General features: G+C 38.6%; 5 protein-coding genes across 6 annotated transcripts; 2 read left to right on the plus strand and 3 right to left on the minus strand.

Annotated features, from left to right (window-relative positions):
- Positions 1–1,590: 1,590 nt before the first annotated feature.
- On the minus strand, positions 1,591–8,908 carry C3H6orf163 (chromosome 3 C6orf163 homolog). The gene is made up of 5 exons (XM_062571037.1): positions 8,761–8,908; positions 6,720–6,814; positions 6,061–6,168; positions 3,485–3,687; positions 1,591–2,094 (listed from the first exon to the last, which is right to left on the minus strand). The coding sequence occupies exons 1-5, from the start codon at positions 8,906–8,908 to the stop codon at positions 1,656–1,658; spliced, it is 993 nt and encodes a 330-aa protein (XP_062427021.1). The 3' UTR covers positions 1,591–1,655.
- Positions 8,909–12,468: 3,560 nt separating this feature from the next.
- SMIM8 (small integral membrane protein 8) lies at positions 12,469–15,570 on the minus strand. Of its 2 annotated transcripts, none has more exons than XM_062571039.1 (3): positions 15,518–15,570; positions 14,280–14,421; positions 12,469–12,802 (listed from the first exon to the last, which is right to left on the minus strand). In XM_062571039.1, exons 2-3 carry the CDS (start codon positions 14,397–14,399, stop codon positions 12,644–12,646), a joined length of 279 nt encoding a protein of 92 aa, XP_062427023.1. In that variant the 5' UTR covers positions 14,400–14,421; positions 15,518–15,570; the 3' UTR covers positions 12,469–12,643. The 2 variants fall into 2 exon arrangements, with proteins under 2 accessions (XP_062427023.1, XP_062427022.1); XM_062571038.1 differs by lacking the exon at positions 15,518–15,570 and adding an exon at positions 14,966–15,135.
- Positions 15,571–29,494: 13,924 nt separating this feature from the next.
- On the plus strand, positions 29,495–35,984 carry GJB7 (gap junction protein beta 7). Its single transcript, XM_062572781.1, has 2 exons — positions 29,495–30,208; positions 35,865–35,984. The coding sequence occupies exons 1-2, from the start codon at positions 29,495–29,497 to the stop codon at positions 35,982–35,984; spliced, it is 834 nt and encodes a 277-aa protein (XP_062428765.1).
- A 428-nt stretch (positions 35,985–36,412) lies between these two features.
- On the minus strand, positions 36,413–93,018 carry ZNF292 (zinc finger protein 292). The gene is made up of 8 exons (XM_062572780.1): positions 92,848–93,018; positions 63,138–63,292; positions 62,525–62,603; positions 61,114–61,249; positions 50,419–50,621; positions 47,370–47,506; positions 45,989–46,130; positions 36,413–44,270 (listed from the first exon to the last, which is right to left on the minus strand). The coding sequence occupies exons 1-8, from the start codon at positions 93,007–93,009 to the stop codon at positions 37,086–37,088; spliced, it is 8,199 nt and encodes a 2,732-aa protein (XP_062428764.1). The 5' UTR covers positions 93,010–93,018; the 3' UTR covers positions 36,413–37,085.
- Positions 93,019–118,300: 25,282 nt separating this feature from the next.
- On the plus strand, positions 118,301–123,016 carry CGA (glycoprotein hormones, alpha polypeptide). Its single transcript, XM_062571040.1, has 3 exons — positions 118,301–118,400; positions 121,093–121,277; positions 122,723–123,016. Exons 1-3 carry the CDS (start codon positions 118,301–118,303, stop codon positions 122,798–122,800), a joined length of 363 nt encoding a protein of 120 aa, XP_062427024.1. The 3' UTR covers positions 122,801–123,016.
- Positions 123,017–144,179: the final 21,163 nt, after the last annotated feature.

The raw sequence follows: 144,179 nt of genomic DNA on the forward strand, positions 1-144,179 counted from the left end.
TCAGCCTATGGAGCTTCCCCTGTGGTCTCTAAAGGGGACAGTGCTCCCTGCAATGGTCTCTTATTCTGTGTTTCCCCTTACTATTCTTTCTCACCCCCAAAGCCTGTGACTCATTGCTGCTGGTGAGGTGTCCCCAGGATGTCCTGGAGGTAGTCATGTCCTGCCTGGGTGTGACGCTGTCACTGGGGGAGGAGACCAGCACTGTCCTCACTGCCTGTTTCAAGTTGCAGCTGGCCAAGCCCACCTCCTCTAGTGAGCACAAGCGGTGTGTGCAGCATTGCATTTTCTTGAGGCTACAGGATCAGCTGTTTGCTGGAGGTTGGCTGAATCCTACATGGATCTCTCAGGACTGCTAAGGATCTGGAGAACTCTAGATTTGGTCACTTAAACCCTTCTGCTTCCAAACAAAATATTGCATAGGAAATCCTGTTAGGAAACAGCTGATTCCCTGTTTCCTATTCCACAAATACTACATATGGCACTGCAAGTATTTCTCAAAGACAGCTCAGCTTTCAAGATGCAGATTGTACGTATCAGTGTAGAAATAGTAACTTGATAAAATTCTTTTTCCTGCCTGTAGACAGACCTATTTTTCTGTCTGGCCTTTATTGTTGAACCTTATTTTTAATGGTAGAAGACTTCACATGCATAAACATAAACTGCCTTAAAACTGTTCATAATGTAGAATATCCACAGCTCTCTGGAGATTTGGAGAACCCTGCTAGAAAATCTTACATGCTCTGATTAGAATATTTATTTAATTTAAAAACCGGAAGGAAGAAGAGGATCAGAAAAAATAAGTTAATGCAACATTGATGTTTCAATTTTAGACAAAAGAGGGTGAATGGAAAATTTATCTTTGCCTTCTTTATAATATTTTTAAGACTATGATTGTCAGTCATTATTCTGTCTTTTCCTTATTCTTAAACAGAGCAGAGGCCAGTTCCAGACCTATTCTATCTCATTTTGCCCTAAGTAACTCTTCAAAAGTTATATAATAATCCACGTCAATGGACTACAGTTTCTGAAAGCAGCATGGGCTGAGTTATCTTGTATGAGTAATTACAGAAAATTATCAGGTAAGAACAAAGTTATCCATTATCTTTTCTGTTTATTCTTGAAAATTCTCATAGTGAACTGGCACAAGCAGTTATTACACTTCCAAATGACCAGACATGAATAGGCTGAGAAAAAATTAGTGTTTTTCATTAAAACGGCATTGAATAAAATCTTACCACTCTGTAAGCCTCAGAACCCAATTTGGAGGTGTTCAGAGCCTGTGTATGCAGCTGCATATTGGAGTATCCAGGGGCACAGCCACAGCCAGCAGTCCTCAAAGTCCAAGCACTGATGCTTCACTGTGAGACAGATTTTCTCAACCCTCCTTAAGAAAGAAGGGTTCAAGAATGGGATCCTTCTCAAGTGCTATATGCTCCAATCTCTGCCCTATCATTTGTAAAACAAAGATCAATGGATAATTTCTAAGCATGGCCAATCCTTTAATTATTTAATATAGCAGTGATTATTTGTCTCTTTCTAACCACAGGTATATAATTCAGTGAACAGAAATGAATTTATTTTTTCAGCATTACCTATTTCCAATTCTAGTTAACCTTTACAGTGAATATCGCACTTTGACTACTAGCTCTCTTTTTTCATTCTTTGTCACTCTCCTCTGCTTCTTTTGGAGTGTCTTTCTGTTGAAATGCTTTTCTGAGTGGGAGAATAAAATCTGCTTGTCCTGGAGACAGGTTAGGAAATGTGGCATCAATATACTTTTGAAAAGCTTGTCTTGTTGCTTGTATTTCAGTTTCCAGGCTGTCCTTCCAAGCTGTCATTTTTTCCAGTTTTTGGATGAGAGTCTGCACCTGGTCTTCTGCTGCTTCCAGAGTAATCATCACTTTTTCCAGCTCATGATGATGTAGGGTCTCTGCTTCTTTGAGCTGTTTCTCAGTTTCACACTGATTCTTTCTTCGTATGATCCCCAGGGCAATATTCATCTCCTGACTTTTTTCTTTCTTTAATTGCTCTATATTCTTATGATATAGTTCCTCAGCTAATATACCTGCTTCTTTGAGTTGGTCTGAATACCTTCTATTTTCAAAAGAAAAAGAAAAAAAGATTTGTCGGGAACCCTTGTGGTCAAAGATTATTAAAAAGCAATTCAAGTCTAACTATTCAGGTTATTGTAAAAACTTTTCTTATTCAACTACAAATATACATGAAATCAGAACTTGCTGCAAGACCACAGAAATTAAATCATATAGAAGGCTACCAGTGACATAGAAAAAGGTAGCTGGGCATTCGGTTGCAAAAGATTCTATTTCTGCATGTTTCTCTATGATGATGTTTTAATGATGCTTGGTTCTGAATGAAAAAGTGTCATGCAGAGGATTAATTTTTCACTCTTCATTTAGGCCTCTCTTTGAGCCAGCTATTAAGTACACATTTAAGTTTAAACAGACTTTGAACAACTCTGCTCCACATAAAAACGCTGTCTTGAATTGAAATCTAAGCCCTGATTTCTAGATTATAGACAAATCTGTAATTTTAAGTTGTACTGAGAACAACTTTGTGTAGCAGGTCATTAATAAAACATAGAGTTTATGTTATATAGCCCAAACGTCGTAGATATTGTTGATCAGATTTGGCTCAGAGACATGTAAAGAATGATGTATTGGGCAGCCATTAAAGCTACTGAGACAAGCAGTTCAATGTAGAGAAGACAATCTCTGCCCCCTGTCACTGATTTCTCCACTTTGCTGGCAAAGTGTTATTTTTCGCAGACCTCTGCTAACAGGAGAAGCTAAAGAGACCAGCTAAGTTTATGTGGAATGTGATTTATCTCTGTCAGAAAGGGTATGTTTTAATAGTGAAAATGAAGGTACATAATGAATCAAAACTGAAGTGTGATTCTGTTCAGAAAAAAAAAAGATCAAACAGTAACATTCCTGAAGAACCAATCTTTTCATTTTGACACTACAGTGTTATTTTGCTAGCTGTACTGTCAAAAATAAAATGTGTTCTACGCTTAAGGGAGACCTGTGTGTTATTATTATGAAATCAAAGCTGTTTAATTAGCAAAGCTTTATATAACTAGATTCTCCCCCATCTTCCAGTTTTCCATATAAACACATTTCTTCAGATTTTGCATAGATGTCATGAAGGGCACAATAAAGTCATGAGATCTTTATTTCTGAATACATTAAATCAGCCATAAAAAACAAAACTTTTGAATCCTTAGTTAGATTTGTGTTACTGGCATTTAGGAACAAAATATGTTTTACTTCTACATGTGGAGTCAGTGAGAGGGGGAGCCTGGAACTCTTGCTGGTCACTTTACATTTCCCAAGCTATTTTTTCTAAAGACTCCAGCCATCTTTTCCTAGAAGACCTGCTCCTGAGCAATACTGCTGTGTAAGTCTGGTGGTTTTCCTTAGCACAATATGTTTACAAGCCACATCACAGGAAACATTCAGAGCACCTTTGCTGCCTGGCTGTTTCATTCAGTGCTGCTTCTCTCTCCTGCCTCCTGGCTTCAGCTATCGCTTGCACCTTCTCATGGGCACACTCCAGGAGGGCACGCTGAAGCCTGTGAGCCATGCGCTGCTCTACAGCTTCCACTTCTCTCTTCTGCTCATCTGCCATGGACTGCTGCACCTCTACCTTTGCCTTCCTCACTGCTTCCTTGAGCAATGTTAAAAATAGATGTAAGGAGTGGTAACAACTTACTCAGTTGTCTTTGCCCCAGCAAACGCCAGCAGAACAACAGACTTCAGTAATATATTAATGGTAATTACAGTGTCTTATTTTAGGATCTTAGATTAAGAGTGGCCAGAACATAGTCAGCAGCTCAGTATCATAACATAACAGAGGTAACCGATGTCATCAGTGGGGAATTTTGCATGGGGGTATCCCTAGTAATTAATGCACTGTCCTTTGTATGTTCCAAATAAAATTCTAGAACTATTTTAAATGCCTGTAAAAAATCTAGCATCTTTGTGATTGCATGGTGCCAGTTTTGGCAGTGAAAAGAGTACTGTGCTTTCCCCAAGCATCTTAGTTGCATCCTTTCTACTTCCACACGGCCCTCCACACAACACCAGTCCCATTAAATGACTGCATTAGGCCTCTGTGCATAGGCCTTGCTTTGCTTGAACCCTCTCTGCATCTTTGGTGTCCAGCAGGCAAGGCACTAACCTCCCCGCTCTGACCTGAAAAACAGCATTGCACATCATCTGTGTTTTCTACATAGGCACAAAAAGTTCCCTGACATAGTTGCACCTTTCTTCTCACACGTTCACATGCTTGGTGACATGGTTTTAGAGTGAGATGGATAAGATGTCCTTAGTATGTTTGTCAGCAAGATATTGATAGGGTTTGTAAATGAAGGTGTGCCGATACTAATCTTAAGTGGATGGACATACACATCTATGGGATCTCAGAAAAATCAATATATCACAGTATACCTCTGTTCCCTTGTTGTAGGCTGTGTCAAATCCATGCAAAGCCTCATCTTCCAGCAAAGCAATCCAATCCTCTTAACTCATTGTCCAGTGATCTAGGCTGCTTTGCCACCATTCACAGTTCTTTCCAAGACATGTGCTAAGCATGTCTTCTGTGGAAGTGGCAGGATTTTATTGGGAAAGCTCTAGCTGCTTAGATCTTTGTGAGTTTTCTCATACAGATCAAGCAGAATTACAGGAAATCTGCTGTAAATCTTTTGTATACCCATCAACAAGCCCCATGTTCTGTAGTTCTGTAGATACTGACAGTTTTTCTACTGCTGACAAGTGGAGTGGCAAAAAGTAGGACTTGCCTACCAGAAGGTAAAAATCCTTTTGACCATTAAGTGGTGGTGGAACAGCCACATCAGCTTTGCTACAAAAAGCCACTCCTGAGGCTGTCTACTGAAGGTACTTGTCTCTGACCTACATGTGAAAATGCTTTAATCATTTGTTTAGTATTAAACTACAAGCATTTAGCTTCCTGTTAACAAATTTCTTAAAAGAGCTACAAGAAACACAAACTGCCAAATCTGTAACATCTTCTAACTACTTTAGTTAGATCTACCTTTTCTTTTGTTTCAGTTGCTGAATTTCATACCTGCTCTTTAGTCCTCAGTTACTAGATCTAAATTTATCTGTACAAATAGTGTGTGTCTAAATCCTGAGCAGTCAGGTCTACAGAAATATATAATAGGCTTATGGCAAGTAATCCAATGGTTAAACAAGAGGAACTGACGTTCTACCAGCTATCCTCTGCAGATATTATGACAGCAAAAGACAGAGCTTTCTTGGAAAACAGCTCCATATAATGGAATGGACTCTGCCAGAAACTTGAGACCACTGTAAACCTCACTGCTTTCTCTCTTGAAATGCCAAGCACATTGCTTTGACTGTTTGGCAGTATAAACAGATGGCTATTTAGGAACTTGTATAAAATAAAATTCCAAAGCCAAACACTCCAGCAATTCTCTGTGTGCACTTCAAACTCTGGTGGGAGACTGCAAGACTAAAGATGACAGGTGTTAGACGCACTGCTTAATGCCTGACTGAGGAGTGCTCAGATGCTGTAGTGGTTAAAAAAAACCCTGTGAAACAGTGCAGAAAGCAAGAAGGCTGTGTTCCAGAATGCGGTTGCCTTCCTTTCTCTTTGTATGTGTCTTACATACATGTTAAGCCCATATATTTAACTGTCTTTAAGAAATGCACTTAGTCAGGTTAAGTGGATGGCTGAATTAAGACCTTGCATAGAATTTTCCAAAAGATAATCAAATTTTGTTCAATAAGAAAATGTGAAACATTCTGAAAGTGAATTAGAGAACTAGGTAAATCAAGGTCACATCCTATCTGGCACAAGGAAAAAAAGCCACTGATGTAAATCTTTCAGGTCATTTGCTTCCCTGACAATATAATTCAAATCTTAGATGAATGAAGATCATGGACATGTGCAAACCTAAAAAATATATATTTTTTAAGGATGACAGTCTGGACTGTTAAAAAGATAATTCTATCATGCTGGCTATTTCCACAGTAATGAGAGCAAACCAGTTCATACCCTTAATTCCTTTCCATGTTTTTGTTTAAGGTCTTGAACAAATGCATCATGGCTAGCTGCTGCCTCTTTGAGAGCTTTCTCCACTGCATCTTCTGTTTGCATTTTGGCCTTTAAAACAAATAATTATTTGAATATAGTTGCTAACATTCTACTAACATACTATTAAGCTGAAGCAAAGGTTATGTATCCAACAGTTCTACTGTTTTCCATTTAAAAATCAGAGCAAGTTAAATTTAAATGCAGAGGACTAAATGCATTTTGGCCCATTTGGCAATATTATTACAGTGATTCCTGTTAAAATATGGTCACACAATAGCACTGAGCTGCTGCACTTGTAACCACTATATGTATATGTAATATGAAGGGCAATTTCAGAATCTTACAAAGCATTATGTGGAATAGCTTTACCAGCTGTTAACTTCTGTGGGCTTCAGAGACCATTTTCTGAACAGATGTAAAATTTGTTATTAATTCAAAGTATGCTTTGTTGAGATCAGAAACTGGGAAAATCTGTGCACATACAAATCTATGAACAAAGGATAAGCTGAAATTAATGGCAGCTCCATAGCAATAGCCTTTAAGTTCTTTATCCCCTCTTTATGCTACAATGAATATTTCAAAGAATCATCATTTAATGACAGTAGTGTAATTTAATTTACCTGTGACCAAAGTTCAACCTTCATTTTTTCAATACGCTCTTGTATCTCTGCTTCCTTCTTATTATGTAGTTCTTGTTGAATGCTTGCTCCAATCTCTGTACAATCAACATAAATGGATCATGCACAGCAAACAACTAGAATGTAGAAAATTGTAACAGTCTCCTGACCCCTTTGCTTAGTTCCATAGCTAAATTAAAAATCAGAAACTTAAGCAAGTGTGAATCCTTATTTCACTTATATTTACATATAGGTACACATAAATATTATTGCTTATGCAGTTCCATAAATGTAATGGTACGTGTTGGGCTTTAAAAAAGGGCCTTATCCATAGATTCAGGATGGGATCCATGAAAAGACTCTGGTATCTGGCACATGAATTAAGAGTAATTAAATTCTCTTTTTTTAAGGTGCAAATTTGAACCTTCAAAGCTGAAGAACGTAATGAACCCAGGTCTCTCATGTGCTTGGCAAGGTTGAAAAATAGGAGGGCATTACTGGTGTCACTCCCAACTCCTCATCCCCTCAGTCATCCACACCACACAAGCAATAGGTTACTTCTGACCTTTATTGGGAATGATTTGTCCAGTTCTGCCTGTGACTGCACCCCACTGCAGTTCTGGGGATGCTTTTGCTCCCCTTAAGACGCTACAGGTGAGAGAGAGCCATCTTTCAGCAAGGTCTCTTGCCCCAAGCTGCTCCTAGATGCTTGGGTGGCTAAGGCAGAGTGTAATATGTATTTGGAGGACAGCATGTACATAACAGTCTCTGGGCTGCTGCACACTGTCTGGGGCGCAAGAACACCTCAGGCCAGTGCAACAAAAGTGCGGCTAATCCTTTCCAAAAAAGAGGGGCTGAAGCCGTGTGGCAGTGAGCCATGCCGTGCCATGGGGCTTGCTTCCTGGAGCAGATGCCATTAGTGATGTGGATGTAGTTAAAATAAAATCCCCGTGGCACCATCTCTTCCCGTGGAAATATTATATTAAGTAAAGAGAAAATAATTTGAAGGGAGGCTTTCTAAGGCCTTCTGAACGTGTTTTACGTTGTTTATGTCAACAAAGTCCTGAGGCCTTGTGTTATGAGATGCATACAGGATTCACCCTGTTACTGTGCTTTCAATAGCCTTGATATTGTTTAAAATAGAAACCAAACACACCCCTCTTGCAATGAGTGTTAATTAAAATGCATAGTATGCTTTCAACAGAATTTCATACTGCTGATCAGAAACCTCTATGATAATTAGGCATAGCATATAAAGTTACTTCATACTCCTGCTAGATCCTCAAACATGTGAATGCTACCATATGTTTTCCTTCATCATTTAAGTTACAACTGTGGTATACTAGAAAAACCAAACCTCAGTTTTGCAGAGTGTTTATATCAGCATGTCATATCACTCTTCAGAGCAGTTTGTCAGCTGTTTGTTTAGCCTTTTCCCACAACGAAGGTACTAACTATGTTTAAATTACTTTTTTTAAAGTTATGCTCAACACAGCTGTAACATAGACACTTGAGATGATAACTGTGCTGCAGATGATAACTAACATAGAAAGAAAAGCTTACTCTCTTGATCCCAAGGCTATGGATACCAAAGGAAAACTTTGTTGACTTAAATAGAGTTTGTACCAGGCCCTGACAGAGTTTCAAGATAAGATCACTGGCCAGGATCAGATAGGAGAGGGTAGGATTCAGGATAAAATATTCCAGTTGGGTCCTGCTGCAGGATGAGGGGATGATGCTCACAAATTTTAGTCCAGTCTAGTTCTTTGCAATCTACATGGGCCTTAGAAAATTTTTGCTAACATTCTTAGAGCTAATTTTCTGTTGCACTTCAGCACATGCAAATCTGAAAGCCCTGATGTGCTGTAGGATAGCTGACCATGACTCCCCACTGAATGTGCAGGATTTGTTAACATTCAGAAGGCAAATGCAGTTATTTCTTACCAAAATGTGGATGCCTTTGTGACTCTCAAAAAAGATGGATATAGTAGCCTTTTGAGCATTCTCAAATCTCAGATTGCAAGGAGGGATCTCAGAAACTTACCCAGTATATCCTGATGAGTGTAATACCGTGTTTTGAAAGGCTTGTACTCCCGAATTCGATCAAAAGTAGCAGGGGAAGGTGGTGGTGATATTATTTTTGAACAGAGAGCACAGCAAACAAAGGAGTCGAAATCTCGATTTCTAATCATTGTGGTATTCTAGACAGTTACTAAAATGTCAGAACTATATTCTGGATAGATCTCTTGCTTGCAGGCAAACTGCTTATTGTTGCTACAGAAAACATGCAAGCCAGTGCAGAGAGAAAAATCATTAATCATTATTTTTTTACCATGTTATCTAAAACGTTTGCCTTTGGGTTAAGATTCACACATGCTGACAACTCAGTCACATGCTGCAGGCAGATGATGAGGGAGGTTTGTATAAAGTGACCCCTTCCAGCCTCAGTAAAACTTCCTACGTGGCAACTGTTACTAGGCAGGACTAGCTTTGCTCACAAAGAACTTTCGCTGATAATAGAGGTAAGCAGCATTGCAGCAGCCTTGGGGGTTTATTGCACTTTTTTTTTTTTTTTTTTTTTTTTTTTTGCTGAATGACAATAATTCCTATTCAAGGCATGTAGTCTATGAAGCTTTTAAGAACAGGGCAATAGTTACTGTTTCAGATATTTGAATCACAGCATTTTGTTGCTGTTGTTGGTAAAGATATGTATGCCAGCACAGATAATGAGGAACTAGTAAAAAGCTGAAAAAACTCCCTGCCCAGGAAATCATTTTCACTTACAATTCCTGTCAAGCCAGCTATCATCCATCGTAAATATTTATTACAATATTGAAAATGAAACTGAGAGAAACAGGATAAAATAAATTGTATTGGTGTTGTTCGCTTATCCTCTGTATGCCTAAGGGGAGCTCTGCTTCCAGAGTTTAATGAACAAGTTTTGTGATTTGTTTTGTTTGCGTGGAGATTTTTGCTTTAATCTCAACATACACAGTTTCTATGTGTATAAAATCAGAAACTTAAAACAACAAATTCCAGTATTAGTACTTCACTGTCCATTAATTCACTACATTCTTCTCTGTATTTGCACTTGTATCATATTTGAGTATAATCTTTTTATATATAATTTCTGTAGTATTAAGAGAACTACCTGTGAAGCAGTTCCCACAAACAGATATGGAGAAATCTTAAAAATAAGAACAAGTGTAAACATTCACTCTTCCTTCAGTCAGGACTGCTCTAGATTAGCCTAGTCAATGAGACATTACTCCATCCAACAGATAACAAGTCCCATCTCAGACATGCTTTTTATTATGAAGTCCCAATGGAATACGCACCATCTAAACTCTGCTGAGATTAGTCCTAGGCCTTTCTCTTTCCCTTCTCCACTTTCCCCAGCAACTTCCAGATTCATATTCACTTCATAAAACATAATTCAACATTTAAGAATCCAAATCTCACATTATTCCCAAATATGTGAAAATAACTGATTGGGTTTGCTCATTCTGAGGCATCTGCCTGTATCAGGATCAATGCACTTATTAAGAAAACTATGAAAAACAGGTTAAAATACTTGCATGTAGCACTGGTTTTGGCATCATTTAGCCAAGCCCATGCAAACGTAGAAGTCTCATGAATTTAATGAACTGAAGAATATGGAGTATAACCCTTTTAAAAAGAAAAGATTAATTCTGAAGATCCTTCATATCCTATGGAACAAAATATATCCTATGGGATATACAGAACATCTGATGATTCTGAGTATTTTATTAATTAATCTGAAAATTCTTTCACCTTTCAAAGGGCAGTCTCTTGCAAGCTTTTAGATTTGCCCCAACACCTTGCTGTTGTGAAGCATTTAGGCTCACAGAGAGGAATATGCTTTCAAGGCTGTGAAGATGATATTATTTGATGTAGCTCCATCAAAGCTTGCTTTCCTTGTCAAGGGGAAGGTGGCCAAGCCAAGGCCTAGCTTAATTTTGGGCACAGGTAACTATAAAAGATGGGCAGGTGGAAAATCACAGATTCAAAATACAGGATTTAGAGAGAGATGCAGAGAAATCCATTGAGCAATTACTGACCTTTAAGGAAGTCATTCCAGAGCCACTTTTTTTCATCCTCTTGATAACAAAAACCCAAACAATTCCCAGAGCTGCAGAACAGATGCCCTTCACACATTCTTCCTTCTTGGGCTTGACAGAAAGCCACTGCAGCCAGGAGGTTGACAAAGACATTGTTAAGCTTCTTGGGATCATTTAATGGAGGTATAAATATGAGGAGGTGAATGGAAAGATGCAAGCAGAACGTTGCACAGTCTTTTGTGGAAAAAAAAAAGAGCACACCCTGGTACGCACCCTCTCACCACGTTTCAGAGTTCGGCAATTGGGATACTGCCTAGAGGATGCTGGACACAAAGAAGCAGCTGGAAATGTTCACTCATAGGATAAGGTCCCAGTGCTGGATCAGGAAAGTACCCACCTGCATGGTTTGCTCAAGCCAAAATGAAGGAGGAAGGCTCATGTGGGAACCACCTCATGTGCTAAGTAAATACCACAACATCCACTTGCCCCCTGCCATGCTCACAGCCAAGGGGTTACCTCCAACCCACGTGCAGAGACTGAGCTTGCTCACACTGATGATTTCTTTTCCCTCTGTGTCCATAAGAACCTGATGATATTAGACTTTCCATCTTTAATTTGAGTTCAGTGACTTGTAATAAATTAATGTTACATAATGTTCTTTGCGATATAGAGAAATGTATTTTTTGAAATGCAACTTAAAACCAAGAAGTTACAGGTGCACAGGAATCAACAATGCTTGACTTCTTAGGAATTTGAATCTTTTCCTACTTACATCTTTTCTCTTTCAAAATCACAGGGTTTTTTTTGCTTAACTTTTATGACACTCTCCACTGCACCCCAGAACTCTGTCACCTTCCTAGACTGCAGCACCCTGCAGTAACACCAGAGTCCCATATTTTTTATCCTCTGCTATCACCCCCTCGCCCCCCCCCCCCCGGACTGTACTTTTTTGTCCTGCTGACCAGACGCAAACACCATGCAAGCTCTGGCTAACCTGGAGTTATATACGCTGATTGGCAAACTGACACCCATATGTTCACTGGTCTGCTGTCTGATGCCAAACAGGACAGGTAATGACTGAGTTCTTCCTTTTTTTTTTTGGGGGGGGGGGGCTACTTATTTTTTAACAAAACTTGTTGGGATGTATTCCTGTTTGAAGTTTTTCATATTCAACTGAAGTTAAATAAAAAGTTCAAATATTCTGATGAGAGCTGAGACAACTAATAAATACATGGATAAAGTAATAGTACAAGTCTCAATTCCTCGGGAAGTCAGAGAAAAAGCAGTTCAAAAGAGTAAGAGCTGATGTCCAGTAATATTAAGGAATAATCCAAGGATCATTTTGGTCTGTATTTTACAAATTTCTTCACTAAATAAAACCCTTCAGCGATTTCTTTATCAGACCTAACATTATCTTAAAAATATTTTACTTGCAAAATCATAATTGTCAACTTGCAACAGAACAAGAGATCAACTTTCTATTTTCACAGGCAATGTGATACACCTCCTGTTTAAAAAATAAAAAACAAACCCTTGTTTCTACCTTAATCAGACAGAGTAATGAGTTGAACTATCATACACATTTCTGTGCACATTTACCAGCCTAGTCTGCGTCTCTTCTGCCATGTTGTGAAGATCCCAGGCAACAATTCTTAAAAATCACTTTACCGTTTGTATATATCTTAATTACAATTTATTTTTATAGGCATGAAATTTATAATGGAACTTTAACTGGATTAAATGGCAAGAGAGACATTTTTCCATTAATTCAATGGACAGAGAAAAAAAATAGTAGTTGCCTTGCAAAACTCTGTGATTGATTTGCAGATTTCCTTCCTTCCTTCTTCAGTCCCACTTGGAAGTTTTCCTCCGCATATATCTGGACCCTTCACTATCAATTGCTTCATAGAGGTCCTTTTTGTTCTCTATCGTTGCATGCAAATAACCAAGGTAGGCCACACAGAGGGTAATTCCTACAAGTCCAAATGCCATCACAGGTTTGTTCTGTCAAAAAATAAAAACTTAGTATGCATTTGTACTCAAAAATTTTTTCCTTCATCACAACAAACTTTTTGTTTTTCAGTCTTAGATTAGAAAGTGAACAGCAGCCTATTTTGACATCTGCAAAAACCATCACTGCCTTTTTGGTAGACTGATCCAAATGACTTTGATAAGCAGCAAGAAAGGAGACCTGACTTTGTGATAGCAAAAGGAGTTTTCTCTGAAAAGGTGCATTTTCTGTCCTTTTCTGGAGACAGAATATCATACTGCCCATTGTGCTGTCCTCTGCTAGTCACAAATGCTTTTTGAGCATGAATGAGCTGGCCAAAACCAGTTATTACAGGCAGCTGTTACAAACTTCTGACAAAATTTGTCTGCATATACTACTGGGACAATTCACTATGCTCCTGCCAAGTAACTTTAATTCTTTGAAACAGATCATATATTGCTGTCACGAAGTCTACTTTTATTATATACACAGAATTTGACCTAGTCTTGCTGATACCACTGAATTCTATAGGTGTAAATAAAACCAGAGTATCACCAATTTAATTATAAAAGCAAATACTGTAACAAAGAATATTGGCTGATATGTTTAAATCACACTGCTATCCTATAAAAAAGTCTCTATATAAAAGTACTCTGCCATGTCACCCTCCTTCATCACAATTTTTATACGTATCAGGAACAGTAGGCAAATATTGCCACAATATTTTTCTATTAACTTTTTGCTTTTTGTGTTACAACCTTATGAATGTTAAGAGACCATTGATGCCAGAGCTAACAATACTGGTGGGTTTTCTAACTAAATGGAATCAGGAGCTCAGATCAATGAAATGCATTGAATAACTTATACTATCTGCTATCAAGCAAGAGAAAACTGGTTTTTAACAGCTATTAACTTGTTTAATAAGCAATAATTGTACATACACACAGATTATATATATACATAGAGAGAGACAGCCAAACAGACAGAGAGCATGAGCGAGCAAGTATGCTGCAGTTCTGTAAAGGTACAAAGAAGTACCCCAAAATTTTTATGGATTTCTAAAACGTATGGGTATTTTAAAGAGGGAGAGAAAAAGAAAACTCTCCAAAATATTTAAAAACTACCAAAAAATCCCATCCTTTATTATGAAGAACACGCACTTTAGAATTTGTTCCCTTTTAAGGACTCCTATTACTCAACTTGTCAAATCACAAGGACAATATGCCTGTAAGCAATCTTTCTGAAAGTAATTCAATTAGATACAAAAGAATCAGACAATATAATGGTGGAATAAAAACTGGATATAAACAGTGTAATGTTCTGGGCACTTAACAGGCAGACTGGAAAAAAAACAAAAATATTTTTAGCTACACTACTAGGTGGTTTGCATAACAAGAGATGGTTACATAATGCACACAGAATCGTGATTATTATTTTAAAGCAACCATGTCTCCCTAAGCATATTTAGCTGCTCTTCAATGAGTCGCTTACAGGTTTAATGAAAAGCTCTGGGTTCACAGCTCGGAAGAGTGTGGTTGTTCGAACACCCCTCAATCCTGCAGTTCTCTCTCTGGGGGTTTCATTTTCATTTGGAGGTTTAGCAGAAGACATTTTAATTAATTTTGAATACTTCCTAAAAACAAAATGAAAGACAGCGGTAATTTTCTTAAAAGAAACAAACAAACTACATTCAGTAACTCTGAGCTTTTGTTCTTCCAGCATTAATTTGTGTATGTAACTATTGCCTTTGGTGTTATCTAATTTTTCCACTTTAAGCACACTGGTTTTCAAATCTTTTCAGTTTTGTTCTTTGTAAAACGAACCTTTGGAGATGAGAATCTTTATGGAGCAAATGGAAGCCTACTGATCATGGGCTTGTTTTTTCAATTGCATTTGGCTGATGCTTAGGCTGTCCATGGACCTAACAGCAGTCTACACTGCTGAACAAACAATGCCACAAGAAATGTACCAGGGCACATTATTTTTTTAAAAAAAATCTTAGATGTGACAAGGCAGCCCATGCCTCATGGTAATGTGGTGATTGCCCCCATAGTTGTCCCAAACTTCAATCTCACTTTCACACAAGAGGAGCACATCACACAGGAGAGATGCCCACACAAATGAGATGCCACCTGGAAGAATGTGAGCCAAACAAGTCTTTGGTTAACTGTGCTTACTGGAGCGCAGATGAGAAAGCGTGCCTCGCTGTGCAGTGGCTGTGCTACGCACATCAGGGTCATCAGGGCAGCGCCAAGGTCTGCCAAAGGCAACCAGGGACGTCAGGTCAGCACCAAGGCCGGTCAAAGGTGACCACAAGGCACTTCAGGCTTAGGCCAGCTCGCCCACACACGTGAAGCGTAAATGCCCAGCAGCTCAGCCTGACACCCTTGTCCTGCCCTTGAGCAGCAACAAGCCTGAGGGAAGGCAGAAAAGAGCAGAAACCCTCCATCTGAGCAGAGGCAGGCTCCCCGCGGGCTGCCGCTTCCCTCCAGGCGCCACTCGCGGCTATACATTAGGGAGGAGGGGGCGATTTCCCCGGGGAACAGGCTTGGCCCGCCGTGAAGGGCCCGAAGCAGGCATAACGCGCAAGGCCCTTGAGAAGGCACCAACGGCTCTGCGGCCGGGGAGCGGGAACCGTTAACGCTCGGCGCCCCCGCGCGCCGCGCCCCCGCGCCCCCTCTCCCCCCCCCGCGCGCGGCCCCTTTGCCCCCTCCCCCGCCGCCACTCACCGCGCCGCGAGCCGGGCCCGGGCCTGGCGGAGCGCGGCGCGGCGCGGGGCGGGGCCGCGAGCGCGCGCGCCCCCTCCTGGGCGGAGGCCGCCGGCGAGGCCGCGGGGCGCGGCGGGGAGAGTGGTTGGGTGCGGTGGCTGTTGGGAGCGGCCGCCTGCGCCGTTTTCGTCTGCTTCCTCCCCAAATAAACCCCCATAAATATAACCCCCCTCCCGCCGCCCCACCCAGGGGGTTGGTGCTCGTGTGGAGAGACGCTGGGGGAGGACAGAGCCGGGCCGTGGCGGGCCGTGGCGGGGCTGGAGCCGCCATTGCTGTGGTGTCAGAGGGCAGCGACTGACAGCACCGGGCTGGGCCGCCATGGGGATCTGGGGGGCCAAAACTGCTTTTACATCTCCAGAAGCTGTAAGAGATGCACTAGGTTATTCCAGTTGGTGTGAATTCACACATAAGCTCACAGCAAATATTAAGGAAAAAAGAGGAAAAGGAGAACCAAGGAAGTTTTCCTGTCTATTGATCCCAATGACATGGGACCCCCTAACAGATACTGCACAAGCACATGTCTCTGGAAGCACAGTCCGTTAGAAGAGAAGATTATGTTTTGATCTAAACATCCCCTTTCTGGTGTTTGGATCTGAATTCCAGGTTTCAGGCATCTGAAAACTCTCAGTTACATAAATGCCACTTTGTTGTGGTGTTTGTTCTCTATCATTTGTAAAGAGTAAATTAATTTAATCACCTAAAATGATTTTGGGTTCTTTCAGCCCAATTTCCAGAGAGCAATGAAGCACATGCAATCACACCATCTGTCAGTTTGTGCCCTGCTTTCTGTCTCTGTTGACTTTGATGCCATTGGGCAGTTTCAACTACATTATAAAGAAGGGTAGAAATTTGAAACTCTGGAAAAAATCAGTGTCTGCATAGTGGAGAAAGACCCACATTAGTCCTCCTTTGGGGAACAGGTAGAGAAGTATGTGTAAAATCAGAGAGATTAAGCTACAGCCAGATAGTGAAATAGCAGACAGATAGTTCTGGACTAACCCCAGTTCACACTTTCCTTTTCCTGGAAGATGTATAAGAGAACTCTTCTGGTTATTAGCATTGTGGAAGCATAGCAGACAAACATAAATGTATAGGTATTCAGGCTCCCGGAGATACTTGTTCCATGTTTTCTTTTGCAGTAATCAAACTCCATACTTTTTTGAAAAGATGGCAGAATAATAAGACACTACAGTACAGGATACTTCTGAATTCTGATCAAATATTTAAAGATTTTTGCTATGTGTAAATATCATGAGGAAAGACAAAAAAAGAAGTTTTGATATCAAGAAGGTATTGAGTTATACGTCTGTGTTTTGTGTCTGTATTTTATTCACAGCATGCCGTCTGTTAAGCTAGTAGTTACTGTTTTGGCAGCATATGCTACACAGCTGATTTTGTATAGAATCCATTTAGTAGCAAAGAAAGAGCAACTTCTGAGTGAACATTACTGCTCTCATTTATTTTGACATTTGTGTAATTTAAAGAAGCTGATGTAAGGTTTCTGCATGAGCTGCGGTTTTGGGGAGGGCATCTTGTTTTCTTGAGGGAAGGGAGATTTTTGCAGGGCTGCAGGAGACATTCTGTATCCCGAGGAACTGACACATGGTGCGTGAAGATCTGAAAGGGTTCCCTCACTGCCCTGGGAAGTGCATTAACTTACCAGCTCATGCACCTCTTCCTACCTGTTAATGTCATTAACTGATCCCATCCATACAGACAAAACTCATGACTCTGGGTCAGAATAGTATTTCCCAGGGGCCGTGGTGTAATGGGTTTAAGCTGCAACACATTTGCTTGATAATGCAACCACTTTGCCATAAGGACATTGGCAAAAATTGTTAGACTGCTGATTATTCTCTAGTACTTTCCATAAGGACAGTTAAGTCCCATGCACAGCATCACTGACTGGGAAAGAAATTGCACATAGTGCAAAGAATACCACTGGCTACACAGAAAATACACTCTGCTTGAAGTAGTGTGTAATAAGGCCTTGTACATACAGAGGAAAAGCAGAGAGGAACTTAGAAATGGGATAGGGTGCTGGTGCTCTGCATAAGCTAAGCATGTGCCAAATATCCAGATTAACTCTGCAGTAAAAAAATGTTTGGACTGCTTGTTTTTTTTTGTTTTGCTTCGTGACTGTGGGAAAGTGTCTTATTTTACCTTTAATGTGAACATTATTTTGCTATCTGACCTAACAGGATGTGGAAAAACTCAGTCCATTAATGCTTATAAAGTTGTCTGGCATCTTTTTATAGAAGATACTCTATAAATGGTAGCATTGTAAACATCTGTGGTCTTTCTGAGTTTTTACAAAGTCACCCATCATCTTGATATCTGAGTCTCTTTCCTGAGAAGTAAACACAAAAAAAGCCTTCCCATTTCAAGCCTGACACTGTTATTGAGATTTATTTTCCTTTTGAATAAATTCATTTGGGATTACACATTCAGTATTGTGCTATATGCTTTGGCCATTTGGAACTTAATAGCGGCTTCTACTGTTCTTAAGATTCACATCCCCTTATCATTTGAGCTGCAGGAGGGTCGCTGTAGAGAACAGAGCAAATCTGATATTCTATCCTGCAGACATCGTTAGCATGCAATAGCCAGACTAATGCAGTACTAGGAATAGGACTGTGCCTCTGCATCTTTTTTCATTCAACTCACAGCTCCTGCTTATTTCAAATACCACACAAGAAGAGAGATTCACAGTCTCTTCAAAATAAAGACAGGACATCTCAAGCTATTGATAAGCTTATCCCTATTACAGAGACACACAGTTACAGATCTGTAGGGACACAAAAAGCTTTTCTTTTTTGTGTAAACATTGAGACTTAAGCACTGGTATGAGTTGTAGTGAGGCACTTTTCAGCACAAATTTGTTACATACATGTGTATTTACATTCCTGTTTTGCCTGCTTTTTGCAATCTTTTCTACCTTGTGAATGTAGCAGTGTTTTAATCCGTTTCAACAGCTGGGAGGAATTCTTTTTGCAGAAAGACCTGAACAGCTCTGGGTGAAAGGACAGGGGATGAGAAAGGAAAGCAAAAATTACGAATTTTGAGTTTTTCCTCCACCTTATTCACAGTTAATGAAGAAAGGAATAATTAATTCACTGAGGTATGTAAAATAGTATTGCCATATTAAGGAAATAAATGCAGAAGGAGAAACTATCAAACCTAGAGCTAGACAGAGGTGCCGTAGAGAGCTTTTTGTATCTTTGTTGTTCAGTTCATGTCAGTCTCAAAAGCCCTTATGCTGCTTTTCAGCTACTATTGCTCATCTGTGTAATTCTTGTTGAAAGAAAGCAGAGTTTTAAGACAGCTGTCTGTGCTTACCGGGACCCTCCCACTGATGATCCAAAATAGTTTTAACCCAATAAACATTTTAAAATGTAAACCTGTTGAAAGTGAGTCTTTTTTGTTTCATAACATTATATATATTTCTCCTATAACACTTGTTAACCAGCTTTGTCTCTGAGAAACAGACTGATCACCCAGCATCTTTCCAACAGAGATTAGAGCAATTGTTTTTCTTCAAATACTGAACATGCTCATAAATCTTTTTAACTCAGTTTTATAATGCAAGAAAAAGAGTACTTTGTTTGATTCTTCTTTCATTAATGAATGTCACATATTTTATTTGCCCAATTCAACAATGTAACCAGGAACAAAATAATACCAAAACCAAAAGCATCCCCCCCGGAATAAAAAAATCCAGTTTCTCCTGAAAAAGAAGAGGAGGTAAACATCTACAGCACTGAATTTATTATTGCTCACTACTACAAACCAAAACGTTTTTCTCAACCAGGTATCTAAGAATGGGGTTTATGGCAAACTTGAGCTAATCTAAGACTGCACTTCCTGCAGAAAGAGCATGGGGCATGGGGGGAGACCTGTTCTCTCATGTGGTTGCTGTGGTCTTTCTTGCATAGGTCTTCACAATTACTCAGCCCTAAAGTACACTGATTTTGCCCCCTGGTCCAGCTGAAAACTAACAATTGCAGAAAAGAAAAGGGAGTTTTTTTTTTTTTTTTTTTTTTGTTAGGTCAGTGAGAAAATCTGATTGTGCAGAGCTGGTCAATGGTTTTTACTATGGCCAGGAAGGCAGTGAAAGTGAGGGCATAGGCAGGAGTACCTTGTCTGCAGTGCTGAGTTTCCAGATCAGCTTAAACTATGCCCTTTGTTGACATCCTTCAACTCTTGCTATCTCTGACTATCCAAGTCAAAGACAGGGAACACAACTTCTAGGAAGACTGGAGACTAGAACTTTCCCAGATTTTACAGAGTAAGCTCTGCAGCAAGGATCTCTTTGACCTGGTGCAATTTATAAGCTCTTAAGACTTTCTGTACCTTGCAGTCGTCTTTTAATGTACAAATACTACCACTTAATAAAATAAACTGAAGAGAGGCCTGTCTAATATTTGACATGTTGACATGATGGAGATGATATAACTGTGGATGTCATGAAGACACTTAAAAAACTTCAATATTTAAGCTACCTGATAGTAACCAGGCAGTTAAGATTAATAAAAAATGGGCTGTGGGGGCTTTTTTTTCAGGTTTCTTTTCCCTCTCTGTAGAACACTTATAATTGCTCACAAGCCTTTTAATGCTGTAGTAAATTTTAGATTTATTTTAAGTTAAATCTTAAGTTACAACTGCCATTTGGGTAATCACAATATTCCTAAAATTATTTTGGCCTTTAAATTGCTGCTGTGAATCTATCCTTTTTCAGCAGAATGTGGCTTTTATCTGGGCATTCAGCAGCAGTGCTCAGAGGAGGGCATTCGCCCCACGGGAAGCTCCCTGCACCTGGAGAATCTGAGTGAACCATCCTTGAGCTCCAAGCTCTTGTACCTTTAGTCACCCTCTGGAGGCATCAGCTTCTCTCTGAAGGGTACCAAATTCCTAATTCAGGCACATATATGGAGCTGTGTAATACCTTCCTCTGCACAGAACTACTGAACATTCACATAAAATTCTCAGATAAAAACCACAGTAGGTTTAAGATAAACAAATTATACCACGAAGAATTCATTTAACAAGGAACGAGTTCAGGCTTTCTGCTTTTCTTGTAATATTATTTAGCAGTATAACCACATCCCCAGAAAAAAATGCCCTAACAGAATAGGACAAGGAACTGATTCTTGATAAGATGCATTAGGACAGCTCATATACACTTATTTGATTGCTTATTTATTAAAAAAATAAAGTTATGGGCTTTCTGTTGGAGAGTAGCTCAGCTGTCTAGTCCAAAGAGGGAATTCATTATCTTGCACAGTAGCCAAACTATCTTTTAATAACAAAAACTGGTTTCTTGGGAAACAGTTTTCCAACAGTCCCAAACCAGTTACCTGGGAAAACACTGTAATTTAAAATTTTAATAGGAAGATATGTCTGAATGTTTGTGAAATCTATTATTATGAGTGAGTGCTGTGTCCCTAACAGAATATTTGGCTTTGATAACAAGGCAGAATTTACTTGCACAAGAGAATCCAAAATACAATTCTTTCGCAAAAGTTGAAGAGCAAAGACTGGGGGACTTAAGGCACTTAAGTCACTTAAATGCTTTCGTAAAGTTTACCTTAATTCCATACAGTGGTGTCATGTTTTTCACATGGACAAAAGTCTTTTTTTTAAAAAAAAAAAAAAATAAAAACCAGAAAACTTTTCTAAGAAAGAGTGTTAAGAACTGAGAAGTATTTCATGATGACCTTTCTTGCTGTTGTGATCTTTCAGTAAAGTCAGTATTGAAGAGGCAGCATAAGTTAGATGAGACATAAGTTAGTAATTAAATAGCATCTGGAGTGGGAAACCAGCTAGATCTTTTAGTTATTTCTTTTAGGATTTGCAAGTGAGGGGCAGACTTGTAGTTAGTCTTTTGTGTGTGTGTTTGTATGTACATGCAAGATTGGTGTGGTCAAATTATTTGTTTGTTTGCAAGTATACAGTATTATTGCTGATCATTGCCCACTACTTTGAACCCTCCAGTGTACATGTCTTCAGGCTGTGTCTGTGCTAATGTAAAACCACGAAGTATGTAACATTACGGCTGATGTTGATGTGCACTCAAGAGATGCAAAAAAAAAAGTCTGTGACTTTAAACAAGTGCCTTCGTTTTCTTGTGTCTTTCCAATGATACCAAACGTTATGGTTCTCATTTGAATAGCATACCAGAAGAGATGATCAGGTTTCACTAGTTTAGTTGATATTACCTAGGAGACAAGCAGGTTCCATTTTCAAGGCTTAAAGCAGTAACTCCCTTTCCTGGAAGTCAATCATTGATTGTTAATGCCCGTAGAAAACTGAGGTTTAGTTGTAATCACTGCTACACACACAGGTAAGTTAAGCGTTTCTTGTTATAAAATATGGTTTTATTGAGTAAAGAAATTGTTTTTTCTAACATCAGTCAGGCTTGATAGGAGCCTCATGGAAGTGTCCCATCAGCCAGTGTAAACCATGGATATATGTTTTCATTGCGCTGTTGCAGCATTTTATAACTGCTAAAGAGTTACAAACTGTAATGTAGCCTTCGCTGATATTCTGCTTTCATTTTTATTACTCGTTCTAAATTGAAAATCTTTTGCCTTTGTCAATTCACTTTAAAAGAGTTGACAAAAGCATTATAATAATAGTCTAAATGAAGCAGCAATAATTCAACATTAATATGTTGAAGACCAGTTGCTACAGAGCAAGGGTTTTTTTTACATCAGGAGAGCATGGAAGAGATAAGTTTGGCATGAAGTTGATGAGAAATGCAGTGGTAGTTGTGTAGATGAAATATAGACATCGTGAATGAAAAGGTTTTTTAAAGTATTTCTAGGTACTTCCAAGTTTAATTTTTATTTAATTACATAATTTACCAAAGCAACAGAGAATCTGTGAACTCTCTGACCTCACTCAAAAACTAGTCATCTACTACAGAGGAGAGACTACAACAATTAGCAGCTGGCAAAACACACCCAACGTATTAAGTAATGTTTATGGTTTTCCTAAATACAAAATGAGATGTGATATTGCAATGACCAACTATAAAAAATGCCAAGAATGATTAGGGTTACAGTGCCTATTAAAGATGTAGTTTATAAATGATATTTTTGGAGAAGTGACTGTTTGGCAACTAAGGTTTGTCCCAAGCTACTCGGAAAGCCTATGGCAAAGCCAGGTATAAAACCCAAATGAACAACTAGTGTTAAATGACCTAACAAACCCTCTTCTATCTAGTCTGTCTTGCTGTTTCTGAAAGATGGTTTGCAAATAAACATCTAGGGTGGTTTTACACACTGCACTTATAAAAAGCACTCTTTAATTGTTTATGGAATTCTGCTTGTTATATCGCCTATCATAGTACCTGGAGGTTTACCTCTCAATGACAAAAGGTCATATTTCTTGCTGTGAGGAGTGTAAAAACTAGTAATAGGCATGAAATAATGAGAGGTTAAAATCAGTAAGCTAAGGAAGATGAAAGGCAATGGACTGGGGTTTGAGAGACCAGGACTCTTTTTAGCTCTGCCTTTGATGTGCTAAGGGATGCTGGATAAACCACTTCACCTCCATTACGGACATCTCCTCCTCCACAGCATATGTTTTCTCTGCCTAGATTGTTGATATTTTGAGGAGAGCATTCAATTTCTTATTAAACATTAGTGAAGGGTTTACATCAGTGCTGTTCAAACTAAAGAGTACATGAATTACTTTTAGCAGAGCTGTGAGGAAAAGCTATTGCCAAAAAGTTTACATTTGCCTTTTGGGGGTCTCCACTTCCACTGCAAGGGTATGCAAAATGAAATCAATGGAAAACCTTTGGCTTGCGTTAGTCTGAGAACCATCAACTGCTGCACTGCAACTAGCAGCAGCAGTTCCAAAAGTGAACAACTTGCCCAGAATGCAGATCAGGAGAGCTGTTTGTCTACTCATGGGTGGTCAAAATTAAATGCCTTACCTGTCTTTTTTCTTAAGAGCCTGAAGAAGCAAAAAGTATGAATACAATGTTAACATTACAGCTTTATTCGTTTTATGATAGAAGACAAGTTGTCTTAACAGTATTAGGTTAATTTTCTGATTTCTTTGTATTCTTTGTATTCTCTTTTGTTGGCTCTTTCACTGGAAATCAGCTTACATTGGCACTCTTACTGTTGAGCAAGAATTAAAAACATTGCAAGGTTAGTGACTTGTAGCAGTAGTTCTTCAGCTCCTGCTGCAGATCCTCAACAGTCTGAATAGCTGATCCATATTCAGCTTTGGAGGGTGGCTTTGTCTGGGATTACACTGGATCTTGGTAGCTGTATGTTCCAGCAGGCTTCTTGCTGCCACTTCTGCAGCGAAGCACTAGAATAGACCACAGGAGCTAGTGGAGCTTCCATTACCTGAAGAACAGGCTGAACAAACACCCAGCAGGAGCAGAATAGGCATGACCAAGCCTTCCTGGGCCAGAGAATGAAGTAAATATGTGTTTCTCAGCCTATGGACCTCAGACCACTGATAGTCAGTAAAGAAGCAGAGGGTACTCCCTGAAACAGGTGCAAAGACCCAGCAACAATAAAACAGACAGAGACTTCTTTATATCAGCAAGTGAAGAAAGTAAGGGGAAAATGCAGTTACCAAACAAGCACCTGAAATTGAGCTTCATAAATAAATTATTATTTATTTATGGAAACCACTGTGCCAACATATTTTTTTTCTCAAAATACTGAGCTGATCCTTGGTGTTTCAAGAAAAAAGAAAAAAAGTTGAGATGATCTTTTGTTTAAATTACAAAAAGAAAAAAATAGATAACTTCTCAAAATTACTTCCAACTCTGTTTTTTAATAATCCTCTATCCTCTTCTGTGATTCTCTGATTCTCTACTTCTGCTCTGTACTTTAACATTTTTGTCACTGTTCTTGATTCTCCTTCTTTTCCTGTCCTAAGAAAAAATTGAAGTCTTAGGTGCAACAAAAATCTCTCATTAGCAATGTTTATATCAGAAAAGGAAAGTGATTTTCCATCTCTCAGCCTATGAGACCAGTTCATTTTGTTTGTACAGAATTCACAGATCCACAGTTCCCAGGCTCGTGTTTTCTTTCTCACCACCCCATCTTCATTTTCACTAATACAGTATTTTTTCCTATAATCTGCTTTCTCCCTCTTCCCCTGTCTCCTCCTGAGAGCAGCTCTAGACCTCTTTTTGCCCCTAACAATGTGGTCGCATTCCCCACTCCCTCTCTTTTTAGTAGGTTTTCTTACTTTTTATTCCATTTTCTTTTGCACAAAGATACCTTTCCTGCTTTTCAGGTAATTAAATTAGCAGAGCTGGTTGAAATCTAGATGAACTAATTCTCTGAACATTATGCTTTTCAGTGGATGCGTTATTCAATGCACATTAGCCAACCTTCTATAGACCTCATTGAACAATAGAAATGATTATTTGATTAATATATTCAACAACAATGGCATTATTCAAACACTTCACTCAATAAATTACATTCAACACACTTAGAAATTAATGGTGCATACAGGTAGCTCAGTTTGCTCAGCAGACCATGCGTGCAGGCTTAAGGGAGGTATCAAAGTAATTTATGTGTATGAGGGAAATAAAGTTTGTGGAGGGTCTTCTGGTCACTCGTATTGTTAGACTCAGTATTGGACATGGCCTTGATGCAAAATGATGTCATATACATTTTCCATAATCTATTCTTTTTCTTCAGCCAGCTTCCCTTCTTTGGTCCATTCTGCACAAAATAAACCTCCTCAAAATGCTCTGAGTCTTGAAATCTCCCTTTGGCTACAAAGATTTGGCATACACTTTTTACTCTCTTTCTGTCTTCAGTCAGAATATAATGTTGCTAAGATGGCGTACCCTGATACTACTCTTTACTTGTGCTTCAGTGTATATTGCTACTTCTGGAACAGTGTTCTAAAACCCAGCACTACTATGTTTTTCCTGCGGCAAATTTGTGCTCACTGAAGATTTCATTTCTCTCTCTTTTTTTTTGTTGTGTTTCTGAATCCTTACATTGTGCCAGATTTCATTTAGCTTGTATGGTGTCTTCATCTTCCCTAGACTCAGCTAATGTAACCTCTCCTCTCTTCAGTGTTTGCCTGTGCTGTTTCATGAGGTAAATTTTCTTCTTCACCTGTTAAACAACTCCTTCTCTTTGAAGTCCACTTTATTTTTTAAACAAGTGATCATTTCCATATGTTTTCAGCAATGTTTCAGTGAATTGTATTTGCAAGGAAACCAGAAGCTCAATTACCCTCCATGATCTTCTGTAGCAACAATAGTGCATAAAGCAAATGAATCCTTTTAATGATGTGTTTGCAACTCCTTTGAACGGAGTAGCTGTGCTAGTTACAACCCGAAGAATGCCATGAAAGCAGCTCTATGGCTTGCAGATGAAGATTGTTCTACACACAACCATTTCTCAGCATTAAGTAGGTGCTGCAGGTGGAGAAATGTCAGTGAAGTTCTACAGAGTTCTGGCTGCAGGAGCTCCTCTGGCCGCAGGACCTGTAGTCCTTCAATACCTTTCCACTTCTAACCCACCAGACCACTTAAAACAGGAGCTATTTTTAGTCTGGTGAAATCCCCACTACCTCACTAGATTTCCATTTTGTTGTATTTTCCAATAGTTTCCCTGGATTTTCATTCTTCCAATCTTTTTTTGTTTTCTGGCTGGCTAGAATTTGCCCATTGCTTGAGATCTGCTAGAGATTTTTGTCAAAGTTTTGATCAAAACTTTTTTGTCAGACCTTTCTTTTCCCCTTCACATCCTCTTCTCAGCATGGAATTGGCAAGAGCAGGTATAAAGTAGGAAGTTACTCTTTTCTAATCCATCTTTCTGCTGAGGTAGCTCCTAGCAATGAGTATCAGTTCAGCTTTGGGAAAGGAGACCTAAAGATGAATTTCTCAATCTATATTTAGGTATCTCCATCGCCTGATTTCCACTAGTTTTTGTTCTCCAGTGCCTTGCTGGAGACCCAGTGTATCTTTAGCTTCTGACCCAACTTGTTCAGCTGGATACTCAGAACTGATGATATTCCAGTCACTTTTTAAATGTCTGTAAACATGGTTTGATAAGTAACATGGGGCTTTCTACATTAGAACGGGATGATCGCAGGTGTTATGGATGTTAGCAAAAGCCCACTCACAGCTGTGCTGATTTTCCATGGACTAGTGAAATCCAGCCTTCCCTTTTAGTGCCTGTACACATCATAAAATCCTAAAAAAGGCCTTTGAGGTTCTTTCAGTAAGATAACTCTTCCAGAGAACAGCTCATTCACAGTCTGCATTCATACCTGTTAATATTCATGCTTGTTCGTATTTGTATTTTCAATATTAGAATAAGAATTAGATGATGCTAAAAAGGACAGTACTTGGCAAGTATTTGCCTTGCTCCTTGCCCGCACTTTATTACACAGAAGTATCTTCATGCTTCAGTGTTCAGCTCCTTTGAGGCTGATGACGTGTTGACTGTATATCACTTACAATCTAGAAATATTTATGGCTACAGTGCTTGTGCTTGCAAGAGCTTGGTTTAAACATCTGCTTGAGCTCTAATTGCAGATATTGAGGACAGAAATATTCCTTTAATGATAAAGTCACCAGTCTGCCAAATATGCTTAAAGGCATATGACTAATAGGATATAAGCAAAGTCATCTACCTCTTATTCCCTTTTACCTGGAATAAAGTAGTAGTTTGGCAAGGATTACTCTCAAGAATACCTTTTTCAGCATTGCTACCAGTATAATTCAGCAATATATTTACCCACCAGCTCAAATTATAGCAGGGTAGAGATACCCAAATAAGCAACCTCACTTTCCAGTAGAAGTCGACCCATAGGCACAGGTTGTTATGGGCTGCAGAATCAAGAGAGAGCTTTAGCCTGTGTGGAGCTTTGTGATGCTATGGCCTGATTACTAGTACTCAGACTTACTAATTGATGAGCTTGCTCATACATCAGTATTAAATACAGCTACAGGCACAGCTATAGGATTTGCATGTTCCTCTGCAGCCACAGAGTTTCGTTTGCTCTTCAGCCTACGGTCAAACTTAGCTAAGTGGAGTTTTTGGTAGGTCCTGCCGATGAAGAAGGAGTCCGAATAGAGCCCATCCTGTTTCTTCATTATTGTATTGACACAACAGAGCAGGAGTACGAGGTGGGGTGAGGACATTAAAAACTACAACATGCAGATCTGGAAACTTCTCAGATTTCTTTCATTCTATTTCCTAGCCATTGTATCTCCTGGGAATATATCTGTTTCTCCTCTTACAGAACAAGGGAGTTTGGTATCCTCCAAGAGCCACATAGAACTCTGAAGTGGGCCTAAGTGGGAAGGTGACTTTAATTTGCTGTTGGTTATCTTAAATCCTCATTTGACTTTGATGAAAGCCCTGCTGCCAAGGGCTCCTTATTCTTGTAATTTAAAAAATTACCCTGGCCACATATATACACACATAAGTGCTCTTGTACAGCTAGCACTACGTTTACAGATTATCTAAAGTCTGTCAGGAAAATTGAAATATTCTTCTGAATGCAACTTATTCCAAAATTGTTGATGGGCTTCAAAGTCTTTTGAGTGAAAGATTTCAGATTTGCTCTTGCCTAATATGGGCAAATGCATTAAGTTGCATTCAAAATGGTGAAAGTTAATCCGATTTTACACCTTTCCTTATTTTAATCATTCTTACTAACCTTTAAGAAGATTTTCTGACCACCCTTATCTGAAACAATGAGAGAAAGATCTAAATATACAGTCGGATCAATTAGTTATTGACAATCAAATGTTATTGGATTTGCACTTATTCCTTAGGCAGATAGTCTACAAAATCCTTCCTTCCTCTCCAAAATCAATGAGCAACCATGTAACTTTTACTCATGCTAATACTTAAATCTCTGTCAGCTTTCAAATAATCTCTAACTCTTTTGCCACTGTTTTCTGTCAGTTTGCAACAATCTTTTTCAGCCTACTTCTTTAGTCTCAAGGGAGATGGACTGGAGGCAGAAGGGCCATGCAGTTGTCTTTACTTTTATTTGTGAGGCACCCACTAAAACATGAAAATAGAAATCACAGAGGCAAAAGTGAGATGAGATGGGGTGTAAGACAAGATTTTCTGGTCGTGTGCACAAGAGAGAGACTTGCTGAGAACAACTTTCTGTTTTCATTGGTTTGATTTACGTAACTTTCCCTTCTAAACTATGAAACAAAAGCTTCTATCAGCTGGGATGAGATCTAGTCCAATCTTTTATATATATCCATCACTCATTCTCAGAATGTCTACAGGTAATACTGTCATATTGTCTCCACTATTTATAACAATGACTTCTGGTAGCACATTATTTTTTAACGCCAGGCAATTGCTGTGGCTATTAATTGAAGAACAGCAGCTCTGAAGATACGTAGAAATGGGCAAACTGTCAATTTCTGTCATATTAATCAATTCATAACAACGGGGTCAAATCCTAAACATTGTGCTTTAAAAGGCTAATTATGATCTCTGAAGTGCTAGCTTGAAATCTGGGAGACCCTCAGATCCAAAGATAATCTGGAACTGCAAGCTTGTAATGTTTTTTACCCGATGCTGCTAAAAGTAGCTTTTGTTTTTCAAAAATAGCTTAGAGAAAATTTGAACATTATCTACAGATATGTCACTAAGGAACTCATCCTCTATTTTTCAGAGGATGATTTAACAGAATAATGAGGCTTCAGCCATTGACAAGCCTTTCAAAACCTATTTTAACAGCAAATAAATTTTGTGTAATAACCTCAGAAGGTACAAATTATTAGAAATGACAGTTTTTTTTTTTTAAGTCCGTAACCATTTTAAATTGCTTCAGCTCTTCGTTACATTTCACCTTGAATGTACTTCTCATTTCTGTTCACCCAAGAGGAAGCATCTCTCTGATCTTGTGTTTCTTTGATACAGCATTTCCATCCTTCCTTGAGGAGAAAAAATGAGCTGGGGATTCCTACGAGATCTGCTGAGTGGAGTGAATAAATATTCAACAGGAATTGGAAGAATTTGGATAGCAATTGTATTCATATTACGCCTACTTGTTTATGTTGTGGCAGCAGAAAAAGTCTGGAAATATGAACACAACGAATTTGAATGCAATACTAAGCAGCCTGGCTGTGAAAACGTCTGCTTTGACCATTTTTTCCCTGTCTCCCAGATCAGGCTTTGGGCATTGCAGTTAATCATAGTCTCCACTCCTTCACTCTTGGTTGTTTTTCATGTTGCCTATCGAGCGAATAGGGAGAAACGAAACAACCAGAAGCTTTACAAAAGTCCAGGAAAAATAGATGGTGGATTGCTGTGCTCTTACCTCATCAGCCTCATTTTAAAAACAGGATTTGAAATAGTTTTTCTTGTTCTGTTCTACAAATTGTACAATGGATTCAAAGTACCACGTCTTGTGAAATGTGATATGAGACCATGTCCTAATGCTGTAGACTGTTATATTTCCAAACCCACAGAGAAGATGATTTTCCTCTATTTTCTTGTGGCAACTTCAGGTCTGTGCATTGTATTAAATTTAAGTGAATTGAGTTATCTCATTTTCAGATACTCCATAAAACATTATCTGATGAGGTACATCAAGAAACAACAAAGCTCAAAAAGTGATTGCCACAAATTAAGAACTATTAGCCACAGCAGAACAGCCACTGCAAGACAGGTTCACAACTCCCCATCTTTGCTTCTTAATATACACGGTAAACTTGGAAAAAAAGCTGCCCACTGACTCGAGAGAAAACTAGAGTACACCTTTGTACTTATGCAAGCTATGTTTGACCAATTTCTATGTTCTGATCTATGCTTCAATGAATTGAAAGGGCAGTGAAAATATTTAGATTATCTAGCAAATATCCTTTCTCTGTTAGCTTTTTTCTCCTTTACTTGCACAGATAGATTCACTTGCATTATATACGTCATTCACAGAATTATCTAGATCTGTTCATGTTGAAACAAAGTGCAGAAGCCTGACATTTTCATGAATTTGTAATATAAATGTAGATGATTATGATAAATTGTGCTGAAAAAACCTGCTACAGCAGTTGTATTTTGAATATTCTGCATAATTGCTTTGGTACAAACAAAAAAGAGGTTTTTAATATTTAGAGTTGGAAGAACCTGGAACTGATTACCCTGATCTTGAACAGAAAGGGGATTTACAGCATTTCTCAGTTGGGTGGATCTGATAAGAGTTGAAATGGTGACCGGAAAACATTAGTGGACAACAGCTACCAGTATTTCAAAGTGAGCTTGATGATCACAAGCCCATTCCACTGGCATACTATGAAACATCTCAATTCCCCCTCTCCTCCCAAACCCTAGATGTTTTTAACTGTAACTAAGCCCATGGTGATAAAGGCAGGTCTAGTTATTTGGCTATATGCCTCCTTCTGTAGATACTGCAGCCCTTCACAATTTTAGGGTATTCATCATCACAACACATCCCATAAGGGGACATTATATCAAGGAAAAGTGCTTGCCCAACTGGCACAGACAGTGCTAATCCCTTTTAGTAAGGCTGCAAATACTGCTAACAAGAGTAGGTGCTTGTGTAGAATTCCCTGCTATTGAAGAACTTGGGAAATCTAAAGATATTAAACCTCCACTAGAAACTAAGTAAAAAAGAATTACCTTTTCCCCCTAACATGTCAGGTTGTATTTCTTCTTAATCTTTAGAAACCATCATCTCTTAAACAATATGCATCTTTGCTCTTTGTTATATATGTAACTTGGGCTAAAAGGAGAGTGATAGAAATTAGCAAAGCAGTGTCTTCTGTTGAATCTAAAAAGTTCTGAGATAATGGAAATTAGTGCCTAAGAAGCTGTATTCTCTTTCTGTTGTTGTGAAGAAAGACCTCTTGACATCAGTGCTCAGTCTGATGAAAATGCACTCTTTTAGAGAAAAACACTACCCGGAATGAGTGGTTCTGCCTGAATGCTGAGCTGATTTTGTTATTTGTGCCAGAATAAAGAGGAGGAAACAGAAGCAAATACCTGTTAACTACCTCTTCATTCCAAAACCCAGCTTTAGTTATAAAACCTTACTTTTAGGAGTACTGTGATAGCAAATACAGAACTAATTCTAAGAACTAATGAAAAAAATATGTACTTTGATTGCATTTTTCAGGCTCATACAAGTTGGCATTTTTGCTAAAATATACCTGCTTTTAGAAAAGGTGAAAATACATTTATTGCTGCTGAACTTAATAGCAGCAGCTGCCTCTCCCAGATACTAGCTTGCCAGCTTGTGGCCAGTTAAAGTTTTACATCTTTTAATGACACTGAATCAGTGTGTGTACGAAAAAGATGTGCTTACAAAATTCTGAACATTTTCTGATAAATATCTACGTACAGAAAATGTGGCACATGAAACATTTAGTTAGAAACTTTCACAATTACTGCACAAAACCCACCAAGCACTGCATGAAGCAAAACCGTTGCCCATCAGATCAACGTAACTGTTGCTTCGCAGTCTGAGTAACTAAGAAAACCGAACGTATCTTGTGACTTTTATATCCTATTGCACCATTTTTAAGAAGATGGCAACATTACCAAAATAAAAATTTACTTCAAGAATATTTTGTAATTATCAGTAACAGATTTTAAGACAGCACATTAGTGAAAAAGTATTTATTAACTTTTTTTAAAGCAGAGTTTTTATTTGAGAGAAAGAGAAGAAAGCAAACACAGTTTAACACCAACACAGGCTTCTGATTAAATCTGTGCACTAGCTGCTCTCTGATGGAAAAAAAGAAATGTTAATTCAGGATTTGCAGGTTTTTAGATCACCACTGAAAATTATGAAGTTGCTTGGAGCATTCTGGTTAGACCAGTTTCCTGAGAAACAAGACCTCTGTTTTTTCAGAACATATGTTCCTCAGTCCCTCATTAACAGCCGTGAAATGATAAATACAATTACAAGATGCTCTAAGTAGCGGAGCAAATTTCAGTTTTGACAGTCTTACATGAGAAATACTCTGAAAAATTTTAACGGACCGACTCTAACCTAGAGTGTAACCGCTGACTCATGCGCAAGTGGCTTCTACCTCATTTGCTGCAAGATTAGAACAACACGTAGCAGAGTAACCATTTAAAGGAAAGAAGCATCACACAGGCTGGCTCTGTCAGAGCTTACCTGACCTGAAAGGACAGAAATGAACTTTTCCACTGTCTCAGTCCCTGCTCTTGGCCAGCTTCTGCGTTTTTGTCATTTCCTTCCCCCTACCTTTATCTTCTTCTGTTTGCTAGTTTAAACTTCATTCACCCATCTATCTCTGAAGCTTTTCATCCCTTCATTTTTGGTTCAGGTGAGTTTGTAGTCTTAGTCTCTAAACTAAAGGCTGAAGGATTTTTTTAATGCAATCTTCTTTACTTCAGAATCACTCAGACAAAATTTTTAAATTCAAATTCTAGTTCATTTTTTCTTAAGGATAAAAGTACTGTCTCCTTGAACACACAGCAATTGGTACAAAGCTAATTTAAGCCCTTACTGTAAATGAAAAATAACACAATCACTCCATGTACATTCATATAGAAGTATTTATCTTGCTTATATTTTAAAACATCTCTGCAAACATTAAAAAACTCAAGCCTTACACAAATGCTAGTTTTCCTTAAAACCCAAGTAACCCCTCTTCTTGCTTCAGGACAGCTTAACTTTGAAAAAAAGAATGGAAAAAAAAAAGATTTTTCTATCTGCTCATAGACCCTTCTCTCTCTGCCTCCATCGCCAGTGCCCCCATCCCTATCACAGGATCAGCCACTCAGTACTGCAGGTGGCTGCTGCTTATTTAGGTCGGGCTGGGTCGCGGTGAGAGGCGACCGGGGCCAGGCCACGGCGCGAGGCACCAGGCACGAGCCGAGCCGTACCGCGCCACGGCGGGAGCTGCTTCCACAACTCTTCCTTGCAAGAGCTTCCTTCTTGCCCTGCAGCCTGCACTGAGCCTCACTGTAATGTGGCCTAGCTCACACACCCGGGAGCCCAAACCAAACCCATTCTTTGGCATGGAAACTTATTGCAAGCATGTAGCCAAATATATTTTCTTACCTGAGCTACTGACTGGTTTTAGCATTACTTTTTAAAGCATCTTTCCCTCACACTATACTGGCTCTAGACAACGTATCCCGTCTGAATTCTGTACTGCCACCACCTCTCCCCAGGGAACCATGACCCTTGACTAAGTGAGGGCAAAACTACTGCTCCTACTTGCGCTGTGTTTGGGCTCAGCTATAAGACAACTCTTCATGACCAACATTAACCACAAGTGCTGCTCACCGACAGCTCAAGGCCAGAACCATGGATTACAAAAAACAGTCTGTACTATAAATCCGGACTCTTCCATTTAGAAGCTGTGTTTCCAAATCAACAACTTCTGTCAGCACATTCCTGCTGGTAACTAGAGGTCTTAAAGAAAATCTCTTTGCTCAGAAGTACCACGGATTAAAGGGAGAAGGGGGAAGAGGGCAAGAAAGGGGGAGAGGGAGGAGAAGCAGAAAGCAGGGAGAGAGGAAAAGTGAGGGAGGGAGAAGGCAAGAGGGCAGCCGGGCGCACGGGGCTCAGGCTGGGCACCCCAGAGGCAGGGCCCACGTGGCCGTGCAGGGCCACCGAGCACTGCAATGTGCTGCCCTCGCGGGTGCAACGAAGGGAGGGCAAAGCCAAACTGACTGCAGGCTCCAAGTCAGCTCAGGCACGGCTCCAGAACTACGCCGCAGAAGACAGACATCACTCAAGGTAAAAATATCTAAATGAAAATATCCAAGTAGTTTATTACATCAGGAACTTTTTTAGGTTGCTTCACTGAACTAAAATACCCTCTCTGCAGCATGTAACATCTTAAATCAAACCCGCCTAACATCCCTTCTGCCCCCCATTTTGAGTTTAAAATATATATATTTTCTAGAGGAAAAACAAAAACTCCTAGTGGATTATCTGTTTAACAGGCTGTCAGTATCCATCTAATAGGGAATGTGCAATGAAGGACAGTGACTATACTTGTACAGCACCCACTATGATATTCACAAATTAAAATTGGATTATTTGGGATCAGAATAATGATGGAATGTTAAAAAAATATTTCTCAGAAATTCAGATCCCAAACAGAAATTATTTCCTGAATGTTTATGACACTGGATTTTTTTCCCTTTTTTTATGAAAGCATCCTAGTACAGCACTGTGTGCCTAAACAGTTGTATGCTATTCTCATTTAGTCTAAAAAGTGCCAATGTTGCAATATACATAATTGGGAATGTTAATGTTGAGACTATTTAATTTACTTAGCAAAAAAAAAAAAGGGTATTAACAGATCTTAAAAAAAAACAAAACCACAACAACTGAGAGATCTGATGACGACGACTGTAACAGCTAGGTGCATCTGAAAACCACAGATTTCAGGTGGGGTTTCCGGATCCTTTTCCGATGAGGTTGTCCGCCCGCTGCCCTCCCTACAATCGTGGCTGTTGACATACAAAAGGAATTCATGCACGGAAGACCATGGGGTCTCTATTATGTAGCACACAGCATCATATGATTATAATGATCCCTCCTAGTTTTAAAATGTTGGCATTTGTTTTGCATTTATCATCTTCAGACTGCACTTTTGCCTCACCGAATTAGCAGATTAGTCACTCAGAAGGGAACGAAAATTACAGCAACTAACAGACTCAGTTCAAACAGAAGCATGTCATTTTGTGAGGAAGTCTGCAATTTAAGACCAGATAGCAAAATTAACGACTGTTCTCAAAGCTGAAATGCTGTTTTCCTTCTGCCTTTTCATGTATCTTCACTCTCAAAAAAGGTCACTTCATTCTGTTGTATGAATGTGCTCTCTGAGTTAATAGTCAAGTAAATTGTCAAAGATTAGAGGTGGGTAGTTTAAAAGCAATCAGATGTAGCATTTAATGCAAAGATTTACATGGCAAGACAAATTAATAGAAAAAAAAACAAGCCAATCCCTCCCAAAATAAAGACTATTTTATATTACTGAAGGTAGGTCGCATCCAGTAATGTAAAGAATCTGAGCAAAATTTTTGGTACCACACAATCCAGCTGGCTTGTCCCATTTGAGTTAAGCATAATCACATATTAAATTTAAAAACAACATTGTAGATTTTTGGATACTGACAGCTCCCACTAATGTATTTATTCTTTTGGTTACTAAACAAACTGGTATCTGTCATTTCAGTTAGCAGCATACAAAGAAATCACTCAAATCCCAGTTACTACAAGTGGCACTGCTTCTGAGGCTCATTCCAGTGTGGAAAATACAGAGGTGGCAAAAGTGTTGCCAAATACAGTCAGCAAGAGGAAAAAGAGTGCAGAGAGAACCTATGCCATCAATAGAATACAACCAATTAGTTTATCTTTAAGATCACAATCTCACTTCCCTTTTGGAAAGTGCCCTGTTTATTCAGTTTTAAATGGTATGGCATAAGGACTCATGTATTTTATAGATAGATACCAAACTGGTATTATCAAAATAAACCATCTGTTTTATAAACCCACTATTTACAAAAACGGTTTCTGAGTTTTTTCTTTTTTTTAACAAAAATTAAACTATACACCAATCTAAGTTACAGAAACAAAAATAACCTTTATAAGATCACATGTATAAAACAAGAAATGAAATGTGATTTTATTTAAGGCAATACTGGGCTACTTCACAAATCACCACCTCAAATATATACACTGCTCCACACTACTAATTTTCTATCACATTCACGAAGGATCTTTAATACCAAATATTGTTTTAAATCTCCAATGTAGCAAACTATTTTTATTCACATTTCCATTTTTATTATGGAATCATAAATGCTTTGTATCCAATTAAAAGCAATGAAAAATGTAGCTATAAGAAAACTATTATATTTATGAGTTAACTACATATGAATATCATCCAAAGATACTGGATGTTAAAATTTACAAAAATGATGGTGTGTCAGTACATGTTTAATCTATGAAATGTGATCTTATTCAGCTCCTCTCCTGTAAATAAATGCTTTATGCAAAATAAACTGGATATGGCAGACTCATCTAGATATAGTTGAAAAGTTCTTAATTTAAAATGATTAAAGGACAGTTTTAAAAACTCGATCACTTAGTTACAAATTAAAATTCCGAATATAAATGTGTCATTTAATAGTTTAGACTTACAGACTGCTGGTGGCAGCAAATGATTTACAATAATAAATATATACAAAAAGATGTATCTACAAATAAAGAGTACTGTTATACATGAGCAGTGACCTGGTGAAAGATACCAATCACAGACAATTCACAAAGATTTAGTTCATGGAAAGGACAATCTGATAGAAAGTTGAGGTTTTGATCAAGTATTTACAAAACTGAAGCAATTATTCTCTTCTTCAAGTCCCATAGGGATAAAAACAAATAAGAAATTTACATGACTAGTGTCATGTTTTTTGCTAGATTAAATCACTTCAAAATAAAAGAGCTCCACAGTTACTAGCATGCTTGATGGCTTCCTATTCAAAATAAAAATGTATTACAGCTCATGGTTAAACACATTAGGTTTTCAGTATTTTGATTCTCCTTCCTCGTTACCCATAACAATTTCTTTTGCAGCTGTAGCCTCTGGATTATCCCAACGTCCTTCAAGTTTTTGCAAACTGACGGTAGGTTTCATTTCCTGAAGTTGCTTCAACACAAGCTCAGTGCAGTCTTTAAGAGTCTTGTCTAAAACTATTTTTACATTATCACTACACTGAATTTGTGATGGATTGGCAAACTGTACAAGGGTTTCAGTTTCAGAACACGACCAAGTGACATTATTACTTGCTAAGGAGGTTTTCTCGTTGGTTTTTCGTGAGTTTGAATGAGATCCTTTTTTGGTTCCACTGCTATGGTAGTCTCGTTCAGTGTTTTTCTTTTGCTTCACAGCAGACTCTTCGAGGAACTTGAGGAATGAGACCTCAAAACCCATGGGCTTAAATGAACTCCAGTCAAATGCTGCAGGTTGCTCTTCAGCTGTTTGAATAGCAACAGCAGTCTCTTCTTCCCTATGCATGCTATTTAATTCAGCGGGATGCATATCCTCAGTTTTCTCAGTTCTCCTCCTTTTATTCTGAGACACATTTTTTTCTTTATTTGCTCTTTTTAAGTTGTTTGATTTTTGCTTTTCTGAGTGGCAGGCGCTGTTTTCCTGCAAGTCATTATTTACATTGGAAGAGATTTTTGCTTGATTTTCAGCACTTGAACAATCCTCATTAATCAGTTTAGTAATGAATAGTTCTGTCAGTTCATCCACTTCATCCTTCTCACCTTTTTCAGTTTCATTTTGTGGTAACGTAGATGTACTTGAATCATTACTGCTCACTAACAAGGTTGGTTCGGCCTCTTTCACGTCACTTTTTTTATTAGTCTCCTCTTGCTCGCAGGATGCTTCCTTTACTTGTGACACAGAGTACTTTTTAGATACAATAAGGAGATTTCTGTGTTGTGAAGTAAATGCCTTGGACAACTTGTGACATTTATAATGTCTTATGATGTTACTTTCACTTGTAACTACTGATGAACATCCCTTTATCATACATGGATACTGTGTCACAAATCTGCTTGTACATTCAGCTAAGGCATCATTTCTAGCCTTTATTGAATACACGTGCTTTCCACGTTTCAGTGAGTAAGCCTTATTTTCTTGAATTTGCATTCCTTTTGAATTTTTGCTTTCCAAGTTAGCATTTTTCTTCCGTTTCATTTTCACTGACAGCCTGTTACCTTCTTTTCCTGATCGGTGTTTCAGTACTCTCTGTTTAGACTTCAATGGTTTCTCCTGATTTGCCTTACTTGAAATGTTTTCCTGACCTGGTGTCAGTCTCCTGGGTCTTATTAGATGATCTTTATGCTTGTCATTATGTTTATTAAAAATATGCCTTAGGAGGTTAGATCTAGTAGCATAAATACGGTCACAGCCTTCACAGTCGCACTTGAATATGCCATCTTCTTCTGCTTTGTTTGGCCTTATCTTAATATTATGATCTGTCTCAAGATGTATAATGTAGTTAAAATATGCTGTAAACGAACACTTACAGTGAGACTGATCACAAGAAAACCTTCCCCCATCTAGGGCCGATTTCATGTTTCCAATTTCCTCAGGGGTCATGTCATGAAGCTTCATATAATGCTGTATCAAGCTGGTAACCTCCTGAAATATTCGTGAGCAGTCACTCACCTCACACCTGAACTCTCTGACAGAGGGTTTGGTTTCAGCCTCATCACGTTCTTCCTTATTTGCCTCATTATCTTCCTCCACCTCCGCAGAGAATGCAGGAAGGTCTGATTTGTGCACAGCCTGATAATGAAGAATCAAATTTTGTTGTATTGTAAAAGCTGCAAAGCAGCCCTGATGGACACATCGATATGGTCTATAAGGGCTGTATCTGGTAGGGAACTCCAGAGATTTTGCTACAGGCTTCCTACGTTTTCTCTCCTCTTTTTCCTTTCTGTGCCTCCTAACTTTGCGTACTTTGGGTTGTGTCTGTGTATTACCAAGCAATCCTGCATTATGTTGGTCTGGCGGAAGGGAAACCACTTGGGGAGGTTTTTCCAGTCTTTCAGGAATATTTTTTTCTGGTAGTAGTTTTTCTGAGACTTTTACAGGCTCTACAGCTTCCTTTATCTGAGCTTCTTTGACCAATGGAACTGCAATTTTATCTTCTGTTATTAGTGTCTGCAAATTCTTTATTTCAACAGATCTTGGGGCTGTGCTTACAGTTTCATTTTGAGATCTTCTGCCATAAGGTCTTTTAATTTTTAATTTTACCATCTCCTCTGTTGTAAAGTGATGCACAAGCTGACAGTGTGCTCGGAGATTAGAGTTTCTTGTGAATGTTTTTGGACAGGTAGTTACAACACATTTAAATGGGGCATACTTCAGTTGATGTTTCTTAATTTCTAGTATCATTTCTGCAGTGTACTGATGAACCTTGCCATAGTGTTTAAATAATGCATCTTTTGTCATAGCACTGTAATTGCAACCTTGATCCTGACATACAAAAGGCTTATGAACTTTGTCACTAAACTGAATGTTACTTGTCTCTGAAGATGTCTGGACAAGAGGTTTATTTTCGGTTGATGCAACAGGAAGTGCTGGTGTTAGTGTATCTGCTGCAGGACACTGGGAAACATTCTCAGAGATCTGAATAGGTGAATCATTTTCTAGTTTCAATTTCTGCAAGCCCTCCAAAATTTCCAATATTTGAGCATCATCCTTTTGAGATGTTTCAGACTGAGTAGAGTTACTCTTTGCAGTGGTGACATTCCCTGTGTGCACTTCAAACTGTGAGTGAGTGGGTAATTTTATATTAAGGGAAGAACTTCCTGAAGAGGTCTGTCCATTATTTACTTGTGAGTTCTGTGCTGAAGCCGTGACAGTATCCTGAATTTCAGTTTTTACTTCAAGTATTTGTGAATTCATGGCAGTTTTAATTATTTCAAGAGTTTTTTCAAAGTTCTGAATAACATTGTCTTCTGAAATCTGTTCATCAGAATTTGCTTGTACACAAGAATTTAAAGCCGTCATTTGGGAATCCCCATTTTCAGTTTTTACTGTTAAAGGGGTTAACGCTGTATGAGTCTCAAGATCTGTTTTGAAATTCTCTTTGATACTGGTCATGAATAATTGATTGTCAACATTATTTAGTTTCTGCGTGAGATCTTCCACCACCGCTTGTGAATCACAATTTGCTAGCAAGTTTGACTGAAAATTATCTCCCTGTATTTGCACATTTGCTTCAGTGCTTTTGGCTAGAAGTCCCATTGTTGCTATATTATTTACTACTACTTTCTGTGATGTGTTAGGTGCAAGCAAGGGTGTAGTTGCTTTTCGCTTCCTCTTCGAAGCAGTAGTTCCCTTCTTATTCAAGTTACTTGATTCTGTATTTTTGGGACTACTTATAACTGAAACTCGTGAACTGTTCCCTGCAAAATTTGGTGCTGTTGCAACAGTATTAGAAAATGAGCTAGAACACAAACTATTTTCAATAGTCTTTATCATTAAATCATCTGTTGCAAAAACAGGCAAAGTCTTGCATTCATTTATTGAAGGAATTTTGGCATTTAGGGTCTGGTTTTGGTCTGTTAGCAGGGTATTCGGACTACAGACTGTCTGCAACAGAGGTGACACAGTTGAATTGGGGAGAACAGCTGCATTTATTTGAGTTGTACCAGTGACACAACTTGTTGTAACTGCGTGTGGAAGTACTTCTGTGTTATCAAAGGTACTTGGGATGCCGGCAGTTTCCAAGGCTTGTTTTATAATTTGATTTCCTTCCTCGTTCCCATTGGTATTAAAGTTAGTCACATTGGCCCGTGGAAACATAGTCTGCAGTAAGGTTGCAGAACGATTTTCAGTTGTGAGCAACTGCAGGAATGATGGATCTTTAAAACACGATTCTGGATTGAAGGTAGATTCCTGTGGTTGCTGCAAATTTAATGAATTTGAGGAAAGAATCATACTGGCAAGCAAAGACTGTCCATTAGCTTGCAGAGCTTCTGAAGAAATTTCTGATCCTTCAAGGGGCTTACAATAGGACCTCTTTGATAAGTGACCACCAAGTGATCTAGGATTAGTAAAAACTCTGAAACACCTGCTACAGATAAATTTGCCATCACGAATTATTGCTGGCCATTTTGCCCGCTTGTTGTGCTTTGGTTTCCTTTCTTTCCCATTTGGACCTCGGCCATGATCTTTTTTCACCTTTTCTGAAGTTGGATGTTGCGAACTAGTTTCGTTGAAGTTATTTTCACTACTCACTCGTGAGGGAAATATTTGATCAACTGTTTCCTCTTTAGAGAAAGCAGAACTAGTGTTTCCTTCTAGTTGTGATGAAAAGTTATTTGTATTATTTTCCAGTTGTGAGAAGACTGAATTTGGAGCATTCTCTCCTGGTGAAGGAAAGAGAGACATTGGACCATTTTCCACAGGCAAAGGAAGAAAAGGATCTGAACTACCATCAATATTCAAAGGCATAACTGTTTTTGCCAGATCTTCCAACTGGGTAGGTAAAGTTGCACCAGACAAGTTTTCCATCTGGGAACATAAAACACTCTCAGGCTCACTTTTAATACGAGTAGACAAACTTGGATTTATGACACTTTCCACTGTAGGCAACACAGGATTACTCAAATTTTCCATGTGGGCTGGGAAAAGTGTACTTGAGACATGTTGCACTTGACTGGAGCAAGTGGGATTCAAACTAGTTTTGTTTTGTGCATTAAAAGCACCACTGCTTGGACTGCCCACTTGTGATGGCATAAAATACACAATCTTCCCATCAGTTGTCACATTTTGCAAATTGGTGGATTTTCGAGGTTTCTTATTTTTACGCTGCATTTTAAATGCAGCATATTGATCAGGGTGTGCTGCCTTCATATGTTTGCCAATGCTCTGTGATGAGTTGTATGTTCGGGTGCACCCTTCAACTTGACAATTAAATTTCTGAATTGGGGCTGCTGCTGACACAGCTGGAACTAAAGAATTATTTATGCTAGGCTGTGATGGAATAAACGTAATACTCTCTAAAGTTTGTAAGGGCAGGTTATATAGATTAGCTGCAGCCTTAATACTGTCTTCAATTTCAAGTTTGGAAATGGGTAAGCTGTTTCGATAGCCTGTCTGATTCTGCATGCTGAATGGATTTACAACACTCACTTGTCTTTCTAGGCTTTTTGATTCAAGAGCTTCTGGTTTTAGTGCTTCTGAACTCACAGAAATATTTTGAATATTCTGGGACTGAGTGAGACAATCTTCCTCCTTTCTCTCTTGGAAAACTGGAAGACAAGAATCAACTGATGAGCACAACTGCTGGGTTCCAGATGTACTGGTTTCTACTTTACTGGTAGTAGCTGCCAATTTACCTCGTTTTACAAAGTTATCTCGGACCTTTTGGTTAATAGCAGGCAGCTTAACGCTGCTTGCTGGAATTGTGGCTTCTGTCTTCACTGAACTTGTAGTAGACTGCTCTGAACCAACATTAGGCAAAGAATCACTTTGCCTCAGTATGCTTGCTGATACATTTACGCTTTCAGTCCCTACTGGTTCTGCTTTGACTTGATCCCAGACATGGTTTTCTCCTTCAGTAAAACTACTTTGATTGTCAACTGGAGGAGACGTCAATTCTTCTTTAATAGCAACGCCATCAGTATTTTCAATAACTTTAGAAGGTTGACTAAGATCAGTTTGATTAGTCTGGTCTTCAGGCTGTTGCACTTCTTCAGGCTGCTTGCTGTGATCTTCAACATGCTTTTCCAGTTCGTTCTGGGAACGGTACACTTTTCCACATCCAGTGAATTTGCATGTATAAGTATTATAGTGTTGTGCTTCATGATCATAGAGTAAATACGCTTCGGAAAACACTCTACCACATTTAGGAAACATACACTTTGCTCTGAACACTTGATGCTCTTTCCTATGAGTCAGCAGCTCAGCATAACTGTTAAAACCAGCCTTACATTTCATTTGTATGCAGATATAAGGCTTGCTGCCACAGTGCATTTGTAAGTGATCATTCAGGTGAGTAACACTTACAAAATGTCGTCTACAGTACTGGCAAATCACTTTTTTGCTTTGCATTTCAAGAAAACGTTTAGCTTCCTCATTGTCTTTATGCCCCTTTGCATGTGCTATCAGATTTTTAAAATATTTAAAGCCTTTTTTACAAAATGTTACAGGGCAGGTGAATTCATTAACAGGTAGTGTCTTTTGAACGGGCACTATCTCTGGTACATAAGGTTTGTCTTTATCATCATTTTCATCATCTGAGCCATCATTATCATTAAATACAATGAAGTCTGTTGAATAGAGACTGTTCTTCTTAATGGGCCGCTGTTCCTGTTTGGATATGGAATCAGTTTTCTGATTCTCATTGGCAGCTGCTATTTTAGGAGGTCTTCCCAATCTTCTCAGTGGTTTCATAGCAGCCAATCTCTCTTTGCTGGATTTTTTAACATGCAAAGTCACATGGGGAACAAAAGTTTCCTTAGAATTAAAATTTTGGGCACAAATAGGGCAACTGTAAATTCCATCTTTATAATGTTTCTGTGCATGCCTTACTATTCTATGACCTAGGAATTCTTTGTCGCATAACACACAATACTGCATATAGGCCTGCCAGTTTCTAAATCTAGCTGATATGAACCCCCTCTCTCTGAGTTTTTTAATTTCTCTCTTTTTTTGCTTTTCATCTCTGATACCTTTAAGAAGGCTTGTGGCATCATCAAAACCGCCCGCAAGCCCATTCATGGAAGATTCTTTATTGTCTTCTTGGCAATCCTCAACCTTCTCATAAACTTCACTGTCATTTAGTTCATCTATTGAAGACACAATGGATGCCTCCTCTCCCATCAGTGCGAGACACTGACGCTTTAGAGTTTTCCAGTCCCAGAATTCTGGATCAAAAGGCCACTGAGTTTTCAGTACAAGTAAGAGCTCACAGCGCAATGAATTTGGTATTGGAAGATTCTCTTCATCATACTTCTGGTCAGGCTGATTATATAGCATTTCAACAGCATAATACGCATCCACAGTAGGTTCAAGAAGAAATTCACTCAGCTGACAAGCACGTTTAACTTCCAAATCATCTGGAAGCAAGCAAGAGATAGTCTTGCAAATAGATATCTTGACATCCGTATTTTCACTGGATTCCAAGCGCAATGCTTTCACACAGAGTTCAATGCAGGTTGCAAGTCCAGCACCATCAATCTATAAAGCAGAAGTAAATTTAGTAAGTCAGCTTATCATAACCCTTTTTATATTTGTAAATACACGGTATCATTATTTAATCCTAAGTGTCAGAAAAGTATACCTGGAATTTTATGTACATTTTAAGAAGCACAGTGACTGGTCTTTAAATGCAGCTCCTTAAGTTGCATAATTTGTTTTCATGCATAAAAGAATTTAAAAGTTTACATACAACTAAAATACAAATTAACCGCATGTTCTGTTTGGTTTGATGGCTTTAGGATTGCATGCTAGAGTTGTTCAGAGTTTATATTACAGCAACATGCAACCTTTTGCACCAAATAAAGTCTGTCAAGTATGTCAAAATTATTTGAGATAAGTTTCTATGGGATATTAAATTAACACTAGGTAGAATTCAAATGATAGGAAGTCCTATTGCTAAAGTAAGAGAAGCACATGATTTTGAAAAAGCCCCATAATCTGGACATCACTTACTTCAGGTATAAAGGTTTATTTTTATATTTAAAAATTATGCCACTTCAAAGTCAAATGACTTTAATTAAAAAGAATGCTTTATTCCAACTGAAAATATTGTATAGTTAAATGTTCCATCACCTAAAGGTTTCAAAGGTCACATGGATAGCCTTTTCTCATTTGTACCTGTGGCAAACAAAATGAATTTTTTTCACTTTGCAGTCCCTTTATGCAGCCAAGGAAGCACAGAGAGGTTTTGGTATACATGAAAAAGAAGTCTAGGGTATTTATGAATGTACGACACTGCTACCCATATGGTATCAAACCTCTGCCATCAATGAAATGATCCACTGCTCACTAAGAAAAAATAACTATGATATGGAGCAGACAGAGCTCTTAATATCACAAGCCTCCGTGAAATTGTTTTCCTCCCCCCTCCTCCAATTTAGTTCAGATCCTTTGAAAAAAATCACATTTAAGATTGGAAGCCAGTTATTAGCCATATCAGAACATCACATAAAATGATTTTTTATTCCTAGAATAAATATATAGAACTACAGAATTCCTCAAATCAAAAGGTTAAGAAGGAGTTAGATTTCAAACTATAAATTAAATAGCAGAACTACTCATGATGGGCTTGTATTTACTAATGATAGACTCATTTGATGGCAAAATTAGTTGAAATATATGAACTAAGTTTAGAATACAACATAAGATCTTAAGTCCACAAAATCATTTTCATTTATCAAAACAAACTGTATTCTTAGTGGCAGATAAAAAGATTTTTTTTTTGCTTTTTATAGTTTGTTTATATGTTAATATACAGCCTTCATTTCCTCTCCTTACAAGTTTTTCCTTGACATTTTCTGTAATATTTGAAATACTAAAAATAATGAATAGGAACGTTAGGATCTCCTAATAGACACTATCTCATTTAGAGGACATGGACAACATTAGGAGGCTATTAACTTCACCTTTAGATTTTTCCTTCATCTCAATTGTGGCATCCAGCTCTTCTGTTTTACCACCCCCTCCCCCCCCCTTTTTTTTCCGAAGGATCATAAAAGTTGTAGTGACTTAAACTGAATTAGCTTATAGTTTGCCTACACAAGGAAGTTGTAAGGGTCTTCTGTAAAATCAATTATGATCATCCCAAAGCTGATGCTACACTAAGAAACTGAATATCTAAGCAGCTTTAGTAAGTCTTCCTGTGTAGAGTTCCAAAAAAAGTGTCATACAAAATATTCTTTCAAGAGTTTCCTTACCTCTGAATTAATTACTTTAATCAGGAAAAAAATGTGATAAACAGTCTTAGTTAATACAGAAAGTTGACGACATCTCTCTAGATACACTTGAACAGAAGGCTCTACCCTTTGCTGCAGTTTACTCCAGAAAAGAGTCAGTTCCCTAGAAAAAAAGAGAAAAATATTTCAAGAATAGCAATGCAATCACAAAATCTAGTCACAAGAAATGCACAGCTGAGCAGAGTTTCTATTTTGCCCCTTGGAGAAAAAAAAATTTGAATTCTTCATAGCTTCTTTTATAGATAAAAGTTCTTAAGAATATACTCTCATTATTAATTTTCAAAATTACTCATTTTCAAAATTATCTCAATGACTCAATTTTAGAAGAATATATCAGAATAAAACTAGCACTGTGTAGTATTAAGTGGTTTATTCTTTATTCCACAGACTTGCATTTTACGTTTCTGAATTCTTGGTAACTATTAACAGGTACAGTAGGATAACTTTTCTCTGCAGTAGATACATTTTTATTGAGCTGCTCTACTTTAAGAGCTGAATCTAACTGTGATTTAGTGCAAAATTAGTCCCAAAAGTCAAATACTACTACTTTATCGACATTAACTTATCGCTTAATTACAAGTATTAGTAGTTTCCCAAATGCTAGGCCCTCCTTAAGTATAAATAGCTAAGAGTGTTCAATATGTTGTGGGATAGTGTAAACCCCTAAACCTAAGCAGAATCTGTTAATGCAAACCCTGCATTAGACATCCTACTGTTGCTGCACATGTAGAAGAGGAAACAGCAAATCCATCATGAATTGTACAGATTTGGAAGCCCAACTAAACTGTTAGGAGCTGAAGTTCAGAGTCTAACAGCTCAGATATCTCTCAACAAAGACCCATTATTTGTTTCCAAAGCAGGGAAATCAAGTCTTAAACAACAAGTAATTTTAGCAAGATTATTACTTTTGTTGTAACTTTCCTTCCAGAAATTTCTCAGAGGAAAGAATTCTATGTTACAAAATAAGCACAGAAAAGTATCTTATGCAAAAACCTATTTTTCCATTGCTTGTATTCTGTTCTCAGTGCAGAAATTCATCATAATGCTGACTAGCTGCCTGCAGATATTAAATTCCTCATTTCTACAGCATATTATTATTGTCAAGAAAAAATATTAAAAAGCTGCTGTTATTTGTTAATGTCTCATCATATGGTGCTGCCTTCAAACTCCCATAATAGAAGTTAATCATGTCACATACTTTTTTAAAAGCTTTCTTATAGCCTAATCTCCTTCCTGTTTAGCCCATGGATTTTAAAGAACAATGAATGTTAACTTATGGCTTATATGTCAGCTATATGTTGCTGAAACTAATTTTATTTCCATTAGCAAATAATAAACTCACCAGGCACAGTACATCTCTCCTTGCTGCAGCTGACGAGATAAAAATGCTGCACATAAAATTAGAGCACTTTTCTCATCTCCATCAGATTCTAGGTTACAAATCATTTCTAGAGCATCTTTGCAATCTACTTCTGCAATCTGGAAGGGAGGAAAGAAATCAAGATCGAGACTAAGCAAGTTGTTTCACTTTCAGACAACGTTAATCTGATCCTTTACAAAAAGGCAGTAATTTAGAATTTAGTGAACATCAAGCTTCTCGACAGAGTTAAACAAATCAGTACTTATCTAAATAAAGTGAGTGTCAAAAGCGACTATGCCACCAGAAAAACTTTTTGTAAAGTGAATATAAAAGCCTGTGTCTCAAAGACATTAGACTGATCTGTCTACTGTCCCACTCACCTAAAAATTTTGAAGTACAGCATTAATCATTCTTATATATTATGTACACATGATAAATGCAAAGAACAGATTTAGAACTTTAAATTGCAGCCTAACACAGAAAGACTTCTACCTCAACCTCCCCATCTAACCAGTTTAGTAGTCACTGATGTTACTACTGCTCTAATACAACAGCTGGATAACTAATGATGACTAATGCGAATGTTCCAGTATTTTCCAAAAATTAAAGACAAAAATACAAAAGAAGCTGTATAGCAAGAGGCAGACCAACTTAATGATCTTCTAGAAGAATATTACTATCTGTGTAGTAGATACTTATACTTAAATATAACTTATTTGTTCAAGCCACAATTTCAGCACTTAGTTTTTTTAGCAAAGCAATGAAAAAACCACAGTCACCCAGTAGTACTGGACAGTAGTATTAGCATTGAATCAGCAGATTTAATATAATAACTGCTATTTTGCCTCTCATCAGACTGGTTTGATTACATCAGTTAGCACATGAGGCAGGACAAACTTGCACTTACTCTTTGACACTGGCAGTTGAAGAATAACAACTATTCCAACAACGCTGTTAGAAGTCTCTTGAAAAATCATAAGAAAACCCAAAGAAGGAAACAGAAGTCCCAATCCAAATAATCAGACACTTCAGTACTTGGTAAGGCAGCAGTACAGTTTGGTTTAGCACCATAGTATCCAGCTATTGATCCAGCAATCAAACTACAGTTTTGAAGAGTACAGCAACTCAGTCCCTGAATTTACACTTTGTTACTACAGTAATAACCTTTCACTAAGCATCATTTGAGGTTTAATAATCTCAAAGCCACCTTCTAAAGAAAACTGCAGTTCTTAAGCCCTCAAAGAACATGGATAAACGTAACTGCTGTACTAATTTAGACCAAACATCTACATTGCTCAGCACCCGTCTCAGAGAGGTGCTTTAATATTAGTTAAAAGCTTAGGGAAGAATATGAGAACTCAGTCTTATAATACATTTTTCTGAAACGTTCTTCCAGTCTCTTAAGAGTTTCTACAGAGCTTTGTTTGCAGGAAAGGTCTGTACAGGTCCAGTCATCAGGTCAGTCTAGGCATTTCACATACTGCAGATTGAATTCTTCAATTTTTGAAGTGAATTATTTGTCTAATCCAAGCTGAAAGGCTTTTCTGCCTATTCTGAATACGTATCAAAATTTTCGTGCCACTAAAGAGTGAGGTGTGCTTCTTGTATTTACTTTTATTTTCCATTTTCTCACTCTTCTCACACATGAAATGGCTATCCTTTTTAGTTCAGAAGTCCACTTTGAGATGTTAACTGTGTATCTGCCTTCAGTTTGTGATTTATAAACTTTCCAGGATAATCAGTAATACTGTAAACAATTCTGCAGTTGAGGCTGCAAAGCTAAGCAATCCAAAACAGGGAAATACTTGAATTAGGTTATCTGTGATAACCCAATTCCAGCTTTAGTGTGTGTTACGACATACTAAGAAACATGGCTACTCATTCCTGCAGGATGCCAGATTCATTCACAGACCAAGCCCATTCTATTTTGGGAACATGATACGGATGAGTAATGAAGGAAGCATATTTGCAGGGTCAAAAATTCCCATTTCCAATGAGAGTATTTAATGAAAGCACAGAAGGTTGCACAAGCCCAGTCACAGTTTATCCTATGAAGTTCCTGCTGGGATTCCTCAGTCTGTTCTGCCTAGAGCAACAACCTGAGCTGATCCAACACAGCTTTACAAGAGCATGTCCAATGCGAAGGATAATCTTAGCATTTCATCTATATCTAGAATGTCTCCAGTGGGGAAAAATGCAACTCATGCATACACAAAACAGTGAATTTGGCCAAATTTAAACACAAAGTAGGAAGCTTTTCTAACAACTATTGTGTAATTTCCATCTTCTAATTCTTAAAGAGCAATTTCAGCATGCTTAATTGCTTATTTATTATGAACATAAAATGATGACAGAAACAAAGAAACAGCAGAGAGATGCATAGAGTCAAGAAAACTGACAAATGCAGAAGCATGGCATCATAAAAAATGCTCAGGTAAAACTCTGGGGTGGTGTGAGCGATGAAGATGCCAGCTGAAAGAATGCACAGGAGCAAAGCTGTCATCTCTTCTTCGACTTTTGTATTTAAGTAAGAATTTCATATTTCTAACTAGACAAAATACATGATTATATCTTCAATTTTACCTTCTAATAGAAGTAAACTGTGATTTCCTGACATAGGCACTTGAATCAAAAAAGGCTACATTTATCCCTGTATTGAAAACAGCACCTAAAACACCGTATACAGAATTTATGGTTCAAATAGTAACAGTGGGAAAATCATCATCTCCATTTTACAGACAGGAACTGAGGCAGAGACAGAAAATACTTTGAGCAAAATCAAATATAATGCTGTGACAAAGCCAGAAAATGCCTACTAGCAACCTAGTATTACACTTTCACAAGCATTTTAATCAAGAGTCATTACTAGTCAGTTTAAGAGAGCCTTTAATGAAAAGAAAAAAAATACCAAAAGTATTTTAGATAGTATTTTAAAGTAAAACCTCTTCTAAACAAAAATAGCCTAATCATGACTAGTGTCACTATTCTTATTTAAAGAAAGAAGTCTAAAAGTTCTTTATTTTTTACTTACTTCTTCCATTAGCTTTTCATTTGGTGATCCTGAACACAGACAGACCAGGTAGGTTTGCTTGAAATTGCCTTTTGCACTTATTTCTGGATGGTCAGAGCACAATTTTGCCAGTGCAGTAGCTTGCGTTAATTGCTTTGTTTTCATTAGATGTTTAATACGCATATCCAGCAGGACAGGGCCTTCAAACACTAAAAATTCATTCACTTCAAAGAAAAACAAGCCAAAATATTACATACTCATTTTTCAGAGGGTTACAGAATTAACAGATGACATTTACTCATTCAAGATTAACTCATGAAATTTATAGAAATCAAAAAAGGTAGAAAAGCTATACAGCAAGAAGGTAAAAAGAGCCTGAGAAGTGTACTTGTGTTTTACCAAGGTTCCTTGCTACAAGAGACCTTCTATCTAATTCCTGTTTTTCATTCATTCCAATTTCTTTGCAAATTAGCTGTGCACAAAACTGAGATTTACAGAGCAAATAAATATTAAAATGTTTAGATACCATTTAATTACAGTTTTATAGAAAAATATATTACACAAAGCCACTATTCCAACATCTCCTTTATGCTTTTTTGCTATGCCTTTGGTAACAGTTGTCTTTTAAAGACCTTGTTATGGAAGGATGAATGTGACAAGTGTAGATGTAGCTAAATGTCTTTGTTTTGGTGTTAAATATTTAATATTATGCATTCATATAACGCAGTCAAACTTCTTTAAAAGTTATTCAAACAAAGAAAATGTTCTCACAAAAAGAAGCTTGTTTTGTATGTCTTGGACTGCATATAGTTCAGAATGCAAAGATAAAGGAATAGTTATATTTTGTTCAGCTACATTCTGTAGATAAGCTGCTTCCAGTGCTAAAACTCCACTGTCTAGTCTAACATCCAAACACTAGGTACTTCAGTGGAAAAAGAGTCCTGCAGAAAAGGCAAGCACAGCTTAATGTTTCCACTCCTATGTACACATCTCAGATCTCACCCAGATCTTCAGGATTAAAATTACTTCAGTTATGAAGCATGAGGTTTAATACTACCTCCAAAATATTTACAGTTAACTATTAAAACTAGACAGACATTGTGTGAATCACTTTTGTTTAATCTTTTTGACATCAACCGCTCCCTGTGACAACCATTTCCACAAGTGAGTTTTACACTGTGTGAAAAATCTTTGTTGATTTTCCCAGATCTTAATTTCATGAAACATTTCCTTGTTTTCTAAACACAAGAGAAATTTTCTGTTTTCCTTCTCTACCTTCTCTCTGCCATTCTTTCATGTAAACAACAGACTCATGATATCCCTTCAACCTTACAGTAAAATCTTGCTCTTTTCTTTAAGGAGATTTTTGCCAGTTTTTGACTATTCTAATCACTCTTTCTGAAATCTTCTGGGGATTTGCAGTTCTCACCTTTTGATACATCTTGGTAGAAACATTCATTATATTCTTCTGCATTTACTCACACTGAATTTCATTTAAATCATGCTGCCCATTCACCCAACTTGTGTTTCCTTGACTTTCAAAGTCCTGTTTGGTCTTGATGAAATAATTAAGTAAAATTAATTACCTCAGTCTACTATCTGGAACATTACTATACCTGAACATGAGATTTAATGAAAGGGAAAAAATAAAGATCATTTTGTTTTATTCTTTGCTTCCCTTCACCTCAGTTTTTGATTCATGACTGTCTTTCATTTTATCTCATGATTTCTTCTTCTGTAACTACTTATGGAGGATATTACTAAAAGACTACTCCACAAACTAAATTAGGTCAGCTGTTTTCCTTTTTATCATTCTAGCACACAGAATTTCAGGACAGAAAATATCACCTTTTGCAGAAACCAGGCCTGTGAGAACCCATCATGATCCTTCATGCATTTTAAGATTTATGGTTGAATTACCATTAAAACCAACTTGCTAGTTATTTGTTCAATATAGTGCACTCTTGTGCACTATTAAAATGATCATCCATGGCTCACTGATGTATAAGGTCATTCACTCAAGTAAGAGGTCCTTCTTCCCTCTCCATGTGGATGAGGCCATAACCAGTTCCTTACTCATGTAGGAACAAAGGGAAACCACAGCACTCTAACAGAAACTTGGTAGATGGTAAATGGCTTTTTTTGCATTTATGATGGAACATCTTCCTTCTAAGTGGCAGACACGTTCGTTTAGCATCCTTTCCAGTATCTTATCAAAAACATTTGTACTCCTGTCAACCCACAAATGACCCAGTCATTAATTACATTTAACAGTTTTAGCCTTGTTCTTCCACCTACGAGCTACCAGTAATCCTTTCACCCACAGCGTTTACTCTCTCAGATACTGTGTGTGGAACAACATTGGAACATTTTACTGTATTTTTGTAATATGATACAGGAAGACCTTAGACTTTAAGCTATACTGGTAACCCATGAGGTTTTACTCTGATTTAATATTACAATCACTACATTTAATATTTTAGAGACATTGTTCTATCTAGGAGTTCTCCATAATCCTTTCCTTTAGTGTTTACTGCTTAGTAGCCTACCTCAGATAATCATCAGAACATTTTCTGTTATCTTCTCATTAAGATATAGGAAGACCTCAGGGTTAAAGCTACATATTAGCTCGTAAGTCTTTATTCTAATCCAAATGATTAATTTCACTACAGTTAATACTTGAAAGCTCACTCAAAATACAGGTTTTAATTACATTTCATAATTGAACTATACAGTATACAGACAAAAAACGGCGCCAAGATTGAGCAAACACATCCATTGTGTACGTGTGAGGAATCTTTAGGATAAGGATTCCTGTATATTTTTACTTTTTATAAATGTATTTTAAAATTTGATGTCTATTAAAAAAGTTATTGTAGACAAATTCTTACTTAGTTTACCATAACAAACATGACTTCATAAAGTTATGAAGTACTCCCTGAGAAAGTACAGCTTTTCAGCACAATTCATTTTACCTTTAGGAACATAAAAACTGATGTATTTAATGAGAATAACGCGATCAGTCAATAGTCTGATTCTCTGAAGAATTACTGAATGCAATTTTTATGCAAAGTGCCATCATTCATTAAGATTCACAAACTACTCCATATGCAAAATTCATATAAAATTTTTGAATTAACACAAGAGAAAAAAAGGCTAGCAGATGCCTTATGACAGACTGTACTAAGAACTAGAAACCCTGGGGAGCAATCTGGGAAATACTGGGATATAGTTCTCCATAGTTCTAATCTGTTAGATTCAGATTTCCCATTATTCCCTTAAAATCCCACAGTTTGAGTCTTAGATCATATTACCAAGTAACTCCATATCAAGTCAGCAAGAACTACTATTAACTTTTATTATGGGTAATGTTTATAGCACACATGGATTAAAAACAGAAAAGGTAATCTTTAGATTAGTAGCACAAATGAGCATGAATAAGCTGTGAGCAAGTTTGGTAGTAAGATCTTTAAGGTGGACAGTCCACTTGTATGTTACACTTTGGCTGACTAGAGGCCTTGTACAGCACAAAGAAAAGAATTTTTGCCTTACTCAGAGAACTCATAATCCTACTACTCTACCCTTTGCCAATTCTTGAGTAGGTATCCTTTAATGTACCACAGACCTTTATTTCCTCTCAACCTTACTCTGACCAAGGAGGATGGAGGTAGGAGGTGAATGTACATGTGAACTATCCATCTCAAAGAACTTCAGTTACTAGTAAGTAACTTCTTTATTCATCTTCAAGTGTTAGTCCACATGTGCGTTCACACTGTGGGTGACTCTGAACTGTACTCAGTACTTTCATATTTACCTGGAGGTGGGTCTCAGAATCCTTCATGCAAACAACATCTCAGCACAATTCTGCTGAATACAGCACCAAATCCTGGATGCTTCTACGATGGTATACTGTCTGGTGAAAGGGCAAAAGAAGTTCCAGGTGGCTGCTTTGCATATACCCAGGATGAAAACACTTTAAGTGAGGCTGCTGGTATCATTTGACCTCGGGTGGATGGTGCTCTAATTAAAATACTTCCAAGCTGGCTTTTTAAGTTCAAACCTGTCTGTTTTCCACCTTGATGATCTCGGAATAGTGATAGCTGTATCTTTGAACATCTCTTCAAAGAGACACACTCAGGAGACTGCCTACCACATTCAAAACCTATGAAAAATTCAAGAACTTTGTTCCTGACATCCAGGTTTAAATCTCCAAGAGCAATCAGAATCAGATTTGAAAGAAAATACGTATTCTGGCTTTTTGTAAGATCATCTTACATCCTCTTCCTCCACACAGTTCTTCCATTCCCCCTCCATACCACCTAAGCAGGTATTAGCTACAGCATAGGTTTAGGTTTTGGACTATTTCACCATCACTGCAAGGAAATGACAGAATGGAAAAACAGATTCATGCTGAAGAGCACAAGCCACACTGACAGAAACTGAAGGCAGAAGTGTGAAAGTATACCATGTTACCATGGTACAGGCTATCACATAACCCAAAACATTTAGGTTTACTTTAGTTTTCAGTCTTAAGGGCACTAAACAATGAGGCTGTCCAGGTTTGCCACACATCTTCAAGAATGGTAAATTCCAGGTGTCAGTGAATTCAGATTAGCTACATCAATGCTGAACTCAAACTAAGGTACCTAGTAGTTCAAACAGGAGGTCAGTAAGACAAAAGGCCCACTGTAATTTGAAGAATTGAGACATGGTCTTACTTTGCTAATCAATCAGCAAAGCAGGGAAACATGAAAAATTCTTTCTTCACAAGCTATAGCTTGTAAAGTGTTCAGTGTTCTCAATGCAATCTCAGGAAGAAAACAGCCATGCAGCTGGAATCCAAAGCAGCAGCAGGACCAATCAACACAAAAATGCAATGCAATATCTGACAGCAATATGAAAACAGATGCTGAGTGCTAAGGCACATGAATTATTTACTTTCAGATCAATCAATGATCATGGCTAATACTGCTATCTTGAATTTAATCATGTGGATGAGATACTCTGTTTTCAAATGTCTAGGACATCTTTCCAATTTCCTTCTGCTTTGGTACTGGGACTGGTTGTTCCCACTATCTAAGATACATGCAAACTGGTTCACTGGTACTCCAGAGCAAAGAATTTGTTAGCAATGTATTCATAAGGGAGCTCTCAAAAGTTATATGAGAAGGTCAATACTCTGCTATCAACCTTTGCTTCATGACCAAACTGGATCATGTAACTTTGGGTGATCCCTTAAGTCCAAAATGTCCATGATGCTGTATAATTGAAACTCAAAATCTGTGCAGCACTCTTTAAAGACACAGGAGACACAGGTTTAGTTGGAAAAAGGAAAAGAAAATTCACAAGAACAAAATAGTTTATAGTTTTTGAGCATACCTTTAAGGGATAATGCTGTCCAGGAACCAGGACCTGAATCAAGAAGTTGCAGGCCCAGTCACATAGCTAGTGAGCGTCCCATTGGGTAGAGATACGGGCAAGGAGCAACAGAACTAATAAATAATAAGATCTGCATGAAACTGGGGGAAAAGCTTTTCTTCTTACTGAACTGCTTTGATGGAGCAGAAGATCACATAGGCACTCTTCAAATGAATGCAGATTCTTGACACAGTACCAAAGAGATTCAGAAACTCAAAAGGTGAAATCTGCACAACTGCTAGCATCTGTCAGGAAATCTCTCAGATGGCAGCCAAGAGCAGTGCTATCAACTTTCAATGACTACCTAGGAGGCTTATAAATGACATCTGAAGATCCTGCTGGCAATTTGGTTCCTGCAAATAAAATCTCTTTACATTCACCAGTCACAAATTACCGAAAAAAATATATCCCTCTGCTCATTAAGAATCAAAGCTCATAATTACGTGGCAATTTAGCAATACTGACAAATAAAACATTCTTATCCGAAGAGTCAAATCTCTTTTCCTTGTTTTTTGCTTCTGTAGTGATGGAGGTGAAAGAAGAACTAAGAAAGAAAGGCATGAGGTAAAGAGTACTAATTCATGGAAGACCTTCAGTAACCTGTTACCAGAGTAAGTAAACGAGACCTCTGAATTAACCTAGTATACTGGAGATGGAAAGTGCAAGAAGGACCAAAAGGGACTTTGAGGAAGAGTGAGAAGAATGTGAGGGGGAGGAGAAAAGAGCTCATTTGGACAGAAAATTGACCGCTTATTATCTGGAAGAAAAAGAAAAAAGGGGGTAAAGGGAGGGAGGCACAGTGACGCTGCTGATAGAAGTTATGCACCCAGATTCCCATTTCCAGGGTAGTCCTCCAAAACCAGAAAGACTAATACTGGCTGAGGTAGTGGAAATAAACAGAACCCAAGAAGACAGTGCTGATGTTCCACTTGTGGAAAGAGAATGATTCATTTCTTTCAGAAACAAGTTTGTGGCATATTAGTATTAAAATAGTTCCCGAAGAGGAGAATCTCTTTTATTCTGTGACATCTGCTGCACAGAATCTGGTAACTTAAGCCAGATCTCCTAACCTCCGCTGTCAGAGACAGACTAATAACAAGGACATTACCAACGTTTGGCTAGATACTAGTACTCAAATAGATGACAAATCAAGTGACTTGAAAATATTTCCAGGGTGAAAGGAATTTATACGTGTACATATATGTATGCATACATACATACATACGTATAGATTTGTGTGGGTGTACATATAAAAGCAAAGCTTTTATAGCACTGTATGAACATCTTGTAGTAATGCAATAGCATCCATCATCATCAAAGAAGTCAGTGACAGACATGCTGTTCTTGCCATTGCTCCAAACATCTACAAGTTATTTCCTCTACTTTTCTTTGAGCTCCTCAGCTCATGAATCCTGACCTAGTAACATTCATCAGAAAATTGAGTTGTGCCCAATGGAGCCAGGGGTAAGAAAAACTGCACTTAATGACAGGACACTCAGAGAACAGTCTCCCTAACATCTTAAGAAATGGGTACTCTCTGCTCATATTTTTGTGGAACCTGTGCAACAATCCATTCTCAATGCTGGGACAGGGAAAGAATAGTCCAGTATAGACAAGCTAGCATTTGCTGAAGGACAATAATCAGAAACCAAACCAACTGTGTTATGTGGTCAGTGAAATTGAACTGGGGTCTCTCAATATGTTCAAGGTCTGAATAATTTGAAAATAGGGCAATTTAAAAGGATCTGTCTCTGAAACGAAACAGACACCTCGCTGTGCTTCCTGCAGGAGACGCAAAAAGACAAACTGACCTTCAGGAGTCAACAACAGAGGCCTCTGGCAAGAGCGGATCACTGCCCAATGTTCAGCAGATATCCAGTTGTATCAAAGATCCTGTATAGGTTATAATCTATTTGGGTCTGTCCTAACTAAAACTGTCAAGACAGGAATAAAATAAAATAAAGACGAAGAAATAATTGAAAAATAGTCAACAAAAAACTGAGAGCATGGTGCAAGGTAACAATATCTCCAATCTCAACTGTTTCAACTCCAACATATGAACATTACAGTAAACATTACTAAAAGACCGAATTGATCAAATTTGACAAATGACGACATCCAGTGCAACAAGCCGACTACTTAAATAGTTGGGAACTTCTGTAACAGCAAATGATAAAGGCAACAATAAAAACAAAATCAAAATTCTTTAAGCAAAGATTACAAATATTTTGAAGTGTGTTATATGAGAGTTAATGTTGAAACCTGCCGAGAGATAGACATTCACTGAAAGAGGGCTACAGGAAGAGCCAGTGGGAGTGGTGGATTACAGATAAGAAAGTAAGCTCTCTGGGCTCTGTAATTTCGGTATTACTAAAATATCCTACAAGTTAGCAAGATGATGACAGAAAACAATGCAACAGTACAGAGGATAGCACTGCTATAGAACAGCTTATCACCTATGCAAAAAAATACAGAAATGTAATATGAGAATCTTGTCATTGATGCAAAGGGAAAAAAAATCCACAGGAAGGAAGGAAAAAAACCCAATCAAATGATTCATGTTGGTTGAATGGATGAGGGAGGGTATAGTATAAAATTGAAAGTGATGAAAGGCTATGACTAACAATCTCCAAAATGGAAACATCTCCTAATCTGCCAATCTGGACTCTATAAAGTTGAACAGAATATGGCTACAATGAGAAAATTCTGAATATACTGACAACTCCCCTTTTGTTAAAGAGAATGTTCAGTCTTCCTCAGAAAGATGAAGGGTTCTTCCTGTGCTCCCCTCTTAGAAAAGCTAAGCAAAAAGCTTTAGCAGTTTTAATAGGAGAAAACAAAATACTGCTATGTTAAAACATCAGCTCTTCCATTAAAGCACTCCAGTAACTACCTAGGATCAGCACTGGTCCCAGTCAATTAACAAAGAACACCTGGGGAGCTAAATCCTTGAAAATTCATTAAATTAAGTACTAGAAGTAAAATCCAGACTTGTTACATCTCAAAAGCATGAAAATTACTGGTACAGATGTCAAAAGCGGTTTGCCCACTGCCACTGTTACCTGGATGAGGGGGCATATGTGGCTTCCAATAGTCTGAAAACCTCACCAGCACCAAGCGCACCTATATTGATGGCTTCATCATCAGTTCCCCAGAGAACAGCACTCTCAGTCAAGGTACTCATCAGTGCCTTTAGCAGTCTTTTCCTCCTGAATACCATGTCAACTGGCACTTGGCAAAAGTGGTAGCTCTACTTTTGAAAAAAATTTATCAGGACATAACATTTTGCAACTTAGAGAAGTAGACTTGTCTATCCTTAAGACAAGTAATAACTGTAACAGGAGTCACTCATAAGAACTGTCACTACAAGGCAGAAGCATCTTCGAGTAAGTAACATTCAGGTCTAAAAGGAATTCTGTATTGTCAATAAAAGATGCTATTCAAAACCATAGACAAAATGCATAGCTACAGTGACCAGATTCCCAAGTTACAAATAAACTAAAATATAAGGCAATTAGAATAATAATTCAACCTCTCTCTTATGAGTACCTTAATATTAATAGGACTAAAAGGCGGCAGATCTGAAGCTAAATTAGAAATATTCTAGAAAAATTCAGGGGGATTCTGAGAGCAGCAAATCCGATGTCTGTATTAGATGCACAAAAAATGATTAAAAGAAGTGTCAAAATCCAAAGAGTAAGCATGACTTTTGTAAAAAAAAAAAATGTATTACACATTTATTGGACTCATCTGAGGGAGTTATAAGAATGTGGATAAGGGAGATGCAATTAATTTTCTAAAGGCCTTAAATGAAGTCCCTCCAAAGCTCTTAAAGATACCACACTCTCCTGGTATTAGAAAGATGACTCATACATGGATAAATAAAAAAAGGAGGAAAAAAGAAAACAAAGTCTCAGTAGGTTTCCTGAGGATCTGTACTAAGACTCTGCCATTCAGCTTTTTTATAAATATTTGGAAGCGGTAGAGAACAAGGTGACAAAATATGCTGATAAAGCAGGGTAGTTAGGAAAAAAAAAAAGCTAATTCTAAAGGACTGAAGAGGACTTCAAACCCTGAAGTGATGTAACAGGTGAAATTCAAAGGTTGATAAAAATCCCCAAATTATATTCATGGTGAAAAAGCCCACAATCCTAACTTTATACACACAAAACCAGGCTGTGAAGTACTACTCAGGAAGCAAGTTGGAACTCTAACAGACAACTTTAAGAAAGCACTGAAGCACTGGTTCAATACTCAATCAAAAAGAAAGTCTAATGTTAGGAAATATTATGAAAGGAGTGTAAAGGAGAATAAAGTAGAAAATAAGAACATCTACATGCTGACTGCTGAATAAGCCTTTGGTTCCCTCTATCAGAAATGGGACAATAAAGCTAGAAGTAGTTATGGAAGATCTTTATGTGAAGAACAGTTAAATAGACTAAAGACACTACAGAAAAGAAATGTAGGGATATGATAGCACTCTAACGAATCATGCCTTACTGAAAAGATGCATTCATCAGAAAACGGGAGTAATGATTCTCTTTTTACTGAACAGAGGACATCAAACAAAATAAGTAGGCACAAGGCTAAAAGGAGGCAGACAGTAAGAGGAACTACTTTACTTGATGTAAAAACTGTGGAACTCACTGCCACAGACACTTAGATGTGACAGTTCATACAGATTCAAAAACCAAGCAGACATCCTCATATAAGAAAAAAATCTGCCAAGGCTTGTTAACATAAGGACACTAGTTTTGAACTGCAGATCATTAGCAGATGAAATAATACATCAGAAAGTATCACTGTATACCTGTGCTGCTCACATATTCTCCCCCATGCAACTGCTGTTAGCCATTCTCACAATTCTGATCTAAACAAATCTTCGGTAATGATCCTCTAGGCATTTCACAGTTGAGTAAATGCCATACTAACATATTTTTTAAATATATATATTTTATTTTTTGTTTTATGCTAAGTATTTTTTGTAAATCAGTGCTGAATCTCATCCTATCATAAAGAAGCCTGTATGTCATCTCCCTTCACAGGGCTTGTAAAAAAAAAGACAAAATATCTCTAGTTATGAATATGCTTTACGTGAATTACTAACATTAAATTATTTGTATATTCTTAGGAACACACTATTTTAATAATTAAGAGAACTCTACAGGCATATTTTATTTATATATTTTATAAATTTATTACGTAAAATATATTTAACATAATATTTTTATCATAATAATATTGCAATATATTATCATAATGAGGCATATATTCCCCATACATTGTTTTAAATTTTACCTTTATCTGGATCCAACTGTTCCTGGGAAAGAATACCACACAACACTGAGTTCTTCCACACCCCCTTCTCTTGAGTAAGTGTAGTTAAAATATGTAGTTCCTGGCTGCCATGTTCCATCAAGTTTTTATGAGCCACCTGAAGGATATATTTTATAAACCAAAGTATGTTAAAAGATCAACACTTAACTACAAGTTGTTAAAATAAAAATTTAAGAGCATATGGTCTTTATATCTTATGTAAAGATAGAATAACCCAGATAAAGAGTACATCATGTACAAAGAGTACAAAATGTACATCAAAAACATCTTAATGCTCAGTCTGTATAGGTGTTATCTCTGCCTCCAGAGATGTAGGCAAAGAAACCTCAAAGACCAAGTGTCCCAAATCTTAAGACTTATTAATCAAGGCATTTCTTAAAATTCTGAAACTGAATGTTGATATAGGTGTCCCTTTTAAAATGAAGGATGAGAAAAGACTGTGGTTCACATCATGGGTTGACACCAGCAGACTAAACTATTACTAAAGGCAAAAGATTTAAGCTGCAACAACTCATCTGATGGTTACATGCAACTAAGATGAAGGCAGACTGAAGTCCCAAAGTAAGTTAAAGTAATTTCTGCTGCACTTAGATACCAGGATAATTTCTGGAAGCAGAGGGATGCTTGGAAGCAAACTAATTAAAGCCATAGAATTTTCAAGGTAATCCACAATTAACACTGGTCTTGGGGGGAAAAAAAAGTATCATCTAAATCTCTTCACTTTTTTTTGTACTCTTGCATTTGTTTTGAAGGATGTGGAACCTCCCAGCACAAAGTGCATCTCTTCAGAGTTAATCTATAGCAGGCAGTTGCTAGTAAAAATTTACTCTAAAAATCACCTCTGGATTTTCCCTGCATTTAGCCTTTTTATTTTTTTAAGCTCTAGACACGACCTCAAACTACATTACTTATGATAAACACTGAGGAACAAAACTTGTTCAGTATGCTTTTATATAGCAGAGCACTAATCCTTAATCTATTAGCGTCTTGTGGGAGATCCTGCAGTACCAAGAGATGTTTTCATTCATATTTAACCTCAAACGTACAAACAGTAAATAGCAAAGAATGACTCATATATTATTTCATTTCTAGCAGTATTAATAGACAACTATTTTAAAAAATATTAGCTTACTTCCAAGTATCTTAACATATTCCTTTTACAAGGAATATTTGGAATACTACATGACTGCATAGACAAGTGATTCGTTTGACAACTTAATTATTTCAGAGTATACAGAATTTCTAGCTGAAGGGCTTGATCCATATCACCCAATAGGAAACAAGTTTTTGGATAGACTACATACTTAATATCTTCAAGTTTCCAAACCTTTTGTAAATGCTATTAAGTCTTGATTTCATGAAGCAAACTCACCTGTACAAAAGCCTGAAATTCCTCCCACTTACTTTCAGGTAAATCAAGAGGCAGACAGAGAAGAAGTTCAATACAGCTTCTAGAAGGCAAATGAGAACAGTATTTCAGGCAACTTTTGTTTTTTAAGATGTGCAATATACAGCTCTTTCTTCCAGTAGCAAAACAGTAATTTGCTTGAAATCACAAAAAGTCACAAAACAGTTTGTTTCTTTTAAACACATAAAGAAATACTAGACACTCTTGCCAAAACTGTATTAGCAAGTTCTCTATAAAACACTAATTTGAACAAAAAAATGGATTTTTCTTTAAGTCCAACCCTATAGTAGCCTGTGTAAATAAATGCACTTTCAGATTGCATAAAGATGAATAGTAGCTGACTATTTCAAATTAGGAATGTTTGCTTGATCCAGAACAGAGAAACCCTTGGAAAGATTGCTCCATTTCCAATAACCAAAGAAATCCTTTCTCAGACACAGTAGTTCACTATGAGGAAATAAAGTGTTTTTCAGCTTATTTAGAATTTTTATAGATCGTGAACTCTACGGAGAAAGCATTTAGGCAATGAAAAGTTAATGACATAAGATTCTTTCTAGTAACTGAAAAATGTACTCACAGTGCTAAACGTTCAAGCACAAAGGCTACATTTTCACACTCAGAGGTAAGATAAGGTCGTGCTTTAACATAACTTCGGATAGCCACTGTGTACACCTCTAACAATGGCAGAGGATCTTCTGATGTTTTCCACTTTTCTGCATATTCCAGCAAAGTCTATATGAGAAGAGGAACAAACAAATCCAAAATTTAAGAATAAATTTATGTGCTTAATTTTACACTCCTCATTAATAGATTATCTTTCTTAACAATTCCATCTGTCTCCTTAAAATTAACAGTATGTTCCTCAAATGTGCCTTTTTTCCTTAAAATTTATTGTTTCGTGTAAGTCTGAAACTTAATCTCCCACTAAAAATTACTTTCTGATCACATAAAAATGTTATGATTGACACTTCTCTCCAGCCGTATCACCATATGATTGAATTTGTGTTCACATTTTCCAAATTTAGAAGCCTGAAGAGCATTTCTGGAAACATAAATACTTAGTATTTTTTTTTTTCAGACATATATAATTAAGGGACTGAAAATTCATTTCTTTGGACCCTCATCTCTACAGTTAAGCTTCTAAAGCAAGTAAATTTGAAAGTATTAGTCTCTATTTTCATTTCTCTACTTTCAGGAACTATTTTACATTTCCTCTCTTTTGCTTTCTTGCCACTGTAAGTTTCTTTAGGGTAAAAATGGTCTGTTTAAATGATCTGTCCTGAAAGGAATATGAACTAAAAGACAGCATATAAATGTCCAAGCACAAAGGCTGTATTTTCACACTCAGAGGTAAGATAAGGTCATGCTAGGTGAGAACACATAAACACCCAAAACACATCAGTCAAAAAGGTGCTTTCCTACCTGATGCAGAAATACGTAAAAACAATGATTTAGAAATAAAGCTAATTATAGCAATGCATACCTAATTCTGCAGAGATTAAATCACCACCAAAAGTACAAAAGGCTCCCATTCATTTCAGTCAGGTCCAGGGGATTTAGATACAGATATATACATTAAGCTGCAGTAGCTAGTAAGGTTCTTGCTCCAACAGAGCACATCCTTTTGAGAGCTCTGCTCTGAAGCCTGGGGCAGCTTAACAGCTTGTAAACCAACTCATACACTGCCAGTTTACAGGCTGTCATATTAAGACTGTCAGTTTTGCCATTTGCTTCTGATGGGAATAACAAGCAAAAAACTCAAGAGTAATACACAATAATTTTGGTTGGAAGGGAGCTCTGAAATAGCTTGTCCAACATCCTGCTCCATACTGGGCCATCAGAAGAAGCTGCTTAGAGTGATGCCCAGTGGAGCTGCAAGTATCTCAAAGGATGGAGATTCCACAACCTCTGTGGTAACCTGTTCAACTACCATTTATTGTGATTTTTCCCCTAATAGCTAATCCAAACTTCCTGTCTTCAAACTTACGTCTATTGCCTCTTTTGTGTCATGTGCACCTCCAAGAGTCTCGCTCTGTCTTCTCTATACCCATACACCCATAAGATTCATGAAGATAGCAATACAATTCCCATCCAGAGCCTTCTCTTCTTAATACTGAACCCTCTCGGCCTCTTGTACTTGCACTCCAAATCCCTGATCAACTTCGTGGTGCCCCACTGGATTCACTCCGGCATGTCAATGCCTGTCGTGCAGTGGAGAGCCCAAAACTGGGCAGAGAACTCCAAAAGCCATCCAAAAGTGTCCAATAAAAGGGAATAAACATTTCCAATGACCTGCAGGCTACACCCTTGCTGATACAGCTCAGGATGTCATTGGCCCTCTTTGCCACAAGGGCACACTGCTGACTCATGTTTACCTTTCTGTCCACCAGGACATTGTTTTTTTTTTCTGCAGAGCTGCTCCCCAGCCGGTCAGCTCCTAGCCTCTACTGCTGCATTGGGTTATCACCTCCCACATGCAGGACTTTGCATTTGCCTTAGATGAGCTTCATGTCAGCCCACTCCTGCAGGGTGCTGAGGTCCCTCTAAACAGCCCTTGAGCACATGACTGCTCCCACCAACTTGGTCTCATGTACAAACTTCCTGAGGGTACACTCTGTCCCAAAATCCAGCTCACTAATAAAGAAGTCAGAGAGTGTCCCAGTACCTGTCCCTGAAGGATGCCACAGGTAGTCAGCCACCATCTAGACTTCGTATTACTGATCACAAGTCTTTGAGCCCCATGGCCTAGCCACCATATCCTGCCTGGTAAGTTGACAATTCCATGAATTTGTCTATAAGGATACTTCCTGAGACCATCTCCAGGGCCTCGCTGAAGTCAGGTAAACAACATCTGCTGCTCTCCCCTCATCCACACAGAACCAGCTATTTCATCACACAAGATTAAGTTGGTCAATGTGAAAACATTTTACATAGCTCATACTGCCAAGGTCCCTTAGCTAAACCTACATTTCTCCTTTTTATTAATTTTAATGGTAATTAAAACAATTTTGACAATATTGGTTCAATTCTGACAGTTTGGTCTGGTCAGGAAAATGAGAATTCTCTCAGAGCCCTCTGGAGAAAAAAGCTCTGCTACTATAGAATCTCCTCATACACAAACAAAAAGCATAAAGTGGTTATAAACTCATTTTAATACATATGTTTTATTTTTAATATGTAAATATAACATTTTTAATGAGTATGTTATGCCTGCAATATAATGCAACTCAAACTATAAAGTCAAACCTTAAGCAAGTTGTCTCTGGGTTTATACATTAGAAAATAAAAGCAAAAGAATATTAACTCTTCTGGAAAAACAAGACACACTAAAAGACAAGGCAAAACTATGTTTATTCCAGTCTTCAACTCTACAAAGTTTAGCATATGATAAACTGTATACTAGCTCACCCATGTTAATATCTGTACTGAGCCAGCTAGCAGCACTAAAAGCATACTTAAAATTCTCACATTTGGCTGTGACTAAAATAAATAACCTCAATCAAAATTTCAACCGTATTATACTGAATCAGGAAAGTGTTTATTGTGGTTACTCTCAGTCACAATACTGCTGCCAGGTTACAGCACAGACAAAACACAGATTAAGGGTATCCCAGTCAAGGACATTGCAAGAAAGCAAGATGCAGCTTTTGGCAACTGGTTACATTAAAACAGATTTTAATTTAAAAGGAAGTCTTAATACACACTCACTTGAAAAAACAAAAGCTATGTACTCCACCTTTCTGCCACTGTAGAAGATAGCTTCTGCAGCATCTCATGCTCCCTACTGGAACTCTGAATCTGACTGAGAGACTGTCTGTTTTACTATAACAACATGATCTTCTTCTAAAGGTAGTAAGAAAGAAGAATATGAAAGAAGAGCTGGCAAAGGAGGAGTGGACAAACATATTAACAAACATCTATTTTTGTGTACTTGGTAATTTTGATCAATGTGCTAGAATGTGCTAGATCAGAACAAAGCAGTTTGCTTCACAGAACCTCAAAAGAAGCTTCAGCAAAAAGTCTTGCTCTTCCCAAATACTCACATAACTAGATGTACTATGATTTCTAGTATTGTTTCTGCCAAAAATGACATGTTTAAGGATGCCAGCAGTAAAGCAGCAAAGCTGCAGAACAAAACAGTGTATAAAAGTATACCTTACATCCTTCACTCTTTGGGTCAAGCAGCAATTGTTTGGGCAGAACAGCCAGTGTTTTCTTCCCCCAGTCTAGCTGATAAAAGTACTCACATTAAGAGAATGTAAATGAAAAGCTTTAGCTTTACATGAATGCCATAGTCTTGCACAATAAACCACTTCTCGTTAAATTCATACTGTTCCCTTCTTCTTAGGGATATAGTACAACAATCAGTCAGCACCTTTCACAGAACAACAGCATATAAAATCTCAAATAAAAATCATAATTGCTTAATCCTTTTTCTGTAAAGGATAAACTTTTTATCTTAAATGTGATGTGCTCAGATGCGACTTATTTTTGCACTGAGGAAAACAACACACAATGCACTTTTTGTTACAAATCAACATCCCAGCTTTATTAATTTTATAGTTGCTTGAAAGAAACAATTCTCCCTCCAAGGTGAAAATACGAAAGCAAGCTACTACTGATATTATCAGCAGAAGAGGGATAAACATGGTAATAAAACATTCAGTGTAGTTTACTGTTCCTATGGATTCTTAAATAAGATAGGAAAATTCTCTGCATTAGTACGGAATGCTACCCAGCTAAAACAGTGAGTGAGCTCCATCTAACTGGAGACGGGTATTTAATGATGTTGTTGTCATCACAAATGGCTCTCTCTTTCTGATTAATTTGAAACAATGTACTTCTCATTTTAGACTAAGTATCTGACAAATAGTAGCTAACAAACTAACAAACTACTAATAAATAGTAGTTAACAACAGATCAAGACAGTAAGAAGTTTCATAAATTGCCATTCGGTTTTGTCTAGCTGATGTCCAAAACCACCAAAGCTGACTTGGCCACCATAAAAACTGCCAAAAAGCTCCTGTCAGTAAGATAAGTACATATTTAGGAAGCCAATACATCAAGTCATGAATCCTGTTTAGTATCAGAAACACATTAGGTTTATCTGTTAATGACTTAATGTAAACTTCATTTTGAATGTATGGCTCATCTGCCTTTACTTGTGTCCTCTTCAGAAATCCACATAAAGAAGCATGATTAATGCTGGCTTTGACATAGCGAAGGTCATTTCAGAATCAGCTACCAAACCAGGACAACACATCCTTGAAGCTGCGAAGTGCTAAGTTGAGTTGAGTAGGGAAGAAGAAAGTGGATGAGGAAGGAGAAGGAAATGGGACAATGGGTCATTTGAGAAGCATGATTGAAGAATTATAAAAGAGGATTCTTGCTAGTTGTTGCGAGGACAGACAGCAACACTTACAACATGAAGAAGAAACTAGCTGCCCCAGTAGAGACAAAGATTCAGAAAATACACCTTAAAAGTGTTGGTGGAGACCCATAAAAACTGGATCAAAAGATCTCTTTTGTAGGGGAGCAGAGCCCTTACAAGGAGTCAGCATGCTGGGAAAGCCCCAAATAGCCAGTGGCACAACCTTATCAGAGCAAGGGAGAAGACTGAAGACCACAGGCCCAGTATGACAAAACCCTAGTGGAATTCTCCCAGGTAATTAAGAAATTTACAGAAATATCAGCCATATGGTAAGTACCAGAGAATTGGATTGAGGAGGAATTATAAAAAGCATTTGCAGAACCCACGAAAACTCAGTCAACACTATTCCAACCTAAGTCCAAACTAATGAAGATAAACTGAATCAAATGAAGTTCAATTTTGAAAATATGAGGTTCAGGAGTAGTTAATAAAAAACAAAATGGATACAACCTTTCAGACTGGCAAATTCTCAGAATCCACCTAACAAAAATTATCTGGTACGTTGGCGAACTGTTATGACTGGTAACATCCTTTAAAAGGAGCATCTATGGATGCAAACACATTGTATAAAGTATACAGAAAACTTTGCCCTGTAACACAGTGGCTCTAATTGCAGCACTAAATAGCACTATTTTTATCTCATGTATGTAGATCAGCCACTTCCAAATCATTACATGAACTATATTAAGTGCTTACTCCCACCACACCCTCTGAAAGTATTCCTCAGTATGACAGACTTGCTTGTCTGGATGTCCCCAAACTGTACATATAGCATTACCACCATACAAAGAAAATCAAATTCATTCTTCTTTGCTTAATGAATCATTGTTGTGCTCCGTTTACAACCACAAAGAGAAAGAATTTTATCCCCAGCCCTGGGCCTCGTTAAGTTATTTATCTTCCTAGTCAGGACATGCTTGTTAATCAAGCCAAGTACTGTATTCAGAGTACAGAAATAAAATTTTGTTTATCTGTGAGATTAAAATTGCATTTTATTTCAGCTGCGGTTTACAAAGTGAAGAATGCTCAAATATGGAATCATGTCAATTTGTACAATAAAAATCAATACATATTATATATGCAATTTAAACTGTGGAAAATATTTAGCCATGGGTAATGTTCAGACAATACATTTTATCTCCTTCAATCTTTTAGTCAGAATGCTTATATGAATGTTTGCAGTAACAGAGTACCCAATGGATGATGCTTTTCTACTTTCAAAAATCACACAGAGCAACATTCTTTGCTAAAACTGTTGCTATAATACCAAGGCTATGTTGAAACTGTTTCATATTAAATGTAGGGATTATTTACTATTAAGTGCAATTTCACATGTACAGTACACACCTAAATGTTTCTCATCTCTTAAAATCAGATTCTTGCCCTTCTTAGACAACTGGGTAAAAGCATGCTGACTTGAATATATGAATGTGTTAGAATAGGCCTGAAACTGTTATTTCCATTCCCTTTCAAGCACAAGGAATTATGAAACAAGGCAATGACAGCGGACGGACAGGTAAACCGTATCTCTTGAGTCATTCCAGTAATACACTATTTAAGTGACAGTCTTCGTGCACATCCACACCAGAGATGTCTACGCAACAAGCCTGCTATAACCCGGTTATTTGGAGGTGTCCCTGCAGGGATTATCCCTGCAGGAATGCTCTCTATCAAGTCAGCTTCTGCACTGGGCAAGTAATGAAAAAGCTCCAGGTGAACACACAGGTTCAGAAGCAACATTTTTCAGTGAGATCACTTTGCTGCACAGCAGATTAGGTCTCCCAAACACTACTATGGCAATGTGATTTAATATGCCATGCCAGGAATAATGCGCAGCCATAAATGGACCTGTATGGAGCATGAAAGGTACCCACAGAGGCAACAGACATTATGACAACAGAACAAGGAACACTTTGAATGGGAATGCTACAAGACTTGCATACAAAGAACATCTACATCAATCGTGTGCTCAGGAATGGCTTTGTGCAATCTGACCAGGTCAGCTTGCCACAACTGCAGGTCAAGGTCCTCTTGGGTTTCACTTCCCATCTCTGGGTAGAAAGTCCATCAACTTAGGGGTTGTTAGAGGAAAATGCCAAGAACTCAACATCAACAGATCTCCAGTTGTGATGGTGGAAGATGTAGTAGTTTGAGCAAAAAAACTGAGGTACTGCAACAATGAACAATTTAGGTGTGTTGTCTGTAAAGTATTTCTATAATTCATAAGATTTATTTGAGTCTTATGGTTCTTCTGTAAGCAAACTATTCCTTTATTTCTAAATCCAACATTATCAACTCTTCAGAAAAACTGAGACAACCATAGCTGAGTTTTTTTGGCTCATACACCAGCTGAATAAAGTTCAGAACTGAGCTTCACATCATCTGAAAATTTTATATAGCTAAATTATATGCACTATGGTGTATAAGGAGTTTAATTTTAGTAATGCTGAGTAAGGCAAATTAGAGTCATATCATCTGAAGAAATATATACTTGTTTGGGGAAGAGAAAGGGGCTTTGAGATGTCTATCGGTGCTGGGGACAATAAGAAAACATTTACAATAGCAGGAGATAATTTGCAAGTTGCAGCTTCTTTCATGGACTCTTAAATTTGGCATGTTCTGAAAACATGTTGCATAGGATCCAAGGGAATTCTTGCCAAGATGTTATATGAATACAAATGAAGATCATGTTTTGTATTTGAGTTATGTCAGTGTTCCTGCTTTCTCTGATTAAGACCGTTACACTGTTAAATACCTAGCATATCAGCAAACCAGCTAAGCCAAGTTCAGAATCTTTCACTTGAAACTGCCTAGAATCAAGACTCATTTGTGTTCTTTAATTTTAAGCTAGACAATTTTCCACCTGGCAATGTGACCGCCAAGTATCTCAGTACAGGAACAGAGCCTCCGGGTATAGTAAGTACTAGTTCCAACAAAGTTATAGGAGTTTTGATAGCTTACATCACACAATTTGCCCCTGTGTGAATGTGGATACACGTTATTTTAAAATATGAATATTATTTAACTCTTGATATCATAGTACTTCATAATTAAATTATTTTTTTGGTTGACACTAAATCAAATGCCATCTAGACTTTTGGCATTTTGACGAATTTCCAACCTCATGCAACATCCATCACCACAACACTTAATTTTAAATCTTTATCAAAACATGTTTTGGTTTCAAAATTAGCAGCTTGTAAAAATACTTATTTTGTCATTGCCTGTATTATCTTGAAGTTCTAGACTTAGAGCAGAGGCTTATCAGCACTCTGATGGTAGGTATACAGTCAATTTAATATATAATATGATCTGCAAGGTTCCAAGCAACCTTTATAAGGTTCAGCGTTTGCAATACAACAGGGATTTTCCAAGACATAGCTATCAGTTAGTTGCATATAGTTCCATATTACAAGTAGAACAGAGGAAATTTTGTATTGAAGAGAATGTTAACATCCCACAGTGTATACATGCACACAGAAATGCAGCCAAAGCTAGGCTCCAGCACACAGATCCAGACCACAAAATTAACTCTGAAGCAGAGCCTACAGCCCACAAATCAGAAGTCTGAGCTTTTATTCAAAAGAAAACTATTTCCTGCTCTTGGGTACCTCTTCCCCCAACGCAATCTAAGAGCGATAGCTATTCAGTTCTTCAAATAGCATACAATCCACCGTCTCCCTAAAACCAGCTCTGATCCAGATCTTGAGGCAACACCGAACTCAATGACTCCACTGCCCTGCTGCTGCTGAGGGATACCAACACCGTGTCCAAACAGAAAACCTCAGAAGCAGCAAGAAGAAGGAACACAGTATAGAAAACTCTCAAAGTTTAAATCAGTAGTTCTAGTTTCCTGCACAGATAAATATCACAACCCTTACTACTTACAGCTTCCAACTCTTCACAGGGAAAAAAACAAGGTTGTTGCCAGCTCCTGTAACAGACCAAGATTGGCAGAGCTGAGAATGGCCCAAGTTACCACCTTATCTGTCTTCTCCAACTTAAGGGCATCTCTGTTGTTTTGTTTTTCCACTTGCAACTGCATGGGCAAAAGTGCAGTTTTGCTCAGATTTAAACAGAATGAGAAGGAATAATTTCTTCAATTTAATTCTGTTGTGTAAGTTCTTTAATATCCTTTAAAAGACAAGTTTAAAATAAGTTAGGAGGATTTTATCCAGTGCTTCCAAAGCGGAAAACGGCTTATATCATTCCAGTGGGTTGCAGTTGTCCAAAATACTGAATTGCACCTTCACCTATAAAGCCCGCATCAAACTCCCATAAAGAGCATAATACTTTCTTTCCTTTTTTAAGCATTACTGACACTAATGATCTGACACGACTGATAGTTTAAAAATTTTTAATTCTGTGTTTTCTGCTAGCTTCACTTGTACTCTATATAGCCCTTTCCTTTTCTAGTTTTGGTTATCATTTTTTAACTAACATTTACAGAGTAATAGCTATTTGGACCCAGAGAAAATCTATGACTAGCATTAATCCTCAGTCAACAAAGAAACAAAGTAAGTTTTAATTCCTATCAACTCCCACCTCCCCTCCAAAAAAAAGTTGTGTGTAGATTTAAATGCTCGGGCCAATACAAGGCAAAGAAAGTGTGATTATTTCTTTGGGGGAAAACATTGTCTTAAGACTCTTCTCAAACTATTGCGTGAAGTCAGTGAGACAACATGAGTAGATTTGTCTGATTTCTGCTTCGAACAACGATGATATCAACTAACAAGCAATGACTTTCAGGATAACTGCCTTGCAGGACACATGCACTGCTTCATATGTTTCCTAATTTTATCCTTTATACACTAATAATTGTAAGACATGCGGCTTAGATCCATTTTAACTTTTTTTGAAATAAGAAACCAGAATTTTCTCTAAAATAGCATGAAAATTAAGAACTAGCCATAAATGTTTCATGTGGCTGATTTATGAACTGAACATGACCAGCAATTAAAATACAAAATTTTCACCAGCAGTTGAAATTCTCCCCTTTGCTCTCTTTTCTTAAGAGTCTCTGGTTTAATTTTCTAAATTCACTTCTGTGTTCCCCTACAGCCTCACTATGTTACTACACAGCTCAGCTGAAGATAAGAGACAGCTGCTGGTTCTCTTGCAGAAATTTCATGCTATCCCAAGCGACTCTTCCAGGGGTCACTTGCAGAGCTACCAGACTAGATACAAACTCAAGAATTACTCTCACCATATTAGATAGCCCCCTCCTCTATTTTTGCATGATCCTTTTGTTGCAACCATTTTATTTCTCCATTTTCAAATCAACCCTCTACTGAAAGTGTACATTCAAATAGCTTTGATAAAAGTTTCATTATTCTTGATTTAGTGAACAATACATAACATTGAACTGTAGGATTTTTTTCTCCCCTAGTAGATTATAACCTAGAGACCAGAGATAAAAAACAGGAGGAAGGCAAATGGGAAGACATATCCATTATTTCTTTCTACATTTGAATCTCCAAAGTTTTCCTATTTAAGACTTTTCCAGTTTACAGGACTGCTAAGAAGAAAATCTCAAATCATTTTTCTCCCTAAAGAGAGTTCAAAAACATCAATTTCCTTTCCTAAGAACATATACGAAGAGATGTTTCTTGTCAAAATCCTAAGTAATTTTGGAGAAAAACAGACAATCCTCTTAAGTTAGCTTGGAATGCCAGAGCTATGTACATCATATAAAAACACGCAAATGATCAGTCTGTATCCTGAAAAACACTTTTATTTGAAGGAATATATCATCTTACTGTGTTGATGCTATTACCTTACTATAAGCCAAGAAGAGCTAGACATGCAATGTGATATGGTTTAATTATAAGATATTTGGAAAACAGCTGTCATCTATATTACATCTTGTAATAAACTCAAATCTATCAGCGCAGGGACATTATCTGGAAAATACATACAACAAAGGTGAAAGGGAGTAGTACCATGAACTTTTTGCTCCACGTAAGTGCTGATGAAGTGGTACTCATCACCTGTGTGATTTTCTTTTTCCATACAAAGCTGGGAAAATCTAAGACTATGTATTTATTTCCTTTGTTCAAAAAATGTATTGCCTCTGGTCAGCTACTGAATGGGACAGAAAAGGTCAAAGAGTAATGACTTTAAAACTCTAAGACTTTCATATTGCTATCTGCTTGCAATAATTTCAGCTCTCATTTCCTAGAATGTCTTGTGCAGTTGTTCAGATGAGCAAGAACTGCCTTGGGAATGTACAGAGTGGTATTTTAAAAATGTAACGAACAACAGTAAATTAAGATACCTCCTGCTTGTTGCCGTTGAAATTACTAAAGCATGCAATGATGCACCAGGTTAACTAGACAAAGTCAGACAGGCAAGCTGTAAGGACATGAAAACACTTGCTGTACCTATTTAGATTCTGCCTATGCTAACTGATCACAACTGAATGTGAATTGCACAGAATCATAGAACAGTTGAGGTTGGAAAGGACCTCTAGTCCTTTCCAACCTAGTCCAACTCCCTGCTCAAGCAAGGTCACCTAGAGCACGTTGCACAGGACTGTGTCCAGATAGGTTTTGAGTATCTCCAGAGAAGGAGACTCCACAACCTCTCTGGGCAACCTGCTCCAGTGCTCCGTCATTCTCACAGGGAAGAAATTTTTCCTCGTGTTCAGGTGGAACTTCTTGTATTTCAGCTTTTGCTCATTCCCTCGTGTCCTGTCACTTGGCACCAGTGAAAAGAGTTTGTCCCCATCCCCTTGACACCCTCCCTTCAGGTACTCATAAACACTGATAAGATCCCCCCTCAGCCTTCTCTTCCCCAGGCTGAAGAGGCCCAGCTCTCGCAGCTGTTCCTCATAGGGCAGATGCTCCAGCCCTCTGATCATCTTCGTAGCCCTATGCTGGACTCTCTCCAGCAGCTCCATGTCTCTCTTGTACTGGGGAGCCCAGAACTAGACACAGGACTCCAGATGAGGCCTCCCCAGGACTGAGTAGAGGGGCAGGATCACCTCCCTCCACCTGCTGGCAACACTCTTCCTAATGCACCCCAGGATACCATTGGCCTTCTTGGCTACAAGGGCACATTGCTGGCTCATAGTCAACTTGTCATCCAGCAGCACTCCCAGGTCCTTCTCTGCAGAGCTGCCACATGGGGTTATTTACCCCTAGGTGAATTTCTCCCTAGGTCCTTTGAAGGACCCCTGCACTTGCCCTTGTTGAACCTCATGAGGTTCCTCTCTGCCCAACTCTCTAACCTGTCTAGATCTCTCTGAATGGCAGCACAGCCCTCAGGTGGATCAGCCACTCCTCCCAGCTTGGTATCATCAGCAAACTTAATGAGGACACACTCCAACCCCTCATCCAGGTCATTGATGAAGAAGTTGAACAACACTGGACCCAGTACCGATCTCTGGGGGATGCCACTAGCCAAAAGCCTCCAACTACACTCTGTGCCACTGATGACGACCCTCTGAGCTCTGTCTTTCAGCCAGTTCTCAATCCACCTCACAGTCCACTTGTCTAACCCACACTTCCTGAGCTTGTCTGTGAGGCTGTTATGGGAAGACAGTGTCAAAAGCCTGGCTGAATACAGCCATAGACATCATCCACAGCTCTCCCTCCACCTACCCAGCCAGTCAGTCCATCCTAGAAGGCTATCAGAATGGTTAAGCATGATTTCCCCTTGGCAAATCCATGCTGACTGTTCCTGATCACCTTCTTTTCCTCCATATATCTGGAGATGACATCCCGAATGAGCTATTCCATCACCTTTTCAGGGATGGAGGTGAGGCTGACTGGCCTGTAGTTTGTCAACTGAAGTATAATTTTGGTAGATGGGACACCAGAATTGGAAGTTTCAAAAACTACAGCTCTCATGAATTTATGGATATAGGTTTACATGGCTGCCTTAAAAGTACTCGAGATGTAAGCGTTTCTTAACGAAATAGATATGCTGATGCCTGCTAATACTAATAGTCTCCCCAGTGGAAGATCTATAGGATATGCATATAAACCCAGAATATTCATCATTCAAATGAAGTCCACTTTTCAGGGCTGTGTTTTTCAGAGTAGAACTGTGCAAGCCTGAAGCATACTATCACTGGCTGCTGCAACCATTAAAGAACTAAGTATATCATGAGCATAGCATTGCTCAAATTCCTGGAAAGCAGCTAAGTCTGCTTTTAAGGCATAATTCTATGATTACAAATCAAACTAAACTTCTGACCCTGACCCTTCTCGGCAGCTCCAGCCCTATGCACCATCCCTTCCTAGTGCCATTACAGAATCAAATGAAGAATCAATGTCACAGAACTGCACAGGTACAATAAAACCATGAACTTGTAGACAAATGAACAAGTCTCCTTTTGAAAGAGAAACAATCTTAGTTTCTGATGCTAAATTTCTTCCCCTCCTTTAAGTACTCTCTGTAAATTAGAGCACAACTAGGATGCTAGTAGGTATGAAAGACTGATGAAAGGAGATACTCTGGGCAGTGAGGTCCTCAAAGCCTCTTAGCATTTAAGGAGGCATTGGTCCAAGAACCATTTCCAGGCTAAAAGAACCTGAGTAATTCAGCTCAGCAATATAGCCTGTGATACCTTTCCTGGATACCTGAAGATATATTAGATATTCCAGTCTAAACATCATAAAACTCAAGATGCTTTGATACTGAAACATCAGTACCAGATGACGTCTTTGTGAGGTGCCACAGAACACCTGAACTGTAAAAGGGGACTAAAAGAATCTTTATAGGCCTTGAGATACCATTTTTCTCAGCCTCAAAGATCTATAGTTCTTAGAACTGAAGACCCTTTATTTTGTGAATTGTTTTCTTTCCTCCTTGTTGCTCAGTGTTTTACCAAACGGAGAACAAGTCTTTCATCACACAGAAAGTAAGAGTCTCTTGATGAGTGCTGAAACATGTCTGTAACCTGCAACTTTGGAAACACAGAAATAAGTACACTCTTTCAAAAAAAAAAAAAAAAAAAAAAAAAAAAAAAAAAGTCTTACGTAAGGCACTTAAATTTGGGTTCACAGCTATAGGAATCAAGCAGCTAAGGAGTAGTTAGGTTGCAGCCAGTATTTATGCCCACAATTTAAGTTTGTATGAGGACAGAATACTAACACAGATGTTGTCAATCAAATGGAATATTCAAGTTTTAAAAATTCTGGATATTTTAAAACCTGAAATAGTTATGTCAATTTTAAACCAAGTCTACCTCAGATCTCCCATGAAACTTCAGTAATTTAAGACACTAAGCAAGTGCTATGACTTAGTTATCTTTAAAGTGTAAGCCAAATGTCTGCACAAATGTCTGCATACTATATAAGCATACCCTCATCACATTGCCTAGTTTAAAAAGTAGACGAAAAAAATGGGTAAGTTTCTATTCTTTTCTCTGCAATGTCGACCTTCTTCTGATCAAGACATTTTTCCCTACCATCATAACTGTAATCCATCTTTATCTCCCTTTCAGCTTTGTCTCCAACACAGCTCAAGCATAAGCAGCCTATTTCCATTTTGCTTTTTGAGTTGGGATGCTCTATATGCAATGTGATGTTTAGACTAGAACAAAAATGAAGTAAAAAAACATGGATATTTGAAGTCTTTCCACTAGAACTGTCATGAGATAGAGCAGCAGCATCTGGTAAGGGTCTGCCATTACTCTCATGGACATGCCAAAATGAAGAATCAAGTCACATAAGCATAAGTTAACAAAACCAATTTTTATTTCATTTAGATTTGTGCATGGAGAGGTTTGTTTACAACAAGCCAACACAGAATTGGACTTTTAATTCATTTCCAGAAGAGTTTAATTAAGCAAATTAAAACTGATACTACTAAACTGATTCTGTATTTACTTTACTAATGCTTAACATTCTTACCTTTACTTTATAGCTAGACAAGTGCTGAGAGTATTAGCTCTTATGTGTTTGATATTATACAATATGATCCAGAAGAGAACAAACTTTAGCAAGAACATGAGATTGCATTTATAAAATAAAGGATTACATAATCCAGTATGATAATCTTTTTCTAGCATGGGATTACTATTTAAATTCTAGGTAGGACAAGTTCATGGCTAAAGAACAAAAATTCTAGTTTTTATGTAGTTTTAATCTTGAAAAGTTTCAAAAACTAAGTCACTGACTTGTTATTTTTACTTTGAACATTATTATGAAACAGTTCCAAAGAAAAGTCATCAAAGCAAAGTAGAGCATTAGAAAGCCAAGATGTCTTTGGCAGAAAGTCAACCGATGTTTTCTTTAATTCGAATGGAGAAACCGACTTGTGCCTAGAAGAAAGGACTGAAGTCAGACTTTTAATTCTATCACTACAGGATTGTATTTAAGTAATCGTTTTCATTCTCAGTTTCTGCAAGCATACTGTAGAACTATTCAATGCTTTTTTTCCTATTACTATTAATCTTCTCCACTGATAGGTAGCAGTTCCAATCTTCCTTTTTTTTTTTTTTTTTTTTTTTTTTTTCCTTTTTCCTTCAGACAGGAAACTCCAGCGGCTTTTATATTTTACACCCCCTTCCTAACATCACCGGCTGCTCTACCCTGCAGTTAAAACCAAAAAAAAAAAAGAAGAAAAATCAAGATTAGCCAATACCAATTATTTGTCCAAGAACTACTCACAAAGTCAATACAGAGATGAAGTCAAAACTCATTTTTTTAGAGCTACACACCACATGAGCTTGCAAATAAAAGGCAGTCCACAAGAAGTTCTCAGTGACTACAGCACTTCAGTGCAATGCACTGCATAAGGAGTGGATTTGTACAACAAAAGAGCTGGTGCCAAATACCCACATCCATCCTGCATCCATCACATCTCTCTTACTTTGGACCAGTTTTCACCTGGTTCCATGCACTGTTTTGGCAGATGCCTAACTTCTACAGGCATGCCATATTATTTGAAAACTGCTCTTCCAAACAGTTTCTTGTTCACCTACCAAATATAGATTTTTCTAATAGTGGTATTACACTATACAAGCATGTATGTTAATATACTCCAGTCCGTATTACAGTTTTCTCTTCTTCTGTACAAAAAAAAAAAAAGTTCATTTTGTATTCAGGGTGAAGTACTACTAATAGGATAGCACTGAATTTTATTTTACCTGCTGTACCCAGACACACAGGTAGCCACAGTCCAGTACAGATAACCATCACTAGAAACCAACATGTTTAGCTGAGAAAACCACCAGTTCAAGCACTTTGAAGTACTAGTTTTCTGAACAGTTTTAAAGGTAATCTGTAGAGCAGTCTTGCAAAATTCTATCCATCCACAAGCTTTAGGCACTTTTTAAATAAACATTTTCCTCTCACTATCCTCTTCATTTCCTCTTCAGTCCAAGTTTTCAGAACAATCATGTAAAGCCGAGATGTTGTTTATCAAACCAGAACACAAAGACTAAACTGCATTACTACCGCACAATTTTCTAGTGACAGAAATGCAAAGGTAGAGAAAGATGAGAGTTCTATGTTTGAACCTTACTATAAAGTGAAAAGGAGATGAACAGAAACAGCAAGAAATAAAAGGTCTATTTTAAAAAGGTTACATTTATCTTGCAGTAAGTCATTAGCATATCCATACTGTCAGCTGAAGGAAGGCTGCCCTTTTGGAGACTTTCAGAAGCAGCATTAAACAAATTTGGAGAAATCGCTTTATTTATTTCTTCAAAAAAATAATTGCTAAAGACCTGATACTAACTTTTAATTAATTTTGATACAATAAAAGAATTAGACTCCACAGGCTCAAGTAAATACCTCCCAGATGTGTCAATTCTAGGGAGAAAAAAAATGGAAAAATTATCCATCTTTTGTCAACTCTTAAATAAGAAAATACTTGTAATCAAGACAAAGTGACCAGTTACTCTGCAACTAACATGATTTGTTTTATCATTCTGTTCAGCCTCAAATTCACTCATCAATACTTAACGATATTTTATTATGCAAAGTGAATACCATTCCATGAAAATCACAAAACATAGAAGTTAGGGAAAGAGACTGGAAAATTAAAAAGACTGGAAATTAATATGAATCATTAGTTATTTTCTGGCTCTTGCCTAAAATATTTCCCCAAAAGATTTCCCAAAATACCTGTCTAAGTCTACTTCATGAAAATCTTCTATAAAGTCTCAGAACAGCTCTTGTTACCATAAATACGTAATAAATAAATGGATTCCGGTATTTCTAGAGATGCAGAGTATATTGATTATTTAAACTTCCCCCTCCTCACACTACATTTGTTTATATTATGTAAAGCTTTAGCGATCCTGATAGTGCTTTACAATTATTTCATCATAACTCACAATCTCAAGGTTCCACACCTATGGAGAAGACACTTACGACTAATTGCAGGAACAGTCTATGTAATGAATGATACACAACCTACAGAGGCATCTTAAGACTAACGATAAATAAAAATCTTCAAAAAGTTATAATTCAATTTCTAAGGACACTAGTGCCCTGACTCTTCAGCACACAAGTGTATAAAGTCAGCCATGCCTCTAATCCAACTACTTCTACTTGACTAAGCAGATAAAGCAACAAAAAGTGAAATAAAATCCTAGTAAGTCTTCTAATGCATGTATCTATACAGTAGCGAAGTACCACCACTCCCTATTTACTGATACAAAGCCAAGACAAAGACTAAATGTGTTGTCCAAAGGTATATTTACATTCTTAAGTCAGAGTCTACATTTGAGCAGAGTTTGAAAGTAGCACCTCAAATTGTATGTAAGCAGAAACAGAAGAAAGGCTAATGGGCCTCAGTTCTCAAAGGAATAATTAGGTCTTCCACAGTTGCCAAGACAAGACAGCAAGAAATACAGAGGAATGACCCTGGAAAGTTAACTAGCAGAACATAGAACATTTTCTTAGTTGATAAACAGATGTCTCTTCCCCCAATTTATGTCAAAAAGCACTAGCAATTTGTACATTTTCATATGAGCATGGTGAACAGGCTGGATGAGTTCAGATAACTAACTATTAAATTGAGAGCATGCAATATAAAAGGGAAACTACCTTGGGGCTATTCTTCCCATTATTCTTCAGTCACTATTTTGCTTAATATTAAAATATAGCTAGAACTAGTATGAGAAATACAGAACCAGAACTACCTACACAACCAGGCCGTCTCTGATTATATCCATAAACTGTTTCAAAGAGTAATTATGTAAAATACTAGGAAATGACTTCATTAAACCTCGTGCTTTGTCACACATAGTAGTAAAGTTATCCTTCTTCAGACTTGCCTTTGATCTTATAACATCTTGCATTCAATAAGCCCTTCCTAATCTTTTCAGGAGTATTTAATTTTTCTCTTGTATATTTATATAAAAGCGAATTTGTTACAGTTCTAGGCCATACTTCTCTCAAGTCTTCACTCTAGTCTCAATTTGATGTTGTCATCCCAATCTTCATGTTTTAATCTGTTTAGTTAAAAACAATATTCAGCAGTTGGCTATTAAACAGGCATTTCAGGAATGTGGTGGGATGTTCATTATAGTAAACTTTTATCCATTGCCAGGAAATTTGATTTACCTATTCTTTTAATCATCAGACTGGCATATGGACAGATTAAAAATAGGATGGTAGCCAAGAATAACTGCATGTGCATTTCCCGGAACATAGGTGACTTGAACCTGCTCTCTTCATCAAGTGAAATAAGAAATTACAAATATTTCTGAAGTTCATCTGCACTATGTATTCTTATTAGCTGTCTTTACCAGCTGAACTCAAATTTTGCCCATTACTACTTCAAACTCTGCTAATTCTGATAAGAATCTAATTGAAAACCTTTTTTCCCCTCAGTGTAAAAAAAAAAAAAAAAGTTACATAATTGTCATTTTAAGCTTGTGCACTCTGCACAATCACACTGGCATCCCAAAGGATGTTTCAACCTGAGCTACATTTCTTGTAGAAGACAGACAATGGCTATCTGGCTTTCTCAGTCTAATCACCAAATGTGTCCTTATGCCAGTGCCACGGCACTGCCAAAGGAAGGAGAGGAGCCAAAACTATGCTTTCTCCTGAATATGAGAACAACTCAGGGCCACAACTGGGAGCTGCTGCCATCATGCTGATATGGTTCATGAGGTCTGGCTGGGTGTCCAAGAGTATGGTAGCTAATATCCAGTACTCATGCCAGTTTCAACTTGATCATTAGGTAAGTTATAGGTTCATAGGATTTGGACATTTAAGTTTTATCATTTTCACTATTATCGTTTCATAACAGGAAGCTACTTTTTAATCCCAACTGTTTTCTTCGTAATATGAAGCTATCCTTCAATGATTTAAGAAGGAAATTCAGCTCTTCCTTGTATTCATTCTGTTGTAAAATAATGTATTGTCACTAGCCCCTGAGAAAAGTAAGAATTACAAAACTTTGGAGCTCCAATCTCCTAATTTGATTTAATGTCCGATCACTGAATGTACTTTTCTGATTCATCAAAACATTATTCAGAGTATTATGTCCCCAAGTATCAAACAAAATTAATCTATTCATCAGAATCAATTCTCCCCATTGTTTTGAATAACAGAAGATAGAGTCCCTGAATTCTGTTTCTTACGATACATAAGAGACTGAGAAAGCAACGCTATACATGCTATCAGCTCCAAAGAAAACTTAAAACAAGGTAAACCCTATATTCAACTAAAAACATAAAACAGAGTTATGAAATGAAGAGTGAGAAACAAAGCTTAGTCTTTAATCCATTGGCAATGCATCACACTAAATCTGGAAGAATTTTACTCCAGATAGTTTTGCAAAGCAGCAAATGCATCCGTCCAAGAGTTAGGAGGCAAGAACACATTAGAAGTCGGTGTTTGAAACTGGAGGGCAGTTTTGACATAAGTTTTCCATGTTAAATGAGTCTCTACAAGGGCAAAGAATTTTCATCAGCTCACAGTAATACCAAAATAATCAAGCAGGAACTGTATTAGTATAGAATCTTCCTGATTCTCTGATGAAAGATTAATTTGTTTTAGCCTCATACAGGGAATCAGAGAGCTAGAAATATTACATCCTCGAAGACTGAACAACTGTGACAGATGAGGAGACGGAGAAGAAATTATGATAGAACAGGTCTTATCAAAAACTATGCCCAGTTTTCTTTCCAAGTTTAGTTCCATTTCCTATATGATCAGACTATTTTAATAGAATAATGTTATAAAGCTCCATTTCTTTTTTCATTTTATATATACACCTTCTTTCTGAATGCCTTTGTTTTGCCAAGTATTATTAGATTAATTCTTCTCAAATGAAAGCAGTGCAGTATATCCTGTTAGATGAAAGATCCCAGAAATAACACCATGGAGATGACTTTAAGGCATATTTGGAAAGACAAAAAGAAAAAAAAAAGTTCAAAACCTCAGAAAAACATCTACACACTTAAAACGGAAAACACTAAGTTCTTAATATATGCCAAAGGCCTAGACCTAATAAAATGAAGACTACAATCTCAAAACATAGTTTCAAATCATATTATTTCCCAATTATTTAAATTTGAAGGTGGTTATGCTCCTCTATTTTAGAAAAGTTGATGGCATAGAAATGTCATGCTGCTTTCTTCATGAAAACTAAAGAATTATGCAAGCTGTACTGTTACTACTCAAGGATTTAAATGGAGGCCTTAAGTAGAGGCCTTTAAAACCAAAGCTGCAGTAAAGAAGTTTTTGATAAATCTAAATTAATGCCTGGAGCACCATCTCAAAGATGTGCTCCATATATATATGAATTTGAAGTGTTTTCTGTGGCTGTGTAGTAGTTTAGCAAACATATCACATTGAAAAAACATAATGTGTTGATGTCTCCTGCTAATGATTCCAGTTTGATCCCTAATTTAGCCAAATCTTACGTAGTGTCACCTAGCATATGTAGTGTGTACTTCTAGAGCAAAAGCCTACAAAATTAAAGTGGTAGAGTAAAGGGGTAAGGGCCACATGACATTCTCTCAATCTTACTGACAATGGAAATAAAGATTCTCCAGAATATCCCATTTTCTGCTGCCTTCCCTGAAGGTCTGTTGTAACGAGTTATTCGTTCTCTAACAAGATAATCCAGAAAATCTTTAAAGAGAGAGGGAGAGCGAGTGAGGGAGCCTGTGCAAATGGCCTGAGCATTCAGAGATATGCACCTTCTTTATAAGCAAGCCAAGAGACAAAACGTGACTGTTTTGATCGAATGAAATACCTTGCTGAATATGAGCATTTAAAAAAAAAAAAAAACTTCCTTGTAGATGTCTTGCAGAATAACAGGATGTTATCCATGGTCAACATCTTATGTTCCTTGAACAGGGAACCTTAAATAACTGTCCTTTTAGAAAGTAACCTAAGTGATACTCCCAAATTAAAAAAAAAAAAAAAGTCTGGATTTGCAGGAAAAGATGAAGGGAAGAACATATTTCAGTTCTGCGAGTACTTAGTTAAGTTACATCAGCATATATGTTAAAGTATTGTTACAGTCAGATACTATAGGCAAACTAAAGTCTACACAAAGGTCTTCAGATTTTTCTTTAAACAGATGAAAGGCTGGATAAAGCAAGAAGTCTCAACTTTTAAATGAGCAATAAGAATCAAAGATCTTATGAAGCAAAACTAATTCTAGTCACACTTCATACCCTGTAACTATTAATTTTTGGTTAAAAGTTTATCTTTTTAGAGAAATCGTAGTTTGCTGATAGGAAGAATTTGTTTTCTTAATAATTTTATTAAAAACATCAAATAACTTGCCCATGAAACAAAGGGTATCAGTATAACAGAGAAAGTGCTGACCTGCTAAGCTTAAAAGATTTTCTTTTCCACAGTAGCTAAAAGTAGTATTTAATTTTAGTATCCTATACAGCACCTTAATTAAGAAGCTGAGGTTTGGTAAAAGGTCTAAAGGTTTTCAATTCCTCAATTAAATTTTGTCATCTTCCTAACCACCTATCAAGTGTATAGCCATGGTAGACAACCATAGTAAGAACATGCTCGGGAGTGAACAGTGAGAACAGAACCAAAGCAGTTGACAAACTAAACAGCTGAAAATGTTACACTTCAAGACTATTCTCTTCATTCCCCTCAATACCAGTAAGGCCTCAGCTGCAGTATTAACAAGGACACCACAATTCAGCAAAATTCCTAGCTTGGTATTACAAGAATATGGATCAATTTAACAAAGTCTGAAAAAGGTAACAAACAAATGTAGAGGGGAAAAAAAAAAAAAAGACTGCAAAGACTAGGACTGTTCAGAAAAGTCGAAACTGGAAGACAACCAAGAAATAGCCTTTAAAGTTTAAACGATGCTTCAAATAAAGCCAGAACGTGCTACTTTCCATGTCTAGCAGGATAGGATAAACCATGATTTACTATTTTAATAGCATAAATCATTAAAAAAGCAGCAACAGATTATAGGTTAAGTTAGACAATGGAGTGTGGTGGGGGAATTTTTAAAGGTAAGGATAACTTTTAACTAAAATATATGATCTAGAAAGTTCTTGGACTCCTTACTACAAGTTTTAGAGAACAAGTTAAACGAGAATTTTTAGCTACAGCTTACCAATAGTCAGTCCTGCTTCAGAACCACGGCCTAGATGATTGAGATCTCTTCCAGACGCATTTTACATATGGGAGAAAATACTGGCAAATACAGCTAGTTCAAAAGGGAAGTTTTGAAAACTAACACACTTAAATGTTATTATGACTGCTCTTTCCTAAATCTATACCACTATTTAAGGAGTTTTCAATACAGAAGAGAAATTATTCAAAATGAAGAATAAAACTATTTTTATATTGACTATAATGTATAAATATTGTCAGTTTCCATTACAGTGAATCTTTACCTCCAAACTGTCACAAAAATGAGTTTAGAGATTGCCCTCCCCTGCCCAGAATTAATATTAAAAGGCTGTTTTTAAAGATTCAGCATTTTTTTGTAAATAAATTACAGAAGAAACATCTAAAACTAATATTTTAACTGTATGGATTCCACTATCCAAGTAAGCTAATAAGTAACTAGGTAATAATTCAACCTACAGAAAACAACATTTTGTAAGGTGACTGGAGTTAGTAAGACATGAGCTAAATACGTGCGGCCTGAACACGTTAGCTATTTCTCCAAAAAACAACATGTACCACATTTTGGTATTTTCTATGCTCAGACATAAATGTTTTACTGAAATTATCAAGACTAACCAGAAAAGGACTGATATAATGGCAGAAAGCTTAGACATCAACATGATTAGAAAAGCAAATCTATGAGATTCTGATTTTCAGGAATAGGCAGATAGAAAAAAATATTTCAAGTAACATCCTCTTACTCTGACAGAAGAAAAACTGTATTACTAAATATTTATACTACAGAATGGCCAAAGTTCAAAAGCAAACAAATTTCTATCTAATATTATTCTAAGTAGTTTTGTCATTACTGAGGACAAGAACATTTCTGTTCATTGGTTAGACATACCCTGAATAGTGAGGATGTTTTTTCTAAATACATATACATTATACACAGATATGCATACCTACTATATTTATCTGAAAGTGGAAGATTCCCCCCCCCCAAGTAATTTAACCTAAAAATCAGGAGTTATCTTTGTTTCAGGTTAATAAGGTAATGCGTGTGACACAACAGACCTGTAGTGATGAAGGAACACAAATACACCTGAAACACCTCAAAGTTTGAATGAAAGGACAAAGTGGTTACAGCTGTTTTTCTTAACACACTTGAGAAGCAGCACACTGTGCTACAGCTTAGAGGATTCCATCACAACTTTTAGCAGATTTACGAGCATCCCTGAATGGCAGATCATCCGGAGATCACAGGCACGAGTACAAAACGGAAAGGCACAAGAAGTTATGATGCAAATCTTAAATTCATGGTGGTACTATATGCAAAAATAAATAAATAAATGTGAGACCAGGCTGAAACAGAGTGTGACAGAGGCAAATCACAAAGATGGAAACATTAAAACAGAAGCTTTTAAGGATTAGCTCAATGCAGAAATCACTCATTGGACTCAAAAGAGAATACTTTCTACTCCACAAAATAGGAGAGAGAGTTGAAGAATTTATGCTTACTCAAAAGAAGAGACAGAAACTCAGTTACCCAGGAAATCATTAAACAGACAGCTCAAGAAATAGAACGAGCATAAAATATTCCACAGAAATATTTTGGGTTATTAATGGTTGATACATAAAGTATTTTAATGGATTTTGCCTACAATGTAAAGCTTCACCTTGCCAACACCTACCTTCTTTCTTCACCAAAAAACTTACTGTATTCCAGTAGTACGTGACTATATTATATGAAGTTCATGATCAGCTATTGAGTCAAAATAAACCATCTCATCTGCACTACCCATTTGGTATGTCATCCAATTATACCACTGAATGAACAGGCACAAAATCTTTGACCACAAAAAACTTCAGGGAAAGAAAACTGCATGTTCCAGTAATGTTAGTGGCATCAGCAGATGGTTTAAAACCACAAACATATGAGATTTTGAAGCCAATGGGGTCTTAAACCACGCTGAAGGACCAGCAGCCTAATGGACTAATTATTAAGTAATAAAATCAAAGATGGATGTCTAGACACTTAACAAAAAATTTGGTGAATGTTGTCTGGATACAAAGTGTATGATTAAGAAAAAGAGGAATGCTTCTTCCAGTTGCATTAGAAGTGCACCATTTTGCTGATAGTACTTTTCACTGCCAATAAACACAGTCCTTATGGTCGTACCAGAAGGAAAGATATCACAACTGCAAGTGCCTCATGAAATAGGGAACAAGTTCTTCAAAGACCATTTGAGGTCCTTATACTCAGAATCGCTCTTGGCAAGGCATCATACTCTTAACTCCTACAGGAAAAATAAAGCCTACTGAAACACTCTTTTGACACTGGATTTAAGATAGACTGGGTTTGGATAAATCCAGAAGTTGCAGCTAAGGGTTTTAAGAAATGCAGCATTTCAAATTCTGTGAAGAACTGAAGATGATTTCTGTCCTCTTGCGTTTGAAGAGGAAGTTGAGAAAACAGAAGACATGAAAAGCATGGAAGAAGTTTAAGACAGTAAGCAGAGAGACAGCATTAGAAAGCTGCAAAGAGACTGAGGAGTGAAGACTGAAAGGCAACAGTAACAAGGTACAAGATGAGACTAATCTTTAATAGAGGCAAATCACTAATGAAAGGTTCTTATCCTTTTTGTATATTGATTACAGTTACGTAATTAAAAAAGCTTTCTGTATATAACTTTGATTGCTTTTAGGAGGGTCATCTGCCTTTTGAGTTAGGATGACATTCCCCAACATTTTGTGATCTACTCTAGCATGTCAGCACTTTGGAAAGGTGAGGGAGCTGTAGAGGGAAAAGATTAAGGTAGGACTTTGAAGTATTAAGGCAAGGTCAATATGCACACGGTACCAAATTAATACATCACTAGTACCTCAAGACACACAAAAAACAATTAAAAAAAATGAAAAGCAGGAATGAACTCCATACACTCATAACTAGCAATTATGTCAATGAAAAACATTGAAAGAAAATTTTGATAAGTAGCTAAAAGCCTCATATGCTTTACATGTTTTTTCATTAGCATTATACTTATAATATTGGTGTTAGGAAAATCCTAGGTTAATTGCTAACACTGAACAAACTGTCTATACATAAAGGATATAAATGTTTCATACTAATAGCTGAACATACAATTTCCCCAGAACAGGCATACAGTGACAGGACAACCAACAGATCAGACAAGAAGTACTAGCAAAGTGATTAAGGAAGGACAACGTGACAGTCCAAGTATTTTCAGATGTTTGTGACAACTCACTATTCTTCAGGGGATAACTGATCAGGCTGTATAATGGGAGAGACAGCCTTAAAATTTTGGACAGTTTGCATCACGCATCAAGCACAGCAGAACACAGGACTGAGATACAGATTTACAAGAGATGAAAAGACAAAAATAACAATAGAGAGAAGACTTATAAGATCAAAGATGAAATGTACAAACCACCGAAGAACATTCAAGGGCAAGTATATGTACCACTGGCTTTCAATTTGGTATTTAAGAAAATAAAGTTTACAATGGGAAGGGAACACATCCTATATTAAAGAGCTGTGATAAACCCACCTGTATTCACCCAGATCTTAGAAAAACATATGTTTGGTCTTTTTAAACTGAATATAACCCACAGATTACCTTCAAGACCAACCTTTGGAAAAAAGCAAAAAACAGAAAAAAAAAAGCAAACACAAAAAACTAAGCCACCCCACAGCAACAAGAACAACTATTTCTCTTTTGGTCATTCTGAATTCTTGCAAAATTTTCAATTTATCTTCATTACAGTCACAGATGCTTATTTTGTCTGCCCATGTCTGCACACATATTGCTCATGACAAAATGATTTTGTCATGGATTTGCTAATTACCAAATAGCTATAGAAAGGTATAAATTACAGTTAAAAAGTAATTTTACATATATCCATATTGATGTCATTTTTACTGGACAACAATTAAAAATGCATTCTCTTGCACATTGATAATGAAGGACAACTATTATTCACGTAGATAATGTACAAAACTAAGATTCAGTCTACAACCCACTTAAATTTTTAAGAATTGTAGCATTTCACAATGCAATGAAGACAAAATAAAAATATGTACAGTTAATGAGATGCTGCACATAAAGCTAAGTAAACTTCATTATTCTTACAAGAGGATACGACAGTTCTATAAAAACATTATTTTCTGTCAAGGCACACGGGTTCATGTTTTTGTGTGTCTGCAACTGTTCCACACCGTCGGATTATAATCTGATACAGTTCAAATTGAGATTTTTCAAAACCAGTTATGGGATTTGTCTGTACAACTCCCACTTGATTTAATGAGAGTGGAATACTTAAATCCCTTATTCACCTCTGAACCTAAGAATCTTTCAATGCTCTAATGCACATTCTATGGCTTCTTTCAGTATGAAAGCACACTTATTTCCTCAAAACATTATGCTACCCACTTCATTTAAAATAAATTAATCAATTTATAGCTACAAACTATGCAGTTGCTAGACTCTAGAATTATTACCTGGCAAAATAAAATAAGAATAGAAGTGTTCTAAAGTTCTGTGTAGTTATTGCGTGCTTCAAAACTATGCACAAAAATGCAAGTGTAAAACACAAACTGCGATAAACATAGTTTCAATGTTTCTTCATCACTGCATTTCCAGACTTAGGATGTAAATAAGACTGTCAATTTTGAATATGTGACCAGTCAAAGTGTTCTTTAATGCATACTGTTCTAGAAATCACGGCAGGTGCCTTTAAACTGTTTTTTTTTAATATACAAATTGCTGAAATCACTTTTACTGCTATATGAATTTTTGGTACTCTTTAACACAGTGAAAGCTAAGTAGCTAATCCTACTCATGAATGTCATTTTTTTTAGCCCCAGCAAAGGATTAAAATTGTAGACAAAGTTGTACAACTATTTTGGCACCATCAGGACAGGTGAACACATTAGATCTCTGTTGAATGAGTACAAAAAACACCCCGCCCAATGACTTTACTATTTATCACATTAAGCATCTATTTAGATCTCAGCTTAAAATTTGAAAAGCAACATCTTCTAATATTGACTGGTATGTCTCAAATTCTTCTCTTATGCATCTAATAGTCTCCGGACTGTAAGAACTGATACAACCTTTATAGAAATGGCATAGAAATGACATAAGCCTGTTTTGAAAGAGCATGAATTTACATCTAAGGCCATTTGTAAACAACTCCTCCTCCCCCTCCCATCAGCCTTGTTTTTAAAAGCTACATGTTTTACAAGAAATTAGGCCTTAACATGGATTTTGATAAGAAGCATTAAAATAATAATCAGAATATTAGTTCTTGCTAAACTTTAAATCAATTAAAATAACTGCTAAAGTCACTAAGTACGCAGAACCGTAATTTAAGTGATAAACTTGCTTTTGACAGTAGTGATTTACTTCATACATGTTGAGAATGTTGTTTTCATTTCCACTTACCCAAATACCCCAGCTCAATGAACTGTTCATTCAAAGTCACAAGCAGGGTCAGAGCCAAAAAAGCCAGGCTGCCATCTCCCAGTATATGAATTTAAGCAAGGAAGCACAAAAACTAAGTTGACTAAGAACACAGTGATTTGAACCTACATAAACCAATCTTGATTCTTTGAATCTACAGGTTCATTTGATCCAAACACAGTATCATATATTTTGACCAGAGAAAAAAACTCAAAAAACAAAACCTACCTATATGAAATAAAATATGAGAAAGAAATGTGCTTAAAGTATTTAGCATTGAATCTTCCCCGTAAGAGGTACAACCTAGTTTAATCCAAAAATGACAGACATATGCAAATTAGCATGCTACAATGGCTATAGCCAAGAATCAACTCTTTAAGAAAAGTTACAAAAATCACAAATAAAGCACAACTAAAACCAATCCAACTGATTCATTTCTAATCATTCCACCTTTTAAAATTTTGTTTGTTCCACAAATAATTGGCAGCAATATATAAATAAACTTTTACCAGATCTACTGATTACGAAACTCATATTAAAGCTATGAAAGTGATTTCTAAAAATTTCTGTTTTTCTGAGAATAAAGTATTTGGGAACCGTTTTATACACTGTCATACCCACCGTTAGTCGCAAAAGCACACACAAGAGAAATCAGAGCAGTATATAGGCCTGTACAGTAACACGAGTGACTAAAACAGATCATTTATTTTAACTGTAGAGCTAGTACAGAGAAGTGTGTTTAGAACGAGATACTCAGCAGGGTCACTAGTTCAGGAAGAAAAAAAATAAATAAAAGGAAAAAAGAAAGAAAACATCCCTGCTTCAGGACCAGCCCAAACCCACGAGAAGCAGGCGTTTTCCCGATGGCAGTCACAGCGAGAATAACCACACATAATGGTGCTTCAAACAGTTCCAGCTCAGGGGTCCTCTGGCAGAGCTGCGATTCTGCTCTCTTGACAGGGAGAGCAAACTGCGAGCAGTAAGTACCACAGACCTGAAAGTCTCTCCTTCCACCACCACGGGAGCCTAAATTACACTCCTCGCTCCGCCACCTTCTCTTTCCCAGGATGGTAAAAACTCCGGTATCGCTCCAGGGCATGAGATAGGGAAGGGCAAGGCGAAGGGAGGAGGGGGCGCCCCTCGGCTCCCCAGGCGAACTCGAGCGTAAGCCGGAGCCGCCGCGTAGAGGGGACCCGGGATGGACTTTCAGTCCCTCCGCGAGGCAGCCCTGCGGCGGCGGAGCGGAGCCCCAGCTCCCTCCGCTCGCCCCGCGCTTCGCCTGCAGGGGAGGAGGGTGCTGGGGAGAGGAGAGGCGGCGGGGGGGGGGGGGGGGGGGGGGGGCTCAGCCCGTCACCGCCGGGAACAAAGGGCCCCTTGGATCAGCCGAGCCGCCGAGCACAACAAAGGGGCCTAGAGACCGCGAGAACCGGGGCGGCCGCCGGGGAGGCGGGGGAAGGGGACTGCAGGCCCGGCCGGAGCAGCGCCCGGCGCAGGGGGGCGGGCCGCCTCGCCGCAGCCCACAGCGAGCGGCGGCGGCGGCAGGGCGCCCGCGGCACCGAGAGCCGGGCCCGGCCCGGAGCGCTCTAACTCCGAGCGCCCCCTCCCCCCACCCCACCCGCCCCCGCAACCGCCGCCAACCGCCGCACCGGGCCGTTGGCTCCCGCTCCGCCGCTGCCCCGCTGCACACACCGGCGGGGGCGGCGCTGCTCCGCCCGCCCCCCGCGCTGCCTCTCTCACACACACTCACACACACACTCGCACACACACAGACCGCGGGGGAGGGGAGGGGGCGGGCGGGGGGGGCCGGCGGGCGGGGGGGGGGGGGAAGGGAAGAGGCGGCCTGACCTGGCAGAGCTGCTTGCAGTACTCGGTAGCCGCTTGCACAGCGGGCTCGGCGCTCTCCCGCAGCCCCGTCTCCAGTTCCAGCAGCCGCTCCCGCAGGCGCCGCAGCTCCAGGAGGTCGCCACCTAGGCTACCGCTCTCCTGCTCGGCCTCCTCGTCCGCCATCTTCGCACCCCGCTCCGTCGCGTACGCAGCCCCCCCCTCGCCCTCCCGGCCCCCCCTCCCGCTCCGTTCTAGGTCACGTGATTACACAATGCCACGTTCCGGGGAGGGGTCACGTGCGGGAGAAAACAGGGAGCGCGCGCGCGCCGGCCCCGACGCCGGAGGACTCGGCTGGGGAGGGGCGGGAGCGGGAGGGGGAAGGAGGCCGAGGCTCGGGGCGGGGGGGGGGGGGGGGGGGGGGGGGGAAAGGCCGCCTCTTCGTCACGTGACGCGACGCCACGCGCCCGGCGGCCGCGCTGCCACGTGACCGCCCTGCCCGGCTTCCTGCCGAGGGGTTTTGGCGGCAAATGGCGGCGGCGGCGAGGCGAGGCGGTGTTGCGGCTTCTTCTCCTTCCTCGGGCTCCGGCCTGGCCTTGCGCGAGCTGCCGCCCCCTCGCTGGCCGCGGCTGTGGCTGCGGAGCCGCCGCTTTCCCCCCCGTGCTCGGGTGGGTTAACGTGTGCCTGGTTTTGCCCTGAGGCCACCTTGTGTCCCAGGGGTTGGCACCGCTGGGCCTTTGGCTCCTGTGGTTGTAACTGGAAGTGAGAAATAGGGCTCTGCTCTTAGGGTTTGAGTTTTGGGTGCTCTAAGGGGCTTTGCTGCTGCTTGGCCCTGGGGCTGGCCAGGCCCCCACCTCGTGCACTGCTGGGGGTCGTCAGCACGATGGAAAACCCCATGGACCAGAAGTGACCTCCCCCACGTCACTGAGACATCCTTCCAGACACCACAAAAGGGCGCTTCCCGTCTCTCACAAGCATCAGAAAGATTGAAGATTGACCTGAGGTCATTGAATCTGGAGAGGAGGAAAAGAGGGGTCTGGTGGACATTGAATTGGCTTAGGTGCATCAAACATGTCCTGCACTCTTCTGCGATTTCTCCCACCGGTTAATGACTTCCCGTGCTTTTTGTTTCTCTGCTACTTCCTTGCTGAAGGGGTGCAATGCAACATGTTACTGTGTTAGGACAGGTTACTCCATCAGGGCTGGATGATTTTTCCTAGTCAGCCAGCACTGGGAGGAGATGCACTGAATTAATCTTGGCATTTCCCATCATCTGGAATACTAGGAATGTTCAGGAATCATATACTAATTTAAATCAGGTATAATATATATCTTTGGAAGAGACTGTAGCTGCAGACTCTTCAAAATGTTTCATTCTATCTTGCTTAGGCTGAGGTTTAATATGATACTCTACACCCACTAACTAGTATGACTGTTGAACTAATTTGATGATTATGCTGCCTTTTCTTGTGGTGAAGCAAAAGTTTGTTTCTTGTGTACAGTTGAAAACTATGTGATGGAATGGATGCCAATTGGAATGGGAAAGAAAAGAGGTTCCTCTGAGGTGGCAGAGCTGTTTCTGCAAGTGTAGACATTCGTAGTGACAGCACTGAATATGCGAAAATATGGGGATGCCGCTGGGGACCTGGTTATAACACTAAGTCTGAAGAGGCATGTCTTTAGCTTCCCATGTAAGTAATCAAGTGAATACCTTGTTTGCTATTGTAAGCCTGAAACCTTTTAAATTTCTGATTTTTAGTACATACGAAACCCATCCTGTCACAAGTAGAAACAGAGAATTTTTTCAGCTTTTTCCTGAGTAGAGGTTTAATAGAGTACTAGAAATATCTAACAAGTTGCTTGTGCTCCTCCTTACCAAATGTGCCTCCTTACTGCCTATTAAACCAGTACTAGTACACAATGAATGATGCTAACACTACAAACAACTGTATAAACAAAGACCTGTTTAGTCTTTCTAAATCACTTAATTTATCTGTATAAGCTAAAAGAGCATCTCCTGTGGATAACTCTTTCAGTCGTATATTGTGTTATTTATAGTTATCTTCACTTAAGGGTAAACCACAATAGCCAAATTCGTATTCATGGTCTGTCATTGTTTTAGCTTGCTGTCTTGTTTCCTCCTTGCCCAGAGGGTTTTCTGAATTGAGCCCAGGCCAGGAAGGAAGGAGAAACAGGGAACATGAGTTTCTTGCTTATACAAAAGATTAGTGCTCCGAGATGTTAGAGTAAGGGTTGTTTGTTTTGCTCTCATCAGGATCAAACGGAAAGGAGCCTGTCCTTCAGCTGTCCTATCCTGAAGAGGCCTTGCACTAAGGCCTGCAGGGCATTATTCAAGGGAGGATTCCTATCTTTAATCACAGTTAACAGGCAGTTAATTGCTAAGCTTAAATGCAAGAGACAAACAAAAAACAGAGTTAGTACCTGGAAGGAAAGACAGCGAACAGCAGTATTTCCAGATTTTTTTTTTCACTTCTTTTTTTCCTTGACAACAACGAGAATATGATGACAGCAAGTGTACCAGTGACCTGAAGAAAAGAAAGAAGTGCTGGGCATGACCAGATACAAAAGCCATAGGGTTCATCCTATTTTTTGAATCCTGACAGAAACTCATGGAAGGGAAGAGAAGAGAGAAGAGAGAAAGAGATTGCATAGGGAAGACGAGCTGTTTGGATATTTGTTATCTTGCGGGGCAGACTACTAGGCAGTGAAAGAATGTGAATTTAAGACAAGGAAGACTGGCTATTGCAGGGAAAATCAAGGAAAGTCAAGGAAGGCATTTGTTACGCTGGAGAATACAGAGGAGACACAAATGGAAATAGAAGATCAGGAAGAAGGGGCAGGCGGAAAGACAATCTTACAAGAAAAAAAAGGTGAGAGAGTTCAAGAGGAGGAGGAAAAAAAGGTGGAGTCTGAAAGGGGAACAGCCTGAAGTTCACACCAGTAAAAAGATGGAATTTCTTGTTAAGAGAATTGACTAGCTTATTACTGGGGTGTGTCAGGTATAAAAGTTTAAGAAAAGGAATTTTGGCTGTAAAGATTATTCCTCATCAAAAATTTCTTGGGGGCTCAGATATACTCCTGCTTTCCTATTCTTACTACTTCCTTGACTGACCCAGTGTTTCTGTTCTGTGGTGTTTTCTTAGCTCTGCACTTCAATTCTCATGTCTCAGATCAACCTGTGCCATGAAGAGGCAAAGTACTCTATGGCTCTTCGGTACTCTGCTTGTATGTTTTGGGATGCTAGGCCTGACTAGAGATAGGAAAGAGGAAAAAGGTTTCTTCCTGATCTCAGCTCCCATGTAAGTACATGGGATATTTGCCTATCAATGTCTGGAAATACCTTTAAAATAAGAAACAAGTTTGGGAAATGCTTATGTAATAGCCCATTGTTGGTTTTAAGATATTGAAGAGAAAGATCAGGTAAATAGGAACAGTAACTCCAGAGGTCAGGGCAGGGAAAGCAAGTTTGGAATATTAATGAATGTTACTCTTATAGGCTGTATGTAGCTGGTAGTTGCTAGGAGGACTATACCTCCTCCAGACTGAATGTTGTGTTAATAAGAAACAACTGTTTGTATACAACTGTATAATAACTGATGTTGTTTGGATATCATTGAGCCCAAGCAACTAAATTAGTGTGTCTAAAACTAGTTCTTAAACTAGATCCTTTAGAGATAATTGAAAATGTGATGGAACAGAAAGTAGGAGAGGAACACAAATATTAAAGCAGTTTTGGTGTTTAGGAGGAAAGAAGGATTGATGGAGGATTAGGATTTGCGGTGTGATAAATAGCAAAGAGAGAAATAGTGATAGGAAATGTAAAGAAAAACTTGTTTAGTCAATATTAGGGGAAGATGGCAAAGAACTGTTAGAGAGCATGAGGACATGCTAAAGACTTTTGGGTTCAAGTCTGCAGATAAACAGGTTTTTGTAAGATTATTATAAAAATACTGTTTGGAGCAAATTAAGTTGATATCAAATTCTTAATTTCAAAGGTCAAGCTGGGAAATCAAGGGAACTCTAGTTAGTGATAATAGCTGCATTTAGGTGGTCAAGGGTTTGTATGTGGAAAAGGCTTGTCGTCTATTTAAAGTTATCTACAAAAATGTATCTGGAATTTATATCTCAAAGGAGAGAGACAGTCCCAGCTGGATAAAGAGCACTTCAAAAGGAGTGTTGGGAACAAACAAAAGCTTGAAAGGAATTGAAGAAAATGATTGCTTAAATATTAAGAAATGTAGGGATAAAGTGAGAATTGTCAGAAGTCCAGCTGACTTTCCTTACAAAGGAAATTAAAGCAGTATTTAATGAGAAAGAAGATATGAACATGAAAGTTACCACATTTGAGATGGAAGCAAAAAACTTACTGTATACCCATCAGAAACATCAAAAGATCTTTATTCAGCCAGGAATTTCCGTTAATGATGTAGGTACAAAAACCTGAGTTGTAACGAAATTTGCTGATGACACAAAAAAGTGAGACATTTTCCATAAGAGATGAATCCAGACTGGATGACCTTGAGAACCTAAATAATACAATGGGATGAATTTTAATAACATAAAGTGCAAGGAGACTGATAGTACTTTCTGCTAGCAGGGGCAGCTCATCAATTGAAAGTGACAATGAGGTAGAAAGTCCTTATTGTGTTAGTTGAAGATGACTAAGTCATAAATGTGATCGAGCTATGAAAAAAAAAGTTATTAATATCATAGGATATGACAAGTCAGGTATTTCCAGTAGATACTTCAGATAAAACATTGGTCTGATCTCATCTGAAACAATGTGCGCAATTCTGGTCACTATTGTTTGGAAAGGATTAAATCACAGTGCAGGAGGTACAGAGAAGAGCTCTAAGGATGATCAGTATACTAGAGAGTGGTTTATGAGAGGGAAATAAAAATGATTCATTTAGCTTAGTGAAACAAAAGGTGGCCAGGGGTATGCTTTCAGTCTGTAAACACTAAGAGGAATAAACATAGGAGAAAAAGTTATTCAAGATATAAAAGCTGAAGAAGCTGGCTGAAGAAAAATTGGTGTTAACTGATTGTTGAATACATTTAAGTTGAAACAGACATAACTATTATGTTAAACAATAAATAGTATTATTTTAGGGCTCTTATATGAGCCTCTACAATATTGCAAAAGAAACTTCTTAAAAATGGCAGAATGGTAGACTTGTGCAAGGTAGCAGTAGAGGATCTGATGATGAAAACTGATTGCAAATGAAAAATGAGCTGCAAAAGAGGGAAGAAAATCAGTCCCATGTATTCCTGTCTTTCTTATCAATGCACTGGCCCCAGTCAAGGCTGAGGATATTCTCACCCATAGTCAAAATCATTTCTGTAGGTCTGTATATCCCTCAGTAATTGAAGTGGTTTAAATGTCTTTCACTAGAAAAGAAACGTGTGGAGAGTGTGGTCTGCAGGTGAGCAATCTCTCTCAGTGGGGAGGAGGAAAGGAGACAGTTTTCTCAACATGCTCCTTCAGATTACCTTTTTATTCCAGAGGGAGCAGATTGATGAAGGAGGACAGCACCTTTGAAAAATACAGCCCAGACTGTGGCTTGAACATTCAAGACAATTGTTTTCTCAAAAGAGAATCTCACAGAAGAGTTCCAGAGCTATTTTAGAAAAAGGGTGGTTGTTACATTCTCATTTAACATAACTAAATACAAACCACAATACCATTACTTGTAATTAATGATGCCTTTCTACCTTTTCATCATCTTTTCTGTTTATCATTTTTCTATGTTTGTTTCCTAATATGCACTGTCTACAGGTTCAATATTTATGTTTTTGCAGTTCTAGTGAGAGAATCTAAAAGAGTTCTAGTTGTGATTTTAAAAAAGTTATTGAAAGTAAGTAAGAAAGAGTTTCTTGCAGACTGATAGGTTTTTCTATCACTGTACTCCTTTCTTCATTCCTTCCCTATTTGGCAAAATAAGTGTTTAAATTAGGAGGCATCTACAGAAAAGCTTTTTTAATTCTACGTGTAAGAACGAAAGAAAGCTTGTATGGACATCAGGGTAGGGCAGTTCTGTTAAAAATGAAGGAAGCACTTGCTGGTAGGTGTGGTGTTCCCCCCCCCCCCCCTTTCTCCACTTCTCTCCTTATGATTTGCCTTCTACCTTTCTGGTCCTCTGCAGTTTAGCTCTTTTATAATCATTTTATTACTTAATAGTGACATACAGCTCTTTGCTGCATTAAAGCATAGCAACATATTTCTTTCAAAAAGGAACGTGTCTTTGAATTTTTCAGCAAATTAATACTGAAAAGTAAAAGCCTTTGGTGTAATATAGATCTAAGTGTCAATACAAGGAAAAAAGTACAATCTGCAAAGGGCAGGAGGAGGGAAGTAGAGGGATGGATTTTAAACATGGGAAGTGTAAATGCTCTGTAATCCCTTACCATTCTCTGACTGATGATGAACTACATGTACTGCCTGTTATAGCAATATTGATTGCAATCAGATGATAAAATCACTGTATAGAGGAAAAAAACACTGCAGCGAAAATGAAAAGATGGAAATGCAATAAAATTTTTGGTTCAAAAGTGATTTACTGGGATAAAATGAAAAAGTGATTCCTGTAACATAGCTGAGGATTAGCCATGGGAATAACAAAATGTTGCAAGAATATAATCATTTTTAAATAAAATTCATTACAAGTTATATATTTATCTTCAGCAGGCATCCTGCACTTTGCATCAGCATTCCTAATGCTGCAAATTTTCCTCACTCACAGCTTTAGCTTTACTTACAATTAATCCACTGGTATTATAGTGATGGAGATTCTTGCTGGAATGCATTAACTTCCTCCTTTAAATCCCCCCTGAGGCAAACCACTTGAAAAATATTTCTTTTGTCTAGGACACACAATTTAGTAGCTCTCTTCTTACCCTGAGATAGCAATTCTTTTGTAGTGATTTATGCATACTATTCAAATACAAAAACTGCTTTAAATTATGTTACATTAAAAGATCTGAGACATGCTTTCCATTACTTAGGCACAATTGTGCAAGGGAAAATGTAGGTCTGATCCTGTTGCCATGCAAGTCCGTGCTTACAGAAACACGAAATTGTTAAAATGTAAAGTTATTACAAGTTGAGTAACTTGTCACTTACAGAGGCCAAACAGACCTTTCAAACTCATGGATGACTGTATGTTTACATACACCTTAATATTGTTTATTAACAAAGTTGCTTGGCTGATCTGTGCCCTATTTCAAAAGAAGTAGGACAAAGGCTTCTACAGGAGATATTTCACAGACTCTGAAATGGTCTGTTTCAGTGTTCTGCAATCCTAACTGAATGCATCCTTTAAATCCAACTTAAATCTCTGCTGCAGTTTTGGCTGGTCTTTGTCCTTCCTTTAATTGTCACAGAGGAACAATGGCCACCAAATCTTCTATGGCAACTTTCTACATTTTGCAGTGCTGCTATAATATTCTTCCTTGATCTCCTCATTTCTAAATTTACTCCTTTATCTCTAAGCAGTATAAGCCCAATTCGTTCAGCTTTTCTCACAGATTATATTTCATAAACTCTTCTTGCTGTTGTGCTTCCACCGTAGTGGATTGTCATTATCTTTCTCAGAGTATAGTGACCAGTCCTGAACACAGTAATCTTGCTGGGGCTTTGCCAGACGTGAATAAAGTGGAATAATTTGTGTCACATATTACATTGTTGACTCTAGTTTGTGATCTCCGAGATGTTTTTCTATCTATACAGACATTTGCTAGTCTATTTTTAACTTTATTCCCTCATTAGGTTTCTCTTTCCAAAGCATACCACTTTGTCCTTTTTATATTTTGTCTAGTTAATTTTTGTCTACTACTCAAATTCCTGAGGCTCATTTTTAATGCTGTTTTCATCCTCAAAAGCACTTTGCAACTTTCCCCAACCTGACATCATCTTCAAACTGTAGAAGCACACTGTGTGTCCAAGATGTCAATGAAGTGGTCAAAAAACTGACCCTGGGACAAACTCCTGGGTATCTCCTCTGGAGAAACCTTCTCAGAGTGCGGTAACCAATGGTTTGCTGTCAACATGAGAACAGTTTTTCAAATGTTGAGCACTTACCAGTTTGCTAGTTACCTCTGGAACATACCGTCTTAGCTTGCTTATGAAAATGTTGTGTGGGACAGTGTCAAAAGCTCATCATTGTCAAGATACATCATATCTGCTGTTTCCTACTTATTTGCTAAAGCAATTACCCTGTCAGAAAGGGAGATTACTTCAATTGATATAATTCTTTTCTTGATGAACCCTTTTTGACTTTTTAAAATTCCTATCATCATCTTCCAGGTATTTACAAATTCTGTATTTAATACCTTGTTCTATGTCAACGGATAAAGGTTAGGCTCACAGGTATAAAATACTGCACATCCTCTATCCTGTATTTTAAAAGTAAGTATTGCATTAATACTTTTCTAGAATTTGAGGACTTTCCCCATTCGCTATTATTTCTTGGAAATGATTGTTAATGATTCAAAGGTTACTTCTGCTAATTCTCTGAACATTTATGATGATTTTTGTCAAAGCCCACTAACTTAAAAACCTCTCACTTTCTTTGGTATTAGTATTTGGTATTAGTATCATGGGATTAGGGCAGGGCTCTAAGCTTATGCTTGATGATCCTGATACCACTAGCCTGATTCTGCAGTGTGTGTTCAGTGTCAGAAAAAATTGTGGTAGTCAGCAAAACACATACGCTTATGTACGCCCCTGCTCAACCAACATGTAAGTACATGCTTAAATGCTTCTGAAATCACTGGAACTTACTACATTACTGAAGTTAATGAGACTTAACACCAGTGACTCCCTGCAAACAACTACAGACTGCTAAATCAGGGACCTAGTGCAAATTATATTTGAATGTCTTCTTGTTTTTAAGAAATTACTTCTCTCTGCTTGCCTGGATATAGGGCAAGAGCATGCTGATGGGGAAGGAGGGCAGAAATGAGTGTGGTCACTGTTGAGTGTGAGCAGGTTATGTGTAGAAATGTTAAATCAGGGTTTATATCAGCCTACCCTCAAGCACTTGGTCTGTGTGTTAGGCCTTGGTCCAATTTTGTCAGATGAACTCCATGCTGAGTAACGAAGCATGTGCACACACCTAAGCTAATAAGACTATGTCTCTGCTAATAAGCCTTGCTTCTGAGCTGAATTTAGTAGTTGAGATGTGGCAGCGTGCTTTTGTGTCCGTACTTTTGGAACTAAGCTGATGTGTTTGTATGGGGCCGTGCTATGCCGGATAGATACACAGGCTTAGTGCAGCACTAGCAAAGTGTCTCTAGATCCTGCTTCATTGCTCTGAGTTCATGTGCTTTTTGTCTTTTTGTAACCTGCTTTCAGAATCTTGATTGGTGTAGTTCTGCCACCTGAAAAGTTGCAAGTGGTTGAAATGGAGAAGGAATAGATGGAATGAATTCAGGTAGGCTGCTAAAAAAATGAGTTCTTGAGCTTTTGGGGCTCTCTCTGAGCTTTGTTAGACCAAATGTAGGCATTTACACTGCAGTTGCAGGTATCTATAGCTAGTCAAAATTAGATCTAAAAATGCTTTTCTTCTATGTTGATTCTGAGGGAATCTAGAAGCCAGCTCAAGTGTCTGTACTGCATTGCAATTGGTCAGATGTTGCTGAATGTTTTGCTGAATGTGTAGCCCTACCTTCACAGATACACAAAGATACATATACGGTAAGTAATGAAAGTATCAGTGCAAATCCATGATTGCTTTTTTCTCATTTCTCTTCCCTAGTCATTCATCTGCCTTCAATTTTATTTTGTTAGACTTTAATTTGCTAGACTGATGAATCACTTTCTCTGTGGTTAGTGCTTTCTCATTCCTCATTTGCAGAAGCTACTGATTGCAACTTTGTATTTAGGGCTTCCTTGAGTGGGAGGGGAAGCATGTGCATAGCATTTAGACTCTTTTTTGCAATCATTTTATAGACCATCTTCCAGATACCTTGTGACCTACCAGTGGTTCACAGACAACAGGATAAATAACTGTAATGTAAATTGAAGGCAGACTTGGAGAACATTTTGCAGAGCCGTTGGTTCATCTCAGGAAACTGAACCAATTGCTCACTGCTTTCTCTGTCCAGCCAGTTTGCACAGAACATTTCTGTGAGCTGTGCTCTCAGGAATACTGATCATATGACTACAAGTCCTAATTGGTAGCTTGCTTAATCCAGCCACCAGTGCTTTTTAAATTACACTACTACAGGTAACAGAGCTGAAAAAGCTCCCAAGCATGTTGCTTCCTCTGTTTCACTGCACATTGAGGTAACATTGGTGGAAAAGCTAAAGTTGTTAAAGCTCAAAGACATTGGCACTGAGCTTTAGTCAGCCCCTCTTTTCCCTGTCTGAGAGAGCTGATTTGACATGTGACCCTTTAAACCAAAAAATCAATGGTAAACTAGCAACCTTATTTGCTTCAATGAATCAGTTGTATTGCCATGTTCTGCATCACTTTAGTGACAAATCTTGTTTAACTGGCCAATGCTCTACTGCTTCCATGTTGCAGTGAAGCTCTGTTTAAAACAACAAATTCATAGGTAGGTTAACTTGTTTAGTAAGGCAAACCAAAAAACTAACATTTGTTACATATTGATACTGTATTTGGTAGTATTTGGTACTAGCCAATAGGTAGTATCGCTAAGTAATGCTATCTCTGAATTTCCCACCTAACATTTATATGATATTTTAAATGTTAAGAAATGCTAAAGAACTCTAAAGGGTATTCCCAAGAAAAAAATGCATTCATTTAACAAATGTTGGTGCTGAAATGTTACTAGCCAAACGCTCTGGCTACTTTATTGGAATGGTGTGTTGTATGCTCTTGGAAAAGAAATCAGCATCCTGGAGTTGCGACTGAGGTTTTACTTGAAGAAACTTGTGGCACTCATCAGAATCATTTTTCACCAGTCTCTTGAGTATCCACCTGCACCAAAGACTCTAAAAGCTGAAGAAGCTCTATGTATATTTCTGTGAAATACAAACAAGTGCTGTTAAATGCATTTTGTATTAGTCTGTGAGCTTTTCTGTGCCTATTAGGCTCTAGGTCTCTGTGAAGTCATCCCTACCTGGGAATAGCTCTGGGAAGGCTATTACGCTTACCATCATTAACAGAAACTGCATTTGCAGCAGCATCCTTTAAAAGGATGTGGTGCATTGTTAAAATAGAGAAAGCTGAGTATTGATATTTAATAGTTGTCTAGGAGTTCTAGTCCTGGATAAAACCAATTTTAGTAAGCAGTTAGTCTTGTTTCAGATAAATACCAAATAAGACAAGAGATGACAGATGAACACAGACAAAGGGAAAGAATACAGGGGGCAATAATACTATTAAAATCAGACTTCAATTTTTTCCTCTTCCTGGTCTTCTGGAAGGGGCTGTAGTCCGGAGAACTTGGGAAAGAGCAAAGACCGTAGTTTATCTAAGTGTAAAAGTGTGATTGTAGCCATTTCTTGCATATTATTCTTAAGGTGAAAGATGTGTTGGGCTGGATTCACCTGGTCAAGTGTGGACATCTAAAGAGCAAACACAACTAAGTCAGTTTTCCTGACTCCATTTGTAGTCATTGGAGAGAAATAAGCAATTGTAGAGTATCATTCAGGCCATTCTGAAGAGGGTGCTGGAATAGGTGAGATGAATTGTGTCCTGAACATGTCTGTTTCTGTCCACTACATGCTACCTGTGCACAGGTAGCATGGACAACCAGCTTAGATATAGCCCATATATACAGCAGCAGATGTCTGAAGGTGCAATGCGCTGAAGCATTTCCCCATGTCTCTTTTGTATCTGGAAAGAAGACACACACTCCATCTAGGTCATTTGAACTAGGAGCTTTTTTTTTAATCCTTTCTCAGCTCTTTCATTTTATAATCTGAGCATAGTGTAAGAAATAACATGGACCACAAAATAATGTAAAATAGCATCTTTTAAATTTTTACAGGTTTTTACAGACTTCTTTGGCTGTCCTCCCCAAATGCACAGCTTAGACCTTCATAATTTAATTACCTAGACATTTAGTTTAACTTTGAGATGTTGTTATGATTTATCACTGGCCCTGTAGCAACAGCCATGTACTGCTGCTGGAGGAGATTGGCTACTAACTCTTGCTAGTGGCTAAATTTCAATGACATGGGTAATCAGCTTTCTATATCCAGCTTTCAAAGCACCGTAAGATCTATATGGAAATGTTATTATGTAAATGTAAGCCATATTTATTCCTAAAAAGTAGTTTTATGGAGATGGGCAACCTTGGTAAGCTTTACTTTCCAATCTTGAATTAGTTATAATGTCTAGCCCATTTTCCATGTTGTGAATCACTAACACTGATAATCACATACCATGTTGTAAACTTCCATAATTCCATTCACCTGTTATTATGAATGCTTTTCACAAATATGAAGCATATGCTATGCACAATTCCTCAAGAGGAATGGGTAGGTATATAAGGAGATCACTTAGATTTGTTAATCAAAAGAGATCACTGTGAGTATGGAATCTGACTTTCTGTGTGACATAAGACATAGCACCTCATCCAGAAATGTTGATGAAGCCCAAGACATCAGTTTGAGATCTGATGTCCTTAGAAAAATACTCAGGTTACACCTGCACTTGAGTAGAAGAGGAGAAGCTGGAGGAAATGACCCCACTTCTCCAAACCCCACTTCTCCAAACCCTGTATCAGACTGTGAATTATTGGGGCTAGGGGACAATCTTTTCATTGCTTTTGGGCACAGGAGCATGACTGGATGTTCAGGATCATTGAGAACAGTCTGCTATTATCTTGGGCAATGCCTGGCAGGACTGTGACTGTTAGGTCTCAGTGTGGGTTTCTTAAGTGCTACTGGAATACAGATAAGAAGTGTGATGAATGAGTTATACTCAGCTGAATGACCTGACAGTCAGGTTTCTCTATGTAGTGACAGTAGAAAGGGTAACATCAGCCTAGTAACAAGCCTTTTGCTAATGTGACAGAAATAAACTGCTTTCTTCAGAATCCATTTTCCAGTTATATCTAGTGCCTGTTTTTTAAATATTTTCAGTTATTTTCTGATGCATATTTTTTACTATCAGCACTGTAGACTACTTCTTGCAGCAATTTCATTAGAATTTGATGAACTTAAGTGTGTTTTCTGCTTTCATCTGTAAAAATCAAGAAATACAGTTCTATGAAATGTGAAAGCAATTCACAGTAGAAATCTCTACTAAAAGAAGTGAGTCAGCATTTGCAAGTATTTAGATTTAGGGCTGGGGAAAGTTAATAGCTAATTGTATGAACAATTATTTCTGTATTGGATAATGAGAGTTGCTGAAATTGCTAGTTGTATAAATGAGATATCCTGCATTATTGATCAGGCTTCTTTGTTTTAACCGGACTGGAAGTATACATTTCCCTTTGACATGGCTATTTATGAGATCAAAACCTGACATACAATGACGCATTCATGCGGTAAATACATTTTGGCATTAAAAAGGCTACATAATACATTTAAAGTGAACCCATATTATCTGTCTCTTGTGGGCTACCCTTATGGTGCAAGAATATAGCCACTGACATAATCAGTTAGATCAATAGTCTGTTTAGTTGAGTATTTTACCTCTGTCTGTTAATAAACACTTAATATTTCAGAAGTCTAACATACCTAGTTACTTTAACTGAACAATGCTGTGTGTAAAAGGAATAGCTTCCCGACCTTGTGAGCTGAATTAGTCATTATAGGAAGTGCAGTTACTTTTATTAATTAAAAGTAGAGAAAAAGAATATTGAAATACAATATTTAAAGCCCTTGAGGTCAAACCTACACGTTAATGATATTTTGTTTTTTGTTCCGCAATACGACTGGCAGTTGTAATATTATCTATTCTAATTCTACTTAAAGGAATTGGATTTCAAATAAACCTGTTTCAAAAAGAAGCATGAAAACAGAGCTAAATAGAAGTGATCATCCTGTTAGTAACCATAAGTTGTCTAATAATGTGCCATGATTAAACATTTTGACCTTGACAAGTTACAGTAAAAAAGGGGAAAAAAATTAGGTTTTCATTATAATCATCATCTTTCTCTTCAGAAGCAGGTTTTTTAGGTTTTTAGTTTTCAGTTCACTTTAGTAAAATAATGACTATTGCACATATTTCTGAAGTGCCATAGTCTGTAATATTAATTCCTTTAAAAAACAGAAATGCATATTAGGGAGCCCTTTTTACGCTATGGTTTTAGAATAGAAGAGGCTTTGCAGTCAATTATTTATGTGCATTAAGTACAGAATGCCTTATTATCTCAGAATAATCAATGTTTGGCTGAGGCTTGAGAACACTAATAACTAATCTTAAAAGTTCTGGTCCAATTTCATTTGAAATAATGGAAGAACTATTGATTTTAAGTGAAGTAGGAGGAGGCCAGAAAGTGTTGCTTTGAGAGATTACTTTGAGAGATTAGACAATCTTTTGAAAGCATCTGTAAAATAATAGAAAACTTACCTTTCATGATCTATATAATGCTGTGTGAAATATTTCAGCAAGCAGTAGCTGTTTATTTTAGAACACTGTATGTCTATGTTTTCCATTTCCTTGGAGAGTCTTGTTTAAATGTGTAGCTGATGTTACCATCTCTGAGAATACAGAAACAGCAAATGGAATAGTTACGAGCAACAAAGAAGTTGAGGGACTCGGTGAAAGATTGAAATACTGGCATATTTTCAGACACTTTTACAACCAGATTTTTTTTATTTAACACTCATTTTCCTTGTTTTGTTGTTATTGTTCTTGAATCCCCAGCAAATGTGGCTCTGTTTCTCTCCAGTACAGTATGAGATGCTCTTGATCACTCTGCTGGGAGCTTTCATTGTTATTGGTCTTCAGCAATTCTCCTAATTTGTCTGTGTCAGTCCAGAGCAGCTTGCAGTATTTGGGAGCTTCTGTCCTCTGTGGACTCTTGAAAGATTACTCGTGAAATGAAGGACATGGTACCCAAAATGCCAGAGATGCTACCAGTGCTTCTGAATTCTGACCTGATGCAGGATCTGGTGCAGGCTCAGGCCTATGGCTGCTGTGTTGGTTTGCAGGACAAGTCTATGAATATGGACAAAGACGCCAAGGACATACTAGAAGATTGCGAGGGAGAAGGAAAGAAGAGTTTCTGGTGAACTGTGAGCATCTATCATAGCTTCCATTTTCAGAAAGAAGCCTTGTTTTCTGAATTTGCACAAATTATAAAGAGTGATTTTTGACTGCATGTAGAGAAAGTTTTGAAATACAATTTAGTTGTTATTTAAAAAATCCTACAGAACTCAACCTGTTTATCCATCCAAACAAAAATCCTATCAAAACTACATTTTAACAGATATTTCTTCTCATTTGCCTGTCTAAAAAAAAAAAAAAAAAAAAAAAAAAAAAAAAAAAAAAGGAATGTTTCTTGCGAATGTAATAACAAGAAATAAAAAATGTAGGTGTGCTCAGTACTGTCCTTTCTGCTTGGCATAGTAAGGCATAGCAACTTCGTATTGCCGTCATTATAAGGGGGCAGAATCTGCTTAGTATTGCTTATTTTTGACCACACTTCCGTTTTGGGATTGGGTTTCTATTTATTGGTACAGTGAAGTTGTTATTTCTGAATAGAAGATTTTATTTTCTGAAGCAAGGGAGCCCTGGAGAGGCAACATCAGGGAACAGTCTCTAGATAAGCAGATATTGCTAAGTAGAGAAGTAGGACAGATACCCTGAGACAGCATCTGGCAGAGAAAGGGAAGTGAAATGAACTTTCCTTTCCAGAAAAAAAACAGAGAAGGAGCTGTAGGGATCCTTAGAAGAGCCAAAAGTTCTGAAACTCCATAATTATGTGCTGAGCTCACACTGACTTTTTCTAACCTTAGAATGTTAGTTTAATTTAAGCTCCTTAATAAAGTCTCAGTCTAATTCAGGAACATAGTGGCATCCAAAGCTTGACAATTTTAGCAGTGTTTTGCCCTTTTCCACCTCAGAATGGCTTTTTCTGCTGTTAGACCTAGAAAACAAAATACTAATCTTGGCAAAGCATGTTTGGTAGTCCAACTTGGCATGTATGCTTACCTGTCTTTTCATCCATATACTTATATAGGCCATAACACCAGAATATCAGAGAATAAAAGAAAAAAAGCTGTGATGATATTGCTAAGTGATTAAAGCATACACTATTTAATATATTTAAAGGATGTTTTTCCTAAAATAGTGAGCTGCATTCTCTCATTTCTTATTCAGTCACACATTAAGACAGATTTGACCAAGTATTTTTAGTTAGAGATTTGGAGCGGCTGAAGTAAGAAATCCTCTTAATAAAAATAGGGGCTTTTAAAAAAAAATATCTTTCATACCAATGTAATTCCATTGACTTCCCAAGATTTCTTCCTAATTCATTCTGATACGAAAGGAGTATCAGGTTGTGGGGATTTTTATTTTTCTTTATGCTGTGGGGGTATTACTATCCCTGCACTTAAATTTTTCTAATAAAGGAACTGTTTTGTATAACATTTTCTTTTTACTAGTTGATGATACACTACAATACATAAGTAAACAAGTGCCAACTAAGAATACATAATACGCTCACTGCTTATTTTTCTGATGAGGAGGATAGTTTTCTGGTTTTGTAAAGTATCACAAGTCGGGTTAGATTTCCCATAAAACTACAAGTTTAGTTAGAGTATGAAAGGAACAGGACAAAGTCAAGTCAGAGGTACTCTATAATTTCAAACAGTTTTTCTTTTTTGCTTTGAATGACAAGAAATATTAAGCTTTTGTCTTTCAGGGGAGTATTTCTCAGTAAATTGTGTGCGAGTTTGTTTTTGTTTTACCAGTAGCTTTCTCATTTCAACCAGCTTTCATATTTTAACATGTATTTATTATTAAATGATACAAAGTTTTAGGGAGGAGAGAGCATTTTTTATTAGATAACCTGATATCATTGGATAAAAAACATACAAGCTTGCAGGTACAGAAACCCATCTTCAGTTTTGAAACAGAAGCCAATTTCAGGCCATATATAGGCTAGGGACAATTTTTTTGAGTTTAACTTTGTTATAAGGTTGAGTCGGGCAAATAGAGGGGAAGAAGATATCTGACAATTTGAAGAGGGTAAGGTTGTTAGCCCTGGTGGAAGATAGAAAGGAGGATGCCTTGATGGGAGATGAGAACAGCAAGGATGTTTACGGTAAGCAGAGTTTAAGGAAAAAATCAGAGCATGGGGTTGCTGAATTTAAACCAGCAACCATATGGGCCCGTTAGTCAGGTATGACTCTGGACTGCCACCAAAGATGATGGTTCAGGTTTCTCTGTTGTCAGTGTACTGGAACAGGTTGCTTTGAGAAGTTATGGAGTCTCCACCCTTGGAGATATTCAAAAGCCTTCTGGACAGGGTCCTGGGCAACGTGCTGTAGGTGACTCTGCTTGAACAGAGGAGTTGAAGTAGACGAGCTCCAGAGGTCCTATCCCACCTCAAGTGTTCTGTGATTCTTGCAGTGGGTGCTTGTTCTCTCTGCACTGCTTGGGCCTGTGTAAACACCAGTGGTCATCTGGTGAGCCAGATCAGGGAATGGATTTGGCTAAAAATTAGCCTTTTTTTCCTGCTCTGAGGTCTGGCTGGGTGTGTTTGCTGGTCTGACCCATCGTGCAGCTCTGTGAGGCACAGCTGAAAGGGGGGTGAGAAGGCAGTGCTCGGGAGAAAGGCAGGACTGAGCACCCTGGCAGCACTCCAGGCTTCTGCCAGGCTGAAGTGGTCGTGTGATTGTGGCCTGGCATTTGATGAGATTGTCAAGGCAAGGGATGAGAAAATTGTATGGCAGAAATCCAGACGCCTGCAATTCAACAAATCCAACTGTAAACTGAAATTTTGAAAGAGACTAATTGAATCAAGAACCAAAGTTTCATTTTCATAGAAACAAAATCTGTTTCAATATCCTGTCTCCAGCAATGACCAGAAGTAGATATGAAAAAAAGTAATTTTAAATCTTTAAATATTTAGGAGCTTCTTAAAGTTATAAAATATTTGTAAGTTTCTAAGAGTAGGAATTAATTCACCTAATAAAGGCATCTGAAAGTTAGTAGTCCAAGCTAGTTACTCTAGACTTTCAGTGTGAAAATGTGAAAGGTGAAAAATAGACTTCCTGAAAAAGTGACTTCATCTCATACTCATATAGGTGCTTAAGGCTTCTTGTTTAGGCTGGTGTCTCTTGTTGACTCTGAAGGCAGCCTGGAGTGACTAGCTCAGATTTGGGCTGTTATCTTTTAGACATCTGAAGTGATGTGAAATGAATCTCCCTCAAGTCCCCATGACTAGAAAACAAAACCGGCTTGTAGGAATGGCCTTGAGCACTGGCCCAGGGCTACCAGGGTATATTCCCAGCTAGCATTTGGATGTAGGCATCTTACCTGGGAAGGGAAAAGAAAGAGTTGAGTGGCTGCAAGCTCTGCCATGCTGCTTCACCTCCATGCCAGAAGGCAGCGGGTGACCTGTGTTATTTAGCCAGCATTGACCCAGCCTTTGTCACTTGGAAAATCTGAACCCTGGTGCAATTTCAAAAGTGCCTACGTTGTACTGACTTTATTCTGAAAAGAGTATGAGATTCTGCAGAAATTCTTATCTTTTAAAAGAGGTAATCCTTCTATATTTATCTAGGCATTCATTCCCTGGACATTAAATTCAAATGGAGATTATTCTTTTAAATGTTTTTATGGATCTCTGCTGTTCTTTATCTTTTATTCTCTGCTAAAATAATACCATTGCTTTGGAAATGTGTTATGTTCTTTAAAAAAAGAAAAATTATCAAGTTTAAGAAGCATTAAGAAACCTTTGTAACTCGTCCCCTTTTTAAAATGAGATTCTGTTCACTGAAAACTGCAGCAAATTACTAGATGCTAGATATTTGGGTTCCCCAGGAAACTCTTACGACATTGAATTTGTGCTCACAAGCTGACCTTTCTTTCATTATATAAGAAAAAAGTGATCTTTATAAAAGTCACATAGAAGATAAGATCAACATGGTGGACTGGTAATTACGTAAAGTAATGTTCTCTCATTAGATAAAATGTACAGTTGATCCTATGGCTTAGATGTGGGCGAGGAATATGATCTAACTTTACCGGTATAAAAGAAAGATGCAACTTTTTCATACTTCAGTGTCGGGAACATACATCTAAGCTCCAAGGACCGCTCTTGTTCTAAAACCATTCTTCAGATTCCCAACTGTCTGATTTATTCGCATTGGGCAAAGGAGGTAATATCTTTTAAAATTCTCTTTGCTGTTGAAGAGGATCGATTCCATATTTTTCTACATTCTTTTCTGCTTCTCTCCAAAGTTTTCTTCTCCTTCCTTTCTCTCAAAGTTTTACTTTGCAAGTTAAACTAACAGGTTGCATTGGGGCTAAAACATCTGTGCTTGGGGTTGAACTGGCTTTGTAAGTAAAAGAAGTGCTAGGTTCTAGAATTCTATAAAACGTTTACAGTTAGATAATGATATTTTTGTGATTTCTAATTGGGTCCAATAATGCTCCCTCAATAACCTTATGTTTTTCTCCAGGCCAGCAGTATTTCTGCCTAATGTCAAATGTTAAACAATCTGTGGTACTAGTGCATGTTTTAGAGTCTGTAAATTACCAGTTATGATTAAATACGTTAAGGAAAAAAAAGATTTCTCTATCCTCAGTGTTTTGCCCACAGGTTACTGTATACGTGACACAGGGCCATAAGCAAAGCACTGGCACGCTTAGTTCATTGTTACTGTGGCAGAGCTATACATCACTGCTAAATATTCCAGAAGGGATGAACAGAATATGCAAAATATTTAACTGTTGCCGAGTGGGACATCAGCAGAGCCACTATATAGAACAGTTGCAGGGTTGTCCCAAGATTATACTGAATACATTAGATTATTTCATACAGTCATTACAAAGGATGTCCATATAATAAAGTTTGCTGGCATATCTGTAAAAAGGCACAGATTGCAGAATTTGACTGAGGATTCTGATACAGTGGAGTCTGACATAAATGTTAAAAACACCCACACAGTCTCAAGCATACGTGAAAAAACGACCTGTTTGCAAATAAATGTGATCAGCTCTCTTTATTATGATAACTGATAATATGATAACCTACTTATGGAAAAAGAAAGGAAAATATTTTAGATAGTAACACGAGACTTTAAGGGCTAGGGAAGATTTAAGAGTAACATCTTTTCAAAGATCTACTAAAATTCATGCATTCTGTAATGTTCCAATAGCTTGAGAAAGATGATAGCAATTAATAAGGTAAAAGCTTCCTTTGATTTAATGGTGAAGTTAGTGAACTAGTGTAGCTACTAACTGGATTAGCATCATGGGCACTGTCAGAGAAATGAATACACTGAAGAGTGTATTCATAAGACCATCTGCCAAAATCACTGTCACATTAGAAGAGCAGAGAGATCACATCTGGGTTTCATTGACAGCTGTCTTTGATGTTTTTAGTATGAAACTGACAGTCTGACCCAATGGAAGAAGTGCAAAACTGCAATTTCAATTCCCCTTTTGGCTAATGTCATTTAAACAACTTCCCTCTGGGATTGCCTCAAACTCTTATAATATACCAAAGTATAACATTCTGTGGTTTCTGTTTTTTGTTTTTCTTTAAAAAAAGGATAGTACCACCATGCCCTCAGCAAAGAGCATGAGATGGCAGAATAATCAGTCAAGGGCTGCAGTATTTTTACTGCGGGTGACGTCTTATTAGGGAGCCATTGGATCATCCAGATTATCAAAAGACTCAGGCTGGTGTAGAATCAGGCTGTTTGGAAAAGGCTGTCAGTCTTCTCCTGCTGGGAAATGAACCCTTTCAGCTGCCTCCTTTACTCTGGGGCATGTTTTTGTCAGCTCTGAGCCCTTGGGTGGAGCAGGACTTGAGGCTAAACTCTGCGATTTTGTCCCAAAATAGGCAATTCTGCCAGCATCACATCGCTTGTATGGGGCCGAAAAAGGTATTTACAGTAAACAACATTAAATAAAAAAAGTCCTACTCATTGGAGAGAAGGATCTGGTCAGTTTATTCTGTGCAGCATAATAGATGTGACCTAACTCAGTTCAGCTCCTGAAACATTTGGAAGGATCACATGAGGCTGCTGATCTAAACCCCGTGGAGGCCCACCTTTCTGATGGGGAGGCAGGTTACTTTTGTCAAGGCGACCGAGCAGAGAGGGCTGGCAGCCTGCTTCGCCGAAACCTGAGAGGCTTGTCGAAGGAACCCCCGAGACTATTGCGTTATCAGTTCTTTACTGTCCTGCATGTTTTCACCACAGTCACCTCAAATTCACTGGAGTCAGATTGAGTGATTTGGGTCTGCCCTAAAGATTTGAGAGGAGGAAGGGGAGCAGAAAGTTTGCCTCATCGCGAGGCCTAGGCAGAAACTGGCTATCTTGAACACAGGGTGTTTTGGAGTAAAAGCCTGTTTTTAAGGCTGCAACAAAGAAAGTGTCTTGCACAGTCCTGGTGGGGTAGTGCCTGCCCCGCTGCCCTTCAGGATGCAGTGCTGTGTAGTACAGGCTCGCTTGTTTTTCCACACATCTCCAGTTTCACATACCACCTGTTAGCTAGCATCAGAAAATTGTGTTTTTTGGTAAATGCCCTAACAGGAATGAGTAACTACAACATAGATGCATAAATTTATTGAACTGGCCTTTTGATACCTTTTATGAATGCTTCCAGTGCATCCACAATAGCTAACAGGATTTTTTCTTCAAATTCTGTATAAGCTGCTTTTAATTTATCCTAACTGTTTTGTGCCAGCACAGACTGATGTGCTGTACAGGTGGGAGGGGGAAAAAAGTTACTTGTATTCCTCGCCCAACCTCCTGTGCATGGTCTTTGCTGCCTATTTTTGCGACCTCATTGGCCCTTTTGTCCTTCAGTGTAGGTGGGCTTCAGATCAGCCTCCTAACTCTAGTGTTTGGTGTCTTAAATAGAGAGAGGCTTGTTTCTGCTTTTGTGTCTTCATTATGTTGGAGACCATCATGTGAGTTTCTCTTACTTATGAGTCTCATTTCTTTCCACTTTGCTAACCCAGGTGAGCCATGGGGCTGAGTCCCTTTCTTTGTTCTTCTCATCCTAACTTTGGTCTCAGCCTCATATCTGTTTGGGCATGATCTTTTTCTGATTACTACAAATGTGGAGCGCTCTGATTTTGTTTCCATCGTTGTCCTGAGCTCAAAGCTACCTGGTATGGCCTATGTGCCAGTATAATCTGAACTGCTACCTTTTATGACTGCTGTTTACATCTACTTGCTCGATGAACCAATACCTGCTGACCTATGTGTAGCAGTCATGTGTTCCATGTATCTCTGTGAATTTGTGAAGTGGTGAAGTGTCGCTAATCAGTGGACTCTTTGCAGGCATCCCAGTACTCCAAGTTCACTCGCCATTAGATAATCATCCCAGGCAAATAGCTTCCCTCTTTGGATCACTTCAGATTTGTCTCTTCCTCCAGGTGGGAGTGGGCATTATTTCAACATTTGCATCATTGTGGTGGTTGTTGCAGGGATTCTGGTGGATAGATGCAAGATCTGAAAAGTAGTAGCATGTCATTATGTCAAAGCTATCTTTATTTAATCATATTCTCCCCTCTGGTCTATCTTTCTTGGAGAAGTGAAGTTTCTTAGAGAAGTGAATGTTTTCTCAGATCACTATCACGTTCTTAAATGACCTCTATACCAAATCTCAGTATTAATTTCTTCATTATTGGCATTATTGTCCCCCTCGTATTTAGAGATACTTGGTGCCACAGGATGATCTCTCCCTGGAGAATCTGTCATGCAGTATTGACTGGTGTAGCTGGAAGAAGAGAAAGTCTTAAGTAGCAGAAGATGGAATACTTTTTTTTTAACTTGCTCAACAGTAGCTTTCAGGATCTACGTGTATAAATCAATCTTGACAGCTTTATCCTGCAGATCAGTCTTTTGCATATCGTGGTCTTGTGTTACAGTTTCTGTCTTTAAAGCCAACGGATCAGGTGGTCTATGAAGACACAGAAGAAACTATTCAAATGATTCAGTTGCAAGATTTTGGCTTTAAGATGCTGTGTCTGTGCTGCCTGCAGTTCAGACATACCCCAAACAAGTTTTAAGTTAGCTTACGGCATGGCTTACGGCTGTAACTGCAGGCGTAGGGAGATCTGCATGATCAGACAGCTTTTCTGAGAAGACTGGTAAATAGTTTGACGATTAACTGCTCCAAGCTCCACAGTGCTGCAGGTGGATTGTGGCTGCTACCTGAAGTGAGTGGTTTAAACCAGCTAGGACAACGGCAAGCAGTGAACCACACGCTGTTACACAGCAGCAAAACACCCTCTCCGCGGGGTGAATACGAGCAGTGGTGAACTGCAAGTCCCTCACAGGATAATCTGCAGGGGCAAGAAAGGTCCCCCTGTTGGAATGCGCTCGGTGTCTCAACAATAAAAAGACCTTGAAACAAAATCCTCAAATTGAGTCCCAGGCAAGCTTTGTTGGACAAAAGAGTGCTAGCTGTCTCTATTATCTACACGGATTTCCCCGGATGTGGAATTTAATACTTTGGCATCATTTATATAGCACTTTTCTCCATGGACCCAATTACTTCACCATGGGATATAAATTATTCCTATTCATTTCTAAAGGAAGGGCTGAGGTCTATGCATTGCAAGAAAAGTCTCATTTTAAGGGGGAAGTTCTCTTTTCTGAGTGAGAGACTGGACCAAAACTGTCTTTGAGCACATAAAAATTGTCAGTGAAATAAGAAAGCTCAGTGTTGTAAAAGGACAGTTGTAAGCTTTATGCCTACACGTTTTTAAAACAAGTCTGAAGTGAAGTTCAGTATTTTGTGTCTTCATAGTTTGGCTTAATTCAGGATTTTTAAAAGTAGCATTAGTTAACGAGATGTTTCTAACATGAAAATCTCAAAAACTTTGTGTCATCTTTACAGTTGTTTTAGCCTAACTCAGATCCCACCTGGCTTTCCAAAAAGGGAGGTCCTCCTGGTCATGCCACAGAAGTACAGGAGTTCTCTGGCTGCAAAGAAACAGTTCTTTAAGCCAGTCTCCTGTCTCTTACCAGGCTAGTACAAAATACTTCAAAATAATTTAAAAGGTCTTTTGGTAGATTACATAGTACATCTGAAGTCTGGACAGGAAGGGAACTGAGATTTCATTTCCTTCTCCATGAATTTTTATTGTGAAGGATAATGATAAAAAGTAAATTTATTAAAAAAAAAAAAAAAAAAAAAAAAAAAAAAAACGAGCAGAGTTTGGAATGATATTCCCGCAGCCCCAGCTTCTGTGTTCTGTACCTGTAGTGTTATTTATAGTTCCTGCAGTTATTCCTATCAGAGCTGTGCGTTACCCTGTGGTACAGATTTGATCTGGATCAAATATAGCCGTGCAACAGCATTTTTGTTAAACTAACCAGGAGTATGTGATAAGGTATTTATGGCCGCTTCGTCTTGTACAGTGGTTGCAGATGGACAGGTGATATAGTGCAGCGTATAGCTTTCTAGCCCAAAATTAAGCTGTAGAAAAGATTTTTAAAAACGTGAGGCAACCAGATTGTGTTTATACCTGACCAGCTTTTTGTATTCTTGATCTGTTACTTGGAACCCTAAAGCCAGTTTACTGTGTCAGTAAAACAAAACCTAAAAGAAACCTCAGCCCAGAAGGTTGCAGTGACTCTGAACACCCTCTCACTGCTGCGCTGCCCTGCCGAGGTCTCGGCGTAATGCTGGGGACCTGGGGGTGTTCAAAGCCCTCTCGGCCACCCCTCGGCACCACTGCTTCTTGGATGCTCCGCAGCACAGCACGCTCTGCCTCTCCCTTTGCCCCAGAGCTCGCTGCCTTGCTGGGAGGCACGTATTCCACTGCGTGGGATCAAGGTAACCTGTGGGGTGATTTTCTATAGTTGCATAGATCAGAGGAGCTTTCTTCTACCTTGGGACAGGACTGTGAAAATCTCTTTATGGGGACCGAGGTGCTAAAGAGGTCTGTATATGGACAAATACCTGACTCTTGGCTCAGGATGCTATGTCTCATGTGAAATTATTTTCCCTGAAAATGATATATTTTTCCCTGAAATTAGGCTTTTCATGGCTCAAATTCTACAGATTGTTTTGCCTTCTCTATAAGCATTTGCTGGCTTTATCCAATCTACTATAAATATTAGGCAGTTACAGCATTTGAAGTTTATGTACTACAATTTTTATTAATATTCAGAAAAGCATCATTTTGTTATGGTGATGATAAAGACAATTTTCTGAGGCTGTAAAATATGTATCAGTTTACTACATTTTTGGTTTCTGGTCCTAGTTCTAAATTGTCTCCATTACTTGCATGGAATACTGCATCAATATGCAGCTTTGGTACTGGTACTGTATCCAGTGCAAAACAGTCTTTTAAAAATGTGTTTATTTGTATTTCCAGAAGAATCATGGATTACTACGGGAAGTATGCAGCTGTCACTTTGGCCATTTTGTCTGTATTTCTGCATCTTCTTCATTCTTTCCCAGATGGAGAGTTCCTCATGCAGGGTAAGTTGCTTTCAACATTCAGAAATATGACAATTGTTTGTAAAGATCATTAATTAATCTTTCACAATAAATCTTAACATTCAGTTACATTTATTGGCATTGAGATATGAAGGTGTAGTGAATCGAGACAATTTTACCATGAATATATTTCCCATTTCATCTCTAAACTTGGTTTCTCAGGTTAGAAATCTTTCCCAGATGACAGTGCCCTCATGTTTATGTGGGTAATCTTAATCTCTGAAATATTTTCAGATGCAAATATTTCTTTTTTTTTGTACTTCTGAGATCAAAATGGCAACTTTTTAACATCAAGAATGGCAGAACCAAAGCTTCTCTTCATAATGTGCAGATTACATTTCCTCTGTAGACCCCAGGATATGGGATGTTAGCATTGTAACATTCTGCAGAAGAAGCATATTACAAAGATTTTAGAGGGACTTTGAGTGTGGGTTTTTTTGTTTTTTAGTTTTGTGAAACTGATCTCATGTAAAGTCATAATATGCAACAGTAGGCAGTAGAGATTCCTGGCAGTATGTCAGTCTATATTTGCACTGGAGAGATTTTCATCATTCAGGCTGATCATTCCTTTCTCTCTTGCACCTTGATACAACATCCCTGTGACTTCTATATTGCAGCTCTTAAAGATACAACGAAAATCTTTACACTTGGATCTTGTCTACGAAAGCTGTAAAAGTCTGCAATTTTTCTCAAATATTTTTTTCCATAAAATCTGCACATAAAGAAAAGCTGGTACAATTTCATGTATATTTTATGAACATTGATTCACTGACTCCTTAGTAGCCTGATTCAGATCAGTTTTAAGCTTATCCCATTCTCTTCTTGACTTTGTTCTGAAGTAACCACATTACTTATGAATGAGAAGGTGATTGTGTTAATGAGGCCACATTTCAGTGATGCAGTTATACACCCGCTTAGCTCTGGTTAAATTAATCCCTAGTCAGTGAAGTGGTTAAGCATATTCTTGATGTTAGAGGTAGCCAGACTTCGTGACAAGATATCTTTTGTCCCAGCCCAATACATGTGAGGCTGCTTCAGTTCCTTGTTCCAGATCCAGACGGTAGCAAGGCTGAGCACGTATTTATTTCCCACAGGGACACATGCATGTGCTCCTTACTAAGAAGGCTTGCCACACAGATCAACACAGAGAGAAAACAGTGCCTTTATCAACACCCACTCAGAAAACATCAGTATTCGCAGAAATATGAACAACACGACTTGATCCTATTTCTCCCCTCTGTTCTTACATGCTAGTCTTCATACATGCAGACACGGTATTGATCTATCTAGTAGCTGATCTTAGACACTCAGTCTAAGGTCAGCTCTACCTAGTAGCTGCCTCCAAGACCCTGGTCTATCGCAGTTGCGTCTGGACTTACCAGAGCTTGGGTTCATGGCCTGTTAACACCAGTGTCTGGTACTCAGACCCCTCCTCATACCTGCCAAGTAGTCCAGCTTGATGCTTGCTAGCATGCACACACACATGTACACACACATACAGAGGCTCAAAATAGGGAGTGCAGCACAAAAAAAAGATAGTCAAAAATAGGAGTTAATAAGGATATAGGACAGACTATGGTGATAAAGCACAGGGCTCAGACAAGTGTACTGACCAGCAGTCTGTTTATATGCAACTGTCCCTTTTATCCCCCTTTCCTTCTGTTTTTCGTGCTTGTCCCTCCCCTATCCTCCTTGATCCCTTTCTTTCCCCATCTTTAGTCTTTCTCCTAAAAATTCTGTAAAAGAAGTTTTTGCAATTTCCATCAATCCCCTTAAAACATCCCATAACAAGATTTACACAATCCTCAAATTCTTTTTCCTGTGCATCTCATAATAAGCCCCACATCACTTCAGGGAATCTCCCTTTCAGTCCACAAAGCTTAGCAGGGAGAACACTTGTTTGGGTGACTTCCCACTAGGGACAACATGCTAAACCTTCTCCTTTGATGGTCTTAGGAGTCATGTGGTCTGTTTTCACTGATCAGGTTAGAAGGGTTCCTCTGCCTCTCACCATTCCTCTTGTCATCACTAGGTTTCTGAGTTCACTGGAATTAGCCTGTACTCATGTAACCTAACATGTAAACACTTCTATTAAAACCCTACTTTTACACTTAAAATGGTTTGGCCTACAATGGTGTTGAGCATTTACCTTTTTCCAGTTGGGTTCCTTTAATAAATTTCAAACAATGTAGAAAAGTCTGAGCTACAAAAATCTCAGAATCACTGGTCATTTCTAAAATTCTTGGTTAGAGTCTTACATGAAAATAAACAATGTCTAAGAAGCTCTACAAATACTGTTGTTTCTATTTAGCTATCTAAAGATAATAGCAAGTGTTTAGGGAGAGCTAGTGTAATAGATGTGCAAAAAAAAAATAAAAAAAAAGCAAAAAAAAAAAAAACAACTATCAACAAGGTTAAGTTAGAAAAAAAGAATAATGCCTGTGCTTTACCTGGAAGACCACACTCCAAGTAGTTTTGCAAATGGTGTGTGTTGCAGAGTTCAAGGACTCAAAAGAAGGAGAGCTTTTGCTTCTGTTCTTTTCTGTTCTGAAAATGTCAAACAGCAGAATGTGACTGGTATTTCCTCCTACTATCTGCCCTCTCCCTTTCTTTTTGAAAATAAAAATACAACTAGAGATGAGATGAAAATCTCTTCCTTATATACCTATGACAGGTTGCCCAGAGTGCAAGCTAGGGGAGAACAGATTCTTCTCAAAGCCAGGAGCACCCGTTTACCAGTGCACTGGATGTTGTTTCTCACGAGCCTATCCCACTCCAATGCGGTCAAAGAAAACCATGCTGGTTCCAAAGAACATTACGTCAGAAGCAACATGCTGTGTAGCAAAGGCTTTTACCAAGGTAAGGATGTGAATGAAACTAGTTTAAGCTAGTCGTAGGATACAATATTGAACTACATCAGCGAATGGAAAACAACATAGTTTTGCCGGAGGACATTAACTAACTGTTTAAGGAAAATGCCCTTGGCATTTATGTCCTTTGCACTTGAGTTTTCTTTTTCTAAAGAGGAAATCTAAGTGTCAACCAGTATAGGTCTGTAATTCAGTTGGGGTATGGAAATTAGCCTAGACTTCAGTGAAACTACTTTGATTCACATCACGCAAAGATCTTGTGCTAAATAGATGTTCTCCCTTGTTTTTAACTCTCCTGGATGCGTACCTTCTTCTTAAATGTCATGTAGTGTGCATTTGATTTTTAATCAATGATTTTCCTTCCTTCTTACCTACATAGGCAGGAGTCCTGTGGGAAGGCAACTGGTCAATATTATCAGAGAGAGGGACCAAACCCATCTGTACTCCTTAGATTAAGCAAGATTATGTTTATTTTTAACAGTATAACCATAGAAGGAGCTATAAACATCCGTAACTACTTACAACATTTAACAGCCTCATCTGAAAGGTTCTACTAGAGATTCTGCTAAAGCTGATTGTTTTAGGGGTGACTCAGCTACAGATGAAGAAACCTTAACTTTGATGTAGGCCAGGGTGAGCTAGTTGATTCAAGCTAAGGCGTCTATCTTACAGTGATCTGAATCAGGCTCATTGAGTGTATTGTCTAGAGGTTTGGTTCAGTTACCCACTCATAGAGATTTGGTGCCATTTGAGCTGCCCTAGCGTATTCAAGGCATCTGCCTGCGGCTAGCAGACAGAGGACCTGTGGAAGACCTTTTGGCATGGCAGCTGGAGACTAGGTGGGATTGCCTTTGGCATCTCAAATGTCAGTTGACATCTCTGTGCTGGCAACTGAACAGACAGTTTGTCTGACTCACCTGTAGACACCTACAGTTTAGGTATCTTAATGTATAGCTTAACACATGCTGGATCTTCATCTCAGTAGTGGATAGCTCTTTTTTTATATCACCAACATTTTTTTTCCTCCAGACAATACTAGAATTTGGTTGAGATTAAAAATAAAAATTACTCATATTTTTAATGTTGTCTGCTTTCATAGTTTTTACATGAAAAATTCTAAAGAGAATTCCTAATTTTCCATAGCTTTGGTACTTGACACTTTCCAAAAACTAGACATTTTAGGAAATTAAGGATACTAAACTGCAGGTCACTTTTAAAACCCTTCTAAGTATGGTTATGAAAGCTACTGATGTTGCAGTTCCACTGAATGGCATTGAGATGCTGTTCTAGTACACATATCCAAAGGGCTTATGTGCTGCTTGGGGTTAAGAAAAAGGCTTCAGAAATCTTTTGCTTGAGAATGCTGTTTTAACAGTGTAGCTAATTATTTGTTATGTGTGTGTTTTCTTTTTTTCTTTTTTTTTTTTTTTTCAGATTACCCTTAAGGACAATGTGAAGATAGAGAACCATACAGATTGTCACTGCAGTACTTGCTACTATCATAAATCCTAAAGCTGGTCCCTTTGGTAATGATCAAGGATAATAGTGAATGGAATAGTCATTTTTCAGCTTCTAGAGCACTGCTGTGTAAAATCTTATATTTTCTGGTCAAGATATTGAGTAGACCTTCCAGTAAGATGGATGGCTGTTTTATTTTCTCTTTTCTTCTTCATACATTTAAGTAAGCTTAGTTATTTCCATTAGGGATAAAATACAGTACTTGCATGACAACCAAAGGCTTGATCTATTTTTAAAATAAACTGTCAGTTAAATCATCAATGTTTCTTGAAGAAAAATGATGATTTAATTGATTAAAACAAAAAGAAAAGATTTTGCTGGAGTTTCTTTCTCCTTCTCCTACAAAAAAATAGAAATTAAGAAGCGAGGGATGGGAGAGTGGACAGAAAAAGAAGCAATAATTTCCTCTTGTTCATTTAGTCATATTTAGATTTTTTTTGAAGATTCAACATTTTGTTTCTTCGATTCTCTCTCTCTCTTTTTTTTTCTTTTCCTTATGGGCAGAAAGTTTAATGGTATATAATCTATCCACAGTACTCTGTCTTTCTATGCCATCTTTTATTTTCCTTTGAACTTATTCTCCTCCCATATAGATAAGTGAATGCATGATCAGATGCTATAAAGTATTTTGTACAATTTGGTATAGCAGTGATGGAAGAGAGAAGAGATGCAGCTCTATTAGCTATTTAAGATATGTCTGAGAAGCATGGTATAGGGCTTCGTAAAGTCCCAAATGCAGTGTGGTAGGTCCAAGTACATAAATAAGTAAGGGAGGGTATATATTAGTCCAGAACTGGACTGCAGAATATGTGTTCAGCACACATGACCTTAAAACCTTAAACTAGGATTTTAGAGGTGGCACTTGCTCAGTTGTAGTGAGTTGGAGTAGCGCCTGTGGAGGAACTGCTTACCAGTCTGGAGCCTGCCCAGGGGACCTGTGGTAATTCAATTTCTCTTAGTCCTAATGTCTGGAGTGAGAACATCAGTCCTGCTGTGTTTGTGGGCTGCCAGGGATGTAAATGTGCTGTGCCAAAAAGCCTCAGATATATTTGCAAGAGGATTTCCCTACAGCAGATGCTGTGAAGATAGCACTAAGAAAACTTTGCAGAGCTTCTCATGGGGACATGGAAGGTTGCCTGGTGTGAGGCTGTGAGAGTAGCTAGTCTGTCCTAGCTACAGACTAGCTACTGTAGTAGCTAGGACAGTGCCTCTGTCCTAGGGCATAGCCACGGCTGATGTCTGCTGCGATACTGAATGACTGCAGTGGTTTAGAGAGACCTCCAGGTCTAAGTTATGATGATGCGCTGGAGCAGCCAAGGGCTGGCAGGATCTGATGGTGGTTTAAATTCACTATTCATACACTCTCTCTGTCTACTGGAAAGCAAATTCTGTGCTATCTTCTAAGAATGCAATTATGGAGCTTTGTGGAAGAGAAAAGACTTCTCATAGTTATGGGAGTTTCAGTTCTGATTCTCAGAGAAACGTAATGGGCAGGTTTATCTCAGTTGGTTACAGCATGGTGCTGCTAATGCCAAGGTTGCGGGTTCAATCCGCGTGTGGGCTATGCTGTGGGTTGGACTAGATGATCTCCAGAGGTCCCTTCCAGCCTTACCATTCTATGATTCTATGATTATTCAACAAATGTCCAATACATCTTATTAGCTTAATCCCCATGCCTTACACCACTGATTCAGTGTCTCATTCTGGAAACCACCAGTCTAGTCCAGTCCCATGTCCCAGGGCAGGATCAGCTATGCCTTGCTGATCTCTTCTGGGGAGATGTTTTGACTAATTTGCTCCTGAAAACGTCCAGTTGTGGATTCCAAAATCTGCCAAGGATACTGATCTATCTGCTTCAGTACTCTTACTGTGCTGTAAAATTTCACTCTTCTGGAAAGCTTTTCATAATATTTTATCTAAATCTTGTTTGCTTCAACATTACATCTGGTCAAAGGGGAGGTAGTCCTGTAGGATGGTCATGAGGATGAATTTCTGGATCATCACTCAAAACATTACAGGAATACATGTGGTACCATCCTGAACCATCTCCTTGTCTCACCACAGACACTGGGACTAATTCACATAATCCCTAAATCTGACTCACAACTCCAAGCTGTTGTACAATTTTATTAGAAATGATTGATGCAGGTACTTTTGCATGAGAGCCAGGTCCTGCCTGGGATTTCTAGGCAATGAGAAAGGAGCAATCAGAAGCTGGAAGCTGATTACCTTTGGGAATGGTATCGCATTTTCTCATAACTAAGAGGACTGAAATGGAGAGCAAGGAAACATGCTCTCTGAAGTTCTGTGAAGGAACTTTGCCTTTTTGCCCTGCCAAACTTTTCTTTGGATGGCCTCTTACTTGAGTGAGCTGCTTTGGCAGTGTCCTTTACTTATTTGACTGTGTGTTCCTGTTCTGCCCACGTTCATGGGCTTCTCAGCTTACAGATCCTTCCTCCCTCTAATGCAACGCGATGCATAATGAGCTTGGAAAGTGTATATTGTAAGGATATGTAGAATGTGAGTGCATCTGGTTCATTACCTTTGCTCTTTAGAACTATTCAATATAAAGAAATAACAAGGAAAGTGATAAATTAAGCACACAGATACACAGTCCTAACAAGCAGGTGATAACAGAGACAATAACGAAGACCACTGCTGTTTAGCCACTGATTGATGGGCCATTAAGCTAACTACTCAGGCATAGCCTTGAATAGGGTCAGCCCGAACTCTGTAGCTGATAAGAAGGGGGAAACAAGACTAATGTGTGTATTATGGGATGTTTGAGGGGGGCTAGTGGAACTCTGCAAAATGCTAGACTAACTGGTGAGTAGGAGGAGGTGTGTATTTAGAAAGACTCGAGGTCTGAGCCAGTGGTGGGTAAGGGGGCCCGGGGTCTATGCATCGATATTAGGTGAACTGCACCGATATTCTAAAGATCAGTGATTGTGAGGATGCTCGTGAGATGAGTGTGTGGGTACATGCATCTTTTGCTAGTGAACTTCAAGCTGGACTTGCCAGCAAGGAGAAGGAGACTGACATACCAAGCAAGGGAGCCCAGGATGCTAGCATGGATCTTAGACGAACTTACAAGCCTTGCTGATATTCAGGGAATCTGTGAATGTAAGCATAGCTGTGAATGTGGAGAGCAAAGGCATGTGTGTTCTCAGTTGTGAGCTTCAATCCTGATCAGCTGGAGGGAAGGAATAGGACTGGACTATCTATATTTACGTTTGTGTGAAGATTGGTGGTGTTTATGTGAGTGTTCCTAAAGGCAGTGCTCTGCCTGGCGGTTTGTGTGGCCAGCCACGTTAATGTCCTCTGTGTGTCCTGTGTGTGTGTGTGTGCACACGCATGTGCGTGCCTCTTTGGGATTCATGCTGAGCTTTGCTGCTGGCCAAACTGCTCGCAGGAGTAGTAGCCACATCCATCGGCCTGGGGATGAGAGACCTTCTGTACCTCAGGGCACACTGGGCTGGGAAGGAGGAATCCCTGGGTCCTGGAGTTTGCGGGATTCAGCAGCAGCCCTTTATATCCCTAACACCCCAATACAACTGTTTTTGACACTGTAGCTGTTCAAATCGGGTCAGAATTTGACTGTTTATGTATGCATGTGAATGTAAAAAACAAGGCTATAGTCAGAATAGTGATGATGTTAAATCACTTAGCTCAGACACAGTCAGGGCTAGGAAAAACAGTGCTGCATGTCATTAGGAAGTTAATACAGCTGACCCTAATAGAGAATAAGTAGTTTAGAAGCCACTTGGGGTATGAATGGGAATATATGCTAGAAGGCAGTCTAGACTGATAGCTATAGAGATTCAATACCAGATTTCCAGTAGAAATGGAAAATGGAAAGTACAGTATCATTTACTTACAATAGGAAATAGCTGAAATGGAAGCTAAATCAGTATGTGTTCCAGAAGGCAGCAAGAGACAATGTCACAAAATCAGAACAGAGATTAATGTCTTGAATACACCAATAGAACTATGTGCATCCTCTTTATTTCAGGCATGGGATGTTTGTATATGGGGAGAAAACAAAGTCTTTGTAATGTGGTTTATAAGTAGCAATAAATCAGTGAGGCTAATATTGCAAATTAAAAATGCTGAAAACTAAGCAGTCTGAAGATATAAATGAAATATTTTTGACTGTCATACTGACCTATATAAGCCTACATCATCACAATCCTAGCAACAAATTCATTCTCCGAGCAGAGAAACTGATGAAACTTGATTTCCTGTCAATGTGTCTTGCATCCCTGAAGATCTATTTTGCCATGTCCTCAGCAAGCCTTTCTCCCTCATCCTGCAACAGCAAGCAACACCATCTAATAGCAGTATAGCAGTATATATAGCAGTAGTCTCATGCAGTGAGAGAAGGCCATTTGGTTATGTCAAAGAGAGTTGCCATTAAGAAAGAGAGATTTTACATAAAACTTTAAGAAACATGCAAATACATTTAGTAATGGAACAAAACTACTAGTTACTCTTTTCATAAGTGTCTGGAGGATTTCCACTGTTAGGGATTTCCCTATGGCTCTGCAGTTTCCCAAGCCACTGGCACATGTTAACCCAGCAAATACCCCACAGTCAGGTTGGTATAGGAAGCCATCTGTACTTGTGCATTATAGGTACACCTGTGAATAGTAAGTCTAGCAATTATTGTCCCACCAAACCATCCTATGTGTTGAGATATGAAAGAAACCTCTGTTCTTCTGTTTGAGGAAAAATAATGAAAAAGCCAGTGGATTTGCTTTTGGAGAGGGCTTCAGCTCAGTGTCATTACTTGAGAATTTGATTTTTATTTATTTGATAGTTTGTTTTTAAAAACATCTCTCTATCTTCCATGCTTTGGTTGTTCTAAGAGTAGAAGAAATACCTTTCTGGTCAAAGCAATCATCCATCTAGCCCAATGCTCCCTTTCGACTGGCAATACCAGATGCTATTTAGGAAACACAAGAGTCTGCTTCCTGCAGTCTATTTCATTTGTATCATCCGCAGTATCTACATATGTTTTATTAGGGTATTAGAGGGTACAACTCTGCCTTGTCCTCTTTGTATCTACATATGGAGCTGTTTTCCACGAATTTGCCAAGTTCTAGTTTGAAGCTGCTGGTATCGTCTGTCTCCGTAATCTCCTGTCACAACAAGTTCTGGAAGTGTAGTAAGTACTTTCTTTAATCTGTTTTAAACTGATCTCCTAGTTATAGTCAATGCCTTCTAGTTCTAATACCATGAGATCTGGTGAACAAGTCTGCCTTTGTCATCACCTTATCCCTCGCCTTCGTGATTTTGTCATTCTCCATTTTTTCCTCTTAGTCTTTTCATATTAAACAGCACAGCATGTTTTAGTTTCTTCTTGTCAGGCAACTGTTTGATGGTTTTAATTGTTTTTCTCTGTACCTACCCTAACCTCATAGCATCCTTCCTCAGACACAGACCATAAACTGTACTCAGGTGTGGTTACACTAAAGTTATATGCAGAAGCAAAATGATGTCCTCTGTCTTATTCTCAGTACCCTTTCTGATGATACTAAATATTGTTTTGGCTTTATTTTGATGACTTCAGAGAATTGTCAATGGTGACTTTAAAATCTTTTTTTGATGAAATGCTGCTGCCAGTTCTGTATTCAGCATCATGTAGGTGTGGTTTGGCTTGACTTTCCCTAGAGGCATTACCTTACATTTATTTACTCGGACGCTTATCTGACATCTCTTTGTCCATTTAGTTTTGTGCAGTCCTTCTGGAATTCTTCCCCCTAAGCATAACATCTGGCCGCCTCTAAGAGTTTAGTATCATCTGCAAAGATGGAAATTTCACTGTGGGTTTTCTTCTCTAAATCTTCGATGATATGTTGAATAAAACCTGTTCAAGCACTTTTCAGGAAAAGTGCCCTTTAAGCCCTATCTCTTATTTTCTATCCTTTAGCTAGCTTTCAGCTCATAAGTGAAACCTTTCCTCCAAACCTGTGGCATCTTAAATTTATTTAAAAACACTCTTCCATCATTACAGGGGCATGTCTCCATTTTTTTAAGATGTTAAAATTGTAGTACTCTGAGCTTGGTGTCCAACTCAAGCTGTCTTACAATGCTTTCTCAAGTAATCCAGAAAGTTTCTGGAGTGTATTGACAACAACTTCATAACACAGGTGATCCAGGAGCCAAGGACACACTCCTTTTGAGAGGGGCTGCGGTGGATCTCATACTTACAGACAAAAAAGAACTGGTCAGGGATGTGAAGGTCAGGGGCAGCCTTGACTGCAGTGCCTATAAGATGGTGGAGTTCAAGATCTTGCGAGGAGAGAGCAGGGAAAAAAAGCAGGATCACAGCATTGGATTTAGGAGAGCAGACTTTGGCCTGTTCAGGGATCTGCTTGAAAGAAGCCCATGGGAGACCGTACTGGAGGAGGAGTCCAAGATTGATATTCAGGGATCACCTCCTCCAACCTTAAGAATGATTCATCCTGACAAGCAAGAAATGAAGCAAAGTAGCAGGAAGCCTGCAAGGATGAACAAGGAGCTCCTGATTAAATTCAAACACAAAAAAAGAAATGTACAAGAGGTGGAAACAGGGACAGGTGACCCAAGAAAAATATAGAGACACTGTCCAAGCATGCAGCGATAGGGTTGGGAAAGACAAAGCCCACCTGGAGTTGAATTTGGTGAGGAACTTGGAAGGCAGCAAGAAGGGCTTCTACAAGTATGTAAGCAGCAAAAGGAAGGTGAGGGAAAATGAGGGCCCACTGCTAAGTGGGGCAAGGACCCTGGTAACAAAGAACACAGAAACAGCCGAGGTACTCAGTGCTTTCTTTGCCTCAGTGTTTACTGGTAAGATAGGTCTTCAGGAATCACAGGTCTCTGAAACCAGAGGGGAAGTCTGGAGCAAGGAGGACTTGCCCTTGGTGGAGGAGGATCACTTTAGGGAACACTTAAACTGGACATACACTAGTCCATGGGTTGTGATGATACCATGGGCCCATGAGTGCTGAGGGACCTGGCTGATGTCATTGTGAGGCCACTCTTGATTTGCCTTGGCAAGGTCATGATGGTAGGGACAAGTTCATAATTTCCTTATCATGTGACTATCCCTTTGAGATGGATACAACCACAAAGCAATTCTCAAATGTTACCAAATACATTAAAGGATAAAACACTGAATGCTGTTCTTGAAAGGATGTGAAGAGAGAGCAGTTGCCTGGAAGCCCAAGGGAAAGAGTTGCAGCTGGCAGGGCCTTAAAGTGAAGGACTGGAGCTAACAACCTGAGACTTCTTTAAATTAATGTTTAAGAGAGATGAGTAATTGCATGACCATTAGTAATGTTTGTAGCTATGAATGCAAAGGTACTGGCAAACATGAATAAATCCAGTGCTTCAAGAAATAAGTTGGCCCTGTGGGCATTAGAAACAATATTTTTCTCCACTGTGTGTTTGCTCGCTCAAATACTTATTCATGATGGGTCTTGCTTGCCTTTTTTTTTTTTCTCCCCTTAAAAAATCCACCCCTTCTCCTTTACTGTTCCTTGGATGTGAAACATTAACCAGTGCTGTGGTAATAATATAGGGGTTCCTAAACGTACAGAGTTCCTAATGGGGATGATTTCTAATTTCCTAGTATTTTTGAATATTTTCTGTACCAGGCAGAACAGAAAGTATGATCTTGCTTTGAATATATTTTCAGACAGTAGGGAGGGAAAAAAAGAGCCTGAAAAATAGCAAAAAGCTCAAGAAAATAAAGCAGCCTGTGGAGACAGTAAAAAGCTGTATTATAACAACCAGCTTTTCTGCATTGTGTGGTTTCGCTGTACTTCGGCACCATCAGCCTGTTGTCGGTATCATTAATGCAATAGATTTTTGTGCAGTACTTGAATACAGAAAATGTGTTTGTTATGGATCAGCTTGGGAAGGAGTTCTAATTCCTGGCTTTCAAACCAGACATCAGGGGTCTATAGGCAGAAGCTGATGATTTTGGAACAATATTTCTTACTAGCTGGTGTGATTCTGGGTGTCCATGCAGCCATGAACATAGTGCAGATAATAATGAAGGCCTTTTTTTTTTCTCTCCCTTTTGACTGATTAGAGAGTGGCTAAGGGGCAAGGATAACACCAGGAATCTTAAATGAAGAATGTGTTAAAACATAATGCTTATGCTATATACTGAATCCCTGTTGAGAAATGATCACATCTCTGAACCTTGTAGTTCCTAAAACCTGATTTGCAGTCACTATTCTGATGCTTATAGTTAAAACTCTCTGCCCTTGGGATTTCCTATTTTTTCTATTACACTGTAGTATAATGTATCAAGTAAAACTTGCTATTTCCCATTCAGGAAAAAGTGTGTTTTTCTGCTTTTGTTGTTTAAAAACATCAAATCAATGGGCTGTGCATAAAATCTAGTGCTTGGTAGATAGCAGTGTAAGAGTGGAAACCACAGCACCCACTCATCTCTTCAGGTAACATAAAATGGGCCTTACAGGAAAGAGAGTTTGGACAAGTTCTGTATCTGATCAGTCCTCTAAGCAAATAATGTAAAAGAGGACCAGATTTCCCCCCAGAGCCTTTCTTCTCCCTCAAGCCCTGGCGTGGAAGAAAGTGTAAAGGCTGCAAGAACAAGGTTGTACATGCAGGATTGAAAGTACTCCAGGCAGAACCTCAGCCCAGCTTCAAGGCTGCGTGTCTAAATTATTCCACAGAAGGTTTCCAGTATCTGGAATGGTCCAGAATTGGATAAGTATAAACTAGCTTAAATTCACCTTATCCATTAAAGCCATCATTTTAGCTTCCAGGCTGCAAGTTCTGTGCTGTGCATCTAGAAAAGCTCATAAATACTCCAGAAATGTAAGCAGCTGTGCGACTACTATGAGAGACTACTATGTTTCTAATTCTTCATAGATAGATCTACATTGTAGGAAATACAAAGTACACGGCACTGAGAGGAACCTGGAAATAAGGGGATAATTAGAAATGAGATTTAAATCCATATTCCTTTGAATCAATTGTTGGGTCCTGGGATTCCTTTCTTGCCACCTGCATTCAGTATTTTGGGAACTGCCACGTCAGTGCTCACCACAGGCCTCCTGTGCAGCGTGCTGTCCCTCAGTTGTTGTGCATGCTGGAAAAAAATTGGCAGGAGGCCCCTGTGGAGTTACAGCTTCCAGACACATTCCTTCTAACCCCATGGTTTGCTGGCTACCTGTACCCCGAACCATGCTGCTGTCACTCCACCATTTTCTTTCTAGACATCATGATCAACAGCAGAAAGATAATTACAAATTGTCATGTACTAAAGGCCCAGAGACCAACATGATTCTCTTCAGAATACCAGCAGCCAAATACCCCTAAAGGCTACTCTGTGCAAACAAATTTTAAGTTACCACCGCTGTCCCTATTCTGAGGACAATATCCTTTGCTCCAGGGGTGATTTCCTCCAGACAAAGGACACATCTCCAGGGTCATGAATATTTGTTTTTTTGATGAACTGCCCGAATACTGAATACACATTTACTACAATACAAAGATACAGCCCTGTCAACCGTACACTCCTACCCTATTAACCTGTTTGTTACAAACTGTCCTATATATGCCCGTGCAGCAAGCCCCAAAATTATAACAACTTTTAACTGGAGAAGAACACTTTTTAACTTAGCTTTTCTCAGATTCTCCCCTTTTCACCCTGAGACAACCATTTGCCCAGTCATGGCAAAATCCTTACCAGAAGCAAACGTATCCCACAGCCATCACATCCCAAATGGATGCAAACTGCATTAGAGCATCTGTGGAAACACTGCAACAAATATCCCAGGTAATGCAAACTTAGAAATGTAGTGCACCAGATATCTTTGGGCGAGTGAAACCAAGCAACCACTAGTCCCTGGAATGAGCTTGCATGGTCAATAAATGACAGGACCACAGGCTTGCCAAGGCAGACTTAAAAAAAATTATTCGGGAAACCAAAATTCATAGCAAGGCTTGATTAAAGAAAATTAAAGGCTCGACAGAGACACTCATTTCCTAGAGTATCACAGTTTTTTCCTGATGAGTCTTTCACTGCTTCTACTGTGTATTTCTCTACACTATGGAAGCTGCAATTCTGTCATCTCTGTTCTTTCAAAACTTTCTTTGTACTAGAGAGGTGCAAGCCATCCTTTCCTTTAACCTAATTTAACTGATTGAAATCACATAATATTCCCCGGCTGTACTTAGCTTAAAGTTTGCTGTTTTCTTTGAGAAAGAAGCAGTGGTTTGAGACCCACAGAAATGCCTATGTTGTCTAAAGCTCACCCCTCCTTTCCAGTTCTGTCAGCTGGCTTGTAAAAGCAATCGCCTCTCTCTCTGCAAAGTTAACCCAACTCACGCTCTCAAACCCTCGCAGCTACACCACCACTAACAGTTTGATCGCTCTGGATGCACTTATCCATAAGGCAGCAGCAATCTTCCTTTATTATTCGTGAGGCTGGAGACTCACAGGGTGATTCAGATGGGAAGGGACCTTTGGAGGTCCCTTGTGCATGATCCCGTGTTGCTTTAATGGTCCTGCTTGCCAGTAGGGAGGTGCTGAACTTCGAGAGGGAAGACAAACGTGGAAGTGTTAAAGAGTTTTTCTTTCTGTGTGGGTGCTGCACAGCTGGGATATCATATCTACACAGACGCATGGTCAAGTTAATGCAGCTCATCTTTTCTCTCTGTTGTGTCTGCATCTGGAAGGAAAAAAAAATCCCATCCGGTTGCCTTTTGCCAGCCCCTGTCACTACTGAGACAGTCGGATATTGCTGTTGAATTGTCCTATTTGTACTGCAGCTGCCAGAGCAGCTTCGCTCCGAACACGGCTCCCACTCGTGCCATGGGAGAACCCAGGCGCCCACTCCCTCAGACCTCCTGCCCGCGTCCCCACGCGCGGTCAGTTACGCCTCAGAGGAAAGCTCCTTTCTCCTCAGAAATCATTTTTCCACATTTATTCTCTTGGAAGTACGAAAATACGAATATGCTGGAGAAGCATTACTGAGGATCAAAAGGGTTTCGCTGCTTTGTGTTTTATTTTCCCAAGAGGCACTCGCTTTTGCTGCTGGTCCCCGTAGGAGTATTTATGGCCCTTGGATGCCATCTAGTGGCAGGAAGGCAGGGTAGCTGCCAGCCTGCTAGTAAACTGAATCAGTCCAGGGGGGTTTCAAACCACAAAACCATTTGTAAAATAACAGTAGATCATTCTTGCACCTGGTTATTTTGTAGTGAAATCTGCGACCAATAAAAAAAAAAAAAAATCTATTGTACATGAGGGTTCAGAGCAACAGAAGCACTATCAGGTTTTTTTGCAGTACTTCAAAAGTGTTAAGAACTTTAAAAACAGCTCACAGATTCCAGGTAATAACATGCTCTTTTTCACTTAGGACTTTTTTCAAACTCTATCAATTCACTCTGTCTAAAAAACCAGAAGGTTTCTTTGGAAAATAAAAAGATACTCTAATATTTTTATTTTTGATTTTAAAATTTTGATTTTATTTTGATTTTAAAAACTTGGACAGAATAATCACAGTTCTTCAAATAGTTATCGTTGCTGAGTTCTTAAAACACAATTTAAAAGGTCAGGTTTCCACTGTTTTCTCCCCTCACCCACTCTCTACCCCCACTCACCCCACACTACTTACTACGGCAATACTGAAAGAGGGAAACATGAGGGGAACAGATAAATGGCCCCAAAACTGAAACAAAAAATTAAAACATTCTATCTCTCGTTTTTCATTATTTCATACAAATAAAAGCATCCTTTTATATCTCTGAAAAACTTTAATTTTCAGCCTTTTTAAACATGTCATTTGGGGCAAATTTTCTTATTTATTTATTTTTTTCTGCCCAGTCAGCTCCACTTGTCAGTGAAATTCTTGCCAAATTATGTTTTCTTACTCTTCCACAAGGCTTCCCATTTTCTGACCTGGGACCAATTATACCCTTCCTGGTGCTAGATCACCAATCTGACCACGAGGTCCAGCCCTTGTCAGCCTTGGACTCCTTCCTCAATCGCCTTGCAAGGGATCTGAACACAGAGATTAAGATATTCATGCTGTCGTCTTCTAATAGTTCCTGTCTCTTTGGCTACTGCTAAACAGTGCCAGGGAACATATTCCCAAGTACTCAGTCATTCATATTGGTGAACTGTCAGCGTTGTCCATGACTCTGTGCCAGCTTATGTCATCTGGCACAAGGCAATCCCAGACCTGGTTCAAGAAATAGCATCAGGGACTACCCCGATGTGCGCCCTGTTTTGAAGGACATGGTTGGACAGGGACAGACCGTGCCAGTCAGCCTTAGGACCAGCGAGCACGGCCTTGTACTGTTTAGTTTGTCAAGTGTCTGTACCTTCTGCGTTCAAGCATGATGTAGTACTCACTCAGATATCTCCTGAATCATAGATGCTGTTTATGGTTATATTTAGCTTTGGCATTAACAACTATTCAGTCATTCTTACTTTCTGCAGTGAGGTGCAAAATGGTACCTACTCATATTTTCAATTCATCCTGAGGGTTTGAAGTGTTTAAATGGTCTAAAGGGATGTGGATCATCAATGTTGGTGACTTCCCCAGGCATAATTTTCAGGGAAGGTATGGTAACAACTGTGGCATACATTTTGGGTTAACTCTCCAAGTCTGTTTTTGAACATTAATCCCAGGAAACAGGTATCACTCAGTTCTATTGGTGTTACTTGTCTTTCTCCTTTGCTTTGACAAGCATATTTCACACACCTTTTTCATGAAGATCCTGTGCATGCTTCTCTTGATGAAGTAGACCTCCCCTCTCTTTTATCTGCCATGTCTCTCAAGGAACATAATGCTTTTAGAAGCCAAATTTGTAACAGTTCTATTCTCCAAGTGCTGAAAAATAAGCATGAGTCAAGCCTCAAAAATTAAGAGCCTCGCTTAAAAATAATGATATTATTAGCATTAATAGCTTGTAAATTTATCTGCCTGCTGGTTTTATGGCCTATCATATTTTGAAGCTTCCCTACCTTTCCCTTACACCCACGTCTTGGAGGAAGGCACCCAAGCAGAGCTACTCCCAGAACGCTGCAGGCAGGCAGAGCTTCCCTCGGGGCTGCTGGCCTGAGGGTCCTCTGCTGGGGTACCCAGTCCTTCAATGCTGAGGCTGCCTAGGCGGTCCAGCATCTCCCTCCTGTTTCTGCCTCCGTTTGTGCAGTTAACAGTGGTGCTATGGAGCCTCAGATACCCAGGCATTGGGAAGATGGTAAAGGAGAAGAGCAGTGAGGTGAGAACAGAAACAAAGCAAGACTGCAAGAAAGGGTAGAATACAAAATATGTTTGGAGGGGAGAAAGGTACTTGTTCGGGAAGCTCATAGCCATTTTTTATGGTAGAAGGATTATAGTAAGTTTATTTAGGCAGTAGGTATGGAATGAGACTTCACCAATGAGTGGAGAGAGACCCAAGTGCTATTTTTGTGTGTATTTATGCCTGCTTGAACCCCTGGAGTCATTGCTAATTTGCCTACTCATGCTCAGGGTGCCAGTGATAACATGGATCAAGATAAAGCCTACCTCAATTTAGGCAGTTGTACCCGTATTTCTGCCAGTCCAGCAAAATCAGAGTCCACAGCTCTGGTGTTTGAAGGTGCTATACACTCACAGTGACAACCTAGGTATCTAAGTGCCTCACGGACATTTTCTTTCTTTCCATCTTGCTGCAGGCTTTCTACACAGTGCCTTTCCTAGCAGTTGAGAACTGGATAGTGCTGAGTTGTTTGATGTGTTCATCTTTTCTTTTTTTTGTTTTTTTTTTCACATAACGTAGTTATATTCCTGTTTCCAGTAACACAGGAACAATCATACGTGGAAGCTGTGAGGAGACAATACACCCCAGCTCTGTTTTTTTAGCAGGTTCTGTCTTTAATCTTTTTCTTTTTCTTTCTTTTTCTTTTTTTTTCTGTCACTGATAGCGCAAACCTTTTTTCTGAGAGTCCCTAGCCTCCTCTCTAACTTGCAGTGGCACACCCTGCATCAGCAGATGCCATCAAAAGTAATCAAAAGTGAGGAGCTGCAGGTTGACTAGGGGAACACAGCCATTCTTCTTCTGTACTTCCTCCTTTGCTCTCCAAGATAAGGCCAGAGAAATGAAAGAATTATTAAAGAATAGACCAGAAGTAGTTCAAACAACAGGTTAAAGAACATGCAAGTTTGATGTCTTCAGGCTAACTGCATCTGATTAAACAGCTACCAAAAGAACTAGTCAAAACAACCTCTGAGTTAGTAACAACGATCACAGATAATTAAAGGGATGTTGGGAAGTTTAATGTGCTTGCATCTAGAACAGTAATTGGATAATACCATTCCTGAAAAAGGAACACCTTCTACAAGACCAGCCAGACTAACTTTGACACCTGCAAATAGGTAGGACACACTTTTAAACAACCAATTTATACACATCTCAAGTAATAAGAAACAGCATGCGAGGATTTGCTGAGAATAAATTGTGTCAAGAAAACTTGTTTCATTTTTGATGGTATAATAGTTTACTGTAAGAGGGGAAGTGAGAAATGTAATTTAGCTTGCATTTAAGACAAAATTCTGGCACGCTATTGGATATGCTACTTGTAGACGAGGTCTAGGTCCAGAGAAAATCTTCAGTTCTAGATGAGTGCACAACTAGCTGAAAAACTACACTCATAAATAATTATCAAGGCTTCACTGCCAAAAAGGAGGATTTTGCAAATGGAGTCCTGTGAGATCAGAGCTGAAAACAGCTCTAATCATAATTTTTGTTAATGGCTTGGATGATAAACTAGATGGAATACTTGCAAAGTTTGTGGATGACATTAAACAGTCAGTGGTTTTATGTGCTTTGGAGGATGAGACACGAACTCAAAGTGATTTTAATAAATTGGATAAATGTTCCAAAATCAATCATACGAAATAAAAATAAAGACAAATAAAAATAAAATGCTTTGGAAGTCTAATGATGTAGCATGAAATTTAAAATAACTGTGTAAAAAGTATTGCAGAAAAAGAGTAGAAGCCTTTTGTCACAAGCTGCACAGAAGTGAAAAAAGCATTGCTAACAAAAAAAAAATACATCATTTACTGAATTATCTGGAAAGGAGTCTGTGAAAGAAAGATGTGTTTAGTTCTATTTGACTCTTGGGGGAAGGTCTTTGTGGGCAGTGTGTTTCTCATCGGAGGTGCAGAACATGTGACTTGGGAAATAAAGTAAGAGGATTTAGGTTTGCTTAACCTACAAAAGAGAAGACTGAGGGAAACTCAGCAGTTTGGGACAACACTCTGATTTATCATTTTGGAAAAGCAACTCATCGGTTTTCCTGAAGACTTGTGGTGAATCACCATGAGCTTTTTCCTGCTATCTCTTCTATCTGCCTACATAGCTGGAGTGAGAAAGAAGCACTGTAATCCCGTCCCAGCAGGACAGATAGGTTGAATCCTGTAAGCTGAAAGCTAAGGCCCTACCCTGGAGGTCTGGGAACTCTGGTGGGAAACTCAAGCTGTAAGCCTCAGTAGGCTGAAGAGGGCCTTGTCCCAGATCTTTCAGTTCCTCAGAACCACGGTGAAGAGCGAGCCATTGTGAAAAAAGGCAGCTTCTATTTCTTCTCTTCCTGCCAGCTTAGGGCTATAAACTGTGAAAGGGGTGAATCTGTTTTACAAAGTATAACTTTCAAGGCTTCAGGTCTGGGCAGCTTCCAGGTGAGAGGCACAACCTCAAACAACAGCTTCTTTGTCCTTTCCTGCTGCTGCCCAGGATACACATCACTGACTGCGAGGGTGATCCTGGTCTTGGGGTCTGACTGTCCCCTTCCAGTGTCTTGGTGACATTGGTGCCCTGGTGAGTAATGTGAATTTGTCTACAGCAGCACCACCACATCCAGAGTCTAGGTGCTTCCCTGGTCAGCGTCCCAGACCCTGAGCACTTTAAGGGATCTGATCCTAATTAACTCCATGAGACAATGTGCCGTACCAGATATTGTCCTCCAGAAGGCTCTTCCCACTACAGAAGAGGACCACAGCATTTTTCACTATGTTTCTCTGTCAAGAGAAATCCAGAGCTGAAACGTATTCCCTGTAGAAAGTCAGTATGTTAGAGGCTAGTCCATCAAGGATGGATGCAAGAACTTGCATGAGACATTGTTGTTTTGTAACTGGCCACTAAATTTTTAATTATGAAACCTTTCCTGCTTCCTTGCTAGAAAGTGCATCAACATGCCTGGCTAGAAATCATGTGCAGAACTTTCCCAGCAAATGCCACTGTCAGTGCAAATGAAGCCAAACTTAAGTGACACTTCATGATGTCATTTGCTTTTCTGTTGCTGCTGCAGCCACAAATGAAGCCTAGACTGTGATTTTCTGGGGATTCTGCCAGTTTTGAAACCACATTTTCACAGTATTTCTAACATTTGTTTCGCAGAAACTGTTCTCAAGGAACTGCTAAGATTTGACAAATAAACACCAGTGATTAAACACTGAGGTTAATTGGGAGGGCTGCTGTTTCAAGATGCCCAAAGCACGAGTGGCTGAGGGCCATACTGCTGGTTTGTATTGAAAATTGCCTGAAATAGATTCCTTTTTGTTTTTTTTCTCCAAGGGAGAAAATGGACTTTAGGAAACAAGATCATTCTAGGCTGTTTTTGATATCATTTTGAATTTCCACTAGTTGCAACTGACACTGCACTGTGCTGCCATGTAGGAGGCAGAGAAAAATGTATATAGTTGCATTAATACTAAATAATATACATTATTATTTTACTGAAGTGTAAACAGCAGCTATGTAAGAGCAGATATTAGTCCCCTTAAGCCTTCTCCACGTCAGGGATGGTAACCTACAGAAGAGAGATGGTGGCCACATATAGGGGGTACAGCTACTCCAGCTAAATACACCACTAGAAATGGTCTCTGGTAAGAGATTTAGAAGATAAGGGTGACAAGTTTCTTGAGGCTGAGATTTTGGCAGCCACACTGGCATTTTGTGGCAGAACTAAAAGCTATACGGAAGCTCATGTCGTACGTTCAGGTAGTAAGTTCAAGTGAGATGGACATGCTCATATTTATGTATTTCAGTTGAAATGCCGTAGTTATTATAGACTTCAGTTAAAATACGCACTGAGGTAGGCACAGGATATTTTTATTAAACAGTATATTTAGGACTACTCACAAAATCCTAGCATACCTTACTTGTTCTGTGCCATTGCCAGCCATTATGGTAGAAGCTACTGTCAGTGATAACCAAGATGTATTAGGTAGTGTACTGACAAGCAACTCTTGCTGCCCCAGGCTCTTGGTTAATGAGACAGGACAAATAGATAAAAGGCAGAGAGTAAGGAAAACAGTTTGTCTCTAGTAAATGTTGTTTTGTGGACTTCCTGCAGGCTCACCTTGGCCTGATACCTTGCCAATATGAGTGCAGTGTTGTGTAAACAGCACATCAGGAGAGCGTTCTGAGAGGGACCAGCAGCTTTTCTCTTCATGTTGCTCCTATCCATACGGAAAAAGTGTTACTTCCATCTTCAGGATGTTCTGAGACCCTGAACATGCTCAACATCTACATTCAGAAAACCCAGGACACTTGGGACTGAGGGAGGATTTACTGCTGAGCTGTGAAGTGGGGTGCTGTTTAAACAGAAATCCTAGTTAGTGTGGATAGACTCAGAACATCCAGAACATTTCTGAAGCTTGTGCTACTTTAAGTGTTGATCATCACAGGTAAACCTTATGTGAAACAGGTTTAGGGGTAAATTCTTCCTCTTCTGCAAGGGGGAACATGAAGGACGTGATTCTCTGCTACCATGTATGCTGAGATCTCATTTATACTTCTGCAAAGAGGCTGTGAAAAATGATCAAACCTGAACTTCGTCTGGATTGCTAGTATATGTACTGAGTTTTCTCCTGTGTTGCTTCCAGTTCAAGGACAGGGGAGACAAACCAAGTCTTTTCCATTGTAAAATGTATACATGACAGAATCGCACTGTCACTTGGGACAGAGACGAGAGAGAGATCCCTGGGATAAGTGAACACAGTGCCACAGAAGAGGCACCACAGTGTGCTGGCATGATGCAGAGTTGCCTTGGTTTGTACCTAGTCTGGCGTGAAGAAGCAGCTGCTCAGTGCACAGGGAAGGCTTAGCTACTTTGGGAGAATAGATGTCTTCATTTGCCTAGCTACCAGTTTCTAGAAGTGGATTTTGGGGAACTATGCCATATTTCTTAGAAGAAAAAGGATGCACCACAGAGAACTCTGTCCCCCTGCTTCCCAGTGGCGTTATGCTCTCTGCAGTTGCAATATGTTTGCTCTTGCATCCTACTGGCTCTGCTACCTATTGTACATGGAGCAAGGAGGTAGGCAGACTAAAATGAGAAGGACTAGTGCTATTGTTAAAGTCGGTCCTTGACTTGCTAAGCTAAGTGCCTGGACAGTGGTCCCATTGCATTGCTGAATGGGGAGACAGGGGTAGAAACCACTTGTGCTCTCCTTCCTTAGTGCCTTCCTGATGTAAGTGAGAATGCCACATGAGCATAAATAGCTGTTTTATTTAAAGGGTTCATGTACTTAATTGAAAAGCAACTTTTTCATACATGTATGTGAGGCACACGAAAGAGCCAGCTGTAAAGCCAGTAGCTCAGAGATCTGCATAAGAGATTTCTCTTGCTACTAAAGGTCTCTCCTTTTTCCGGTAAACACATGCTTGTTTAAGCGATGTGTTTCCTGAAATAATTCTCTCCTGAGATAAAAGTTGCTGAAGAGTATTTTGATAGTTAAATGTATACTGCATGGGACATTTTATACTCATAAGTACTTCTTGTAATAGGCACTTAGCTAAAGAGGAATAAAAAGAAGTCATGTCATTCTAAATTGCATATTGAATGTGGACTGGCTTCTTGTTGCTTTCCACTCCTATTGACTTCAGTGGAAGTTGGTGGTACTCAGTTTCACTGTAGAGGAGCTTATGACTTTTTGGTCCCAGGCTTCTTATGATCTGCAGAAAAACAAGCATCTTTAGAAAAGATAATTGCCTGTGCAGTGGGGCTTTGATATTGACCTTGACCTCTTCAGCATTAGAGGTATAAGATAGTCATATTTTGTTCAAACTCTGGTTCTTGTTAGAGTTTTGTTGGAAACCATGTGAAATGCAATGCTTTTCCGTTGATAATGGAAAATATTTCCCTTCATTGGGAATAGCATTTGTTTACTTTGCCTTTGGCTAAAAGCTAGATGTCAGGGCTACCTCTACAATCAGTAGAGAGAGACAGTCCTCTGTACTGGAGAGATTTATCTCTGTGTGTCTAATAGGGAAGACTAGCTGAGTAGCTCAAGTGCCTCATTTCTGGATGGCAAAAACTAGGTGGAATAAATCCCATCTGAGTGACATCCCACTGCTACAGCACCAGTCTCTCAGCAGTGAGGTCCACCTCATAGTCCTGCCGCCATCACGTGTTGTGACGATAGGGTAGTGCCTACCCTACTGAGCTGTGCGGGGCTTGCCAGTTTGGGCTCTGCAGTGGCACTGCTGGGGCTTGAGACATAGGAGAGGACACTGAGGAAGAAGAGGTGGTGGTACTTAGAGGAGGTGGCAGCTGGGTCTCGAGGGTAGAAGGGACGAAAAGCCAATTCAAAGAGGAAGGAAGCTGAATGCTGGGGCAGCTCAGGAGCCTTAGGAGGCTGTAGCTGAGCGAGAGTGCAAGTAGGAAGTGGTGAAGACTGACTTTACAGAGCTCAATTAGCAGTGTGTGGTTGCTTGCACTGAACATCAAATATCTGTTCTCAGCCAAATTTTTTGGATTGCTTCCCATATATTTTTGTGCTGCCAAAGTTTACTCAGCAAATGTTAATATTAAACAAATTTGAAATTTGCTGTCAGTAAACATTCTCAGAGGAAACTGGAATACAAGCATTAGTGTCTTTTTCCACAGCTGAACTGAGCAGAAGAGGTACTGGGGGTCTGGGAGTAATTGCAGCTAAGCAGCAGTTTTCAGAGTGGAAGCTCTGAAAATATATGATGTTTTGAGAGAGAGTTTTCTGACTATAACCTCCAAATAGCTGCAAACTCTTTGTGGGCATGACATAAACAGAAAAAAAAAAAAAGGGAAAAAAGAAAGAATCGTCAGGTAATATGAGTTCAGTAGTTGCTGCCAGTAATAGTGCATTTTTCTTCTTTGTCTCCAGTTGCGGCAAGGGAGATTCAGGTTAGATGGTGAATAAAACTTCCTATGGTGAAGGAAACGAAGCAGAGGAGTAGGTTGTCTGAGGAATTTAAGGTATCTCCATCACTGCAGGGCTTTAAGAACAGACTGAACAAACATTTTTCAGCAGTGACAAAGCTGTAGGTGAGCCTGCACTGAGGCATGCATCCCTCAATGCATGAGGCTCTTCTAATTCCCTGAGTGCCACTACAGACAAGTCTCTTAGCATCAACACCACAGAAATGTATGTGCAAATGCACACAATAAGCCTAACAGCCACAAAGTTAACACTTCATGTTTAATTGCTGTTAATATCCTAAAATGAAGTGAGGGATTGTGGAATGTATTTAGGAACTCTATCTTAAAAGATATGGGTGTAACATGTGTGGCTTCAACACTATAAAGTGGCTCATATGATACCCACATTTTCTAAAGATCTAAGGCTTTCTTTCTTTCTTTTTTTTTTTGATATGTTAGTTATTACTGATTTGGGGTAAGACCTGAATGGTGTAATATGGACAGTAGCTTCCTGATGCTGCCCTATACATGGTAAGACTGTTTCCCAGTGTGCTTTTTGTGGTTTCTGGCTTTCCCTTTCTTTCTGGGCTTTTGAACTCAGCCTCAGGTGATGTGATGCATGTCCCTTATAGGAGCCGTGTCTACCAAAGCTGTGTCTAGGTTGGTCAGCTGGCTGCACAAGGGCCCTTTACAGTGTCCATTCCACTTTCATCCACTCAGGGTCTAGTTCCTGCTCTGTTTATGCAGTGTATGAAATGCACAGTTTGGTCACAGTAGTCTAGCCAGCCTTCTGTGCACTGGCTGATTTTGTAGCTAGTATTCGCTCCTCTTCAGCCCCCAGAACCTGTGCTTCACAGGCATCTGGTGGGAAGTGAAAAGTCTTCCAGTCACCGTCATGATTACTGGGATGGCAGAAATAGAAGTCATCCATGGGTTAATGCCATTGCTGCCAAAGTCAGCAAGTGTCATCAAAATTACACCACCGATGTCAGTACAAATGTGTGTCTTAGATAGAAACCAGCATTCCAGAGTATGCAAGCATCGTATTTGCAAATGAGGTTTGTATTGTGGCAAAGGCTGTTGGGGACTCATGTATGAAGAAATTGTTCCTCTTATAGTCACAATACCACAGCTTCCCTTTGAAGGATACTGGGCGGGATAGGTATCCGGTCAATG

This window comes from Rhea pennata, chromosome 3 (assembly GCF_028389875.1).
Source record: "Rhea pennata isolate bPtePen1 chromosome 3, bPtePen1.pri, whole genome shotgun sequence".
Taxonomy (NCBI): domain Eukaryota; kingdom Metazoa; phylum Chordata; class Aves; order Rheiformes; family Rheidae; genus Rhea; species Rhea pennata.

Coding starts and splice junctions, on each gene's coding strand:
- C3H6orf163 (XM_062571037.1), bottom strand. CDS start 8,908: ATGATTAGAAATCGAGATTTCGACTCCTTTGTTTGCTGTGCTCTCTGT. Junction 6,815..8,760: donor CACTCATCAGGATATACTGG/GTAAGTTTCTGA, acceptor TTGATTGTACAG/AGATTGGAGCAAGCATTCAA. Junction 6,169..6,719: donor AGGTTGAACTTTGGTCACAG/GTAAATTAAATT, acceptor TTTGTTTTAAAG/GCCAAAATGCAAACAGAAGA.
- SMIM8 (XM_062571039.1), bottom strand. CDS start 14,399: ATGTCTTCTGCTAAACCTCCAAATGAAAATGAAACCCCCAGAGAGAGA. Junction 12,803..14,279: donor CAGAGCTTTTCATTAAACCT/GTAAGCGACTCA, acceptor ATTTTTTGACAG/AACAAACCTGTGATGGCATT.
- ZNF292 (XM_062572780.1), bottom strand. CDS start 93,009: ATGGCGGACGAGGAGGCCGAGCAGGAGAGCGGTAGCCTAGGTGGCGAC. Junction 47,507..50,418: donor ATGAAAAGCTAATGGAAGAA/GTAAGTAAAAAA, acceptor CCTCCCTTCCAG/ATTGCAGAAGTAGATTGCAA. Junction 46,131..47,369: donor GGAGAGATGTACTGTGCCTG/GTGAGTTTATTA, acceptor CTTTTTTTCTAG/GGAACTGACTCTTTTCTGGA.
- GJB7 (XM_062572781.1), top strand. CDS start 29,495: ATGAGCTGGGGATTCCTACGAGATCTGCTGAGTGGAGTGAATAAATAT. Junction 30,209..35,864: donor GCCACAGCAGAACAGCCACT/GCAAGACAGGTT, acceptor AAGAGGAAAAAG/AGTGCAGAGAGAACCTATGC.
- CGA (XM_062571040.1), top strand. CDS start 118,301: ATGGATTACTACGGGAAGTATGCAGCTGTCACTTTGGCCATTTTGTCT. Junction 118,401..121,092: donor TGGAGAGTTCCTCATGCAGG/GTAAGTTGCTTT, acceptor TACCTATGACAG/GTTGCCCAGAGTGCAAGCTA. Junction 121,278..122,722: donor TAGCAAAGGCTTTTACCAAG/GTAAGGATGTGA, acceptor TTTTTTTTTCAG/ATTACCCTTAAGGACAATGT.